The following is a 140269-nucleotide window of genomic DNA, read 5'->3' as shown; positions in this document are numbered from 1 at the left end:
TTCATGTACTTATACTTATATTATAAAATATTTGTTTGAGCTTATTCTCTTATTTGTTAGAACCTTTGTTTTTAGAGTCTAATATGATCTTTAGTAAAAATATCAAATTTTACTTATCCTAAAAAATCACTTACATATCCATATTATGCGAAGGTCTTCAACTAACTCAAAAAACATAACATCATGTAAATGTACTAAGCTCTTTTTTTTTATACTAAAATGTACTAAGCTCTTAATTATGTATAAGTAATAAATAAATTAATAATCGGCTAATCTAATAGGTCTAAAAAGTTTTTTGCTTAATTTAGACATAAACCTAATAAATGCAATTTTACAAAGGTCCAAACATAACGTATTCATTAAAAATTTTTAGCTTAAAGTAAGCTGCAAATAAGTTGTGGGTAAATTTCTGTTATATTGCATGATTTATATTTATTATTAATCACAGACTTAATTATTTTTTCGTAAAAAATACAAATAGCATTTCAATTTTTGTTTCTAATTTTCACTTTGTACTAATAAAATAAATACTAAACAAAATTCAGTGTAGTTAAACTCTTATACTTAAAGAATAACTCTATCAAGTTTAAAAAAAAAAAACTCTATCAAGTTTTAGTAATTATAAAATATGATTATATCATATTTCTTATAATGGATTTATTTTGATATTTCTTTTTGAAAAAGTAGTATCGTACATTTTTAAAAATTACACATTAAATGATAAAAGGCTGTAAGTTTTTTTTGAGTCTATTATTTAATTTACAACTCATATTAGTTTATGATGTTTAATATAGACTTTTTAATTTAAAAAAAGTTCGATATTTTTGTTAAGCAAAAAAAATAAAATAATGAGGCGAATCTTCTCTTTTAATATTATTTTATAAAATTAAAATATTATTTAATAAAATTAAAGAGTTTGGTATTTGTCATATTAAATGACATAAGTTATGTCATTTTAAGAGAGAGATAGACACAAGAAATGAAAATCATGGGAGATAAAGCGGGTGGTTTTTTTTAATTTAAATGTTAAATAAGAAAATGTTTTCTTGTGTCTATCTCTCTTAAGATGACAAAACTTTATATTGTTTAAAATGATAAATATTTTTCTTAAAATTAAAATTAAAATGATAATACTTTTAGAGTAATTTAAATTTTTTTGCAATATGGTAACAGTATTTGTTATTATAAACTGACACGTGTACAGTATAGTGGCAGGTGTTGGCAAATGGCAATAGTGTTAACATGTCTATCAACTAGGACACGTATGAACAATATTATAGCTTTTTCTGTTTTGTTTTTACTAAGACCTTTCCTTTTTTTTTTTTTTTTGGTAATCTACTAAAACCTTACTTTCATTAGTATATTTTCTACAATCATTGTGGGGCTAAATTTAAATTGTAATGTAAATCTTTAAAAAATAATAGTTATTTTATTGGTTAATTTTATTTGTTATTTATAATTAATATATTAAACAAAGAGGAAGATTATACATACAATTTATTCTCATTTATAATCATATCTTAACCGTTGATTTCTTTAATCAACTATTATTATTTTCTTAAATTAAATTTATTAATTAATTATTAATACGTAATAAATGATAATCGTTGATTGACGAAAATCAATGATTAAATTAGGTGATAAGATATTGTAAACGAAAATTAATTATAAGTATAAACTTCCTGTTAAACAAATTATGTTTCATGAACTTCAAAATAAATGCATTAAATTTATGAATTATTTTAATAAAAAATCTGAAATATTAACAAATATTATGTAATATTGATAGCTAGAAATTGGACTATTTTATTATATGTTATCAATTTTTTGCATATTTGAATTTTATTACTACTGAGTACTGACACTCTATCCACTTCATTATGATATTAATTGCTTCTTATAATATATTAAAATGAGAAATAACTTTCTCTTTAATTTTTTTTCATAAATTTTAAATATAGTTGAGTTGTAATAAACTACTTAAGATATTTTATATGAAGTCATAAATTTAAATTTTAATACCATCATTGTTTTTATCTTTTGGAGAACATACCAGCATTGTTTAGAAAATAACTGATGAAATATTTTAGAACAATCACTGAATTTGAAGTCTACAAATGATACGGAATATAAAGAAATATGTAAAATACGAGGATTAAAATATTTATATAAACAACTTCAAATAACAATAATCTAATTAATCAGAATAAGTATTTTAAATATAAACTTAATCAATTAAAATTAATCATAAAAGTTTAAATACCGCTAATATTCTATTTATTTCTTTGTTTTAAAGTCGTGCAAACTATGTTTTGCACTTTGCGCCCTTAATTACCATCGTGTGAACACTAAACAAGATAAAAATATTTGCGCGAATACGAAAACGATAAAATATTTTAAAAGTTTAAATATTTCACTGGTACACTACGAGCATGTTTGGTGTGATGTGTAAGGCTTAATAGTATAAGTTTATACTATATGTTATGACATTTTCAGTTGTTTGGTGTGACCATCTTATAGTATAAGCTTATACAGCAGGATCCCCTAATACATCAAAATAATGTATAACTTAATCTGGCCTAAGAAAGAAGGATAAGGTCTGATAAGAGATTGGTGTATTAACATCGTTGACTAGTGTAATTATCAAAAATTAATATATTATTTTAATATTAATATATTAAAATAAAAATTAATCTTTCAATATATTAATTTTTAAAATATTGAATATTTTTATTTTTATAAAAATTAATTTATATTTTGGACACACTGATCAACAAATTTTTACAAAAATTAATATCATATGACATTTTTTGAAGAATTATATAAATTCTTTATTAAAAATTTATTTTTATCCTATATAGTATTATACAGTGTATTACAAAATACTAGATGATATTATCTTATACAATATATAATTTTATACAATACCGTACCAAACGCTGGATAGTATTAAAATTTAATCAGGTCTTATACAATCAAATCTTATGCTATCGGATCTTATACAATTAAGCCTTATCCTATACTATGCACTAAATATGCTTAAATGACAGCGCTATTAAGTTCGGTTGGACCGGATGAATCAGAACACTAATCAAAAACCGATTTAACCTAAAAAATCAGTACTAGACTACTAGGTTAGCACCAATTGTAAACAAACCGTTCTTGATCGGAATGTATATATGTCAATTAAATTATATTATAGAAAAATATTTCTACTCCAAATAAATTGGTTAAAATTTTAAAAACTTATAATAATAAAAACTATTATAAGCATGAAATAAATTAAATTATAAAATACTTTAATTTTCACTCCAAAATAATGTCATTTTAAACTCAATGTAAATAATTTATTTGTTTTTACTGCAGAAAAAATGAATTCATTATATTAAACAAAAAAATAATAAGGATTAAAAATTTATCATGTTACATAATGAAATTTCAACTTTTCTGCATAAATAAATAAATGTGGGATCTAGGATACCAAAAAATAAAAAATAAAAAAATGTGGGATCCATAAAAAATTTTAAAAAAATAAAAGAAAAATGACGGATGGAACTTTTGCTATCTATGCAGGGAAAATAAAAATTTGTCGTAACATAACAAACTATTAACCCAAATAATAATTGTTTTGGAATTCGAATTTATCTCCTAAACGAAGGAAAGTTAAATACTAACAATTAAATCAAATTATTTTAATTATTATATATTTTTATATAAATTCAATTTAAAGATTGAATCCATTCATATGACACCAAATTTATGATGGATTCAAATTTAATAACATTTAATGGAGGGGACTAAGTTTTCTTGTGCTTGACTTATGAAACAATTACTATTAATATAATTAAATGTATTAGATGTTATGTTGTTGTATTAACATAAATATATTGTATAAAAAAGGGAAAAACTACTTTTATGTTGCATAAGAATAGTTTTATCTCCTACACACTCATCGAAAATCGTGATATTTATTTTTCTTTTTTCTTTTTTTTATTTAAATGACGGATCCCGCCACATATGTGTCACAACATGAGAGAAGATCTCTCCTTCAACATAAGATTAAATGAACCCATAAAAAAAGCATAAATTTAATTTAAAAGACTTAATGAAATTGAAATGGATTAAGAAAAGAAATTGGAGAAAGTGGGACCACGAGGATGGTCACTTTTTGAAAAGGCTTTTAATCAGGTTGTCGTTCTAGGTTTCTTCTTGGTTCCTCGTTCTCTCTCTCTCCCTATCTCTCTCCCCCACAACACGCGCACACACTTCAACGGTACAATTAATCAAAAAACCCCTTACCCTTAACCCTTAACCCTTACCCTTACCCTTACCCTTGTTAGTTTTCACACTTGCACACAACCAAATCTATATTATTCTACAGTTCGCAACTCTTCTCTCACTGAATCATCATCGTCATCATTATCATCATCACTCTATATTATAATATAGTCATCCTCAACTCTCTCTGGTACTATATTACTCTTCTCTCTCTCTCTCTCTCTGTCTCTCTCTCTGTGTTTCTCACTCTAACTCTGAGTACATGTAGCACTGAATCTCTTGTGTTGAATGTGATTACAGAAAGTGCAATATGGCTTACATGTGTGCAGACAGTGGCAACCTTATGGCTATTGCTCAACAAGTTATCAAGCAGAAGCAGCAACAAGAGCAACAGCAGAACCACCATCATCAACAACATCAACAACATCATCAACAACAACAACAACACATGGGTGGTATTATCAACCCTCTATCTCTCCATCCATGGAACAATACTCCACCTTTGGGTTTTCCCCTCCCTCCAAACGAATTTCCGGATCCTTTTCAAGTCGGGTCGGGTCCCGACAACCCGGACCCTGCTTTTCAGTTCCCTCCCCTCGACCCTCATTCCGCCGCCTTTAGATTCTCCGATTTCGACTCCGACGAGTGGATGGACACCTTAATGGTCGCTGCCGACTCGACGGAACCACCCGCGTGGCAGAGCAATGTCGATTTTGGCCTTTACGCTTCCAACCCATTTGCGACCCGACTCTCCCCGCCGTCGGATCTCAACCGGGTCATCTTCTCTTCCGAATCTCAATCCACTATCCCTCTTCAACCCACTCAACTACCCACCCCGCCACCGCTATCTCCTCCACGCAAAGACCCTTTTCCGACGAAGGCCACAGTGCACAGAAACGACACCGTCGTCGTCGTCGGTGGCTCATCTGAAACAGAGTCTGCGCACCCGCTTCTGAAAGCGTTAACGGAGTGTGCTCTTCTCGCCGAGACTGAACCGGATCAGGCCTCAGAATCTCTTACCCATTTGAGGAAATCAGTGTCCCAGCATGGAAACCCTACACAGAGAGTTGCCTTCTACTTCTCCGAAGCTCTAACCCGCAAAATATCCATGGAGAAAGATAAAAAGAAGAACTTGGCAATGGTGGAAGCTACTACTACTACTACTATTACCACTACTTCGGAGGAGTTGACGCTATGTTATAAAGCTTTGAACGATGCTTGCCCTTATTCAAAGTTTGCACATTTAACTGCGAATCAAGCCATCTTGGAAGCCACGGAAGGAGCCACTAAGATTCACATCGTTGATTTTGGGATCGTGCAAGGGATTCAATGGGCAGCACTGTTGCAAGCATTTGCAACTCGTTCATCTGGGAAGCCTGAGAGTGTAAGGATTTCTGGGATACCAGCTATGGCTCTTGGAACTTCTCCTGGAACTTCTCTTTCAGCCACTGGGAATCGTCTCTCTGAGTTTGCAAAGCTTCTTGAGTTGAATTTCGAGTTTAGACCTATTTTGACCCCTATTCATGAGCTCAATGAGGGTAGCTTTTGTATTCAACCAAACGAGGCCTTGGCTGTTAACTTTATGCTTCAGTTGTATAATCTTTTGGATGAGAATTCAACTGCTGTGGAGACTGCACTTCGGTTAGCTAAGTCTTTGAACCCCAAGATTGTAACCCTTGGTGAGCATGAAGCAAGCTTGACCTGTGTTGGGTTTTTCCAACGGTTCAAGACTGCATTGAAGTATTTCTCAGCTTTGTTTGAGTCTCTGGAACCAAACTTGGAATCTGACTCGCCGGAAAGGTTCCAAGTGGAGAGTCTTCTGCTCGGCCGGCGTATCGCCGCCGTGATTGGGTCCGAGTTGCCGGGGAGTGTAAGAGAAAGGATGGAGGACAAAGAGCAGTGGAGGGTTCTGATGGAAAGATCTGGTTTTGAATCAGTGAGTTTCAGCCATTATGCAATTAGTCAAGCTAAGATGCTTTTGTGGAATTACAGCTATAGTTCTCTGTATTCTCTCATTGAATCTGAACCGGGTTTTTTGTCTCTGGCGTGGAAAGATGTCCCTCTCTTGACTGTTTCTTCGTGGCGTTAATGGATTATTGGCCTCAAAACTGGAAATGGGTTTCCACCTGGTCCTTTTTTCTCTGGTGTGGAACAACTAATTGTCTATATGTTCCTTTGATGATCATGCTAGGCACTTCGATTGATCTTTCCTTGGTGAAGTTATGCAGATTTGATGTGTTATTGGTACTGGAATATCAGATTTTTAGAAGAATTACCGTTTTGGCTGTACTTTTAGCAGTTTGGTCCTAGTTCCACACCCTTCTCCCTTCTTTTGTTTTCAATTGATTTTTCTTTATGTAGCGGTTTGATGTGGCAGTGGTATTAGGTTGAAGACTTGACAAACAGTGATTAAGGGAATGGAAATGAAGAAATGGGAAGGAAAAAGCTTTCTTTCCCATTGCTAGTCTTGTGACTTTGTAAATTTGATTTTGTTGTATGGATTTAAATTAGTCTGAATATCAAAGGATTTTCATCTTTACTTTCTGTCTCATAAATAGCAGTTATAATTTTTATCAGTTTCTGCAAGTTGCGAGTCTGCATTCTTGGTTATTTAGCCTGTCTATGCAAAATGGATTCAGTTTCAACCAATGGTGATTTATTCCTAACTGAAACATAGTGATTATCATTGAGAAAATGGCTGTGTATATGGGTTTGTCACCGTCTTCTGTGTGACACTTGATGAAGAATCGAAGATCCTTTTTAACTATTTGCGACTGTGATTGTTATTGAAGGAAAACTTAGTGAGCTATTGCATGATGACACTCTTCATGCTGCCAACGTATTCATGCACAGTCATCTGTGAAAAAATTTATTACTTTTCTTTCTAAATTTTTAACTTACACCATCTGGATAAAGTTTGTTTGTTTCTTTTTGTGTTTATGAAGGTTTTTGGAGCTCTCTTCCCTCTATCTCTATGGGCCATACCAATAGCTTTGTTGTCTGTCTCTTTCGTGCTGCAATCAAGTTCCTTTTCTTCCTGGCACAGCAGAGATAGGGAAGATGAATCAGCCTCTTAAGTCTTGGTAAAACGATTGGCGAGAACGTGGCAGGAAAGACTAGCACTGCTGTTTCTGATCTTGAGTGATTGTGACAATTCATGGTTGTGACTTGTGAATAGTACGTTCTCTTATTGAGCTTGATCTTGGAAAGGGTCCCATTAATGTAGACTACACTTTGTGAGGCTGGCTGGGTTTGCGTCCTATTCACCAATTTATATGGTAGTTCATAACTCATCCAGGACCATTCCTCATCTAGAACGGCATTACCCCACTTGACAGAAATCAAACACAAGTGCTTCTATAATAGAAGACTGAACAATTGTTACCTCTAAGTGCTTCATTCATATTTTTTTTAATTGCTAATTTGGATAACTTTTATACGAAATTTGTGTTAATGAACAGCTGACATTAGTTTGAAATGGGACCATACATTGGGATTAATTGTATTGTGTTACGTAACTTTTGAGGGGAAGATGCAGGAAATGAGTAAATTCAGTAAGTTTCAGGTTTGTGTTGCTATGTCAATGTTACTCCTGGTTTCCATGTCACAGAAATATCATGAGCAATCAAATCAAAACCATGGGTGTGCCTGCCATGTATATGAAGGCAAACCATGAAAATGAAGGATAATAGTCAATGGTTGTTCAGGCAAATAAAGAAGTGCTTCTGCACGGAAAAGATTAATCTGTTCTGAGATGTAGTGAAGTAGTGACCCCATTTTCAAGTTATAGGAATGCACAGAATAGCCCAAAACCTGAAAAGTGGCTTTTAGTTTGCAGTTATACTCTAGCTCTGATATCTATATTAATTGAAGTTGTTGTTTTTGTTGTTGTTGTTATAATCATTGGGTATAAGAAGGAAGATATAAAATCATGGATGTGCCTTCACCCCTAATAACAGTTTTTAAGAGAAATGATTCTAGGAATTTTGGCTGCTGTTGCATTTGGTTTTGTCTAATCAGCATAGTTTGCAACTGTAGCGTACCATTGGTAGAGTTTACACCACTAGTTTACTTCAACAAAGCATCTCTATTTTCTTGGCTAATTTCATTAAGCTCAATGGTCTTGTGTCGGTACATGTGCTAAATATGGTTCTTTGAAATGCTAATGATGTATAGAAGCATGTAAATGTGTCATGTGTAATACCCTTTCAGGAATGTGAAAGGATGCTACAAAGAGGATTGGATTCTGGAGGGAGCTGGTGGAATAACTTAATCAGATGACATTTTTTATTAGTGTTAATTGCATGACAGCACCCGGACCCATAAAGTTGTTAGTCATTGACTTATTCATAGTAGGGAAAATCAAAATTATGTCATTGAGGAAAATGTATTCGAGTAGTCTTTAGATCAATTTCTTTGACATGCCAACCATTCTACTCACTATATTGCGCTTGCATTATAATAAATTCTCTTAACTAATATCTCGGGGTTTAAGCTGTTTAATTAATTTCATGCAATTTGTCAATGCAATTTTCCCTATGTCATAACCCAGATTATGACGTTTTATAAGAACCTTCATGATATCTTGATTTCCATAATTCGATAGCTCCTTGTTCATGAGTACTTAAATTGCTTTGAAGATTGATGATGCCATTTTATGAACATACGAAAATTTTGCTAATTTCTTGGAGAGGTGAAGTTGTAGTGGAAAATATGGTCATTTCATTGGCGAGTTTATTTTCGATACAATTGGAGTACATACTCCTTTACTAAATAGGGGAAAATATGGAATATGGATGAAAATAATCATAAATGTGAAGGTACTTCTTGCCATATTTAATATGAACATTCACCTTCCCTCTAGGTTTGACGAAGCAGAGCTGTATAATTTGGAAATGTAAATAGTTAGAACTGATAAACAAATAATTACTAAGAAAAAATAATAATGTCTGAATCATATAACTTGTATATCTTGAATACGTACCAGTGACCGTGTCTAGTTACTAACTCTGAATTGATGATGTAATTATGTATTGTGTGTGACTGACTCAGAGCTTCGTTATTTATGATTGGGAACTGTTACGGTACTTGATGGACACCGGAATAATGCGCTTGATGAATATATACGAGTTGAAGCTTGAAGCCTGAAATCTATACTGTCTTTTTAAAAAAGAAAAAGAAAAAAAGAAATTAAAGTAAAAAAACTAAAATATACTCTAAATAACCGTACTTTACAATTAATTGTTTTAAAGATATGATCTGTATCATATGAAGGAACATATCTTTGGTGTTACAAGAATAGGTATTCCTTTGTTAAAAATAAAGAAAAAAATGGAATTCATGTGTCATTAACCATAAAGAAATTAAAATAAGCAAAGTTATATGTGGTGCTTTTCTCAATTTTAACAATTGAGAATAGTTATTTCATTATAGCCTTATCATCCTTCTAAACGATTACAGATTAAACTAAATAAGCACAATTTAAGCATGGTGATCGTATAATAAAATATGATTGTTTTGTTAGAAATATTATTACCTTCAACATGCACTTAAAAATTAGGGTTATGTTTATCTCATTTTACATGAGATAAACAACTCTCCTACACACACAAAAAGAAGTTGGGTCCCACCACTTTTTTTTCTCTCTCCTCTTACCTGTGGGTCCCACTTATACTTTTATTTCTATAACATGAGATAATTTTTTTCGTACAACATAAGAAAAATATATCCCTAAAAATTATTATAAACATTCCAATCATTCCTTGTTAATTTTTATAAACTTTAAACAACTCTCTAAAAAATTAAAAAATTATTCCCTTACTTCTCTTTCCTTTTAAAGCCATCCATCTAATCATTCCGTAAGGCTAGAGGTGCAGGGAAAGAGAATTAAAGAGATGAAGATAAGTAAAATGTGGGCTCTGACGATGCTGAAGTACAGAAAGGGTTGAGAGAAAAAAAATAAATAAACAAAAAGCAGCAGAAATTGTCATTGATATGGTAGTAAACAGACAACAACATGTAAGTTAACATAAATTCATTATTACCTATTGTTTATTTATGTAATATGTGTCATTACAGATTCAATGGATTCAGGACAAGTTGCAGCAGAGTACTATAAACAGATATTTATAGATGAAACATAACAAGGTGACTAATTAGAGGCATTTGGCTTCGATCTCCTCTAGTGTGAGCCCCTTGGTTTCTGGTACAATGAAGAATATGAATACAAGAGATGCCACGGCTATTCCACAAAATATGTAAAACAAAACTCCTGCTCCCAGTAATGCCTGTGAAGAAAAAAACAAACAAAAGAGTTAGACAGGCAATTTCAAAAAAGTTTATGGGTTGAATAGCAAAAGTTCAAAATGATGTTTTTGTTACACCTAACCATAGTGAGGGAAAAATAAATAATGGGAAAACAAATTCACTTCATTACAAAGCCTAAATGATGAGAGAAAAAATCTTCAGTACATTCAATTGAACACCAGTATAATCAACAAAAGTGGTCAATGCAGTTTGGGGAAAAAAAACACATGCTTATGTATGATTTTGTAAGATCAGATCTTTCTGAAATATAGCAATCATCTGATTGATTATGACACGTTGAAAAATATGGCAAGTTTACGGTCTCCATTTAAAGATCTTAGTCACCTTCAGTGGGGAAAAAGAAAATGTGACAAGGGCATTTGCACCAAAATTGACGAGTACAGCTATACTAAGTCCTCGACCTCTTAGGCGCAAGGGAAAAATCTCTGATATCATGAGCCAACCAATTGGACCAAAGGAAATCTGAAAAAAACAAAATGGAGAATCACACTACATGTTAAAAGCATGATACCATGTGCAACGCAAGCATTATGAACAAGAAAAGAAAGCATGATGTTCCTTATCTCGGTGAAAGACTCCAGCATACATTATTCTCTAAATCATTATATGAAGTTATGAACAATGAAAACAAAAAGTTTAATTCACCTGATAACAGCCTACGTATAGCAGCAGACCAACTACAGCAACAGCTGCAACATCATCCAAGAAAATGTAGTATGAACCCAGAAGGAATAAAGAGATCACCTGCAATACAAAATAAACATGAGTTCTTAAATTTAGAACATTGTTTCACAACTGAAATTTCCATATGCATACAGGACTAGATAGCAGATTGGCCTCTCAATTTGACATTAAATGAAGAAGTGTTCCTTTCTCAGGAAATTGCTACCAAAACCATCTATCGTCTAAGAGACTAGAAGGAACTTACCATCCCTGAAACTCCTCCAAGTAATAAAGGTCTCCTTCCAAGTCTATCAACAACGCCAACGGCAACTCCAGTCATAATCAACTAGAACAGAAACAGAAAGAAGTTGCTGATGAAATTAGTAAAGTGACCGGATAGGAGAAGATGATCATACATTTGGCAAGAGAAAAAGAAAAAAAGAAAAAAGGAGGGGGGTAGGGGAAGACATGGAAAAAATATATGATCACTATTCTTTATTTTTTTCTCTTTTCCCCTTTTCTCTTGCTGAAGATGTGATGCATAACATTGTATGGATGGGAAAAGGAAATGACGTATCACATCAACGTCACCTTTAACCCAAACTAATAGTTTCAAGTGAATAACGGAAACAACTTACTTAGCTATTAACAAGAATTGATTCAGAACTAACGATATCAGGTGCTTTTGCATAGGCATACTGGAACTCACAGACATGACTCTTCATTTAAAAAAGTAAAATCAATTAAAAATGAAATAGAGAAGGTGGTATAATCAATGTCTTAAATTCCAATCCATTAAAAGTTATACAAAAAAATTTCTGTTTTTAAAAATAAATATTATTAAGACACACCCCACCCTCGCAAGTCGGGATTTAATGGGGATTTTTTTTTTATTATTATTATTAAGACACACATATACACAAACATAATTTGCAAATACAGCATATATATGCAGTTAGCTCATTGCACCTTAAGAAGAAAAAAGGAAAGAGTTAGATATAATGACATTTCAAAGCTTGTCTGATAACTTCACATGTACAATTCATTAATTCAAATTTGTATATTTAGAAAACCTTGACCTACATGTAACTAATGAAACTGAAAAAAGCTATGATACTACTACCACGCTTTAATACAAATTCACATATTAATTATTAAGAATATAAGAAAATAAAAACTACCTTAAAAAGACCAAGGAGAATAGAGACCCGGGTTGCATCAGATGCTGCGGAGAATCCTGCACTCTACCAATTTGGATTGGATTACAATGTTATTACACTTCAATGGTGCCAGGCAATATATTATATGAATTTGCAATACGTTTCCTTCATTACAATTAACATAATACCTGAAGGATTGATGCAGCATAGTAGAGCACACTTGGTTGCCCTGTGATCTGTCATAGTTTTTGGTCTATAGTATTAATATACTGAAATGTTGGCAACTCTGATACTATTTTACTTAAGCAATTTCAATACCTGTTGAAACAAGACCAATCCTGCACCGATCACGAGGGCTTTCAAGCATTTACCTTGGAACATTTCTCCCAAGGTAACTCCTTTTTCTTCGCCTAAATAAGAAAGCTCTGCCAGAATCTCATCCACTTGCTGAGGAGCTGAGTCACCAAGAGCCTGACCTCGAAGCCTGCGCAAACCACGAATAGCTGTCTCTTTCAAATTCTGAATATCCCCCTTTCCCTGTATAGCACGTAAAAGTACCCATCTAGGAGAGGCTGGGAGCCACCATATTCCAAGTCCCATGATTATTGCCAAAGGACTACTAACTCCATACATATACCGCCACCCAGCTACAGTATTTACCAAAAGGCTACCTATTCCATATCCTGCCTGCATAAATGATATGTAGCGATTTTTTGTTATACCAGGACACTCGGAACAGAAAATAATTTGGTAGAAGATTATTTCTGAGGAAGCTATAAAATAGCAGAAGAAAAAACTCGAGAATTTTATTTGCTTCTTTAGATTTATAGCACACAAGAAAATTCAAGGTACTCCCAGAAAGTTGAAGAACTTACGACTATCCCAATTACTATAAAGAATTCTTTCAGAGAGATGAGTTGTCCACGTATTGGTGCTGGAGCTGTCTCTGCAATGTACATTGGAGCAGCATGCATTGCCTAAAAGAGATAAAATGAACATTTTGTATCTGGCTTTAAAGTTAATAAGTTATAGTGGAAGTACACAACACATTCAAATCTCATCTCCACACAAACTGTTTCACTAAAAAATTGTCATAAACTAACCATTCCAAAAGCTTTACCTGTCGGATGAAAGCACTTGAACGATTTCACATATAACACATCCCCTCACGTAAGAGTTCTTTGAGATTTAAGCATGAAAAATGCACATACCCACCCAACTTGTGCTAAAACTTAACTATGGAAAACTTGAGGCTTTGGCACTATGTCATGAACTAACTATTCAAAAACTTAAACTATTGGGTAAAAGCACATAAGTAGTTTTATATGTAACACAATTCCTTTTACATGTAGAGCAACCCTTTTTTCGATTTTTCTCTTTTCCTCGCAAGTTTACTCCATTGCAAACATTTTTGAAGTCTACTAAGTACAAACTGATATGACTGGATATACCTGTCCTAACTGAATTCGAAAACACTGCTAAAGAAATTTAGGCCCTATTTGAATATTGTTTCTAAAAACAGATTTTTGGTTTTTATAACAAAAAAACTCATTTGATAAGGTCTGTTTTGTAAAAAAAAATTAAAAATTGTAACTGTTTTTTTGTTTTTGTTTTTGTTTTTAAAATCAAATTTAGAGAACATGTCTGAGTTGTTTTTGTTTTGTGTTTTAATTTTTAACTTAAAAAAAAAAACACAGAAAACACATGTTTCCATAACTATTTTACAAAACAGTTTTAAGAACAAGAAAACCAGAAAACAATCAAACAGACTCTTAATGATGGAACCCACCCCCCAAAAAAAAAAAAAAAAAAATCACATAAGACGATATATCACATAAAATCTTAGACTTAACATTATATTTCAGTGAATTGATTTATATTGTTTGGATAGTGTTGATAAAAATCACTTTTGGATGTGTTGTTGGAAATAATCAAGTGTGAGTAGTGGTGAAGTAAGTTCCAAATTGGTTAGAATTGAATCATGTAAGGACCATATAAGTGCAAAAAGACCCACGAACCTACAGTCTTAAAGTTTTGGTATGAGATGTGGTGTCGGCCCACTTATTGTGATTTGTCATTTGGCCCATTGGTGGATGTATCCCTTGCAAAGGATTTTGGGCTCCCCCACACCATTCCCAACATGTGGGAGTACCAATAAAATGGGTGTTTGTTGGTGGTGTGTGTTTGGTTTAAATTGCAAAACAATTTAAGGGTCTTTCTGTAAAACATACCCCAAATCTGATTTCTACCAGAGAAGCAACAAATGCTTCTTCTCAATTTCGCACTCAAAATCAAGTTGGGACTTGGGATGACCTAATACGGTTGTGCCACAAATGCCAAACATGCTGGCATCACTTTTTAAGGCTTCAGATGGGCTTCTCCATGATTCAAACGGGGAACCAAACATAGTCACTCACTGTTAGTAGTAGCCCATGAAGGGGGGTTCAAGTTTCTTTCTTTTCCTTTTAGCATTTATTTAAAAAAAAAATCCCTTTATTTTCTACGGGTAAATCTTGTCAGATAGTAACTATTATATCATTTGCACAAAACTTTCCCAGAAACTATTTACTTTATTGGGGCCATCAATTAAATAAATATAAAGTAAGTTAAAAGTTGGAGGTACCATGGCATACCCAAGCCCCCCTCCCTCTGCTTCTGGCCCGTGGGGATTGAAGCATTGATGAAGTGAAGACCCACCATTCCTTGTGTTGAAACTCAATTTAATATTATAAAGAATGAAGGCAAGGATTGAACTCCTAATCACTTGGTCATTAAAGCTCTAATAACAAGTCAAAAACTAAATTTTCTAAAAGCTTGAGTTGTTAAGTGCAAACCCACGGATTATTTATTTCTCTAACACAAAAGACTAAAACCCTACATATCCAATTGTCTACGTGGTTTTCTACCTTGACAAACCAGAATTTAACATATTAGAAGTACATTTTGGGTAACAAAAGAGCATACCAGTCCAATTCCTATGCCATATACAAATCTCCCAATCACCAGTACAGGAAAAATAGGAGCTAATGCTGTTACAAGGGCTCCAACAAGATACAGCAATGCAGCTGTAATCAGCTCCCTTCTTCTACCTTAAAATCAAATTTGTCATGTCAGCTTTACCAGGGAAGTAAATACCTAAACAGATAACTGATAAAAGGGGGAAATTACCTAAGAAATCAGCAATATTGAAGGCCAACACAGAACCGATTAAGGCACCATATAATGATCCACTAGTCTGCAAAAGGCATCAAACACCAATACCTGAGTTCATACTCAAGATCAATATATAATTACGAATATGAACATATTTGTCAAATCAAAAGAATCAAAAAGACAATATACCCATGTCCAAAGAAAGAACAAGCCAAGAATTTAATTTAAACTTACTACAAGACCAATTTGAACAGAAGACAAGTTGTACCAAGATATTCCACTTAGTGTTGATGACTGCACAAAAGGGAAATTATAATTTATAAGTATACAAGCAAACAATTGAATATGTACAATTGAATATCGGCTTCCAAAGAAACTGTCAAGTGTGACAGTAAGTTCAGTCAAAGTAATTAAAAAAAAGGTGTCAGCGTAAAAATCTACAGGAATAAGAATCCATCATACCATTTACTTTAATAAATAAAAAGATAATTTTACCATAAGCCAGTTCTATCATACATTAAAAAGGCTACACTAGTTTATCACCAGCAAGTTGACTTCCCAAAAGCTCCATTATTGGGGGAAAATTAAATCCTTCAAGTTTTTTTTTCTTTTTCTTAATAACAATGAATTGCTTAGAGTCTTACTGTAGTAATCTTCCTCACTGATCTATTACACACTAGGATAAAAAGATTGTACAAGTATCAGTAATAACAGAAAATCTACTAAACGGAGATGGTTGCAATAAAGAAGATGATGTGGTACAAAAAGCAGGATGCATAATGTCCATTCTTAGCCCGTTTCCTAAAAGTATAACCTTTTAGGACTAATGGGAGTAGACTAGGATTAACACCAATGAAGTATGAAACTAATGGAATCAAACAATATTGACCAGTGAAAGTACAAAAATCATTCATGATTTAAATCAGGATTCATATTTCTTTTTTTCCCATATAAATTTTGTCCATCCTACGTCCTGAGCTTCCCTGTTGTATTTTGTACTTGCGTCACTACCTATGACCCTTGTAGGAGGAAAATATATCTAAACAATAAAGACGCTGTAAAAACCCAACTGAAAAGATCATGTAACTGTTAGAACTGAAAATACATTACCGAATGAGCCTGTGATATGGATCTGGGGGATGCAATATATGAATTATGATCTACAAAACTAACCACCATAGCCATATCTATGAAGTACATGAAAAGCAAAACAGATAAGCTATGAAAAAACTACTATACCATGAGATTATATTTCAAACAGACAAAAAGTAACTAGTGATTATAAAGCAGAAAAAATATGGATCTTTTAAGATAAGGAAACCATTACAGGTGCTCCACCACAAAATGAATATTATAAAAGTGCTGAGTCAGTACCTAAATTATAGTAGAAGGGTGTACCTCAATGGAAATTGTTGCACAAGATGTGGCACCAATATCATAGCCATATAGTAGGCCACCAAAAGCAGGGAAGAGAAATCTGAGATTTTTAAAACACTTATAGGTAAGACTACAGGCAGAGCTATTATTTTCTTTTTTTTCTTTTTCGCTTGAAAAAATATCACACAATTAATTAAGGACTCACTACAGAAAATCAGTGGGGCCATAGTGAACATGACATGATACCTTTTTTCTTCTTTGAAGTTCTTAAATTGTTTCATCAATATCAAGCAGAAAGAAGATGAAATAAAAGGAAAAGTTTATACAAAATATAAATTTAATCAACCCTATAGCATGTGATGTAAGCTAATTTTATAATTTTGATAAGATATTAAGCAGCAACAAGGTAACTAAATGCTCAAGGTGGCATATGGTATATGGACATCAAATGATTTCTAGAAAAAACTATCAAAAGGAATCTATCATTTATGTGCTCTGTTTAAGATTCCAATATAGGATTTCCAGGAATCTTGAATTCCATGAGAGTCATTTTTCTTTAAAATGAAGGAAACTAATTCTCATCATCAGTAATAACCTTGGGATCAAATTCATTATTAATGCTGCCTACACCTTCATCCTTCCCACCGCATTACCAGTTTTGTATAAAAACAACAAAACATTAGTATTTCATGGAAATCCATTAACGAACCAAACACGTAATCTTCTTTATCTAAATGTCCAGTTAAGTATTTCCAAAAGGGCGTAGGATTCCTCAAACCAAATAGCTCCTAAGAAATAAGGATGAGATATAAATATATGATGAAAAAAATGAGCAATTGATTCCTTCCCCTTGCCAATGCAATGTGCACCAGCCATACTCTAACCATCACGATTAACACTTTTTTACACCCATAAAATATGATCAACATAACACCGCTTATTGGAAATATGAAAAATGATTACAAAATAAAAACTGATTCTTTATCTGGCCATATATTGTATGTTTTAAAAGAAAATAAAGATTATAATAGATTTCCTAAGCAGCCGAGGGATCAAAAAGGTAATACTCACGGAAGAATGGCAGCAAAGATGGAATAGTCTTCAGAGTGATGAACCCCATTAAGAAGAGGCACCCTTGCACTCCCAATCTCACCGGATGACTTTCCTTCCTAATGAAAATCAATGCATTTCAAGAGTTAAAAAAGTGAAAATAAACACCAAAAGATAAAAACGAATTAGTTTAGTTTCCAGTAAAAAAACATGCAGCTCTGTATGTGTGAGTGTGACTATGTATTTGATGACAAGCATTCAGCTTATTCTTATTATTCTTATTCTTATTATTATTTTTACCACAGACCAAATAAATAAATAATCAAGAGCTAAACACACAGTTCTCTAATTTATACTGACAAATCATCTATTGTATCAAATAACCGAAATTAAAAGGGAAATTTAGTCTATGTCAACTTGAGAGCATGAAAGCCAAAACCCCAAAATGAAGCAGTTCAAGTTGTTTTCTATGAGCTCATTTTGGCAGGAACAAAGTCCATATTTTTATGACACCCATTGAACCCATGATTGTTTGGCAGCCAAATTTCTACCCTTTTTCTTTCTGAATTTCAACAGTTTCCTTCCCTCCCAATACAGTTTTTATCACAAACCAATCAAAGTCTGCACATACTAAAAGATATCTAATTCAAATTCAGGGTAGATGTTGAACTGTTCTAGCCCAGAGACGAAGAAGAATGAAAAAGAGAATAGGATAGAACCTTTGCGAGGGAGGAAAGAGGGGATTGCTCAGGATCAGATGCCATTGCTTTGAAGTTTGAAACTTTGAAGGTTAAGTGTGTGAGAAAGAGAGACAGAGGGAAAAGTAGGCAATATATATATATATATATATATATATATAGTAAGATCCTTTGACACAGTTTCAAATTTAAAGTTTGAGATAGTTCTCTGGGATCCACACTTTAAAACAAAAGAAAAAAAATAAAAAAGTTAACACAAAATTAGATGAGTATATAAAATGAGAGAATTATTTTCAACAAAATGAAAAAAATATTTATATATATATATATATATATAGGAGAAGGATAAAAAAGTTTACCACTTTTATAATCAATTTAATCACAGTTGATTTCTGTTAATATAATGATTATAATTTATTAGAAATTAATAACTATGACCTAATAAATATTATTAAACTTTAATAAATTATAATGTTAGATTAACGAAAATCAATGATAATTAAATTAATTGTAAGAATGATAATTTTTTTTGTGGTAAGTAAATTCATTTCCTATAAATTACATTTAGCAGTGAGAACTGAAAACTGAACCGAGAAAAAGTGATTCCTTAGCAAGTTAGAATGTTGAGTTTGAAAGGTATGTAGCACAAGTGAAGTGGGTAGATAGAAAACACATGGATCAGTATCCAGACACGTTTTAATATTCAACAGTAAAATCTCAATAAGTAATTATACAACAACAAATGATGAATTAATCTTAATTTCTAAAAGTGAGTTTATTTTTGAAAGCGAATAAAAGTTTATTTTTTCATAATTTATTTTAAAACGTATCAGTGTATTCATTTATTAAAGTTCAAATGTAATTATTTTTATTTTGTTTTAAAAATAAATTTACGTTATAAAATGTTTTATATGCATGTGTCTGAAAGTCAAAATATAATCGGGAACACGTTCGTGTAAAAAAAAATGTATTTTTTAAGATTTTAAATCATATCTATTTGAGTTATTTGATTTAGAAATCATTCTTTATTTGTCTGTGCATAAATTCTAGATCAAATCTATTTAATTTTTTTTAATGATTCTAATCATTGTGATAATGTTTATTATATATGTAGTTGAAAGAATTATTTGTTCAGTTTTTGTACAGTCTATTCAATCCTTTAATTTAAAATCGGCAGATAATAAACGAAAGAATGAAAATGTGAGAAGAGTTGTTGAAGTATAGGAAAAGCAATGTAAAAATGGCACTGCTCAAGTGCTCATGTCATTATTTTTTTCCTGTTTTGGTTGTTAGTGTTTGCTTTTCCTTATTTAATTAATTGATGAGATAGAGAAAAGCCCAAATAATATTTAGATAACTTCAATTTGAGGGGAATCTTTAGCATTCATTAAAAAGCATGTGATGCAAATTGGAGGTAGGCAGATATATAATATTGAATGGGATAATGGGAAGGGTGGGCTTGCTTTATTTTCTTTTTTTATTGAGAGATTGAAGTCTATTTCACGAAGGCAAAATACTTCACATAAACAGTCTATATATGACATGTTTGTATCATATGTCAAACATTTAATGTATACTCCTCGGAGAAAAGAAATATCATTTTAAAGGACACAAGCTAGTATCTTTTTAGATAATTTATACAAAGTATGATCATGTGTGACTGGAGTGAGAAAAAAAAGGACACAACTTGTGTAAGTCATACATAGAATAATGTGACCGGTCATATATAAAATATGCAAAATATAATCGATTATACTTTGAGTAAGTCAATAAAAAACACAACTTGTGTCCTTTTAAACGAGACACAGTAGACCCATACTCCTCTGATATGTAAACTCAATTCTGATTTGTTGCAATAAGGTTCTTAACTTATGTTTTTTTTTTTGAAATAATGTTGAATGAGATGATTACCAGTACTCTAACAAAAGGAATCACATGCTATACATTAAACTCCCAATCTGTGAATCTATAATATTATAATTTGTCTAAAATACAATAACACCACTGTTCTTTTTATTTAGTTTAAGTGGAGGAGTTGATTCTATAATCAGTGTATGTCATATATAAGCTTTAACAAAATTTACATGATAATTATAATACAAATTAAAGTTCAGAATTAAACCCAAGGCCATTTCATTAAAAAAATTTATTCCATGTTAGACATTTTTTATTAATGTTAAAACTAAACAGAAACATTCTTAATTAACGGTCTTATCTCCATGGATTTTTATATAATTAAATTGCACTACCCACGTGAGAATAGTAGGGTTTAATGTTTGCCGGTGTCACAATGTTTCTAGTTTTTTCCAATTTAATGTTTTTCAGTAGAATACATTATCGTGTATAGGAACAGACAACTTTCATCCAGATATCTCGAAACCTAACCATTTTTGTTCATTTAATATTTATAGTTAATACTTGATACACATGTGAGAACGTGGAAAGTGGATATCCCTATATTAAGAACTGGTATCATCATACATATAATAATGTTACGACTGTCATAAGAAAAGGAAAAATAATACTATATAGCTTCATTTTAATGAGTAATTTAGTACAAGTCAATTTAGAGATGGGACAGCGATTAACTTCAGAAACTTGAACCACACTTTATATCAATTTTTGTTTATGGATAATAATCTCACACGCGCTAGCTTGGTAGTATACAGAAGTGTCTCGCATGAATACCATAACTTACTACACTTTCAAATACGAAGTAGAGGTAGTTGACTGACGGGTAAAGATGAAATGAGATTCAAATCATAGTTGTTTAGTTGGTGTCGTAGAACTGAATAGGTGGAGGTAAAATATATATTTAATTCTTCTCAATATTGTTATTGGGAGTGGTTTAAAGTCTTAATTTTAGGATCCATCTCGAATCGAACTAGTCACGAAGTAGTGATGAATCAATTAGAATATTTAAAAAAGAGAGGATAAGATTAAGATTAACGAGGTACAGTTTTGTGTACACTTGATTGTTGGTTTTGACTGTATATTGTAGCTTGATCTCTCTCTTCTCTTTTTAAAAGATGTAGCATGGATTCAACTATGTCTCCAAATAGATGTAGCATCGATCCGAAGTCAGGGACAGACCTACATGGGGGGCTAGGGTGGGCCCCGTCTCCTTCTAAAATATGAAAATATGTTCAACTAAATGAATGTAACATGGTCTGCAAAAACAAAATTTTGAAAGTGCTTTTAAAAAGTTAAAGACAAGCGATGCTATTTATAAAAAAAGTATTCTACTCGTTCATTGCACCCAATTAGAGATAAATATTATTTATCAGATTCAACCTGCCAGCAAATATGGTAGGTTTTGTTCTTGGTTTGCTACCCTCCCTAATCAATGTGGAAAGCTGGTTTTTCCGTTGTATACAAAGAAGAGTTCAGTTAGTAATGCATATTCACTCTACCTAATCAAATTTGTCTATAATTTGATTTTATATTGATTGATTATCTAATTTTCTTTTTATAATCATTAAAATTTTGTATAGATTATTCAAGTTTTGACTTTGTTGGCAAAGAAAAAAAGATCAGTGATTAATTATCAATTATTAGTTGGGACCAAATGCTAAAGATAAATAACGCATTAATTAATTTACTGTGTCTTCTGTTAAATAACAGCTAAGTGAGAAAATAAGATTCTGAAGAAATCAAATAGTGCAATTATAACACCAGAAGGCATGAAGGTAAACAATAAAAAATTGATCTTACAAACAAAATATAGGGTCTTAAGGCTAGTTCCTTATTGAAATAGAGGGTGTATTGAACCACTGTCACCAGAAGCAAAAAATTGACATTCCAACCAAAAAATTGGCAAAAAATTATGTAATTTTGTTAGGTTCTTCTTAACAAGTTTTTTTTTATTCTTAGTGTGATCATCCAACCAAAACTAGCATTGCCTTTTCATAATAGTAATATAAATTTTTGCCCCCGGTCATATAATTTCATGGGTCCGCCACTATCCGAAGTGCAGAAGTGGTGGATTTTGTGGTGTATTATGATAGAAAAGGATCAGCCAAGAATTGTTACTTTAGTGGCGTTACATTTAAATTTTAGGGGCATTTGGTGGTGGAGAAAAAAATTTTACCTGGAAATCATGATTTTCGAAAATAGTGGGAAAATAACTTTTTCGAAAATGTTACCAAAAAATTGTTTGATAGGAGAAAATATTGGGTGTATTTTCATATTGCTATGTTTGGTTGACAGTAAATTTTTGCTTGGATTTTGGATGGAATTTACAAATCTACCCTCAATTTTAAATATTAAGCCTCTTTTTTACTATTTTCATATCTCAGTCAAGTTTGTCTCTCTCTATATGTCAAATATTCAACATTGTTTAATGTTTGGAAAAGGAACAATTCCATCTAATCAATGGAATTATTTGGTTGGGATTTCAAAATTATTTACACAGCATTTTCAAATTCCAAGATTTAAATTTTTCCAAGATAATTTCACTTTTATGCCTGCTAAACATTACATTCCTATTCACCCAATCAAAAAATCCTAGGAAAACAAAAACAATAGAGCTTCACCGGCTCAAAAGGTAATAATAGATTCGATTTGCTAGCTCCTAAGAAAGGTGGAGGAATTTAAACTCAAAACCAAATTAATTTGGCTTATTAAGACTTCTAGCACCGATTGACATCTCTTAAAAAAACAAAGAAAATGGATTATGGATTCACATCCAGAGTACACAAACCTGTATGCAAGAGGTAGGTAGGAGAGAGTACACAGGGCATAAGTTAGCAATAAGTACTAAGTACATAACTTAATAAAAATGAAAATGAAAATAAAGTAATTCACCTGTGTTATAAAATTGATAGAAAGAAAGAGAAAGTAGAGAATTGCAGAAAGAACTATGAAAGGAAGTTCCTATTTATAGAAAACTATGAAGGGAAGTTACTATTTATAGAAATAAAAATTTCACTATTTGCACAATAGTTTATTATTTGCACAATAACTGTGAATAATAAATCCGCATATAGAACACACAGTACCACGTATAAAACGTGAGCAGTAATCCCGTATATGAACAGTGCCAACGGTAATCTCGTGAGTGCACAATAACTATAAATAGTAATCTTGTGCATGAACAATACCGGTGTATAAAACGTGCATGAATAGTAATCGTATGAACAATACAAAATGAATAGTAATCGTGTATACAAATAGTTACACTACTTGTAATAGATAGGAGGTGAAACATCCACAAACTTATTTCATAACAACTTGAGGCCATTTATCTTATCATTTTATTTATTTATGGTTAATATCACGCGAGTCTCACTATTTACTACCTTAAATAAATGAGTAGCTACTAGGGTTGGCTCGCAACCTGTCCTAAATGAGTCGGGTTGGGTTGACTTAAATGAGCTGCCAACTCGATTCAACCCGACCCGATACAACCCTAACTCAAACGAGCCAGCTCGCGGGTTGGCTTTTTTTTTAATTTAATTAATAATAATATAATATCGTCACTTTCTTTCTCATTCTTTTTTTTTCCAACCCTAACAAGCTAAATTAGCTAATCTGCCCCCTTTGCCCAACCGAACGGCCGAACCCTACAAGCCTGCGAGGCTGCGACCATCACCATCGTCGGACAACCATTTGCAATCAAAGAACCTGCGACCATCACCATCACAGTAAGGTCTTCTCACTTTGTTTTCTAAACCAAGAGGGGACGGTGATATAGAGCTCGATGTTTGCTGGCTATTTGATAGTCTGATGCAAATCTCAAAACATTTTACAACACTCTGCAAGATATAGATGTATAGATGTTAATACCAGTTGTCTTATAGTGGTGTTCTCTCAGTTCAGAGCACAATTGCTAAAAATATTTGAAATTTTGTTATGCTTCTGGTGCACAGAACTACTCCTATTTCCATTTGGAGCCAAGATAGTATTTCCATTTCATTTTTACTGAATTCTATTTTAAAGCGAACTGCTACGTTCATGATTTTCCTTCTAAGCAATGGTTCCACACTTCCACTGGTGTGTACCCGCATTCAATAGATGTCTATTCTTCTTTATCCTAGTTGTTGGATAGTTAAGAAGCTCTGTAAAAATATAGGTTTTTCAACCAAGAAAGTATGCATATATCATGTGTTCAGCCCTTTTATCTTCTATGGAAGTTTATCTGGTCGTGTAGAGATTTTTTATGTAACTTGTATTTTACCGTTTTATGCCGTGCAAATTGCTCATGAAATACATTTTTCATCGCAAAATACTCGAACTCAGTATCATTGTAAATGCACGCTTCTGATAATGAATAACAGTAGTTAACTTTACATTTTTCGTAGCACAATACTTGTCCTTTGTGTCTGATTGAGGATTGGTCTTGTATGATGTGTGTCGCTTTGCACTGTTATACGCATGTATGGTATATGTCAAATTTTTTGAGCCAACCCGCGAGCCAACTCACTGGCATCATTTCGAGCTAACCCGCGAGCTTTTTTCCGAGCCAACCCGCGAGTTGATTATCGAGCTAACTCGCGAGCCAACCCTAACCCGGCTCGGGTTGGGCTGGGTTTTCTAGCTCGTTACTTTTTTCGAGCCAACCCTAACCCGACCCAATTTTTACGGGTTGAATGCGAGTTGGGCCGGGTCGAGCCGGGTTAGCCCATTTTGCCAACCCTAGTAGTTACCACAGAAACACTGAAAATATATTCTAAATATGAACAATTTATCCTAAGAAAATAGTCCATGTAAAGGATCCATAAACACCCGAACACATGTAATGGAAATTTTAACACGATCATCAAAAGGCTAATTGTTGTGCTCGTGGTTAAGCCAAATGTGGGGTAAAAATTGCCAAAAGCTATTATGCAATCCGATAGAATTCTGATTTATGTGGGGTTTGAGCATCAACAATATTTATGGAGGAGATAACTGTAAAGGATGACAAATCAATGTGTACAAAAAAAGAAATTAGAAGCCAATAAAGTTGATGCATATGCACACTAAGAATTTTTGGATAAATCACATGTATTCATATTATGGTGGGGCTAGCTCTTAACATTTTACATTAATAAAGATTTGAATATAAAATCTTGCTTAAGCGGAATTAAGCATATATCACTTGAACCAACTCATTTTTGTAAAAGTGTCTACTAATGAAATGTTATGGAGAAAATTTACCTTTACCGAATAAAGTCCATAAGTGAAAGAATATTTAAGACCCATTGTGTGGGTCAGAACATGTATAATTGATTTTTGAGTCCGTTCGAGCCCTTTAGAAATGGTTATTTTGATGATTTGATTCTGTGTGTTATATATCGCTGACAACTTTGTGAACAGTTGTAGTCACCGATCAAATATGCTTCATTTTGTCCAACAAAAAATATATGTTGAACCTAAATATTCCCATATTTGAACAATTGTAATAAACTCCTTTGTAGTAGGCAATTGATGCCTTTGTTCAGAAAGAGAAGGTGATTGTAATGTACATCCTGGGATATTACATACACTGGTTGTGTCTTATTTACCTACTAATAGACGGGTTGCACAAGAACTATTTTGATTATGCAGCATTTTAAAACCCAAAACATTTCATATTGTACTTAGAGGCGTTTGGTAGAAGAGATATTTTTATTTATCCTGGAAATAATTATTACCGAAATATGATAGGAAATATATTTTTACTTGAATGTTATTATAAGGTGTTTGGTATGACGACATTTTTCCGGGAATTTATGGTTAAAATTATTGAATGTGTGTTTGGTTGATTGTTAAATATTAGTAGGAATATGAGGGTTATTTTACCAAAATAACCCCTACTTTACCTTTTGACAAAAATATGATATTCAACTTTACTGAAGACAAACTACCAAACGCATCGGGGTCATCTTCGTCGGTTGTGAGGGCGCGTTTGTGAAGACTTTGTTGGATCGTTGTCGACAAAGAAGCCAAACTTGTACAAGCAATCTCTAAGGTTTGGTCCTCTGTCCCAATTGTGTTGAATGTTTGCTTCTGTCATGTGGGTTTTCGATTTAGTGTTTATCTATTGTGGAATCGATAAGGGTGACATGTGGAAACCCAAAGAAGTAGTTAAGTAGGTTTTATGTTAATTATGTATGTGACTTGTAATGGCCTGGTATGCTGTATTTTGTAAAGATACAAAGATGTAAAGGTTCAAAGAGTTGTAATTTTGTTTATCCTTAATTATGATGTAGGCAGTTTTTGTTTATATATATATATATATATATATATATATATATATGTCTTCGTCGGGTGTGAAGGAAAGTATGTTGATTTGAGCTTACACCTGCATTCTGGTTAATTTTTATTACATTATATCCAACTGAATCATATTGTTTTTGTTTTTTTTTCAATGATGGGTATTTTTTTTTTCAATGATGGGTATATCTTTGTTGTTCCACCATCAAGTCTTGAACCCATAACAAAGAAACAAAGATATCTTTGCTGCTTTTGTATTTAGGCTTGGATATTTTGTTTCTCGTGTCATTTTTGCTATTTTTTGTTCTCATCTTTGTTTATCTTTCTTTGAGTGTCTTTATGTTTTTGTTAACTTTCCCTTCTAGTCATGGATAGACCAGGAACCTAACCAAATTGAACCTGGTTTAAAGCTTATTTTGGGTCTCCTATGGCAACTTGGGTTGTATCAGAATGTGGCTTAGCGCCTATTCCTCCATAACGTGGCTTAACGCCTATTTTGGGACTATTTTGTGGGTTGTGTTTGTTCATGGCCATGATTGGTAATAACCAGTTTTCTTTTCTTTATTTGTTTTAATTCCCATTTACTAGCTACAGTTGGCTTTTTTGGGATGCAGATTTGGGTTAAAAAAATCTGTGTCTTGATGAGTTTAATTTTAGTTTTGGAACCTTCACTGTTTAGTTTTGGAACCTTCAGTGGTCATGGAAGCTGTTAAAATGACAACAATGTGAACAGTGTTGTTGGGCATCTGCTAAATTCTTCAACCTTATTACCATATCAAGGATGGTGTGCTGATGCTCCTGAAGGAATAGGTTTTTTTGGACTGGCCCTGTTTTAAAATATACTTGTCCCTTTAGTGCTTCGTTATGAATATTTGTCAACATCACCATTCAAATTGGTTGTGGGCAGGCCCAGTATCGAAAGAAAATGAATTCTCAATCATCACAGTTTTGCAGTAGAGGATAAAATTGTGGCTGGAAGCAAATTAAGTACTCCTATGGAGCCACCTGCAATGTGTATAACAAACTTAGCTCCTTCAAGATCAGTATGAGAGACCATTCAAGAAGTGAAAATGGTGCAATATTTTGCAGGCAATTGGTAATTGTCCTATCGACAACTTATATGTCATAACGAGAAATCAACATGTTGGCAAAGAAAATAACAAGACTTTTGCAGGCAATTTCAGTTGAAGGACAAAGTGAAAATCTTCAAACAAAATATGTTTTAAAGGTACATTTGCTTCAAGCATGGCTGAGTTAGAGTACATGGTTATTAAATGGCCCACTCAAGATGTTTCTATTCTTTATTGACATGTTAATACAAACTTGCGATATATTAGATTCTCAGACTGGATATCTGTGCTGACACACTGGTTAGTGATGCACTAGATAGAGGCATTTCAGGTGGACAGAAGAAAAGGCTAACTACAGGTATCTAGAAAGATTGCAATGTTTTATTTGTCATTTCGTATTAATTAATAAATTGAGAAGACACAAACCCTATTAGTTAACTTTTTGTTTTTAGTTTTCATCAATTAATCCTTGATATTCTCAATTATGCCAATCTTGATAGTGAGGATGCTCCGTGAAGAACTGCGTCTTCTTCAGGAGCCTGGCTCTTATGTCAGTGAAGTTGTCAAAGTTATGGGCAAAAACAAAGTCTTCGTCAAGTTCAGCTCATGTAGATAGTTATGTTCTTCATTTAGTTCTGCCTAGCAAAGTTGATCCATTAGTCAACCTGATGAAAGTTGAAAAGGTTCCCAATTCTACATGTGACATGGTTGGTGGTTTAGACCAGCAAATCAAAGAAATAAAAAGGTACATTGATGGACATTCTATATATGTTTTGTACTATTATATATTCGAAAAATCATTATTGTTTTTGTGCCTCTTGTATGTGATCAAATTTCCAGGTCATTTAGCTACCAATTAAACATCCCGAGCTATTTGAGAGTCTAGGAATACCACAACCAAAGGTAGTAGCTTATTCTGAGATTATTGCCAAATTTTCTGTCATTCCATAAGCCTATTAGCTTATTCTGAGATTATTCTGAGGTACAACACACTATGCTTTAACTTTTGAACTAGTTGGATGGATTTGAAGCTTCAAATAAGATCAAGGTGACATATGTTACTTCATTATTGTGCTATAGTCTTATACTGTATTATGGTGCTGAGAAGATGAATGGAGCATCTGGTGTTGAGCTTTAGGTATTTTCCACTTCATTTGCATTGCATGATTGGTAAATTAGTTTGAGCTTACTATAAGCTCTAAATGCCCTTGATATCTTGGTTTATTATTAGGTCTGTTTGTAGTTGGTAGCAAGGTAAGATTACAGAACTTAAACCAAATTCCACCACAGTTTTTGTACATATGGATTTACTTTCACATTTATATTATATTTCCAGGAGATTTATATATGCCACAAATGAAGCTTGAAGAAAATCTCTTCATGCTCTATGATGATGTAGAAAGTTTGAGGAAGGAACAAAATGCAATTCAGGGGACCAAATGCTCACCATTTCCCTCGGATACACATAATGAGTTGGAGAAGTGAGTAATAGTTTGTTCCTCAAAGGAAAGTAGCAATGTTACAGAAAATCTATATGTATTTTATCTATGAAGTGAAAAATTATTCTAAATAAGGATAACCTTGAGATCCTAAATGTATTTCTACTTCATCCAATAGCTCGTATTGATTCCCCTGAAATATAGAGTTTAAATGTTGTGTTTGCTTCACTTGCAGACTGCTGCACCTAAGCCATTGTTTGGAAATTATTACAGACAGACAAAGAAATATGCTCCTCTTCCCTTTGACCTTATTGCGGACTTGGTAATAAGCTTGAGGAAAGAAACATTTTGTAAGTGACAGTGGAGATATAGTGTACTATTAAGCAGGACTTGAGCTTAGAGATTCATCCAAATCAAACTGAAGCTTAAAATTTGATTTATTTTCAAGACAAGGGGACTTCAGCACAATTGTTATTACTGTATAGATTGTATTAACTTCTCCTTAGGTTAATGCATGTATTTACAGTTGAAGTCGTAGACAGAGTCAAGGGAATGTGTGCCTCTTAGCTGTATAGATTGTATTGAATTAGTTGTCACACATTCCAGATAACATATTTTGTATCTTACTTTTTTATCAATAAAGAAAGACATTATTGTTCCCATGTACTTTTACACATTGTGGATTGTACATAATCTTGTTACCAATTAATTGGAAATACTCATTGTTACCAATTCATTATCTCAATTCCACTGGGTCTACAAACAGTATGCTGCTAATGCAACTTTCAACAAACTTCAACAGTATGTGGCTATGCTAGCTATAGACCAGTACACTGTTTTTTTCCCATTTTCCCTTAACATACAACAAACTAACAACTAAGGACCTGTGAATCAACATACTAATGAAAAATATGGCACATAATCTTGTTGCATTCCAAGGACTTAAACATAATTTGTACAAGTAATTCATGAAAAGGCTATCCATCACAGATACAACATAATGTTGATTTACAATCCATGCATAAAGTACTTGGACAGGACACAATATATCTCTGATATTGTTCGAATCCTTCATGACAAAGGTTATACAGATATACAAATTATGACAAGTGCAAGGCTGCTGCTATGAGTGGTATAAATATAGATCTGTCATGTATGTTCCCTCGTTGTTCCCATAGCATCTCTTGTACTTCTTTGACGTAGATGGATCATAAAACATGTATGATTCACACGAGTAAGCTTTACTTAACCTTCTCAAGATTTGTAGCATAATCACCTACACCACATATAAAAACAATCTTGTATTAGAAAGAAATGCAGATATTGAAGTTGAATTGAATGTACTTGACAACCTAGAAACGAATATAGTATGTGGTCTTACCTATGATTTAATCTACATATTTTTATAGCTGAACCATCGACAAACTGACAACAAAGCAATCGAATATAGTTAAAAAATACCACGTTCCCATGTATTCCAAAAACAAACGTGAATGTACAAAAAACAAACAAACATGAATGAATATACACATACCTAGTGCACTATTTACATTGGTTGCAGTTATCATAGATATCACCTGTTAAGCATGTTTCGCATCGAAACAAGCTTCAAAACATCAGGTATGCCTATCATCATAATTTGATTACCAAAAAATATCCATTATGTATGAAATCATGAATTGGTTCCCAAAAAATATCCATTGTGGCAGCTTGCAAAAGATATACATCATCATAACTATAAAAAAATCATGTGCTGTCATAATTTTTTTTTTTAAAAAGCAGCAAAAAATGGAAATTGTATTTCATGTAGGTAGTAAAACGGACAACAAATACATACCCGGTTCTCCTTTTAGCTCAAGATTTAGTAGATGCTCAACAAATGGTGTTGAGAAATAGTGTTGTAGACTTTGCTAATGCTCCTTCTTGTGTATATTAATCAAATGACCTGCCACAACAACAATCCACAAAACATACTAACCACTCAGCCCAACACAATAGGATGGCGGAACCAAATGTCAAGTTGTGGAAGGAAAACGACAGTGAAAACATTATTTCAATAGAAATAGACAACGCAAAAAGGACACTGTTTTTATGGATGGTAAACTGAAAAATGAAAATGGAGTTGGTAGAAACAAGGTGGAGGAAAATGAAAACCATGGTAAATCGGATACTAACGTCTGAAACCACTATTAGATCTTTTTCTTCAACCTTCTGCACATTACTTCGACTTGGACCAACTACAGAGGATATTGTACAAAAAAAATCGAAAAATTAGAACAACTCCCATCCTCCAAAACCTTCAAACAAGCTTCATGCATGTAGCCAATATTGCAACACCAGTAAAACTTGTCATGTGGTAAACAAGGTAAAGCTCCAAGCTTGGACGCCAAGAGTAGATCTTCTTCCAAACACAAGCGACCAACAAAAGGACCAACAAGAGTATAAAAGCTATGGTTAGTGTTGTACTATTAACAAGGATATTTTGGTAAACATTTCCGCGCCTCTTCTTCCACATGCTCGAGACGCAAATTTTTCCACATAAACTATGGAAATTATCAGATGAGGGTTGTACTGTTTTTTTCTACCAAAACCAATTTCCTGGAAAGTTTGTGAGTCTGGAATGTTAATAATTGTGAGCTACCAAATGTAGGATTCATTTTAGGACTACCATCGTTTCTCTGGGAACAGAAATATATTTCAGCTACCAAACATGCTTGTTCATCATGCATGTCATTTTCTAATCATCGTAAGGCTTGATGGTTGCTTCCCTAGCTAGTGCATGGGTAACTCCATCCCTCTCCCATAAATACATGACAAAGGAATGTGTGTTGGTTGAACTTCTACATAGCTAATTATTTTAGTGAATTACTTTCTTTTATCTAGAAAAATTTACATGATTGGCCGCTTATACAAATATTTGCATATTCAGTAAATTTCCAGTTGTTTATATTTCTTTTTCCAATATTCCTTGTTTATTGCATCAATTTTTTTTCAAAAAAGAAAATAAAAATATAGCACTAGCTACGAGACTACAACCAATCTTTTTCACAATCAAATATTTAACAAATAGTTGCAGCTCTCATTTGGCACCGCCACACACATTTATTTAGAAATTCGATGAGTAGGTTTCGACTTACACTACTAGAAAAGTCTTTCTTATCGATGAAATTTTTCGACGAAAAAAATTTCCGTTGAAATTATCGACGAAATTTTCCACAGAATCTGTTTTCCGTCCATATTTTCGACGGAAAAAAAATTCCGTCGAAGATTTTCGACGGAAAAAGAAATTCCGTCGAAAAACTCTTGAAAAAATAAAAGAAAAAGAAATTAAATATGGTGAACTTTTCGACGAAATTTCTATTCCGTCGAAGATTATCGACGAAAAATGAATTTCGTCGAAAACTTTTGAAAAAATTAAAAGAAAAATAAATTAAATATTGTGAACTTTTCGACGGAATTTTGATTCCGTCGAAGAATTTCGACGGAAAATCAATTCCGTCGAAAATATTTAAAAAAATAATTGAAAAAGAAAATAAATATTGTGAATTTTTCGACGGAATTTCGATCCCTTCGAAGATTTTCGACGAAAAAGCAATTCTGTCGAAAACTTTTCAAAAAAAGAAATTAAATATGGTGAATTTTTCGACAAAATTTCTATTCCGTCGAAAATTTTTGACGGAAAAATAATTCTGTCGAAAATCTTTAAAAAAATAATTGAAAAAGAAAATAAATATTGTGAATTTTTCGACAGAAAAGCAATTCCGTCAAAAACTTTTGAAAAAAAAGAAATTAAATATGGCGAACTTTTCGACAGAAATTCGATTCCGTCGAAGATTTTTGACGGAAAAGGAATTCCGTCGAAAAACTTTTGAAAAAATAAAAGAAAAAGAAATTAAATATTGTGAATTTTTTGACGGAATTTCGATTCCGTCGAAGATTTTCGACGGAAAAAGAATTCCGTCGAAAATCTTTAAAAAAATATTTGAGAAAGAAAATAAATATTGTGAATTTTTTGACGGAATTTTGATTCCGTCGAAGATGTTCGACGGAAAAGAAATTTCGTCGAAAACTCTTCAAAAAAAGAAAGAAAGAAAAAAGAAATTAAATATGGTGAATTTTACGACGAAATTTCAATTCCGTCGAAGATTTTCGACGGAAAAATAATTCCGTCGAAAATCTTTAAAAAAATAAATGAAAAAGAAAATAAATATTTTGAATTTTTCAACGGAATTTCGATTCCGTCGAAGATTTTCGACGAAAAAAGAATTCCGTCGAAAATATTTAAAAAATAAATGAAAAAGAAAATATGTTTGTGTCTTTTCGACGGTTAGCAAAATCAAATCTATCGAACTAATGACCTGCATTAATGGTTTTTAAATGCAATTTCGTATGTTTGTGTAATTTTTTTTAGAGAGTCAAAAATTCAAATTGTTAGTACATAGGTGTCTTAGAGACAATGTGAGAGTCAGATGGACCTATGTAGGTATATCAGGTTGATCATTCGATTAACTCAGCTAGCTCTAGGACAACGTAACATTGCTAGTGCTCTATGTTGTCATTAGATGGATTGGGCCTAATGGGCTCAAGCCCATTTATGTTAGTGGCTATGTTGGGCCTGATAGATCGCAAAGAAACACCTTAAGTTGTCTTGTATTCTAGCATATATGATTTGGGCCCAATAATGTATCCTAATTAATTTAAATGTTAAATTAACAAAATTAATTTGAATTCTAATTTGAAATTTGTAATTTGAAATTTGAATTTAAAGAATTTGAATTTAATAAAATTATTTTAAATTCTAATTTTGAATCAGATTTATTGAGGATGGAGAAAATAAAAGAAACCAATCAATTAGATGGATTGGAAACAAATCAATTGGATTGATTGACCAAAATTAAGGAAATCATTAAAATAAACACATCATAAAAGAAATTATTTTTGATGGGTACATTAATTGTGATTAGTGATTGATACATTAAATGTGATCAAAATTAATTGTGATAGGTACATAATAAGTACTAGCCATTCAACAATCATCCCGTAACTGTCTCACATCTTAATATGAACTATGTTCTACTGTTCTTAACATGACTATATCACGAGAAGAAATTGTAACCATACAAATTAAGGTAAATTAATGGTGATGAGCGAAAATAGAAAAAAAATATAATGATAGATAATTATAAAATTATTACTATTGATTCACTCTCGTATGATCAGATCCTCGTACATAACATAATCATGTTAATTAATACGTGAAAAGATTCATTCTCTAATATCAACACGAAAGATCTCAATCACATATATTAAAATGATTTTTTCATCTTCTCTAAATTTTCCGCGTATAAATTAATAATTTTTTTAATATGCTATGGTGAAATATAACATGATGTTGTTAAAATTAAATGAGTGAGTATCTTTTCTCACAAAATATAGTTAAGTCTCTTCTGTGATATTTCTTCCTTCTCACCCAATAATTTCCAAAAACTTTTAAATTTTATTCTTATTTTTTATTTAAAATAATTTAATAAACCCTTATTTTCATCCTTCAAAAATAAAATAATTATTTCAATGTTGAAATAATTTTTGTCAAATCAATTTAATTAAAAAATATGTGTTTATTACAGTCGATGTATTTTCATTTTTAATCATTCTTTCTTTGTATCCGAGTGGACAACTTTCCAATAGGATACATTCTTGTCACAAAGCTAACGTGGCAAAATCTCATTGGATAATCATACATCATATTTTTAAATTTTATAAATTGACACTCATTTTAATATTAACGTAAAAAAACATGGAAATTCACGAAGACAAAACCTCGAAACCTCGAACCGGAGCTACCCAAGTTGCTACCATCGGACGTTAGTTTCTTCATTACATTCCAACTAGGAAACTGAGACCATCAGACTCCAAAATCGGTACCCAATTATAATCCTAATATAAAGTTTTCGTTTTTGTTTTCAATTTTGCATTTTCTCTAACACCATGGATCGTGTGCATCTTCATCTCTTTCTTAGTTAGGTTTGAGTTATTGGGCCTTAACACAATCATATAATATCTTTTTTGCTAACTCGAATTTCAATGTCTACATTAAATAATCGTTTATTTTCTTGCTTCACCTTTGATTTCTAAGCCCAATTAGTGAATGCGTAGTTTGGAATCTTTTCTGCTCGATTTACAATTTATATTTTGTTATTTAAGGGTTGTTTATACTTCTTTTTTGGGGGGTTGGGGTGTTCATGTTATATTCAAAATCCAAATGCATCTGTAAGGCTGATAATAGGTGTATATTATGGGTTTGGAGTTGTTTTGTATGTGGCTCTTCACATGTTGATTCAATGATTGTTTTGCTGTTTTTGTAGAGCAAAATGATGAGGCTGCAGACATATGCTGGTCTTAGTTTGATTGCAACTCTGGCTGTTACATATCATGCATTTAGCAGTAGAGGCCAGTTTTATCCAGCAATGGTTTATTTGGCAACTTCCAAGATCAGTTTGGTGCTTCTTCTCAACATGGGTCTAGTCATCATGTGTGTTCTCTGGCAGTTAACCAAAAAGGTTTTCCTTGGTTCCCTTCGTGAGGCTGAGGTCGAGAGGCTTAATGAGCAGTCATGGAGAGAGGTTATGGAAATCCTCTTTGCCATTACTATCTTTAGGCAGGACTTCTCTGTTACATTCCTTGTCATGGTCACGGCACTCTTGTTAATTAAGGCTTTGCATTGGTTGGCTCAGAAGAGAGTCGAGTACATAGAGACTACTCCTTCTGTGCCCATGTTGTCTCACATTCGAATTGTATCTTTTATGGGTTTCCTTCTTCTTCTAGATGGCCTCTTTTTGTATAGTTCTGCAAAGCATTTGATACTATCACGGCAGGCTTCGGTTTCACTCTTCTTTTCCTTTGAGTAAGCCCTCTTCTTTAATGATTTGCGACATGGTTAATTCATGTAAATTTACTATGTAACTATGAAAAGTTCTGTTGCAGAATTTTTGGTTAGATGAGAATACTTCACTTTTTACTCTTTTATGCAAAAAACTGAACTTATAAATTGTTTCATATATATATCTGCTGGTTGATGCTTTCTGTGGAATCCGAAAGTTAACATTTCTGTTAATTCAGAATATTACATTTTATAATTTTTTAGGGGTGTGGTTTTGAGATTATTTAGCCTCAGGTGTTGTTTTGACATAATATCTGTTTCGATCTCAGGTACATGATACTGGCAACAACAACTGTGTCAATTTTTGTAAAATATATTTTCTATGTCAGTGACATGCTTATGGAGGGACAATGGGAAAGGAAACCAGTCTTCACGTTTTACCTGGAACTTGTTAGGGACTTGCTTCACTTGTCTATGTATCTGTGCTTCTTTCTTGTAATTTTCATGTAAGTGATCAGTTATTTATGTTCGCTATCTTGCATGGTGGTTTATACTGCGTGGCAGCATATGCACTAAAGAAGTCATAGTATATGTTTGTATGGGTGTCATTAATACTTATGCGTTTAGCCATTGACTGCACTCTGAATCAGATTGTTGTCATCATTGACAATGATACTTATAGTATTAGTTATATTAACACACACATTTGAATGTACAATCGTCAGTATGTTTGTGTCCAAATTTACATGTTTCTAGTTGCACTACTACCTTGAAAGGCTCATCCTGAATTATTTCCTAGTATGCTTGCTTTGTATTGAGCATTGACAACATGTAACCACATATGACAGGATTGGAATCTCCTTAGTCCTTACAGTGGTTTTTTGGAGGACCTGGACAAATTAAATTATTAAATGTCAGAATTGAAAATGAACATATTGTATTTTAAAGATTGACTTTTGGTTCAAATTTGAAAGGGTTTCACTTTGAAGGTAAATCGATGGTTGTGTTTTGAGAAACTACTGGCATGATTTTCTGGGTGGCAAGAATCATTTGAGATTTTAAATCATTCCTAATTGTTATTTTAAAGTATTTGGATATGAAAAACATGTAAGATTTAGTGTTATTCATGGCTAATAGGAATGAAATCCTTGAAGATAGCAACAAAGAAAATTAGTTAAGGCTTGTTCAGTCTGTAGGTGCTTTGAACATAGTTGGTTGATTATGATATTTTAAACACTTGTTTAATTTATTGGAAATGGTACTTGGCTTTTGTACTGTACTTTAAGCTCAGAGATTGTCAACATCATAAAGTTGTTGCTTCTTTCAGTAATTTTTCTTATTTTGAGATGTAAGTGATTTTTTTTTTTTTAAATTGATTTGATTATATGGTTAACCTTCAAGGGTTGTCTTCTTTACCTACTAACTTTAAGTTGATTTATCAGAAACTATGGCGTTCCTTTACACTTAATAAGGGAGCTGTACGAGACATTTAGGAACTTCAAAGTTCGTGTTGCGGATTACATACGTTATCGTAAGATTACTTCAAATATGAATGATCGGTTTCCAGATGCAACCCCTGAAGAGCTTAATGCGTGAGTTCTAAACTTGGTATAGCATCTATGCTTATTATTTTCACATGTATGCATATGCAATAATATTTTTAGAAATGGCTTTGCAGAAGTGATGCAACCTGCATTATCTGTCGTGAAGAGATGACCACTGCCAAGAAACTTATATGCGGGCATCTCTTTCATGTTCATTGCCTCCGATCATGGTTGGAGCGGCAGCATACTTGCCCTACCTGCAGAGCACTGGTTGCACCGCCAGAAAATGGAACAACTGTTACTGGAGGGCAGCAAGGATCACAGTCAGATGCTCATCGACATGGTAATCATATGATAAACAAATACTATTGGGGAACAATATTCATAAACATCAAAAACATGCTAGTAATGAACAGAATGTCAGAATATTTCCTGGGGTACAGTGCTTTGGAATCAAAAATTTGAAAATATTTGATAAAAAAAAAGTGAAAATATGATCCTGACAAATAATTGCCCTTGGGATATGCACCTTCCAAACAATTACCTAATATTCACTTTTTAAATCGTCTTAATTTTACCCCAAAAAAAATCAAAAGCTCTTTGTGATACAGTTACAGGAAATTCTCTTTCATTTTCTTTTGTTTTTAATGTGAAGCTCATAAGAATACTATTATTATATGTAACTAGATATATTACTTAACTTTTCAAACCTTGATTTCTTTTAATTTTGGGCCATTATGGTGAGTGTTGAGTCCAACACAGTTATAACTTATACTGTTTAAAATATTTTAATCCATAAGGATTATATAAGTATTGCTTACCTTGTCATTTCAAACAGTGTGGCTTTGCGCATATTTTGTATTCAATGTGATATTTGAAATTGATTGTTTTAACCTGGAATTCCACCTAATGGGATAGGGCTTGGTTATTCTTCTTGTTGTATTTTAACCTAGAGAATGGAACAGGGACAGGCAGTGGAAGCACTGCTCAAGCTGAGGTTGGGACTGGGGTGGCGGCTGATAATTTGAGTCGGCATCAAGCAAGACTCCAAGCTGCTGCTGCAGCAGCTTCAATATATGAGAAGTCTTATGTTTACCCCTCCACAACTTCTTTAGTATGGTATGGCATTTCTCCTAGGACAATATCCCTCTTTTTCCTCAGTTTCTTAAGAAATCGGTTGCATGCATCTTTCTCATCTTCTGAAAAGGAAATAAGTACATAAAAAATGGATTATACTGAACTTAAAATGAGATAGTAAAGGTAGAATATAATTATACAATAAAAGTATGATTATTTCAAAATTCGTAAATTGATATTGTAGAGGCATTCTCTCTTCCCTTGAAAACAAATAAGAAAATTTAGAAGTTCTTTGTCCTTAATCTTTATACCTGCTTGGGGAAGTACCTTTTCCTTGCCCAACAATGGAAAACCGGGAGCTTTTTATAGAGCTTTTAGTGAGAGAAAACAGAAAGTAAAAGAAAAGAGAAAACGCGGCCCGGGGGGGATAGAAAGATAGCGCAGTTCCTCTTAGAACAATTGATGGATTTTACGACCTGAATTTTTTAAGTTAGAGGATATGTTTCTCAGCTGGGAAGTGTTTAGTTTCATTCAATTATTGTTCTTAGAATTATGATGTTTCCTTCCCTCTTTAAATCTGAAATTTTGAGAAGAAACTAGCTCTACTTTTCTTCTATTTGTATAAAGAATTTATGAACTGAACCAAAAGTCTGTATATTTGTAAAGATGGTACAAGAGCTATTCCTTGAATCTAAGACAAAGGTCTAATTTCTCAAACATACAGCTCCCCTGGATACACTCCTCATCCCCCGGTTGAAAGATCTTTGGCTGGATCGTCAAGTACTGAGCTTAATGGAGACCAAACTTCCAATGAGCAAGCACAAAAGCAATTTGTTATCCCTGGTGGACCAATGAATGTATCCTTTCCTCCAATGGGAAACTTCTATTTTCTGCCTTCTCAAACAAATGCACCCCATATGAATTATGGAGAGGGGTCTGGAAATGATCCAAATATGCCAAACTCTCAGCTGGAAACTCAAAGAAAACTCCAGATTGAGGTACAACTGCACCCCCTTTTTCTTCATCAATTGCAACTTGCTTATCATGAGTTACTTCACAATTAGGTTTTTATAAGCATGTGTCATATGGGATGAACTCGTATACAAATTGGTATTTAACTTACTTTTTGGATCTCTGAGTCTTGTATTTTAAATTTTATGTACACTGTACGTTACTATTGTTGAAGTACAGGGGTTTGATCAAATCACTTACTCTTAAATTGGAGAAGCCAAGATCAACTTTATGTTACTAACATTGTTTGTCCTTAATGTAAATTTTTTTTAACTAGTTTACATATAATCAATGTGTGCCTAGAATGTTCTCTTTCTCAGCGTAATTAAATTTTTCGTCTTACATTGAATCAGTTTCTGCAAAATCAACTCCAACTGCTGCAAAATCAGCTTCAGCTTCTTCAGAAGACAAATGTTGACAAAAGTGTAGATGAGGGCACATCATCATCGTCATCAGACAGCAGAGGCAAGCACATCGCTGCCTCTTCATCTGTATCCAATCATGGCAGTCATGAGGAGATTCAAGACAGCAAACCATGATTTCTTTGCTTATATCTGTGGCTATACCATGAGGATACAGCAGAATGTAGATATAGGAAAAGTGAAAATGCAGAAATCACAGCATTGCTTTTTTTGCTTCCATGTGACATCAATTTGAATGCTGTATTCTGCTCGTTGATGTTATTTATCTTGGGAATGCATAGTGCCTTTGATAATTTATTTTTGCTTTATCGAATATCTCTTGATCCTTTGCATGTCTTAACCCTTGAGATTGTATATAATAAAAATCATTAGGCATCAATTTTTTTTTTAATCATAAAAACGATTAGCAAGTTGTGCTATGATGTGTTGTGCAGTGTAAATCTCGTTTATCACAAACGTCGGATAACTATTTTTTTTTTTGAGATATTCTAATCGGTTTATTGTTTTGTGATTATTCCGATTCGGGCGGGTCCCAGCTTCATCTGTTCAATTTTCTGACGCCAATTGAGCTATTATTATTTGGTAACCTCGTATAGCGCGTTAGTTTGCTTATATATGACATTTTTTTGTTCTTTCCTCTATTTGCTCATGAATGTAACAAAAGACCAAAGAAATTTGTCATATTACTAGAAATTTGCTCATTAAAGTTATTCACTCCACTAATTGAGATTAAAAAGAAAAATATCAATTATGAAACGTTATTCACGTATTGCTCATTAAAGTTATTCACTCCACTAATTGAAATTAAAAAGAAAAATATCAATTATGAAACGTTATTCACGTATGTGAGCCTGCACGCACCAATTGAATTGAAAACCAAAAAATCTCACCAGTCATCTCTCTTTTCTGTAATGAATTATAAATATAAACACAGCAGCCATAACGGACCACTCGTCTCGACTTGTGTTTAGTATTTATATAAAGGGTTCGTTTTTTCGGTAATTACTGCAGATAACTTATCTGCAGTAAGTCAATACGACATCGTTTTGGGCAGAAATCATGGTGTTTTTGTAATTTTAATTTATTTCAGAGTTATAATAGTCTTTATATTTATAATTTTTTAAAATTTCAATACCAAAACGATGTCATTTTGAAAATAAATACAGATAACTTATCTGCGTTAACTCCAGAAACATTTTTCCCTTATATAAAATAATACAATATATTCAGTAGTGAGTAGTTACATTCCCAATTACAGAAGTGGACATATGACAAATAGATGTGTGCTTTTAGGGACGTCACCACAACTTGGGTAAAATGCAGTCACCTTTGTGCTCCAACAATCAACATTAATCCCTGTTTAATTAACCGCAGCCGTTCCAATTATTTAACGAAAAAAACGTTTTTTTAAAATGAATTTATCCTTACAGAAAATATCAAATATATATACATACATATATTATATATACTTATTTATTTAATAAATTAAGAATTTAAGATGTCAATATATTTTAGATAAAATTAATAGTAAATATATTTTTTATATTTTAATTATTTTACGTAGTGAATGATTGTATGGTAAGTAAAACAGTAAAGAAAAAGTAAAGTGGTCTACTTAGTCGTGCCACCAAACTCTTGTGGAGATGAGTCACAGAGACTATCTATGAGACAATATTGGTCAAAGCACGTTGTGATGTTGAGCTACCACCCTAAATAATAATATCCTATATTAATGCATTTCCCCTACCCCTTTTGCATGCATATAAAATCCCCTCATACATAACAAGTTTGCAGCATCACCCCCTCTTCTATCTTCTCCTACTACTTTACAATCTCAATATATTTTTGCTGAGAGAAGAAAGAAAGAAAGATGGTGAATGTTGATGAGATTCGCAAGGCTCAAAGGGCAGAAGGACCTGCCACCATCATGGCCATTGGCACTGCAACTCCATCAAACTGTGTTGATCAGAGCACTTACCCTGATTACTACTTCAGAATCACTAACAGCGAGCATAAGACTGAGCTCAAAGAGAAATTCAAACGCATGTGTATGTACTCTTTTCTAAACATTAATTGTCCTTTTCTTTTTTATTATTTTTTGAGAAATGAACTGGCAAATATTTCCAATTTTTTAGGTTTATATTAAGATTCATGTGTACGAGATAACTTACAGAAATATATATAAGTAAAACTACCATTTGTGGAATCGATTACTGTTCTTATATTTTTGGATCATAAAGTTATACCAAAATCCATAGGCAATGTATAGAAGTTATAGCAACTCAATATTTTTATTATTTTATTTTAATCTTGTAAAAATGTTCAAGTTATATGTTTTCCGCATTTTGGAATAATAAAATATACAATACTACAACTAGGTTGTCTAATTAAATGGAAATGTCACAAACAGTTATTTCATAGATTTCGAAAAATGTGTTGATGTTTGAGAAAAGAAAAATTAAGATAACAGAGAAAGATAAAATTAAACAAATATTGAAGATCAAGTCTGTGTAAGATTTTTAACAAAAAAAAAAACTGTGTATTTAGCTTCAATTGAATAAAATCACCCCCTAAATTATTCAGAAATACATGTCAAAAAGTGTCTTCTATGAATTGCTAAAAATAAGTTCTGCTTATGAATTATAAAGATAAAATACGTACAAAGTTAACTTACAAAACTAACAGTTATATATTGGACTAATCCTGGTGTTAACTTCTGTTTTTTCAGGTGAAAAGTCTACGATTAAGAAGCGATACATGCATTTAACAGAGGAGATCTTAAAAGAGAACCCTAATCTTTGTGCTTATATGGCACCTTCCCTAGATGCTAGGCAAGACATGGTGGTGGTGGAGGTACCAAAATTAGGAAAAGAGGCTGCAACCAAGGCCATAAAAGAATGGGGCCAGCCAAAATCCAAGATTACACACTTAATCTTTTGCACCACAAGTGGTGTGGACATGCCTGGTGCTGATTACCAACTAACAAAACTCTTAGGACTTCGTCCATATGTGAAGAGGTACATGATGTACCAACAAGGTTGTTTTGCTGGTAGCACGGTTCTTCGTTTGGCCAAAGACTTAGCTGAAAACAACAAAGGTGCACGTGTGTTAGTTGTTTGCTCAGAAATCACTGCAGTCACATTCCGTGGCCCAAGTGATACACACTTAGATAGCCTTGTGGGACAAGCATTGTTTGGAGATGGAGCAGCTGCACTTATTGTTGGTTCAGACCCAATTCAAGAGATTGAGAAGCCTTTGTTTGAATTAGTATGGACTGCACAAACAATCCTTCCAGATAGTGAAGGTGCTATTGATGGACACCTTCGTGAAGTTGGGTTAACATTTCATCTCCTTAAGGATGTTCCAGGCCTCATTTCAAAGAACATTGAGAAAGCTTTGGTTGAAGCCTTTGAACCATTGGGAATCTCTGATTACAACTCAATCTTTTGGGTTGCACACCCTGGTGGACCAGCAATTCTAGACCAAGTTGAACTTAAGCTGGGGTTGAAACCTGAGAAGATGAGGGCCACTAGACATGTGCTTAGTGAATATGGTAACATGTCAAGTGCTTGTGTGTTGTTTATATTGGATGAGATGAGGAAGAAATCATCTCAAGATGGGCTTAAAACCACTGGTGAAGGGCTTGAATGGGGTGTGCTTTTTGGCTTTGGACCTGGTCTCACTGTTGAAACTGTTGTTCTTCGTAGTGTGGCTGCATAAAGATGCACTATTATTACTTTTTTTTTGATATTATGTATTAGTGTTCTTATTTCATTTTTTTTATTTGTTTATGTTTTAGAATGAGTATGTGGCTAATAGCCTTTTAAACTATTTAATCGTTTGATATAATTTTTCTTTTGTAATAAAGATTTATTTTTCACCATATAAATGATTTTTGTAACTTGTTTATTTTTTTTATTATAATTAGGCAGTGAATATTTTTAAACAATGCGCAATTAACAAACCGATATTTTTAAGAGTTAGTGATTCTTATGTTGTAAGAGATAAATTTATTTTCTACATATATAAAAGTATATGGAGTTCATATTTTTTTTTCTCTCTTTTCTCCTCACATGGACCTATGTAACTTTTATATATATACATATAAGATAAATTTATCTCCTACAACATAAGAAATATTAAATTATATTTTTAATTGGAAAAAACAAATTTAGTATTTACCGATAACTTTAGAATTTGATTCTTATCGAGGAGTAGGACAGATTCCAAATCATAAAATTCCTGATATTGGTTTCACATATAAAAATATGTAAAATGACTCGATCGTGGGATGAAGAAAAAAAAAAAAAACATCTTTTAAGAGGAATTTTATTACAACAATGTCAGATTACGATTCACTGTCTGTCTGCCACTTGAATTAGAATTTGCTTTTTAGAAGTGAAATTTTCTTTTAAACTAAAGCATATTATCCCATTTAATTAAAAATAAATCATTGAAATTTAAGAATAAATACTCTTTTACTTAATTACGTTAAAAATAATTTTGCTCTAACTTTTTTTTCTATGAATTAGTTCAGTTCCACTCAAAAAACAAAGGAGAGATTCAAAATCAAGTGCAAAACAGTCTCATATATATTTGTTAAAGTAAAGATTAAAGGCTCAATGCTGACATATAGAAGATGTTGATTAAAAAATAAAACTACTCCTTTCCAAAACCAAATTGATAAAAGATAGAGAGAGAAAAATAATAAACAAATCCAAAAATATTAAAACTCATTGTTATTCTTTCATTTTTTTTCATTAAAAATAAAGTACACTAACTCAAAGAAATTTTTTAAATAAGACATTTGACCCTTTCCTTTGCAAACCACAAACGGTTTTTATATCATCTTGTATAGGCTCTTGAGTTTTGGATGTCATTGACAATAATTTACCATCAACGAAGGACCTTTTTTTGCTCGCATATGAATATGTAATCTTAGTTTTAGTGTATATTCTTTTATTTTGTGAACAAGGATCATAAACGTTTTAATAAGTGTGACGTATTCATAAGATAACGATCAAAGTTTAAATAACAAAGGGCCACCACCTCATCAAACTCATAATGTCAGCGCCATGAAAAAACCACTAGCAGTATGTCTGGAATTACATGTTTTAGCAATTGATTTTTTATTTTTTTTTGGTAAGCAGCAATTGATTTAATTAAAATATATTTTATTTTAATCAAATAAAGGTTATAATATACTCAATTTGATTAGAATTGAGTAGATTTAATTTTATTTCAGTGTCAATTGTTCAAATTGACATTTTTATTCTTATTAATTAAGTCATTTAACTTATTTAACTTAAATAAGTTAAATTGCCATTTAACTTATTTAAGTAATGACAGTGGAGTAAATTATTAATATAATTTTTTTTATAAAATTCATCTGTAGTCTGTTCCAAACATAAAATTCAATTCAGAAGTATTTAAACAAAAGAAAAAAAATTCAATTCAGAAGTGATCTTAAATCTCATTTTTAATATTGAAAATATAAATAAGGTAACTCGAATCTCTTATTCAACTTCCACATCAATCCAGGAATCATTATAACATATATATGATATTCGAGGATTCATCTTGTTGGTGCATAGACTTGTCTGGAAGTTGAGTGCATTGTAAAGTGGTGATGCTAAATTAAATGCCAACTTACACATTGTTATTTCAGTATGTATCAACTTACACATTTTAATTAATAATATTAAGTATAATATTAAGGGAAATGATATTGTGACAACTAAGTTGTGTTATATTTGTTACTAACAAGTGACTACCAATCAATCTCACCGTTAGATCGATTATGTGGATCCAACGATTATATTTATTTCTATCTTTGTATGGTCATGATTCCCTATATTTAAAGTGAAAGCATTAAATATGAAAAATTATAACCATACAAAAGTGAAAATAAATATAAAGTATTAAATCTGGGAAATTATGACCATAAAATAAATATAACCATTGGATCAATATAATCGATCTAACGATAAAATTGATTGATAGTCACTTGGTAGTAACATAACTTGATGGTCACACTATCCTTCCCTTAATATTAATATCGCAAAAAAAAATTGGTAAACTAAGGGCAAAATAGTGGAATAATATTCTGCCCTAACCTAAGTGCCTTATATTATGCTCCGCGTCACACCTAAGTCACGCACGCTACTCGCCTCACATTCTCATTTCTCACTTCCACTACTCTCACGGTGGTTTTGGCGGCGGAGCTCCGGCGAACGGAATTATAATTGGTGATAGGTTAAAATGACGGAGGATCGGAAAGGTCCGAAGCTTCCCGTGGATGGGAAGCGCAACATCCTCATCACGAGTGCCTTACCTTACGTCAACAACGTCCCTCATCTTGGCAACATCATTGGAAGTCAGTTCCCTGTGCATTCTTTCATCACTTGAAATTGAATTTGATTCATTTCTTTGATTGAAATCTATGATTCATTTCTGTATCAGCATCATGAATCTAGCTTGTGTACGTGGCTCTGTTAGTTTAATTTTGATTTTGATTTTGATTAGGTGTGTTGAGTGCTGATGTTTTTGCTCGGTACTGTCGTCTTCGCGGTTATAATGCTATTTACATGTGCGGTACTGATGAGTATGGGACAGCAACAGAGACCAAAGCCATGGAAGAGAATTGCTCTCCCAAAGAGATTTGTGACAAGTATTTCTTTGCTCTTTAAGATTTTGACTTAATCCAAGTTACATATGTTTGCTCGCTTACTTACTATAAGTTATCATGTTCACTATTTATGTGGTGAGGTTTAATGGCTTAGCTTATTGGCAATTTTGTTTCACTAGCCCAAACTTATACTAGTCAAAGGCTACAAGGATTTTTGCATGTCTGTATTTCATGATGTGTAGGTTATTATGTATACATAACATTGATGTGGACTAGAGTTGTTAATCTGTGGTATTTATGTTCTTATAATTTTTTTTTTTAATCAAAGCATTTGACACTTGTATAACACTCGCTCATTCCTTAAGCGAATTTTTAATAATATTTTCTTCTCTCTGTGTATTTGTAGATATCATGCTATTCATAAGGAGGTCTACGATTGGTTCAATATAAGTTTTGATGAATTTGGGCGGACCTCATCCCCTCAGCAAACTGAAGTTTGCCAAGCAATTTTTAAAAAAATATTTGATAACAACTGGATCTCCGAGAACACATTGCAGCAGGTGTTGAGTTGTCTTTTGTTGCTTTGGCTAAAGTGTATTTATTTAATTGTTTTATTGGTTTTTTTGGCATTATTCCTCCCTCCTATTTGGTTGAAAATTGAAGGGTTGTTTCCTGATGTCAAGAATTTTCAAGGATGTGTTTACTACCCTTTGCTTTACTTAAATGCCTATCATATTTCAGCTTTACTGCGATACATGTCAAAGGTTCTTAGCTGATCGGCTAGTGGAGGGTACTTGCCCAACTCCGGGGTGTGAGTATGATTCTGCTCGGGGAGATCAGTGCGAGAAATGTGGAAAGCTTCTGAATCCAACTGAATTGAAAAATCCCCGGTGCAAGGTATTAAACCCCCCTCCTTTTTTTCTCTCTCTCTTCTTAACTGTCATTTTAGAGGAGGCAACCTGGAACAGTAGTAAAACTTTTCTTTCATGACTGAAAGGTCATTGGTTCGAATCTAGGAAACAGCCTCTTCGCAATTATGCAAGGGTAAGGTTGCATACAAGAATTGCCTCCACCCCACACTCGCTGTTCGGGTTTAACGGGGAGTGGTTTTTTTTATTGGTTTATTTAACTGTCATTTTAGGTTTTGCTAATTGATCAACTTGGTTTCATTCCAATTAGTGGAAGCATTTGTGTGCCATATGTTTGATTATCCTGGATGATCATCTTACTTAATTGAAGATGATCATCTTACTTAATTGAAGATGATCATTTAGGTTTCATTGCCCCTATTCCATAAATTTTTTTTTTCCATTTGCATTCAGTGTCCATCTTTGGTTCTTCTTTCAGATACTTTTTGTTTTAATCACGGTTTCTGAAGCTTGTTGATTTACTTGTCATTTTCTAGTACAATTTTATATTTGTTGGGGTAGATGAAAGTCAAGAGAGTTTTTAAGGTGTGATTTTTTGACATCTGTAACAGGTTTGTCAAAAATCTCCTCGTATTCGAGATACGGACCACTTGTTTCTTGAACTCCCCCTATTGAAAGATAGATTGGAAAAATACATCAATGAGATGTCTGTGGTGGGATCATGGAGTCAGAATGCTATTCAAACAACAAATGCATGGCTTAAAGAAGGATTAAAGCCACGTTGTATTACCAGGGATCTGAAGTGGGGGGTTCCTGTTCCACATGAAAAATACAGTGACAAGGTTAGTTTTTCTATTTGTTCTTTTCAAAAAAAGTTTTTTTCATTCATCAATTTTATAAATTTTATTCTTAAAATTGGAAGGTTTTCTATGTTTGGTTTGATGCGCCTATTGGATATGTCTCAATCACTTCATGCTACACACCTGATTGGGAGAAATGGTGGAAAAACCCAGAGAATGTGGAGTTGTATCAGTTTATGGGCAAGGACAATGTGCCGTTCCATACTGTAAGTTATTGTTTTTGTAGAATTTGAGGATTTTATATGCCATTATATGCTCTTATATTTACTTGGGATTATGCATGTCAATATCTTATTTTCTATCATTTCCCCTCACTGATCAATGATTCCCCAGCTGAGTTAATGGTTTCATCTATTAATTTCACTTTGTTTTTTTGAAACAAATTTATGTGCTAGTTCTGCAATAATGTATGCTTATAGATATTTCATGCATTATCATTTTTCATTTATATATTTTTTGTAGTAGCATTCTTTTCATGAGCTTTCGATATGTTTGTTCCTTTTTCCCCTCCTTGTTTTTGTATGAAAATTGCTACAAAGTCCGTTATGAATAAGGTTTGTATATGTTCTATATTATTTTCTAATATTTTGGCTTCTGCCACTCTACCAGCCAGTTTGTTCCCATGCTACCTTCCCCAGCCACTGTCATTGATTACCATCAATCACTGTACTGTGTTTAAACTGCTCTTGTCACTTACAGAATTATGATGATTGATGCTGTTGTTTCTGCTGCCGCCTTTATTAGTCTGTACCAATGTGGCAACAAATTTGGCATTATGTTCACTCAAAACAGAGGAATATTTTGATTACTGTAAAATTTCAATTCTCTTGTGTAAATGTTTAGTACCCTACTATTATATTCCATGTTTCATTTGTGTCAAGTTGGAATCGTTATGATGTAAGTCATGAAATTCATTTACTTGGGAAGCTCTTTCTGCTTTCCACATTGTTAAGTATACCATAAATCTTGATAAACCTGTGGTACATCCGATGTTCTTGTTACTAAATTCGATCCAATTGCTTCGTCCTTATATAGTTATATTATGCCAGTGGATATCTACTGTTACGACTGGTGTGGCCAATGGAGGACAGCCTGACAGCTGGAGAGTCTATTCCCGGAGAAAGTTGAAACAGTTAGAAGGAAGTTAGGTCATTTGCTAGTTAGGTAGTGTAAAAATTAGAAAAGGGGGGCTCTGAACCTCTATAAAAGGGAGCAGGTATTCTTTTGTAGGGGATTTTGGCTATTATTGAGTTAGGGCTGAGTTTCATCTCAGTTGAAGGGGCATTCCCTTGGAGATCATAGGCTCTTGTATTCTTGCTACTATCAATTCTCTCGTTTTATTTCTCTTTTAATCATTTCTGAATTAAGGAACGTATCATCTACAATGTTTGGAATCTTGGTGTTGCAGCTATTTGCTGAATGAAGTTTAAAACAAAAACGAGAACTAGCCGTTTATTGCATGATAGAATGGGTTGTATTTTAAAATATTGGGGAAAGTGTTCTTTGGATTCTGATGGGATTTGTTCTTCAGGTGATGTTTCCATCTACTCTACTTGGAACTGGTGAAAATTGGACTTTAATGAAGACTATTAGTGTCACTGAATATTTGAATTATGAAGCAGGTTGGTAATCTGTCTTGCAATGGTTTGTTGGTAAAATGATGCATATTGACAGATAGCTGCCCTTCAATATAAGTGATAATGATTGCCATTTGAACATTTTGAAGTAACAAATTTTACGTATGGTTTTCAGGGAAATTTTCTAAGAGCAAAGGCATTGGGGTATTTGGTAATGATGCAAAAGATACTAATATTCCAGTTGAAGTATGGAGATATTACTTGCTCACTAATAGGCCTGAGGTAATTCTATTCTAAACATACTTTATTATGACTGATGTATCTATTTGTTAAACATTAATGGATATTCTATCTCTCTTCCTTGATCAAGTACTTTGAATGTGAATATGTGCTGTAGGTATCAGATACATTATTTACGTGGCCTGACTTGCAAGCAAAATTAAATAGTGAATTGCTGAATAATTTGGGCAACTTCATCAACCGAGTTTTGAGTTTTATTGCCAAACCTGCAGGTTGGTTGAATCTTTGGTCTATTGCCTCTCAATTATCTACTGATTAGCTACTACAAATCCTTGGATATTTCATGCATGATGACTGCGAGTATATATATTGGAACTATTGACAAATAATTGTCCTTTATCACAGTACTTGGGAAGTTGAAGGATCTATACCTGTTACTTTCTTCCTTATTCCTGCTTTGTATCAAAGTTGCTTCTTTTGCCGCTTCTTCCTGTCATTTAATGCATATATTACTTTGTCTTGTAAAGGTCAAGGATATGATTCCATTATTCCCGCTGTTCCTGATGATGTAAGTGGTGAGTCCCATGATCTGTCCAAAAAATTGGCTGATAAAGTTACTGCATATCTGGAGCAATACATAGAAGCAATGGAGAAGGTTGGTAACCTCCTTTTGAAATAATATGATATTTTAATCACTAGTGCACTGTCTTTTTTATTTTAATCTAATTATTATCACAGTCTGATGGCATTTCTTTTTGCAATCTGTAAAGGTTAAACTAAAGCAAGGTTTGAAAATTGCAATGAGCATATCCGGTGAGGGAAATGCATATCTGCAGGTAGCTTTGGAATTGCTATATTCTCTGTCCCCCTCCCCAAACAAAATATCACACACAAACATCCCCTTACATTCATTTTTTATACTAAATTGATGTTAAGCTGTGTAAATTGCGTCGGAAATTTTTTAGGAAGCTGAATTCTGGCGTCTTTACAAGGAAAACCAATCTCTCTGCGCCCTTGTTATGAAAACTGCAGTTGGGCTTGTATATCTTCTTGCATGTTTATTGGAACCTTTTATGCCATCTTTCACTGTTGAGGTAAACTAACTTCCCTGTATATTTGTATTGCACTCGTGTTGGCACTTTGTTTTAATTTTGGTTACTTATTCTAAGACATTCTCTGTAATTTAATGTTTTCTGACATCGTAGGTATTTAAGCAGCTAAATTTGTCTGCGGAGATACATGTTTTACTTTGTGAAGATAAAGGAGATGTTGATAGGGTAAAAAAACCTTGGGATATCATTAGTGCTGGTCATAAAATTGGAACACCCAAGCCATTGTTCAGGGAACTGGTATGTGGTCTGCTTTCTGAAAATTAGTAAAGGGATTGGAGTGGTGCTTTTGCTTTAGAGTTATTAATGTACTCAAAATTGTTGACCAGAAAGATGAAGAAGTGGAATTCTACAGAGCGAAGTTCGCAGGAAGTCAAGCTGATAGGATTGTCCGTGCAGAGGCTGAAGCTCAAAATGTTGCTGAACAACTGAAGAAAACAAAAATTTCAGGTTTTTTTTTTCTCCTGCGATGTCTAATGAGAGTTTGGAGAGTTGAAAAGAAGGAAAACAAAGACAGGGATGAGGTATTATCATATTATTTTCAGAAAACATTAACCTGGAGAAGAAAAAGCAGTAAAAGTATATCAAAACTGTAATGCCATAAAGTATATATAAACATCCCAAATAGGTTCTTGCTTCACCACAAAGATGTGACAGCCAATCCTATCCCACAGTAAATTAAATAGCTTGAACATTTTATAATTCCATTACTTCATTTTAACCTAATGTATCATACGATTATATATTATATTTTTTATTCGTTGTTGCAATGATTAAAGAATTTTCTCATTTGTTGTGGGTGGGCAAAAGCTGATAGAAATCATGAGAGATATTTAAGAATTAGCTGATGAACTATTAACTGAGCTTGGTTGAACCCATGCTTAGGCTTAAGTAAGTTCAATCGATAAATGTCTTCAATTTTTGCAGCACATTATTTTTTTCTCTAATCGATTACAGAACTGTTAAAGATTGCTTACCAAGATTAGGGCTGTTATTTGCAACAGATGGCAATGGAAAGAAAAAAACATCAGCAAAATCATCAAGTGAAACCAAAAACAAGGCTGCCGCAGAACCAGATATTTCCATCACGAGGCTTGATATTCGGGTTGGCCTCATAAAAAAGGCTGAAAAACATCCTGATGCAGATTCACTATATGTTGAAGAGATAGATGTTGGTGAAGAACATAGCAGAACTGTTGTCAGCGGGCTCGTCAAGTATATACCACTTAATGAAATGCAGGTTTTTGTCTAATCAGAACGTTCATATTCTGTTTATATAACAAGTTGCGATGGTACTATTTTATGTACTCGTTAATTAATGGTAATAACTTTCTTCAGAACCGGAAGGTGTGTGTTCTTTGCAACCTAAAGCCAGCAACCATGAGGGGCATTAAATCCCAAGCAATGGTTCTTGCTGCTTCCAATGATGATCACACCAAGGTAAGGAAAGACACAATGCCTTTACATGTGCCTCAGGGGACTGGATTCTTGTCAGCGCTTCAAATTACACTGTGGTACAATGGTTGTAGTATAGCTAATTTTATGATTATAAATGTAGTATGATTGCATGTGTTAGTGTTGATTGAAAGACAATAGAGTATTCCAAGAGTGATATGTTGTCTTCATAATTGGTACTGTGCCTTTTTCATCTCACAAACATTAATAATCAAGCATTGAATTTCCCCTTCCTGATCTGAGTGGGGATAATGAGATGCTTAATATGAGCGCATGCTTATTGCAACATGGGTAGAATATATATATGTATCGCCCGCTGCTATATTTGATTTTGTTTTTCTTTTTGGTATTTTTATGTGATCCTTTGAAGTGCTTCTTCCACTGAGGTGTGAGAGTAGAATAATAAATTTCTTATTACTGTGCACCCTCCAGGTTGAGTTAGTTGAGCCACCCAGTTCTGCTCATATCGGAGAAAGAGTTACATTCCCAGGGTATGAAGGTAATCCTGATGAACTCTTAAACCCAAAGAAGAAAGTTTGGGAAACATTGCAAGTTGATCTGCACACCAATGAGGAACTAGTGGCATGCTACAAAGATGTTCCACTGACCACATCAGCTGGCATTTGCAAGGTTTCATCCATACGCAGTGGATCAATAAGGTAGACAAACATCAAGGCTTTTGAAGTTCAGAAAGAGATAGAGAGAGAAGGGAAATTAAAAAGGAAAAGAAAAAATATCTTAGCCCTTACCATCTTGGCTCCCAGTTTTGTTATTGCTTTCCAGTTTTCACGTCTGCCGTTAGGGTAGAATTTACATTATGTGTAATTTGACTTACTTTCTGCACCTTCATTCTAACCGCGTATTTTAAATGAGCTGGAGCCAAATTGTTATCATGATTGATTAGTTTTCAATTTGATCTCCAGGCTTAGCATATTTCTTGAAGGAACTATCTAAATTGTTCCTATTTATTCACCAATGGCACTTGTCATACTCGGGCTACTTTTTACTATTTGCCTTCCATTTAAGTTTGGTAGTATATATTAAAGAAAAGTCATTATCTTAAAATCTACTTAACCATCATGATATACGCATACTAGTCCCTCTAATTCTCATTTAGAGTGTCTTAGTCGTTAAAACATAAGTACTCAACAAGTCTTCTCGTAACTATCAAGTCATGATCCTAAGAAAATACTTGTCAAAAATAAAATAGCTATGATTGTGATTTGTAACTGTTAATTGTATCTCCAGATTCGAAAAGCCTGATAATTGTATCTAGGAATAATGACATTTTACTTTTCAAAATACGTGATAACTCGACCTTCCTCGCCGCAAATATCAGGAATGTGTTGTGTTACTCCGTATTTGTATTGGTTTTCGTTTAGACTTTGCCCTACTTGTTGTTTGACAATACTGTAGCCTATTTTACATTTTACAAAATCGAAATATCAAATATTAAGGAAAAATATATTCGAGAGAAAAACTGAGTAGTACTACTACCTATGGATTAGAGGGCCATGTAAAAAACTATCAATTGTAGTTTTAGATCGATTTTTTTTATTTAATTAGAATATTTATTCATATGTAATGTAGCGAAAATAACCTTCTAGTATGTCGCAACACTATGAAATAAAAGATACATTTGAAAACGCTTACAAAAAAAAAAGAAAAAGAAAGATACATTTGAAAACTAATTTGTGTATTATTAACTTTGTAACTCCCGTGGAGGATAACTATCGCGCTTTGACCAAAACATTGTTGTTCTCATTATTAATTAGAAAGGTAAAGGACGAAATAAGGAAGAAAAATATTTTTAATTATCTTGACAAAATATATAATCAAATTTTCCTATTTTACCCACCACCACTTTATAATTATTGACATTTATGTCACATATTTTTCTATTTTTAGTAAAGAAATATATGTTCCTATAACACAAAAGATATGCTCTCATGACCCTCGATCTCATTGAGCTTATATTCGTTGTCTAGCTATATTCTACAAATCAACTATGCATTTTCTCTCCCCATACCATTGATTTGCCTACAAATAACTGAGATCGGTAATATCAAATGAGGCAGATGATTTAAGATTTTAACATCTCATGAAAAATATCATAATCACAATGCCTTATATCATTTGAACAGTATTTTTTATTTAAAAAGAATATATAATTAAGCAAAAGATAATAACTTCCCTTTGATAATATTTTTACAAATTAATTGAATCAACTATTAATTATATTTAACTAATTTTATAGACTAACATACATATCTTCATATTAAAAGCTTAAAATAAACTCATTTACCGAAATTGACCAACAAATTTGTATGTGTTTTCCTCAAAATATATATATTCTAGCATTTGAAAACTAGGGCCCCAAAATGTCCCTCCACAATTTGTATTCAACTCATTCTTAGTCTTAGGTCAATCACTCTCACTCACTCAACTCAACAGTCATAGACTAGTATACTATAGTATTAGTCCGTACTTAGCGTAAGATTTAATCAGTACACACACAGTGACGTAGTTACGTACACCCAACGCCTTTCTGGCTCTCTTCTCTTATTTCAAACTCTCTACCTCTGCTTCAAATTCAAGCCTTCTTTTCCTCTCTCTCTATGTCTATATATATATTCACATTTATTTTTCAATTTATTGATTAATTTTGATAATAGAAAGTCTAAAATTGTTCTCTGTCCCTGAAATCCCTCTCCCTCCAGAATCTATCTCCCTTCGTTTCTAGGGTTTTGGTTACTGAGTCCGAGTCTGAGTCTGAGTCTAGGGTTTTATCACTCTCATTTCTCACCATGGCTGCTGAGAAACTCAGAGATTTGAGCCAACCGATTGATGTACCGTTGCTCGATGCAACCGTCGCTGCCTTCTATGGCACTGGATCTAAGGAAGAGGTCACCCCCTCCACCTTCATCTTTTTTCTCTCTCTCATTCATCAATGTCCCATATACTTAGACGATACGCAGTTTAGGGTTGAAGTCTGTGCAGTTTCATTGTAAAAATTTTGTCATACTCAATTAAATTGAACGGGTTTCCTCGGTTATGCTGTATATTCACATTAATACTCGTTTGGGTTGAAAAAACTTGAAACCATGTCAAATGTATATTAATTAGTTTTGATTTTTTTTTTTATATTGATGCGAGTACATTGGACTTGTTTCATTTTAGAGAATGTGCTACTGCTTACACGGCCATTTTGCTCTTTTTTGTATTTTGAAGCCTAACAATTTTTATCATAATTGTCGGACATTTTCATCGTGCAGAGAAGTGCTGCTGATCAGATTTTGCGCGACCTACAAAATAATCCTGATATGTGGCTTCAAGTCATGCATATTCTTCAGAACACTCAAAATCTGAATACTAAGTTCTTTGCCTTGCAGGTTCGTTTGTTTAATGATCTATACTAGTATTTCTGTTGTGTAGTGTGAATAGTTCTTTTTGAAAATAAAATAAAATAAACTTATGGATTATGGATTTTGGGTCTGTATGTATTGCTGCATAAGATAAGGGTTTCAGTTGTAGTGTGATACGACACCAGTCCTTAAAGAGTATTGTAGGAAGGATAGCATATTCTCATATCTCAATGCTGACTCAGCAAGCTAGTTAGTTAGTAGAGAATATTCTAGAAGTGGGTATGGATTATAAATTGAGAGGTATGTGAAGGGTGAGGGGGATCTGGAATCTTTGGGAATTGCTTGGGCCCTTTTTGGGATTGGGAGAGAGTGGAACCTCTCATATGTGTTCCACACTATCTTACTTTTCTTGCATGGTGATTTCTTTCTGGTCATTGTAATTTCTTTCTGTCACTGTAATTTCCTGTTTTCTACAAGATAGTTGTAAACGAGTCTTTGTGTAATCGTTGTTATTTCCATATAAAAAAGTATAATATTCAGATCCATATTGCTGTGTTATTTCCTTTAATTCAGTACATCAGTGGCTGGTTTGTATCAATTGGTATCAGAGCTCCGATCTAGGAGCTCTGTGGGCATGGTGGCAACAAGAAGCATGGAAACCAGAATGAAGGTTGTGGAAGACGGGCTGCGCAGGAAAGATGATTGTCAGGACGAGGTGATTCGAAGGCTGAACGCTAACGCTGCTCGACACGAAGAAGTCTTATTACGGATGGACGCTAACGAAAGGGGAATCACAGAAATCATCCGGAGGTTGGACGAGATGGAGGGGAGAAGGAAGAGACGTTCTCGTAGAGAAGAAGAAGATCTGGATGACAACATCTCAGATTCGTACAGAGCTCTGTGCTCGCTCAAACAATGGGGGAGTCTTTCTGAATTTCGAGCAGAATTCAAACAAATGGTGGAAGCTCTTCGTGTCGAGGATGAAGACCAACTCAAGCAAGCATGGCTGAACGGAGTGCGCAACAATATCCGGGAAGAACTTCTGATGTACCCAAATCTCAGTCTGAGGGAGATGATGAAATTGTCGCTCAAAATTGAACGGAGAAACGTTGCGTGGAAGGAGGAGGGATGGGGACCAATGACTAAAGGTTGGGCCCAGGGTTCCCAACTATCTTTGGGCTCACAAACTTTTTCAGGCCCAAATGAGACAAAGGGATGGAGTAATACCACAGTGGGCCAAACAAGTGTACATGGCCCAATTCGCAACTCAGCCTTGAACATGGGTAGCCCTAATAATGGTCAGGGCACAACGAAGGGTGGAACGTACGAAAATATCAGGGATGGGGCTGCGACGAAACTTTCTTGGTCAACGACCGGCAAACGCTCGTCGGAAAGCCACGTGACCCAGGGACAACAGCTGTCTCAAGCTGAGCTCCGTCATCGACAGCCATGTGGGCTGTGCTTCAAGTCCGATGAGTGCTGGAAGCCCGACCACAGATACCAGGTCCGTCAACTGCATCCTTTGGTGGTGGACATGGACGACGAGGAAGAAAGAGAGGGGAAGATCGAAGAAGAAGGGGTGGTTTCGGTGTCACGACTGACGGAGAATCAGGCCAGCGACGGCCATCAACGGCGGGAAGTTGACTCCTTGCTATTTACTCGGGATAGAAGTGTTTGCATTAATCTTGCTACTGCTGATATTGTCATTCCTTATGATAGTGGCTGGAACCCAAAAGCTGACTTGCAAGTGCAGGACCGTGCTTATAGGATTTGTCAAAAGAAAAAAGCTCAAGTTGTCCGAGTTGGCAATAAGTATACGTTTGAGGAAAAATTCATAAAGCAAGAGACGTCATTGATAAATGACAAAGGCGTGGGAGTGGCTACGACTCCACAACCACCAGCGTTAGTGGTAGACCCACCCTTGCCTAAGCCGCCGGACTTGGTCCTTGATAACGAGGCAAAGGAGTTTTTGGAGAGCAGAGAAAAACAAAGTCAGTGGCCACAACGATGGCGTAATCAACAGGAAGTGGCTAGGTTAGGGAGTGGATTGGTGGTATTGGGCCATTTAATTTACCTAAAGGGTCAGGCCCAAGTTATTAATTATTTCCAAATCCAGCCTAGCAGTGTCACTATTTCATACAAAAATTGGGCTTGTGAGCCCAAAATCATGCTTGGACCCAATTGTCCCCAAACATTTGGGTGCTGTCCAGCAAGCCAAGAAAGGCGAGAATTCACGATGGAGGAGAGCAGAATTTACGTTTCACGGTTGAAGCTCCAATTTGATGATTTTCAAGCAAGACCAAATTCATTTGAAGTGTACCCAGGTCCTGTTTGTTATTTGGAAGTGAGTATTAGTTCTAGCAAAGAAGCATTTATTTTTTATGTTGGCAAGGACTTCAATATTGCAGAAGGATTTATATATTCAAGGAGGGTTGAGACAGATGTCCTAATAGCTGTAGTTGGATGTGGGGAAGATATTTGGGCAAATGATGAAAAGAAACTTGCACAAATTCAAACAGATTTAAAAAAAGATGGAACTACTGCAGAGGAGCAATGGGATCCTGGTAGAGGTTATATTGCCTCATGCATTAGTTGGCCATTATATTTCAAGCAATGGGACCCCGGAAAACGATCATCACCTTGAGGACAAGGTGATTGTTAGGGGGGGAGTATTGATACGACACCAGTCCTTAAAGAGTATTGTAGGAAGGATAGCATATTCTCATATCTCAATGCTGACTCAGCAAGCTAGTTAGTTAGTAGAGAATATTCTAGAAGTGGGTATGGATTATAAATTGAGAGGTATGTGAAGGGTGAGGGGGATCTGGAATCTTTGGGAATTGCTTGGGCCCTTTTTGGGATTGGGAGAGAGTGGAACCTCTCATATGTGTTCCACACTATCTTACTTTTCTTGCATGGTGATTTCTTTCTGGTCATTGTAATTTCTTTCTGTCACTGTAATTTCCTGTTTTCTACAAGATAGTTGTAAACGAGTCTTTGTGTAATCGTTGTTATTTCCATATAAAAAAGTATAATATTCAGATCCATATTGCTGTGTTATTTCCTTTAATTCAGTACATCAGTGGCTGGTCTGTATCACAGTGCTATAACTATGTCTAGATAAGTATAAATTATATGTATAGCCAATGCAAATGACATATTCAGTGTTGTCCAAAAAACTTCAGAAACTTTTAATTGGGATTGATTATAGCATACGAACGATTTTATTGATATGTGGTATTGATCAAGATATATGTGATAGGTTGATCATGTTAGTAACGCGTCATGTTTGAAAGCATGCTTACTTTAAAGCACTTAATTTGAGGTACTTCAGTTGTAATTATGTCAAATTTTAGTTGATGTACTTGTAGGCAAAATTGCTTTGTTGGAGGTCTTGAATATGTTACCCGTAAATTCTCTGAAATCTTAACATGGATCCTATGGTTGCCAAGAGGCTTATGGCAACAATAATTCTTTGCATGTCACTTTATTGGATAGGGCTACTGACTCATTTGCTTGTTGTGTTTTATGTTTTCATATGTGTTACATGAATTGTTTAGTTTTGACCTCTGCATCCTACTAGCTATCAGTCCAGTGTCTTTGGAAACAACGGTTTTTAGGCTTCAAAGAAGTTTTCCATTTCTTATGAGAATGCTATTTTAGCTGCCTTTCTTAGTATATATCTTTTTATGCTTGTATGTACAGGTTCTAGAAGGCGTAATTAAATATAGATGGAATGCCTTACCTGTTGAGCAGCGAGATGGAATGAAAAATTTCATCTCTGATGTTATTGTACAGGTATCAGCCGCATTTGGATTCAGCAGAAATTTGAGCTAGTCAGACTTACTTAGATCTTCCTTTGTCAATACTCAAGTTTTTCTGCATTATTGATCTCATTGTAAGCTTTTCTTGCATAGCTTTCTAACAATGAGGCCTCATTTCGAATGGAAAGGTTGTATGTCAGCAAACTCAATATTATATTAGTTCAGGTAAAAACTGCAGTTCCGTAACATTACTTTGATTTATTACTCCTGATAGCCTTGCAACCCTATGTTCAGTGCCTATGTTTTATCATTTCCTTTTCCGTGTAACAATTCAAGCTGCTTAGGGATGCTTTACTTTTTTCTTCTCCCAATTTTTTTTTTCAGTGTACCTAATACTTTCAAATTTATTTGGATTGTTCCTTTTAGTCTCAAAATCCATTATTTTGTGCATATATGGCTTATACTTTCCTTTTCCATTTATAAATTCAATCTGCCAAGTTTTTTTTTTCCTCACAATGTTTTGGTGGGTTTCTTGATGCTTACAAAATTATTTATCAAGATTCAAGATGAAGAAAGATCTTTTCTGCAGTTTTAGAATTTTCTTATAAAGGTCGTAGATTTCTTTTCAGTTCTCTATAAATGTGGATTCTAAAACTTCTTTTGCATTATATTCTTTTTTTCTTGCATTCTTTTGGAGTTTTTGGTATCTATGCATGAATTTGTGCACAACTAGAAGCTCTATATAATGATGGGTATGTCTCATGCAGATTTTGAAGCATGAGTGGCCAGCGAGATGGCGAAGCTTTATTCCTGACCTTGTCTCAGCTGCTAAAGCTAGTGAAACGATTTGTGAGAATTGTATGGCTATATTAAAAGTAAGTTTATCCTACTCTCTCTTGGATTTTGTTCCTTATATCAACAACTAAATTAAAAATGTCTGTTCAGCTTTTGAGTGAAGAGGTTTTTGATTTTTCAAGAGGAGAGATGACTCAGCAGAAGATAAAAGAGCTTAAGCAATCCTTGAACAGGTAGCTATTGATGGTTCAACTTTCATGGTTGCTATTTCATTTCTCCTTCTTCTAAGTTGGGCGTCTGAAAGAATTTGAGTTTTAGTTATTGGCTTTTCATATTAATAGATTTTTGAGATTGCCTTCTTTAAAACCTTAGCTGTGCTGCTATATAATTTTTGGTTCATTTTTTAAAGTGCTTAATTGATTGAAAGACTGGAAAGTGATGATAACTGCTTATATCAGTGGCTAGCTAACTGTTTGTTTGGGGGGGGGGGGGGGGGATAGGTTGTGGTGGATATTGCTTTACTTGTTAATTGGTAATCATGTGTGTAAGCTGGAAGGTTAGATTGGGTTGATGGACATAAAATGTTTTAGTTGTTGATTGGTAATGCCTTGTTCATTTTAGAACAGAAATAATATCTGGAAAACTACAAAATAGAAATTCTTGGTAGAAAGAAATATTGCCAGTCTAGGAATAATTAATCGCTCCAATGGTTAGTAACTACTTATTGGCTTAAATACTTATTTGTTTCTAGACAGGAAATATTTTTACCAGATTTTTCGTTGATGTTAATTTGCCATAAAGTTTTCCTGTTGGATCTGGCATGGTTGTTCCTTTCCTCAACAAAGGCGTCCTTGACAAGATGCATTATGGTGCCTGTGTTTAAAACAATTTTGATGTAATCTCAATTGTTGTGCAAGAGTTACTATATAAACTGGCTTGATGTACATACTGTTTAGATATCCGTTATTGCTTCTCTTCCTCATACTTGCTTTGGCTAGTTATGTGTTCACTGATTGGATATGATTTTTCTTCATTTACCTTTTTAAGTGTCTCTATATTGCTAAAAATTATGCTTGGTTATTTGCAGTGAATTTCAACTCATACACGAGTTATGCTTATATGTTTTATCAGCATCCCAAAGGGCTGAGCTCATACGCGCAACTCTATCTACATTGCATGCCTTCTTATCATGGATTCCCTTGGGTTATATATTTGAATCACCATTGGTAGGTGCAGTTTTCTGCTAAATGCTTACTGTTATGAAGGAATTCACAAACTGAAATATTTTGATATATTTTTACATAACAGCTTGAGACCCTCCTGAAGTTTTTCCCAGTTCCAGCATATCGGAACCTGACATTGCAATGTTTAACAGAGGTATGTTCCATTCTTTGAGTGCTTTTTCCTTCATTTGAAATTTTCAACATCGATATTCAATTTTTATGTTTGCAGGTGGCAGCCCTTCAATTTGGGAATTATTACGATGTGCAGTACACTAAGATGTACAATATATTCATGGTCCAATTACAGGTGTGTCTGGATTAGTCTCCTTTTTGTAACATATACTGCATTATTATTCATTTGATTCTGTGGTTGACTTTTGGATAATGTTATGTTTAATGTAGAGCGTCCTCCCACCTACCACAAATATACCTGAGGCATATGCACATGGTTCAAGTGAGGAACAAGTGGGTCTTTGCTGAAACAATATGCCTAACTTGCTTACTTAATTTTAAGTATTTGTCTGACCCTGGCTATATTTTTTTTCCCGATGCTTAGGCATTTATACAGAATCTGGCTCTGTTCTTTACCTCATTTTACAAGGCAAGGTCTATTTTCTCAGTTTTATGTTTACTTGTAGTTTTATTTTGTGAACATATAATCATCAAACAGCATGATTAAACTTTGTGAAAGAATGTGACCTTGCCAAGGCTGGTATCTAGAATGTGACCTTGCCAAGGCTGATATCTCTAAGCTGCATTGTGGCATATTTAAGAATAGATCAATTATGGTGTTTAAAAAACAGATCCTCTTCCTCCCCTTCCTCTATTTTTCTTCCATATATTGTTTTTGGGTTGCTTGTTGGGTGTTCTGCTCTTTATTGACATGTTCTGGTACCCTTTTATTTTTGCAGGTTCACATTCGCATTCTTGAATCCACTCAAGAGAACATATCTGCTTTGCTATTGGGCCTTGAATATCTTATCAACATTTCATATGTGGATGATACTGAGGTTTTTAAGGTATGTTTATATTGGAATATGTTTCTTCCTTGTGTGCATATTTCTTCCGTTATGAATTCTCAAGTTCATGTTCTAATGTTTTTGCCTGATAGATGTCTTCTGCACCCTCTCCCACCAATGTTTCTGTTAGTCCGCATGTGCATACTGCATAAGTATGTGTGCCAATGTCTTCTGTTCTGAATACCCAAGTTCATGTGCTACATCGTTTGTTAAAAACAACAGGTCTGTCTGGACTACTGGAATTCCTTGGTGTCAGAGTTGTTTGAACCACAACGAAGTTTAGATAATCCTGCTGCTGCTGTAGCCATGATGGGACTTCAGGTGCTGTCTCTCTAATGATGTCACTCTTTGATAGTTTAAAATCAAGAATTAGCAATTCTTATTTCCCTCACAAGACACTTGTCTAACAAAATATGACTTGGTATCTTCACATTCATATGGAAGACTACAGGTGTTATTATTATGTTGATGTTTACTAAATTAGTTACTAGAAATTTTGTGCATATTTCTACAGTTCTACTATCAATTAATATAATATTTCAGTTTTTCCATACTGCTCTTTTTGTCCTCAATGTTCTCTAGAAAGTTGTAATTTATTAGCATATTTGTTATTAGATTAAGGAAAGATACATGGTTGTAAAAGAAATTAATCAAATGAGTAAAATAATTGAGGTGTTTAGCTATGATCACAACCATCCTAGCTAATCTCTACATTTCTAATTTATTTTTGAACAATTTTTAAACTTTCACATGATTATTGTCGTTCCTTCCATTAATCTTCATACTATGAGAAGTATCCATTGTCAAATTTAAGACGTGTACAATAGGATAGAGTTTGGACCTGTAGTCTCAAACTGAAAATCATATATTTGGAATAAGCAATTTTTGAATGGGCCATGTTTCATTTATATTATTTTCATCTTGGTGTCTCTTTTGTGTTTCTGATATATTTTCTTCTTTCTAAGAATGGTGGCTGTGTACTGTGCCTAAAAGTGTTACTGATATATATTTCTCTCAATGGAATAAGCAGGTACTCCCTGGTATGGTTGATGGGCATGGTTCGCAGCTTCTTCAGCGCCGGCAGCTTTATGCCGGTCCCATGTCAAAGTTGAGGATGCTTATGATCTGTCGTATGGCTAAGCCAGAAGAGGTTCTCATAGTTGAAGATGAAAATGGGAATATTGTCCGTGAAACCTTGAAGGACAATGATGTTCTTGTTCAATATAAGGTTATAAACTGACATGAGTTTTGCCAGAGTTTAGTGTCCAATATTTGTATCTATATAGAAAAAATATCTCAAAGCTACTTTCTTCTGAATATTATGTTTGGATAGATTGCTTGTACAAAATATTGATAATTTAAGAGACTTACACTTTCATTGTTTAATTATACAGATTATGAGGGAGACTCTTATTTACTTGTCAAATCTTGACCATGATGATACTGAAAAGCAGGTATGTGAATCAGAAAGCACTGGTCCTTTTGTTGTTTTACTGGGTAAGACAATCATATTGTTGCGTGGTTTCTTTTTTGTGCTTAAGTTGTTATTGTTGGGGGGTTTACACTGTTTCAAACATGAGCTGATATTTTATTTATCAAATGGTAAAACCTGGATATCTTTCTTGAATATTATTAACGTCCTAAAGTCAAATTGAATAACCTAAAGGCTATCTATTATAAAATTATTACATGCTTGCCATGTATATGACATCTTGATTCAATTGTTCTTTATCGTGTAATATGCAGATGCTGAGGAAATTAAGTAAACAACTTAGTGGTGAGGATTGGACATGGAACAATTTGAATACACTCTGCTGGGCTATAGGATCTATATCTGGTTCCATGATGGAAGAACAGGTACTGTGAACTTCATCGTCTAGCTTAATTGACATTGTATTCAAATATGTATGTTCAATTTCAAAATTAAGAATATGAGGAGTTATCATAATTTGTTTAGACATTACAGGTATTGTGGCATCCTGTTGGTTTTAGGATTTTTTTAACATAAATTTTGTGGACAACCATGTTGACTTTGTTGTTGATATCTTGAAGAGATTGAGGCGTACCTTGAATCGCATTGGGTTTCTTAGTTGTTATCATGTAGCAATTTTTACTTTTATCCGAGTTAATTGTTGGTGATATCTCGAACAGATTGAGGTATACCTTGAATGGCATTGAGTATCTTAATTGTTATCATGTCTCAATTTTGACTTTTTACTGTGTCATAAGTACTCTATCATGAATTGTTAATCTCGCCCGCTGTGTGCGTCCGCGCTTTCGTGTCTGTCTGTCTCGTTTTCGCATGACTGCATATTGGTTTATTTTGTCTTTTCTAGGAGTGACGCATGTATAACACTCATTTCTGAACTCAATAAATTTGTTAAATATCTCTTTCTTTTATGGATTTATCAGTTTTGGTAGTTTTTTCTCTACTAAATAGTTAAACATCTTCGTTTGTGGCAGGAGAACAGATTTTTGGTTATGGTCATTCGTGACTTATTGAATCTATGTGAAATTACAAAGGGAAAAGACAACAAAGCTGTTATTGCGAGTAATATCATGTATGAATAATTTATATATGCCCTTTTTCTTTGTTTTGGTTGTTTAAGATTGCATATATTTTTTATATGTAATATACTATTGCTTCCTTTGGCAGGTATGTTGTTGGGCAGTATCCGCGGTTTTTAAGAGCTCATTGGAAGTTTCTTAAAACTGTTGTGAATAAGTTGTTTGAGTTTATGCATGAGACACATCCTGGAGTCCAGGTTATTTTTTCTCCTCTGAAGCTTACTGTCAGTTTCTGCATGCCTATTATTTCTAATGATATTATAACTTGTTAAAACAAACGCAGACTCTGATTTATTTTTCTTTATAATAGGTGCTTTACTTATCTCGAATGATCCAAATGAGTAATTTAAAACTCCCCCTTTTTGTTTTAAATATTTGTGGCTTAAGCCTTAATGAATTATGTTTTTTTAATTTTCTTCTATGTATTATAACAATATCGAAGTGTTTCTAATATTCTGAAGCCTCTTGAACTTTGGCGTATCATTCCTTAAGACTTCTAACTAATTTTCTTAAAACATCTAGTAATTTTGACAATATACCTCACTTTATACACTATCACTGTAACCTATGCAAATATTTTAATTGGCTAACTATGAATATGCTGAAAATTGAGCATCCAATTGTATTAATATTTCCTTTTAGTATTCAATTCTCTTTTTTCCTTTTCAAATAGGTAATATGGGGAGTGTGTAAACTGTCTGCCTTATGGTTTGGTGGAGTATTATCATAATCTATAGCTACATTGTAGTATTTCGATGGGTTTTTTGGTCTAGTATTGCTAATATTTTCTGTAAAAAAACTTCAAATAATGTGATGTTGTCTGATGATAAAAATATTTGCTATTGGAAATGCCTTAACATGTAATTATTATTCATGTTTTATGTGTTTCAGGATATGGCCTGTGACACATTTCTGAAAATTGTCCAGAAGTGCAAGCGTAAATTTGTGATCACTCAGGTAACAAGGGCTACAAATTTCTTCCTTTCCCATCTTTATTCCAAAAGAAAGTGGCTAGTGTATCTCACAAAATATTCCATATCTGTTCAGTATGTGATATAGTCCGTAACAGTCAAAATGATTGCTTTCAGGTTGGGGAAAATGAGCCATTTGTATCTGAACTTCTATCAAGCCTTCCAACCACCATTGCGCATCTTGAACCCCATCAGATACACTCCTTCTATGAATCTGTATGCCTTTCAGATTTCTTTGATCCTAATCTCATTGATTAGTACTTTTTTTCTTATGCTCTATGCTTTTATTCGTGTTTGCACATATTTAAGTGATATTCTCGTATTGTAGGTTGGTCATATGATTCAAGCAGAATCTGATGCACAGAAGAGAGATGAATATCTTCAGCGGTTGATGGAGCTCCCAAATCAGGTCCTTTGCTTGCTTGAGAATCCATGTTATTTGCTAATCTCTTTCATGCTATGCACATGTATTTCTGTAATTTTTTTCTGTAAGCTAAGTTTTATGCCTGTGATCCCCCCTTTTCCTGCAGAAATGGATGGAAATTATAGGGCAGGCACATCAAAATGCTGATTTTTTGAAGGATCAAGATGTAATCCGGACTGTGCTTAATATATTGCAGGTGGTGTATTTGTAATCATTTATTTAATTTTAATGTTGTGTTACTCTCTACACCCCAGGAGGCTATTTGAATTTAGAAATTTCATACATTATTTTATGGCATTTTGATTCAGTGGTGAAAACTATCTGACTAATTAGTCACTGATTTTCACTCAGCAAAAGGCCTACTTTTCTCCTTCTCGTTTGTCTTGTCCTGGGGTAATGTGTGTGTGTGTGTGTGTGTACATGCATGTGTATATATGTATGTATTTATGTGCATTCATACATAAACACATACTTATGTGTGTGTGTATAATCATGTACAGGCTCACACACTTGCACACACATGTTATGTGGTATTATTCCTTAAAGTATCAGTAAAGATCGAAATAGAAATGGTTTTATGAGCTTTTTTCCCCTATGTTTTCCTTTGGACTTTTAACAATTATCATGTGGCTTTGGTTCCACACTTTTTGTTTGACAACATTTGTTGAAGGTTGCCATTGTTCATTCACGAATTTGGCTTTCATGTAGGTGTCTTCTAGGTTTTGATGTGTAATTCCTGTGATCATAATCAATTCCCAGCTCCTTTGTTTTTTTTTCTTGGTTATTTTGTTACTTCATGATGTCAAGGTTGTGATTTGAGCCCCTCCTAATTGCAGACGAATACAAGTGTTGCAACTTCTTTAGGGACATATTTCCTGCCCCAAATCTCATTGATCTTTTTGGACATGTTGAATGTGTACAGGTATGTTTTGTTAACTGATTAGTTTTTATATTCTGAAGCCCTCATAACAAAATTGATACTTAGCAATAAGTAGTTTGATTAGATTCTTTATTACTTGAAACGCTAAATCCTTTTTTTTTTTTCTTTCTGAAACAGAATGTACAGTGAGCTTATTTCAAAAAGTATTGCAGAAGGGGGACCTTTCGCATCTAGAACATCCTATGTGAAACTTCTACGGTAAGATTATTCAGAGGATACTATTGGTCTTGTACATTAGATTATTATTTAGTCCCTTTTTTTATGCATGTTCTTCTTGATGCAGTTCGGTCAAGAGGGAGACACTTAAGCTGATTGAGACATTCTTGGATAAGGCTGAAGATCAACGACAAATTGGAAAACAATTTGTGCCACCAATGATGGATCCTGTTCTGGGAGATTATGCTAGGAATGTTCCTGATGCGAGGGAATCCGAGGTTTTGTCACTTTTTGCCACAATTATAAACAAGTATGCTTCTGTCTTTTAATTGTTGTTTCCTTTATTTTATTGATTGGTGTATGGTGCTTTGACTTTTAAATTCTACATGTATATGTTCTGTTACTTCCTGAGGGTAGTGTGTGATGATTACTTGCTAATTTAATTATGAATAGCACGTGTGATTCGATTATCTCTCCCTTTCTTCCAGATATAAAGCTACAATGATTGAAGATGTACCTCGCATATTTGAAGCTGTTTTTCAGTGCACACTAGAGGTAATTGTGTAGGATATTCAGCTATGACGTAAATGCGCTAGTTTACCATTACTCTCTGATTGTGAACCCTCATGTTTGATATCCAGTCTGCCACCCATTATACTCTTTATTTTTAGGGTCCCCTTTTTCTCATGTAGTAGGAGAATTCTTTCTCCTATTATAGACACAAGATGTGGTGGGCCCCACCACCCATTAAAAAAAAATTGTTGCACATAATTCGAGGTCTCACTAGCAGAAAAAAGAATTCTCCTGCAACATGAGAATTCTTTTCCCCTAATTTTTTAATATTTTAACTTCTGCAATAAAAATTTATGGTCTTGTTATTTTTTGGTCAACAGTGTGATTTATTGTTACTTGAGATGTAAATTTGTAACAATTGTTCTGAGATGCATAATTTAGAAGTTCTGCTAATGGTGCATCATACAAGTTGTAATTTTTAATAACTGTGATGACAAATGATTATTGGGGTATCTCTGTAGGTAAAAATATCAACTTTACTTTTTATTGTTTCTCAGATGATTACAAAAAATTTTGAAGACTACCCTGAGCATCGGCTCAAGTTCTTCTCTCTACTCCGTGCCATAGCTACTCATTGTTTTCCTGCTTTAATCTGCTTATCAAGTCAGGTTGTGCTTCTTGCTCCTGTTGCCACAATAAATCAATGTCATGTTACTTTATTTGGCTTAATCTGATATTGTGTATGATTGCATTGTCAAAATTTGCAATCTCTGTAGTCTGTGCCTGAGGTTATTTATGATCTGTTTCAGCAACTGAAGCTTGTTATGGATTCAATCACATGGGCATTTCGGCATACGGAAAGGAATATTGCTGAAACTGGGCTGAACCTGTTGTTGGAGATGCTGAAGAAGTTTCAGGTGTGGTGTTTATATAATGTTCTGTTTATAACTCACTCCTAACCTTCGAAGGTTATTTCAGCATACTTAGTTTTCCTTGATTATTGCATATAGGTTTTCCTTTTTTGGAGGATTTCTTAGCCTCCCTCTAGTTGCACTTTCCTTCTTATCTCTATAGTAAAATTTACTTTTCTATCCACAACAAACTTCATGTTGCCCGTCGGGTTCTTACTGTTCTGGTGTATATCTTTGTTCTTTTAATTTTGGCTGATTATCTGTATTTATAACAGGGCTCAGAGTTCTGTAATCAGTTTTATCGGACATATTTTTTGACAATTGAACAAGAGATATTTGCAGTCTTGACGGACACTTTTCATAAGCCAGGGTTCAAATTACATGTCTTGGTGCTGCAGCATTTGTTCTGTCTGGTATAATGTCATAGTCATATGAGCTTTATTTTTGTTTTTTGTTTTACTAGCTAGTGAGAAATAGCAAAAATAATGTGTTAATATTTTTCAGCTGGAAACTGGTGCCCTAACTGAGCCTCTCTGGGATGTTGCTACAAATCCGTATTCATACTCTAGTAATGCAGTGTTTGTACGTGAATTTACCATAAAACTTTTAAGCACTTCTTTTCCCAATATGACAGCAGCAGAGGTAATTGAAGAAAAATGAATAATATTTGACGCCCCTCCCTTGCCAGAACAAATGACTAATTTCAAGAATTTTGCAGGTTACCCAATTTGTTAATGGACTCTTTGAGTCCACAAATGATCTCTCCACATTTAAAACTCGTATACGGGATTTTCTTATACAGTCAAAAGAATTTTCAGCTCAGGTAATGCTTTATGTAGTATTGCTACTTGCATTTTCTTGTACTATAGTCTGGGGCTTTCTTTGAACCGGTACAACAATTGGGGAAGTTTGTACTTGTGCGCCTAGAATGTTAACCAGTGCATTTTGCTATCTCGGTTCGTGTAAAGAACTGTCTGGGCAACATTTTGCAAGCTCATTGGCAAAATTGTTGACATTTTTTATTTGCTTCATGTTCACTCCTTGAATTGTTTATTTGACTTGCTCCTCTGCCCACGTCAATGAAATTCAGTACAAATCTGCGGTTTGTCAATTGCTCTCTTTACTGCAGGATAACAAAGATCTCTATGCTGAAGAGGCTGCAGCTCAGAGAGAGAGAGAACGACAAAGGATGCTTTCTATTCCAGGCCTTATTGCCCCGAGTGAGTTGCAAGACGAAATGGTGGACTCATAGATAGGCTAGGCTAGGACAGCATTTGAAGTTGTTTCACAGGCTCCTTGATTAAATCAATTACCAGATACTTTGAGAACAGATGCAGCTTTTTCCTCGGAGGTTTAATTTTTCCTCTCTTCCCAATATTTTTATGTTGGGACTGGTTTGGCAAGGGTTCCTAATTTCAGAGTTTTGACTGACGGGGGGGATAGTTGAGTGTAGATTATTCAGTTACTAATTGAGGATGATAAATATCGAAGAGTCATTTGTAAGGGATTCATGAAGGCATCTTTATATAGAATCACAGGCTGCAAGGCTCATTCCGAATATCGATGACTCCTTAGGTGTGACCTCCTAATCTCTGGCGGTTTGTGCAGAAAACCCTTGTGGTTTGATATTTTGTATTTTTTTTTTCCTTCATTTAACTTTAGGGATATTGATGTACCATGATTGCACTTAATATATGGTTTCATTTATTTATTGTGTTATAGCCCGCGCCACAATCTCCTAATATGGAGAAAAGGTATTATTTTATATTCCCAGTTTCTTGCTTTCTAGTTTCAAATCTCTAGCAATTTTTTCAGAACATGTTGAAAGCAACGGGAAAATCAAGTATGAGAAAGAGAATCAACAAATCAGATTAGTATATAACAAATGTGAATTCAGAAAGACATCGCGTGATTGATAAAGGCTCGTCTAAATGAATTATAAAATTGTATTTTTTTTTTTTAATTTTATTAGTTAAGGTTATTATATATGTTAAATTAAATTAAAGTTATTTTTTTTTTCACTTGTTTATTTTAAAAGTCTTGTTCCGAGTGTGTAAGTGGAGCTTTCAAGGATATTTTCTATCTTCGGTTTACGTTGTTAATATATTGTCGAGTTAGTAAAAATAGGATTGTTAAATCAGGCATAAAGAAAAATATGTATAGTCTCTGCCTAGGAAAATTACTGAAATGGGTGGGTTCAGGAGTGGATTTTGTAATCATGTTTTTGGATAGAAAGATAATTTGCTTCAAAATAGCTCTCAGTCAATTTTAAGAATTCATGAACATCTGTGGAGGCATCAGTGTAGCAGTGGTTGGTAACGCTGAGTTTGTTTATTTTTAATTTATTAATTATACGGTGATTTCAATCTATTAAATTAAAGTTTTGTTTTTTTCTGTAAATAAATTATTTATATTAAGCACAAAATGACGTTATTTTGAGATGAAAATTAAAGTATTTTTATAATTATAATTTATTTCAGGGTTATAACAATCTTTCTCGCTGTAATATTTTAATCCAAAACATCATTTTGGAAGCGAATGTAAATGTGTCATTTTGAAAGATGTAAAGTTGTGTCATTTTAAATGAGAGAAAGAGATAGATTATGAGAGAGAGCGGACAAAAAAAATGTGAGTCTCATTTCTTTGTGAGAATAAAATGACATAAATTGTATCATTTAAAACGAGAAACACTTTTCCTGTTAAATAATCTATTAACTCCTTGAATTATTTAAAAAGTGAACATAAATGCCTTGTTGCTAACATATATTAATGATTTTTTATTTTTAAAGTAATTAAAAGAAAGAAAGGTGAATATTGAATTCTATTTTTACTTGTATTTAATAGTTGAGAAATTGTTTTCCCAAATCCAACGCAAGGGGGAAGGTAGGTAGGAAGGAAAAGAAAGCCATTGAAATCCTTTCCCTTTGAATTCCAAGGTTCATAATCTGTGTTGTGATTACAAATCGCAAAATCGAAAATCGTTTTGATTTGATTTGATCGCATAGTCATCATGGGTCAAGCTTTTCGGAAGCTTTTCGATTCCTTCTTCGGCAATACTGAGATGCGGGTACCCCCTTTCTTCTTTCTCCATTTCTATTCTTCATTTCTTTTTGTTGCTTTTAATACACTTTTCCCTAATAATAATGATGATGATAATATAATAAATCTCATTTTCCCTTAATAATGCTGATTTTCTTGTATTTGTGTGATTATTTATTAACTTGTACTTACGATGATAGAGTTTAATAATCCATATCATTTTTCTGTTTTAATTCTCTCATTTTAATTTATTATAACTTGCCATCTCAAATTGTTAACATAGTTTGCTTTGCAATCAGCAATTATCATTATTATTTTTTATTTTTTATTTTTTATTTTTCTATTGATCTGGTTCAGGTTGTCATGCTTGGTCTTGATGCTGCTGGCAAAACAACTATACTCTACAAGCTTCACATTGGAGAAGTTTTATCTACTGTTCCTACAATTGGTGAGTTTTATTCTATAAGCTCATCATTAAATTAATTGATTTCTTTGTTAAATTTTAAACAGAATTCATGTTCTGGTGGATGCAAACATGTAACACGTTTCAGTGTAGCAAAAGAAAAAATAGAATTGGAAATAATCTATATGATGTTTGAGGGCTTATAAATTTGTATTTCTTTGCAGGTTTCAATGTGGAGAAGGTTCAGTATAAGAATGTTATTTTCACGGTTTGGGATGTTGGAGGGCAAGAGAAATTAAGGGCACTTTGGAGGCACTATTTTAGCAACACGGATGGTTTGGTAAGAATTAATTTCCCTGATTTTTTGCTTCTATGAAAACCCAACTTGTGCTGTTTGGTTACAAGAAGTCATCTATCCAAATCCAATAGGGCTTAGAAGACATGATACGGGTCTAAAGTAGCCGAGTAAATACTTATTTGCTCATTTATGCAGATATATGTTGTGGATAGTCTGGACCGCGAGAGAATCGGGAAAGCAAAGCAGGAATTTCAGGTGATTATATAAAAACTTACATACACTCACACCTCATGTTATTTCAAACAAACTTTGAATAGATCTATGGATTACTTGCAGACAATCATAAATGACCCATTTATGCTCAACAGTATCATCTTGGTGTTAGCCAACAAACAGGACCTGGTATGTCTTTGTTATTTCTTGATCCGTGTTCTTTTGGCTGAATGACCTGATATTTAAGGCTATATTTATGAATAAAGATGAAATTAGAACCAAAGCATGTGAATTGGTTGACATTGTTTACTGAATATGCTAAAAGAGTTAGGAGAATGTGCTATAATTAGTGCATATACCAATACCAACATTGCAAGTAAGGTAGATTTTATATTACCAAAACCATTGAAATATTTAAAATAATTGGAAAATAGTAAAGAAGATTTAGGATTTTTTCCCCTGCCATTAGGCCACAGTCCAAGGAATCAATTGTGGTAGAAAAAAATATTCATTGTTTACATGCAAATCTTAGTCAACAACCTTCACTATTTTTGTATTAACCATCATTGTTATGATGCATGACACATCCAACAGATTGTGTGTGTGTGTGCAGACATGCTTAATTATCTCTCTGATTAGCTGTTATGTTGGTTGGATCATATGAGAAATATGAACCAACTTGTGGGGAAAGCTAGACCAATTTATGCCTACAGAATAGATAAAATAAAGCATTTGCTGAGTGAAACTTGTTCCCTTCATAGGTCCAACCGAGCTACATAGGCATATGATGATATGATATGATAGTAAAGCATTATTGTTAATTTAGAAAAAACCTTGCGTGGAGGGTTGGCTCTTACAAACAATTTTCTATAATACATTCCAAAAGTTATTAGAATTTATATGTGGTGCCAAACTAATTAACCAAGATATTTGGTACAGAGGGTTAACCCTTTGTAGATTTTTGTTTTTCATCTCTGTTTTCATAATTCCTATTTTGTATATGGCTCACCAGCTAATACCCCTACTCCATGTCCCATTCCATTGTTGTAACATTCTGAGTCACTTTTGATCTTGCAAGTTGCAACTATATATATATATAGGGATTTACATTTCTGCAACGACTGTACGTGCAGCAGTCAAATACTTCCCATATATATACATGAAAGCATTAAATGTGAGGAATCATAATCATACAAAAGATGAAAACATTAAATGTGGGGAATCATAACTATACACCTGTCATTGCTGTACATAAAGCGGCTGTAGAAATGATTTTACCATATATATATATATATTGACTTTGTTTCTGCTGTCTAATTTGGAAAGAACAAAACTTACTTTAGAATATTCCAATCTCAAGTGTAATTTTATCAATACTCAAGGGAAGTTAGTGTAGTTTCTAAAAAATTTTAAAATTCAAAGCACACGTGAAAAAAAAATTTCAACAAAAATATGTGTGCTTGAACAAAAATCTATTTCTATATTCTCCTTAACATTTTATATTCATAAATTTTTTCTTGTTTGTCCATCACCCTTCTTGACCATAATTAAAAAGTTCAGATACCGGGGCAACTTTTTGATTTTTGGTTTTTCACTTTTTGGCGGGATTTGTATTTCTTTTATTACACATTCTAATTAAATTCTGGTACGTATACCATTTGAATTCTGCATGTTATCCTCCATAAAAGCATGGTTGCATAGTTTCGTTTCTTCACATGCGCAGTTTCAACTGTGGAACTTCTCAATCATTCAAAAGTAACCTGCACTTCGATTAGATTATCAATATCCTGTAATACTAGCAGACTGTTCCTCTTCAACAGACTCCAACCAATTTAAAGAGTTTTGCCTTATTCTCAAGTCTCGTTATAATTGTGAATTTTCTCCCTTTCTGTTCCAGAAAGGAGCAATGACGCCAAGGGAAGTATGTGAAGGATTAGGTCTCTTTGATCTCAAGAATAGAGCATGGCAGATACAAGGCACTTGTGCGCTTAGAGGAGATGGCCTTTACGAGGGCTTGGACTGGCTGTCCTCAACTCTGAAGGAGAGAAAAGCTGCTGGATACTCTTCAATAGGACTAGGAACTTCATCCTTCTAATTTTCCAGGTTTGAACTATCATTTCCTTTTAATCATATGATTACCTTCCTGTTTATCATTACATTACATTATATGTGTATTCTCCACTTCAGGTCTTTTGGCCTTGGGATTTGGCGATTGATGAATGTATAGTGTGTGGCCAGTTCTAAACTGCTGTGATTGGTAATCAAATTTTTGGTTTACATCTGAAGCTGATGAAGTATATAGTTGCTTCGTGTTTCAGGGTACTAAAGATATGTTACTTGCTCCACTTAAAGATGTTTGTGCATGACGAATGATTAACTAAATTCTGTTGCCATATTGGTATCCCTCATTAAGGTCATGGATGCTGGATCATTTGTTCATTCTCTCTCGGTTTCCCCCTTCCTACTCTGGTATATCTGGTTGGCTGTGCATTTGGTGCCGAGATTAATGAAAATAATGATTCTGACAAATACATTGGGTGCTTGTCATGATTTTCTTTTCGGTAACTTCTTATTTTGATTCAATTTAGTTGGGTGGTTGCAATTATTTCCCTTTCCATTTGCTTAGAATAATATGCCTGTCTCTTCTATTGGAATTTTTTTTTTTTTTTTTTTTTTTTTTTGCATATTAGGATATCGTTGTACGAGTACGTTTAGCTAAATCTCTACTTTCTTGAGCCACACGTGTTGTAGATTTTGAAATTATCAAATGGATTGACACATAGGAGGAGGGAGTTCAACTTTCAAATACAGAATAAACAAACATATTGTTCCCAATATTTGACCCTAAGATAAGAATACAATACGGGATTAATATAAGCTAGATTATTGCCATCATGTATTAAGGAATAGACGTCTTAGTAGTTGCATGCTTCCTAGACCGTAGACATATAATGTTAAAAGATGCATTTAACTCCGAGGTAACACACTTTAATCTAAATGATGGACCATTTGATTTCGATATTTTCCCCCGGATATCACGTAAGCTTGAATGTTAGAAATCACGTAAGCTTGATTGTCGGTGATGATTTGTCAGAGCAAGCGAAAATAATTACACGACCAATTCTTGTCTAAATACAGAACCATAAGCTCATGCTGAAAGTTTTATACCTAATGACGCTTAGAGAAGTTTACAAATTCTAAATAAACTTGTTAGTAGAATAAAAGGCTTCTGGTACCGAGCAACGATCAAAATCACGAGTTATATATAGTATAGGAAAGAAAATGAAAATGAAGAAATACAAGAAAATATAGAAAAATGAATAGAAGAAATTAATAATCACTATATTTAAGAGACAATAAAATTGAGCGAGGAGCAAATATGAAATTTAAAGGCAATAGTACTGAAACTAAAAAAAGACGAGAAATTTTAGCAAAGATCTCTTAAATCTTGGTGGAAAAGGTGAAAGTAATGATAATAATTGGATTTTTAGATCCTAAAAATGTTCGAGAAATTTTGGTTTATTGTACAAATAACATACAGTAACTAGGGAAAAGGAAAAAAATGTTGGAAAAAGAAAAGATTGAGTGGAAAAGATGGGAAAAAAATATAATTCATGTGGACATGGAAGTAAAAGACGAATAGCATAGATTTAAAATAAAAACTTAAACCTGAGTTTATGTTCTACCCAAATTAAAACTATACACAAAGGGTATTTTCCCTAGTAGGAGACGTTACATTGCTTTTGTAGAATGTACCGAAGAAACTGCGCAGAGCCTTATTACATTTCCAGCAAGTGTTTACAAGAATATGAATCTTTGACTCGATTCCATGCTCCATGGTAGCTGTACAGTCTCATGCTAAATAAATACAGGAATAAGAATGTTCACTCAATCCAATCATGAGTTATTTGCTAGTATTTTATCAATAATGAAAAAATCACTATCCAAACACCCAAGAAGATACTACATAACTCTCTCTGTTGTGAATACATAAAATTACAACATTACAGTCTAGAATTTGCAGGGTGGGTTCACCAACAACCAGTGTGATATGAACAAAAGCATAAAATCACCATCTTTCATCCCCTCTCCAATTATTTTTCTCTTTTGGTCCTGTAGGACCTTCCTCACCATACAACTCCACTGGAAACTTGTTAAATAAGTTCTTCATTGAATATTGAAGCATGCGAGGAAGAGCATTGATTATCCTATCCAGCTCAGTTTTTGAATCATAAACAATTTTGGGGCCCCACTCTCTCATATACTGCAACCATTGAGGTTCAGTGACAGCATTTTCAAGATACTCAGCTGCAACAAGCTCGTAGTGAATACTTGAATCCACATACAAATTACTACAAGCAGCATCATTCCTAATGCCAAGCCCAAGTTTTGAAGACCCTTGGATATAGGTCCCAGGATGAGGGTAACTTGCATGTCCACTTTTTGATGAGTAAACAATACATTTATTGCCATCAATATAATCCAAGTCATAGGCATCCAACCATTCACCACCACTGTGCTGAGAGAAGTATATACTATAGAGCTCTCCAGTGAAGTTACATATACGAAGTGTAAAATGCTCCCAGTCACCAACATGCTCTCCAATCTTGCTCAATGGTATATTCTTAATTCCAACTTTCAGAGTAGCTGGCCCATTGAAGGGGCAAAAAACCCACATTGCAATGTCTGTAAAAGTTCCACCAAGAGCTGGCTTCACATGAACATAAAGCCTTGCACTTTTCAAGTCCCCATGTTTGAGAAAATCCCTTTGATCATCACTTGGCAAGTCTATCCAAAACTTTCCATCATTTGTTCCCCCACCTGGTAGGTTTGAGCCAGTCTCATCAATTCCCTCTCCTTTAGACATGTCCTTTCTGTACAACAGGGCTCCATTGTTGAAAAACCAAGGCACAGAAGATGGCAAGTAAACTTCCTCAGGATGAAAGAAAACAGTAGGGCCATAATGATTAATAAGTGCATGTATTTGTTGCAGGTTTGGCATTGCTGGCAGCACAGCATTTAGATTCTTCAAGCATGCAATGGGAACCTCTTTTCCCATGTTCCAGCTACTAGTGAAGAAAAATGTCCCAACAGAAACTCCTTTCCCCAGCATGCCACGGTCACAAGGTCTCAAGCTCCACACCTGAAATGAAAACTCTGGAATTCTAGAATCAGCAGCAAGTATTAGGCGGTAAGGTTCACATTTATCAGTGAGGTCAGCACGAACACAGCACATTCCATCTAACTCAGGCTTGTCAGGTTTGTTAGTAACCAAGTAGCCACATGCTTTGTAACCTTCAGGAGGCTGGGGTAGCCAAAAGTAACTACATCCACTTGACATTTCCTGACTTTCTGCATTTGGACTCCAAACTAACTTAAAATCAAGGGGATTCCTTAGAGGAGGTAACTTATCATGCTTGTAAATATCAGTAGTTTCGGGCAAGCAAGTTTTTACTTCCCTAGTGACAAGTACAAAACCCCGTAAAGGCTTGTCACTGGGTTGACAATAGTGACCAAGGATATGGAAACTATCAGGTATTCCCACGGGCTTATAGAATGTAACAGCTTTTTTCGTGTCCAGTATAGCATTGTTGCTCCAAATGAATTCAAACCTAGTAACCTTGAAAACTTCTATTTCACCAAGATTTACAAGTCCGGAAGCAAAACCTTGTCCTGTAATGAAATATACAGAGTAGATTAGTTTAAAGAGGTAAGTCAATGTTCTTTTGCCAGAATTAAAAAAAAGAAAAGCTAACTTTAAATGTCAGCTACAAAAAGTTCCTCCTATGTGCCATTGATATACTGCAATTTATGCAAATACAACACTTCTTCTCAAATTTGTTCTTGGGTAATATACCTACCAATCTATCATGCTAAAGTTGTAGTTTCACCCGTAAACTCAGTACATACCAAAGAAGAATTCCTAAAAGAATTCAGATTTGACGAATCTTGATTTGTAAATCATACTATTACAAACGGCATTACTGAATGCACTGCATATAATAATGACAACAGATAAAGTTATATTTTTTACTGAAAATCAAGTTTCATCAAACATTTTAACAGCCTATGAAACAGAAACTTGGCATGGGGAAGGGTGCATAAATGATAATCAGGAAAGGAACGAGAATGAGAGAAAATGATTTCATCACCTCTGCACAGAAAGACAATCCATTGGCAAGTCAGCATAAAAGAGACGAGGAATATTTGCATAAAGCATGGAAACAAATAAAAAGCTTAGATGCACACTAGCCCTCAAATGACAATATAACTAGAGAGTAGTAGCAAGTTGCAGGTTAAGAAAGTAATGAAGAAAATTCACAATGCAAAAAAAAAGAAAAAAAGAAAAAGAAAACCCTCTAATTACCAAAAATAGAAAGATGCCCTTGATATGAACCATTGTTACAATGCAGGAACCCGGAAGACCCACTAACAAAAGAAACAAAATTCACAGGGACAATGATCATAATGCACATTCCTATCATCAAAATTTTGTTGATATCAACGAAAGCACATATATAAAATCACAAAAAACATTACCTGGAGGCCATTGAGGGATTGGAGCCGGAAGAGTAAAGGTTTGAGAGTGAGGGGGAAAAGATTGAGCGATTGTATTTGTATTTGTTTTTGTATTCCAAGGAAAGCACATGGAGCCAAGCATCTCCACCAACCGTCGATGCAGAGTTCAGACACTCATTTTGCGATTCTTGTTCATCAGCTTTTCCGAACAAACGTTGTTTTCTCATACGGAATTTACGTTGCATGGTTTTTTTTTCACCCACAAAAAAAAAATAAAAAAATTGCATGGCTCTTACAAACAAAAGGATAGCACGTATATAAATATTAATATTACAATATTTTTTATTTTTTATTTTTTGGTAGGTATATTACAATATTTTAGTTTTGGCTTAAAGCAGGCTTCTCCCTCAGCGCAACAAGTGAGCAAGTTCAATTTTGATCAATTACAATTATGTCTTGGTACTTTAAATCATCATTAAAATAGTTTGATTCTTAAGGTCATTGTAACGTAGTCAAATTCTTTTAATAATAAATCAGTGTGTATGACTTTTTCATCCATATACACTCTTTTTAAATTTGAAACTTGCTTATTTTAATGCTTTGTTTCCTTTATCTCGATTAATATTACGGATCGAAGATGAAAAAAAATACATGATAAGAGAAGACCATCGTTTGTTTTGAAGATTGATCAAATTGGGAAACTTTTTCAATTAATAGAGCCATGGATCGGAGGAAGTAGAGGGAGCAAACAAAAAATAATTGGACGAAACTTCTGCGGGAAGAGTCGTAGAGATGTAAGACGATTAGGTTACGGGATTATATTAAGTTATAGTATCTACATTTGTTAGCAAGAGGTTTTTTTAAGAAGTTATATTAATAGTGATTATTGAGTCCGAGGTGAAGAAAAGAATAAACTGTTTATCTTAACTGCTCTAGCAAAGTTCTGCTCTGCAATTTTCCATTCCGGACCTATCATGTATAAATAACATAATAGATTTAAAATATCGAGTTTCATATTTCTTTACGAATGCTTAATTTGACTAATTTCTGTGTACTTTATTGCCAAAGTGTGTCTTCCCTATAAACTTTATAACATGATTTCGTCCAAAGACTCAAAATGTTGTAGCACACCAGGCTCTAGGTCAGTCTCAAATTCTACCACCCACACAGGGCTCCAATATCTAGCCAGCAAGTTAGTACTAATGCAAGTCAAGCAACTGTTTGACAGAGAATGTGGGTTATGGTCCTTCAAAAAGAAGTCAAGTTGCGCATTTAATCTCTTGCACACCTGCCACCCCCATCTTCAGTAGTCTTTCAACCAAGATGAGACTTCTTTGTACATAATTTCTTCAAATTAAAGAAAGTTTGAGAAGTTGTTCAGTTACCTTGATTTCTTGGGTGAGCGAGAGACCCTTAAGGAAGAACATTTGATAGTGCGAGATGTTGTTACCTGCAGATGCGTAATGATCCCACTCATTGCTGAGAACCAATCAATATAAGAGGTTGCTACTACCATAGTCACTGCAGAGGGAGTGAAGGCAGGATGGCAGAGTTCATGAACAAGTTTGTTAATTTAACTTCAGAGCACAAATTAAAAGCAGATCTACAGTGAGATCTTCAACCTCATGCCACCAATACAAGTATAGCATCCAAGAGATACAAAAACAGAAACCTTGTTCTCATTTTAAGTGCTAAGAAATCCTAGCTCCAAGGATTACTAAACCAGTGATTACAGCACTATGCAACAACCAAGGTCCATGTTGTCTTCGTAGCATTAGGAGCTCGCCAGGAGAAAACACCCGAGCCTATGAGCTAATCAGAGTTTTATGGATTTTAAGATAGACAGTAACCACGACGCTTATACATTATTAGCATTTGGCTCAGAATTTGTTTCTGATGATTTAACGTCCTCAAAAGGTTCCATGTCAATGGTCATATCATCGCCAATATCAGCCTCAGCCATTACTTCATCCTTGTCGGCTACCAGAGGCTCAATGCCATTTTCTGTACTGTGGGATTTCTGCAGCTGCTTTTCACTTGCCTTCTCTTGGTCATCTGGCTCTTGTACTGTAGCTTGGGGGTATGGATCAGTACATATTGTCAACGTAGATGTAACTAACAAGTTCTACAGAGGAAAACACCAGACAGAAGTCAAGCAGAATGTTCAAACAAACTGCCCATAATTCAAGCACCAATCATAAAAATGAAGATTAACCATTTAGAAATACAGGATTTTTACTGTTGTTGAGTCTTAAAATAACAAAATTGAACAGCAGAGCAAATGCCAAATTATCAAGCATACCTTTTCAAGAGCTAAAGCAAGCTTTGAAAGATTTGGATAAATACTTTTTGCGTCCAATAGGATCTGTTCAATGCAATATCAGAATATGTAGCATTATTATATATTATGATGTTAAACTTGATGGATATTGATGCCAGAATACAATAATGCACAACAGACATACCTCACAAAGCCTTTGCAAAGTAAATGGAGGGCCTTCAATGAAACAAGTAATTTCTGCAATCCAGAAAAGCATATAAAAATAATTTAGTGGAGCTTGTACCCCAAAAAAAAAAAATTATTTAGCGGAGCAAGTAAATAATAACAGCTTCAAATAGAGATTATCTTTGCTATTCAGGAGATTGTTACAGGACTAAGAATGAACAGGGCCTGGGTCCCATCTAGGAAATTTGGTGTCCAAAAGCAATGCTCTTACAGCTAAAGGGCTATCACAATTCACAATTCCTAGTGGAGACTACAGGTTGGATATCAGCACAATGATTAATGCAACTCATGCTAATCCTTGGAGTTTTATCTCTCAGGGAGGCAGGGATACTGTTCAAAACTATTGGTTCCTTCAGGTGAGATAATATCCACACAGACATGTAGACCTACTCAAAACTATTGAAAGAATTTAACATCAAGATTTTAAAATAAATGTCATTAAATGTTAACATATAGCTTTCTCTAAGTATATTTTGTCAAAATAAAAGATTCTTTGGAGCAAAGAAAAGCCTTAGTTATTAACTGTTGGTATATATACATCAACTTATTTATATAATATGCATAATTATATATGCAAAAATATATGTATGCTACACACATGCAGCTATGGTCAGTGTTTTGAGAACTGGAACGGACCAGCCAGTCAGTCCAGTTCAACCATGAACTATTCTGGTCAAGTGAGTAGCAAACATGGATCCTAAATTCCTAATATCCTATAGTTTTGAAAGAGAAACTTCAACCACTATACCACATGTGTTCTTGTGTGATAGTATTAGATTATATATTCTTATATTATGGGTGTTGGAATATCTCAAGATTGATATTCCCAAAAGAACTAACATTTTTACAATACTTTCACAAACTTCATATTGATAAAATAATGTTATATTTTTCAATATAGAAATTAAAAAATATTAAATTCTCACAATTTATGTCTATAAAAATTAATAATACTCGTACATTAAATGGTGGTTCTAATATATATGTTCATAGTTAGACCATTGAACCATAAATTAGTCCTTTTCCTGGTTCAGTGACCAGTCTGATTTTTAGAACCTTGGGCTATAGAACTAAAAGGAGGAGGGACAAGAGGGGGGGTTACCTTCATCCAATTTGTTGACCAACTCAGAGTAGGATTCTCCTAATGAAGCATATTGCTGCTCACTTTCCATTTTTGCCTCAGGGTACTCTGACAATAACTACAACAAATATGGAGATAGTGGCAAAAGATTAAAGTTTAGGAACACTATGACATATGAATAACAATTACAATAAACTATTATTTGAACCAAAACCAAGTATAAAAACCTACATGCTAACATACATCTAAGAACCAACACAATATACATAAGAATGCATGCTAGCATACCTCCCCATACCTGCTTCAGCTGAAACGATAACATACTCTTTAACTTATCCCAGTCATGCCTGTTATTCAAAAAATTCACCACATTAGCATTTAAAATGTGATCCATCTCCAAGTCAACTATCATTAGATTTAGCCATAGTAGTCAAACCTAGATAGTACATGGAGCGGCCAACCCCAAAAACAGTTATAGTGGTGTAGTGGATCGTGGAGCAGCCCATATACCAAAGATATCGGGTAAAATGCAAATAATTTATTGATGAAACTAATTGCATTTGAAATTGGAAGTGAATTAGAGATGAAACTTTAGTGTATCAATTGAAAAAGGTTAGTATTGCTGCAGTTGGAACTGAACGGACTAAACATAAACTTACATAAAATTAAAGGATCCATAAGTGTATTTAAACCTAGTATCACAAAATAACTCATTCTCAGAGTGACAGGCTAGATTGTTTTTGGTGCAAAAACATGGTTTGGTCAAAAGCACCAAAAAGGAATACCTAGGGTTTTCAGGTGAGATGCCAAAATGGGTCAGCCACTTAGGAGTGCCTTTCTGGTTCAAGCAAGACACAGCTTTAGCACCTTATCCATAGACAATAATAGTAGAGAGAGAGGGGGGGTTAAAAAAGATATATCTGAAATCTCAGCCATCTATCTTGCTCACTATGATGCTGAAGGAACTAAAATAGTCAAAATGTTAAAAGAATAACTGATTGTCAATCTACGGGACTCTTAGATTAGCAGCAAGTGATTTAGGGTTATGTAAATTTAAAATCTTAAACTTTTGTTTTTAGTATGAATCTTATGCTCCAGTGATTGATTAATTTATATGGAAAATGAATGAAAAAAAGTAAAATAATTTACCGTTTTCGTTTTCTAATGTTAACAACTCCTTACTTTAAAACCACCAGTACCTCAAGGGTGCCACTTTTCTCCTTTGATTAAAATCAAAACCAGAAATAGACATCCCTTATTATATTATCTACAAAACATAATAATAAATCCAATCCAACCTATCTGACAACAAACACACTTACTTCCAAGCAACTATAGTTTATTCTGTCGAGTGCATCATTAGTTAAAAGGGAGAAAAATACACACAAACATCATCGCTATTATCACAACGTCCCGTACCAGAACCTCCCAGTGGATGCAATAACTTGAAGAATCTGTGTAACTCCTTCACTCGAAAAATCATGCTTTTGCTCAGTGTCTCTACAATACCGCAAGACAAAAAAAAGTCGTTAAGAGATTTCAACGGTTTTTACAAACAGCAAAAGAATCAATTCGCAATCACCTGTGGTTTGAGGCATCAGCCACCACATCATTATGCAGACCATCAACATCATTGGAAGAAACAGGTGTGTGCTGTGAATTTTCATCTGATTGCAACTCCATGAGGCGCCCCCTAACTACACTAAATCACATAAATTACCAATTTCCACTTTCGCATGCGAAAAATTAAAACAACATGTGATGAAAAGGGTTCAAGACTAGGCCGGTATCGAATACGTATTGAATACGGTGGGAGACATACCTATACCTTGTTGCTTTGGAAATTGGAAAGTGTGTTACTTCTTCAGATTCGAGAAGGGTTTTTTTGGTTTGCAGCCTCCGTCGCCGTTAGCGGAGGATCTGCGTCATGGGTGTGGTTCTGATCTGATGTGATTGGGGAATGACCTTGTGAGTGTTGGACTTACTCCTGGGCCTGGGCCTGGGCCTTCTTTAATATAAGAAGCAATAGTAGACTAATACCAATATAACATGGCTAAAATTCATGAAGTAAGTTAAAAGATTATTCATCGTACTTTTACAAGTTCATAAAACATAAATAAATAAAAATTCACACTATTATTATGTTAATTTAAATTGTAACTCAGAAATAAGCATACCTCTCAATGACATTCAAAAGATTAGACGTTTTGAACTCATATTTTTTTAAATTCATCTACATTAAAATGATATTATATCACATTCTCTTAATTTATTGTTCCACAAATTGCTTTAGTATTGAAAGCTGAAATTTGAAGTCATTATAGAAGAGTATACTACTAGCAAATAAAATTACAAAAAATTTTAAAATTAGTTCTCCATTTTTTTATGGCAAAATTTATTTTTTTATATATATAAATGCATGACTCAGTCGGGTCACGATTTTGGCCGGATTTGATCGGATTCGATGTATGGCCGGTTCGCCGGGTCGGGTCGGGTTTCATAACACTAATTAAAAATATTATTTTTATATTTAAATAAAAAAACTCTCACTTTCCCCCAATAATTTTTATTTTTTTTATCTTTTTATCTTTTTTTCTCACTTAAATAAACAATTCTATATCATTTAAAATGACAAATATTGGATACCAAAAAAAAAATTGACAAATATTAAATCTATATTTTTAAGTTCTTTATCTATATAATATTTATTCTTAATTTAATTTTTATTATGAAAAGTTTAACTTAATCTTTATACATATAATTATTTTAAGGTCGTTTCGATCATGTTGTTGTTATAACTCTATAAAATGAGCATGAACAAAAGAATAGAGTCTAAATTAAAAATAATTGTTTATTGTTCTTATGTAACCATTATTTTAAATTTAGTTCCTATGTATTAGGGGTGTTCATCAACCGATCCAAACCAATTCAAACCGCGATGACTGAACCGAAAAACCGGTAATCGAATAAATTGAAAACCGAAAAATCAAAAATCGAAAAAAATCGCAAATTTTAATTGGATTGGATCGATTTTTGGATGGGTTGATGAAAACCGATCCAATTCAAACCGATCCAATATATTAATTTCTCTCTATTTACTTGGGTCTTTTTCTCCAATCATAGCCCAAAAATTTCTAAACCCAAGACCCATTAACCCATCAACTAAACCAAAGAAAAAATCTAGTCACATCTCATCAACAAAATTTTATCTTTGTAGAGCTTCATATCTCATTGCCAAAAAAAGCTATATTATAGTTTACTAATGCTTTTGTATTTCAAAAAAAAAAAATTACAAAGCCAATATATACAAAAGATGTTATTGGCAATATAATCATGAAATAAATTTTAGAATTTTTAAAAACCTGAGAACCGATTCAATCCAAACCGAAAAAAATTGGATTGGATCGGATCGGATTTGAAAAAAAATCCAAACCGAATGGATGATTATATGATTAAACCAAAGGGATTGGATCAGATGATTTTTGCTTCCAAAACCGATCCAATCCAAATCGCGAACACCCCTACTACTATGTATACATGAATTAACTCAATATTAAAGCTATATTTTTAAGTTCTTTATCTATATAATATTTATTCTTAATTTAATTTTTATTATGAAAAGTTCAACTTAATCTTTATACATATAATTATTTTAAGGTCGTTTCTATCATGTTGTTGTTATAACTCTATAAAATGAGCATGAACAAAAGAATAGAGTCTAGATTAAAAATAATTGTTTATTGTTCTTATGTAACCATTATTTTAAATTTAGTTCCTATGGATACATGAATTAACTCAAATTAATAAAAATAATGAAAATAAATATACATACAAAAATTAAATGATTATTATTTTCACGTATGATGCTTACAAAATTTATTTTAAATTATTTTGGTGATGCTTACCACAAACACTCACGGTGCTATGTGCATCTAACATCTTCCTTACTTCCCCACAAAGAAAGAAAGTAAAATTATGGCTTATTAGGGCCTGTTTAGTGTGATATATAAAGCCTGATAGTATAAATTTATATTATACGTTATGACATTTTCAGTTGTTTGGTGTGACCATCGTATAGTATAAGCTTACAAAATGATGTATAACTTAATCCGACCTAGGAGTGGTGGATTAGGCCTGATAAGGGGTTAATGTATTAATATTGCTTACAAGTACAATTCGCAAGAACTAATATATCATTTTAATATATATTAAAATAATTATTTTAATATATTAATTTTTAATATATTGAAGGAGATTATCTTTATACAATATCATACCAAACGCTGGATAGTATTAAAATTAGGTCTTACAATCAAGTCTTATACTATCAGACCTTATACTATCCGGCCTTATACTATGAATGCACCAAACATGCCCTTAGAGTTTACATATCAGCCTAAAATTTTATATTTTATCAACTTAAACGAATAAATTTTATTATTTATTTCTTGATATATATATCATCACCAATTTTAGTTTAAACATAGGGTTCTTTTTTTTTTTTTGCCTAATATGACTTAATATGACGTCGGTTTGAGCAAAAATTATGGTGTTTTTGTAATTTTAATTTATTTCAGATTATTATAGTTTTTATAATATAATTTTTTAATTTTTTAATCCCAAAACAACATCTCATTTTGGGAGTAAATATAGATAAATTATGTACAGTAACAGCAAAAATATTATTCTGTTAAACATATCAATTAAAGTTTACATATTAATATTGTTGTTTTTTGTAGTATTAAAGGTATAATAAGAGTTAAATTTCAAAATTTTAAAAAATCATCATCGAATAGCTCTGTAGAAAAACAAAAACAAAAAACAAAGAACCTCAAATGGTCAATTATAAGCAATGAAATTATGATATAGCTGGGAGAGCCAGTAAAGAGAAGTATTTGTAATTTTGTAGCATGGTTGGAATCTACCAGATGTATTTTCATGACCAAAACAATGAGCTTAAGCAAAACTGAAATTGATCTATTGAAAAAATACCACCATCACAAAATGAAGAATTTCTTGTAACCAGTGAAATTACAATCAAAACGAAGAGTTTCTTGTAACAAGTGAAATTACAATCAAAATCTGCAAATTGAACTCTGAAAAGCAAATGAAAGGGTGTGCCAATATGCCAAACCAAAGATTTGGGACTTTGGACCTTCATCAACAGTAACAACTAAATTTCATCAAAACAGTTGTCTACAATTATTCAGCATCATTCTTCTGAGCTTCATCCATTGTCATCCGATTCTCTGGCAGTGCCTGCAGTGCAGTTCTTTTCCTCTCCACTTCCTGCACATGTCAGACAGTGAATAATGTCATTTCATTAAGAACTCAAATAGTACATTGCTATAGTAAAACAACCAAAATAAACAAAATCCAGCCTAACCTTTACAACATCATCAGTATTGCAGTTTGATTTACCATCTAGCCTTAGCTTCAACATCTTCTTGAGCTGCCGCACACTATTCTTCTGTAATTCATTACCGGTCAGGTTTTCCTTCATGATCATCTTTGGAACTGTTTGAATTTCATTTGCATCATCCTTTGTTTCTAGCTGAGCCGGGACAAGGGACTCTCCATTTAACTGGTCAGAAACAAGTGATTGAATTGTTTGATTACAAGTCTCTGCAGAAGATGCAGTGTCTTCAGCAAGTTCCTCAGCTTGGACTTCAGCTTCCAATTTCTCAGAATTATCCTTCTGGTCCTCTTCTTTATTCACGTCTACATCCATCAATGAAGATTCAAAAGTGAAATTTTCAGCTTCCATGCAAACCATCTCAGAACCGTCATCCTTTTCTACAGTTATAATAGCAGAAGATGCACCAGTAACATCAGAAGCATTATCAATTTTCTCCATCTCTTCCTCATCTTCCAACTGCTCTGATTTGGCTTCCAATTCTAATTCTTCTTCATGGTGCTCACCCAGCTCAAGAACCCCTTCAGAGCTTGCCAAGTCCTTATCAGCAGCCGCTTTTTCATCACCACCATTTATTGGTTCAAAATTCTGAAGCGAGCAAGCAACACCTTGGTCAGTGACATCCATTGAAGCATCATCAGGCACCACAACAGTTACAGGGGCAGTATCTTGGACAGTAACCTCAACAACGACATCTTCAGACATCTCAACAGTCAAACCAGCAATATCTTGGTCAGTAAACGCTTTAACAGCATCTTCAGATTCCTCAACAGACAACGCATCTTGCTTGGTTCCAAGGCATTCCTTATATTCTTGTTCAGAAGAATCAAACGTATCCACAAGTTCAGATAACAACTTAGATCCTGCAAAGTGATCAACAACAACATACTCAGATAACAACTTAGATCTTGCAAACAATTTATCAGTGAGGGAGATCATCTTACAAGAATTAACAACAATATTTAACAACTGCTGTTCTAAGAAGGCAAAACAAACCTGCTTCATTTGAATCATCATATGCATCAGAACTTTCTTCCATTTTTAAATTTGAACCATGTGATTCAGCCTCCAAGTAATTGACTTTCCCTAAACCCTCCTCTTGTGGCTCAATCTCCAACCCAGCCTCCGCATCATTTTCTGTCCCAGAAACTAATTGAACTTCTGAACCTGAGTCATGAGGCTGGCATTGATAACCAGTGTTGTTTTCTTGAGAAGAAACTTCCATTTCATCGGTATTCTCAGAAACCACAGTTGATACAGTCTGCAAACTATCCCCTGCATCATACACTACTCCAATTTAGTGTATTAAAAACATATATGACTCAAACACCATGATGCAAATAACTTCCTTAAAAAGAAGAAGAAGAAGAAGATCCAACATACCCTTTTCAGTCTCTGCTGAGTCTTCCTCTTGCTGAGAGACATTACTCAATTCTTCAGAAACATTATCAATCTTGTCCATCAAACCCATCTTGGACAAGTTCTTCCCCAACAATCTAACCGACCTCCTGGTGCTATATCCTTGCTGTACTGAAGTAGTACCACCAGGGGTTTCAGTTTTGGTGCAAACCGAACGGCCAGTAACTCTTCTCCTACTGCTTGGGGCTGCAGCAGGAGTTTTAGGCTTTCCTTCATCTTCCAGCATCTCAGTTTCTTTCTTTCTGCGAGTAGAAACTGCAGGGACCCTCCTCCTGCTACGTTGCACCATAGCAGGAGTAACTGGTACATTGGCATCTTTGTTCTCTTCTTCAACTACTCCTTCAGCTTCCGTTGGATTCAAAATTTCATCCAATCCTTCAACCTGAAACAGTTTAAAGCAAGAACCTTTTTAAAATTAAACTTCTTAATCATCACAATTTCAGAAAAGGGTTTCTGAATCAAAAGAATAGAACAGTTTAATAAAATTTACAGATATAAAGAAAATCGATATCATCAAAGAAATGCAAGAATGAAACATTTTGAAAGACAGAATAATCATGGGCAGAATCAAAAGATGTTTTTTTTTTTACTTGGGGAAGAGCGGCGAGAGCTTCAGCCATGGCCAAGTTGGTGATGTTAGCTGGAATCTTGTTCTTCTTGCAGAGGGTCTGAAGCTCCTTCCTTGAGAGGGTGTGGAAGTCCATGATTGTAAAAGTAGAGAAAAGATAGATCAAAACAAAAAAACAAGGTGTTTTGGGTTTTGATGAAATGAAAAAATCGAAGAATGCGGCGATAAGACACAAAGAGAGAAGATAGGGTAATGGTGAAGACAGAAGGAATAGGTGGTCGGTATTTATACAGTGTGGTTGATGGAGGCAGAGAGACACGTTAGAGGATGTGACCGTTAGAGCCCTAAATTTGAAATTTGAATTTTGGGACTATAGGGTTAATTTGATTGATTAAATATTAATGACGCTGAGATTTAATTAGACTATGTTACTGTTATGTGTATTAGTATTCCTATTCCCAATGGTAAATCAAACAATTTAAGACTGATGCATTTGATGTAGCTATATTTCACAGATTGCAATCATTAATCTGGGAAAGATATTTTTATCATTCAATATTTTTATCATTCAAGGTAACAACTTTATCATCATTCATTTCATTGCTTAGGATAAATATGCGTAAACAATCGATTCAATGTATGCAATCAATTCTGGGGTAACAATTTTATCATTCATCGCTTAGGATAATTGATGTTTTTTTATATTAAAAAAGTAAGTTACTTATTCAAGATTAAAATGATTGCCACAAATTTTAATTTATTTAAAATTATTATTGCTTTAAAAAATTTAAAAAGTATTGCGTACAACTTTCAAAAAAATATTATGTATTCTTTTAATTTTACCTTTATTTCTTGATGTATCTATTAAATAAAATAAATATAATGTAATAGTTTAATAATTCTCTTGTTTTTGATAAAAAAAAAAAAAAAAAAAACTTATGTCAGTCCTGCATGGTAGGTATGTGAGATTAGTTCTGTAGAAATAAGGTGTGAAAGTCACTGAATCCTCTTGTATATAAATTTCACGTGAATTAGTTATGTGAAAATTTTATATTTATTTTTTTCGTAAATATTCCTAAATGTCGATAGAACCCAACTGATCCCACCCATTTGGTACACAAACATTTGAGATGTCTAGACATGATATGCCATCCAATACTTAGGCGTATAATTCTTGTTCAATCATTTCCCTTTTTATCTTATTAAATCCATTCACTGTTGTCCACCTCATATATCTAAATGACTAAATTAATACGTTATTTCTTTTTTTATTACGATTAGTAATATTAGAACATTACATTTAGTCCAAAATCCAACTGAACAAGACATATTTTGTTTGCTCATGGTGCATATAAAGAAATCTAATGGCTCTCGTGTGGAATTTATAAAGTGGAAGGATCAATTACTTAAAAAGACGTCTATGCAAAAGAACTTATGTATTCTGTATTTGGAGCATATTTTCAGTGCAATTGGAATAGACACTCTTTTGTCAAAACAAGAAATAAAGAAGATATGGAAAAAAAAATCATAAAGATAAAGACAGTATAAATGTTACTTGTTTTCATTTTTGATAAAATAATGTACAGAATATTTTATACATCTGTAGCATTGAAAAATATTTTGCTGTTTTTGATACGTCATTTCAGATAACTAGACACACGTATTCTGTTCTTGTTGGGTTACGCTTGAATAATATTAAAAAAAAAATAAAAAAATCATATATCGATTTTCTAAAAATATCTTCTCTAAATTTTGTAAATATTACTTCACAAACAATTCTATGGTGCAAAAATATCTAATAGATTACTTCTCTAAAACTCACATTCTCATTTAGAGGGGTAACTATGTTGAATTCTTGGATAATAACATTACTCATCTTCAATTAGAGTTAAACCTAATGCACCCATCACCACCAAACATGTGCAGAATAACAACTTAACCAAACAAGGTCATATGAAATACGAACACAATTCTACAAGGGTACCAGCAAGAACTGCAACCAATGCCTTGGCTTAACCAAGTACATGGAACAAAGCTCAAGGGCATATTCTAATAGAGTCACCACATCAGTAACCAAAACCATAAATCCATACTGCTTGATTAATTTTCTGTATAACATGTCAGGAATGGAGAGATTAGGCCATAAGCTTTCAAGCAAAAATCTAAAACGACTATTTCCAGAGCTAGTTCGGAACAGTCTTTATCAGGCATCCATATTTTTCATAGCATCGGGTTCTTCTGCAGCTCAGCCTTCAGAATAATGAATTCTAAAGCTTCACCGTCTTTTAAGCTATCAGAAAATACATTAGTACCAAAAAGGTAACAGTATATTAGATAGCTAAATAATAATCAGAAATTTTCTCTTATTTAAGTTGACATGGAATTAGGACTTGGAAATTGGAATGTCAAATATAGGCATCTACGTAGGTTAATATATGGTTGGAAAGCTATATAGCCGAACAAAAAGAAAAGGAACAGTATAGTTTCTCAATAAGTTTAGTTTAAGAGATTAAACAGGGAGTTATAATTATACATCGCAATATTGTTTCTCAATTTTATGTGAGTAATGGTGAAATAATCTTTTTATACAAAAAAAAAAATCACTCCCCAATTAAACCTGACTAGCGAAAATCTTTTTATACAATAAATATAATTAATCATTTGAACATAATTTATTTTGGAAATAGACACGTGCATCTATTAGAGATCCCGAAAACAAGAGAAATGTGGGAAAGAGAGTAGTAGAGAGATTCAGAGAAAATTATTGATGTTAATTATGGTAATTGACAAAGTAAAGCCAACCCTAAAACAAACTGAATTTGAAGGAAAAATAAACAGAGCTCGAGGACAGTTACTTAAATTGATCACAGAAGAAAAAAAATTAGGAAAACAGAAATGAAGGGTATTGCATTGAAAACATTGAACAGAGCTTGAGTTTTAGAAAACATGCAGAGGAACTAAATCATATAAGTTCTTAAGGAAAAGAAGAAAAGAAGATGGAAACAATGCTTAAATGTTTGGCACTGTTTATCAGGGGATCAGCATATATATATATATATATATATATATATATATATATATATATATATATATTCAGTAGATAGAGATTATCATACCCGTCCAGGAACATGGCATGCCGAAGCTGTACCATTCATGCATATGAGATATGACACCACTTGCCTGCCCTTTGCACAGTTCAACACAGAACCCCCTCACAGCTTAATTTTAAGCAAAATATCTAACCATTTCTGTTTTTATAGATTCTCCTTATAACCATTCCTGTTGCAGTCAATAACTCACAACAACAATTAATAAACAAGCACAAGCGCGCATTCTCTGTATATAAATTGGAACTGGTCAACATAAGCATAAACAGAATACTTAGTAGCAATCGGTACATTTAAGCAGAGGAACACCACAAATCAATCCTAAAGGGATGAGACATATTCAAACGAAAGTGAATTGCAGCATCAAAAATAGAATTATTCATAAGTTCGCATACAACAGGCCACGTACAAGGACAAACATCATTAAAAAGACTATAGAGCCTAAAATGACAATTTAGATATCCTGTTAAAATACCCATTAAATGAAAAACTTGTAAGAAAGATATCCTGTTTTGGTATAATTGCTGAAATCCAGACTATAACAATCATAGCAAATGCATCAATAACTGAATCATGTGATCTCCCCATCACATGTTTTTTTCTCTTTGATAAAATATCTCCAAACCAAAACCTGAAAGATACATAAGTATAATCAGACATACAAACACGTTTAATAGCATCATAGATCCTATAACTCATGCACATGGGATAACACGAAGCAAAACAAGAGTCTTGAGATGCTTGCTTCAAATTAAACAGGACCTACATTTAAAAACAAAAAAAAAAAGCCGCACCATGATTGCCACCTTTGACAGCCACAGATCAAGCATAATGGAAGGGGCAAAATTGAACACGCAAGCATAGGCTCAAAAGATCCAACTGCAAAACAGTGAATGACAAACAAGAAAGAATATACTCAAAAGGGTAGAAACTTGTGCAAATAAATTTTGATATAAATCAAGAGATCTTAGAGGATAGAGTTCGATACATGCAAAAACAAAGATACACAAGAAAAGTGGGGCTGGAATTTCCGCAATAATTTACTCGTACCTGTATGTCAACAAATGGGTACAATATGCAGACAATATGCAACTTGGCCAAAGTGTTGTGGGAAAGAAGAGGGTTAGCGAAAACCCATTTTTCCTTCTAATTGACTACCACAGGTACACTTAATCTTTGGTTGAAGACAGTTTTTTTAAAAAGAAAATAAAAAATTGCAAAACAAATATCACCTGTGTACTTTCTAAAAGACCTGATTATATACCAACAACTTAAACCAAAGAAAAGAACATCAATATTGTTCTGAACTAAAGCAAATCTACCCACAGAAGATGAAAAACAAGAAAATCACTTAATCAAATCACATCATCCAGCCAAGGATAATTACATTTACATGTCAATCAGGAACAAAAAAAGATCAAAAACAACAATCACCGCAACGCTGGACTTACATCTTTACCATTAGTAAGTATGTAACACAATGTTCAGAGATGACTGTGTACATTGGAGTGGATATTACACGGTAATAGCAGGTAAGACATGATGAAACAGTTATTAATATAATGATTTAACAAGATGCTCAGGAAGACCAGGGAGATAAATCCCGCCAAGCTATAATCATTAAAAAAAAAAAACAAGTGGCACTATGGTCAATTAGACCAGGATCTTACTCTCTAAACAACAGAGTATTTGCCTGGCTGAGATCCACCAGGAAGTTGCAAAGCCTGATTTGTGATGTCTTCCAAAACACGCTTCAACTCTGCTTTAGCTCTCTTAACAGACTGCTCAGTAGGACCCTCAATAAACAAGTAGAGTTTGCGTTCTCCAGGTCCTGCGACTTTGCCAGATGGAAAAAACTGCCCCCTGGTGGTAATAGCAGCTCCAGTCCAGTCAGAAATTGGACCCAGTGTTTCCTTGTGCGTGACTTTCCACCGAGCATTCTGGGGGAAATCATTTATCTCCAATTCAGCTTCATAATGCTCAGGCATTACTTCAGATTGTATCTTTGCTAAGTTGTGCTGTAGGTTTATGGCAGCTAATGCTGCTCGAGTTGCCCCATCATTTGCGGCAAGTGGCAGACTTGTCCCAGGCATCACTGCTGTATTCTGCAGACCAAGAACAGCTGGCAAAGAAACAGGTAGTCCACCATTAGAAATCAGCTGGGCAGCAGAGATAGGACTAGGGATTGACGGTGAATTCACTTTCGAGGCAGCAAGAAACTGTGCAAGAGCTGGATGCTGTGAGATGTCACCTCCTGCCTTCCTAATACCTTCATCTTCATCTTCAGAATCTGACTTGTCTTCTTCAAACCCATATCCCTTGGCTTGTGCTTTCTTTGCTGCTTTTCTCACCTCATCTTCCTCTTCATTAAATTTAAAGCCACTGCCTCCATAACCAGTTCCATGGGCTTGCTCAAGTCCTTGATTCACTTTCGCCATAAAGCTATCAGCAAGAGTTTTCAAATCATTAGGAACAATTTGCTCAGATAGCTCCAAGGCTTTTGCCAGATCTGGTGCATATCTTGCTTCTTCCTCAGAAATAAAAGTAATAGCACAACCCTTTCGACCAGCTCGGCCAGTGCGGCCAACACGATGTACATAATCTTCATAGTGGTTAGGAACATCAAAATTGATCACCAATTCAAGCTCCTTGACATCTAATCCCCTGGCAGCGATACTTGTTGCAACCAATAAATTGCAGACATTGCTTTTGAAATCAGTAATTGTGGATTCACGATCTGTCTGATCCTTAGCTCCATGAAGAGAGAGGCAAGGATAACCATGCCTGAGCAAATCTTTGAACAAAACATCGCATTTCTCCTGTGAGTGGACAAATATCAAAATCTTTCCTTTCTCATACCATTCTCCCAATATCTCTAAGAGCCTCCAGAACCTCTCATTATCAGGCCTCACCTCAACTAGCTGTGTTATGTCCTTGTTCACAACACTCCTCCCACCAACTTGTAATTCAACAGGTTTATTCAAAACCTTACGAGCCAGGATTTCAACCTGACGAGGGAAAGTGGCAGAAAAGAGAACAGTTTGCCGATCTGGTCGAATATTCTGAACAATTCGTGTGATCTGAGGTTCAAAGCCCATGTCAAACATTCGATCCGCCTCATCCATGACCAGATAAGTGACTCTGCGCAGGTTAGTTATTTTTCCACTACTTGTGCATAGTATGTCAATCATCCTCCCTGGAGTACAAACCACTATCTCAGCACCGCGTTTCAACTCACTAATTTGTTGAGCAACACCCGAACCTCCGTAGACAGGTACGCACCTGAGACCCAGTACCTTTCCAAACTTCTTTATATCACTGTAAATCTGTTGAACAAGTTCCCTTGTAGGCGCCATAATAAGCCCAATAGGTCCATCTCCAGTAACAACAGGTGGTTGATCCTTGATGTGCCTTAACATAGGCAGAACAAAAGCAAGTGTTTTGCCTGATCCAGTTTTAGCAACTCCTATGCAGTCTCGACCACTCATAATTACAGGCAGTGCCTGAGCTTGAATAGGCATTGGCTTTTCATAGTTAAGCTTCTTTATCATCTCCAATATTTTGCTAGGAAGACCAGTCTGACGCCATGACTTTATAGGCTTTGGGACATCCTTTCCATGTATCTTCAACTCCAGCTCCTTCCTGTATGTGGCAACTTCTTCAGGAGTCATCTTTGAGATCTCTTTCACTTCAATGTAAAAAATTTTCTTGAAAGGATTATAATCAATTTTTGAATGGTCAACTATAGAAAGCTTTTCAGCTTTTGTCTTCTTCACTCTTTTCATGAACTCGTCGTCATCTTCATCTATTTGGTCACCCTCAGTTTCAAGATCTGCATATTCCGAGTCAGACTCTTCACCTGGTATTATTCTTCCAATAGATTTATTTGAACCTTTCCTCAGCTGACTACCATGACTTTGCTCATCCCCTCTATCCTTCGGCTTCTTGTCATCAGTTCTGTCCGCAATTAAAGGGGGCACAACATTGTTCAACTTCTCAACTTCAGGTAGCACCATAGAATTCATGAAAGCATCCAACGGATCAATTTCCTCATCGGCGGGAGCACCAGCAGTTCCATCTTGTAAATCAGATGCAAATGTTCCATTATCACCATCTACCACCATTGAATCCCCAGGTTCCTTATCAACGGGTTTCTCATCTTCATCTACATCCATAGCTATATCTGGCTTCCCCGTACCAGGTCCTTCTTCATCATCAGATTCCCCTTCAAGGGTCCAGGCCTTTCCCAACTTTGGTTCATTAGCACTAGCTTCACCATGCTTTTCTCTCTCTGCTTCTTCCCTCTTCCTCTTCAGCTCTTGCCACTCCTGAACTCTCCTCCTCCGCTTTTCCATTTCTTCATCCAACCTCTTATGTTCAGCCTCTATCTCCTCTTCATGGGTAGGATTTCCCTCCTTATCTTTGGTATCAGAGTCATCTTCACTGGTCTTTCTTCTCGGGCTTGCATCAATATCTTCAATTTTCCTATTTGACTTGCCAACACTCCTTTCCTTGTCTCTCCCCTTGTAATCATCATCCTCTTTCCTATGGCGCTTCCTGTTTCTCTCCTTGGAATCATCATCACTGTATTCACTATCAACCTCCCTATGCTTCTCTCTATCACGGACTCGCCTCGCCCTTTTTCTTTCGATCTCCTTGTCTCCATCACGGTCCCTCCTATCCTTATCTCTATCTCGTTCCCTCTCTCTCCCCCTTTCCTTTTCTCTTTCTCTTTCTTTCTCCTTGACCTTGTCTCTCGTCTCCCTTTCTCCTCTTTCTCTTTCCCTTTCCCTATCTTTATCTTCCCTGTCTCTTTCTCTTTTCTTGTCTCGAGTTCTAACTCTTTCAATCTTATCTTTGTCTTTGCGTTTATCCCTCTCTCTATCATATTCATGATGATCAGAATCATTGCTCTTGTCTCTATCACGTCGATCCCTCTTATCCTTATCCCTATCCCTGAGCTTCCCATTGTTTCTATCTTTATCACGATGATTGTGATTGTGATTGTGATTGTGACTGTGACTCCTCTTTGAAGAATCATCTTCCTTCAACTCAGAAGAATCCTCTTTCATTGATTTTGATTTATGTTTAAAATCTTCCATTGCTTGCTTTCTCTTTTATCTATATCCTAAGAGATGAACAATAGATTTAGTAACAGGAACATTCACACAAAGTAAAAGCAACTATGAAACCCTAGAAGACAAGTTGATTCAAGAGAGGAATGAAAACAGCAGACAAAGAAACAAAGAAGCAAAGCATACCGGAAGAGTAGAGAAAAGCTAGGGCACTCGCCTGGCAGTTATATTATGATATGTGACGGGGGCATCATTGCATTAGGATTTTTAAAAAAATTTATCAGACTGCCACGTCTAAATTTTATCAAAATGTCACGTGACATATTTCGTTACACTGTGTAGCAAAATATATTTGCAAGTAATTCGCTACACAGTGTAGCGAAATATGTCATGTCAGAATGCAGAGTCAGCAAAAATGACACATGTCAAGCAGGTAGAAATTCGCTACACTGTGTAGCAAATTATGCTTGGATTCTTCCTGCTTGACACGTGTTATTTTTTGCTGACTGTACATTCTGACATGGCATATTTCGTTACACTGTGTAGCGAATTACTTGCAAACATATTTTGCTACACAGTGTAACGAAATATGCCGCGTGGTATTTTAGCAAAATTGACTGTTGGCGTAGCAGTCTGGTAAATTTTTTTGCCAAACGTAACAAAATGGTCACTCTTCCAAACAATCTTAAAGATTTTAAAAGATTGCACTGACTTTACATATTTTTTTTTAAAGATTTTTTTTATTATCAAGATTTTATAAAATTTTAAAAGATTTGAAAAAACAATATAAATTTATAAGATTTTAATAAATCATATAAATTTTTAATAAATTTTTAAAATTATAAGAGTTAATAAAAAAATAAAGAAATGCAATAATATTATTAATAGAAAAAGGTAAAATCAAATAAAATTTTCTCAATTAATAATTTAATGTAACTTGATGTCATAATTGTGTACTTAATATGGTGCATTAAAAGTCTTGAGAATATTTTATCGGCAATATATTATCCATTAAATATTTTATCATTTATGTATTATCAATGCTACGATAAATGTATCAAAAAAAATGGAACACATTATTAGAGACGACAAACATAACTATAAATCATCAATTAATCGCCAAAACAAGAGAAAATATATGAGTAAAAAAAAAAACATATCTTTTTTTTTCTCCTGATGGGTCCCACCTCAAGTTAAGTGCAGAATATAAAAATATGTTCATATGACATAAGAGTATAATTATCCATTTTGTAAAGGTTAGCTTATGTTACATATTTTTCTTAAAATATTTTTCCCTCACATTTTTTATTTCATGAGCTGTATCAATGTTTAAAAAGAAATTACAAAATTTATTATTCGATCTAAAAATATATGTGGACTAAGTGAATTCTATGATTATTTTTTCTCTGACGAAGAAATATAGAATTTGATGCATTTATAGTCACAACATTTGAACGTATATTAGTTTGAAAAAATACATTTTATAATTATAAATAATTCAAACCAAACTCAAGCCAAATCTAAAATTTAGTTCGTACCAAATTAATGAGTCAACTCAAACTCAAAATATTTTTCATAAACTTGCCTCCACTTATCTCATTTACATTGCTATCTACACCGCACCAACATGCCAGATCCTAATGTTATGTTATGTTTGTCAGATCAAACCATTTCGATCTTGTTTTACTAAGAAGGTTTGTTTTGTTTAAGGAATTTGCATTTATCATTTCACATGACACAAGAAAGTTTCCTACTCAAACAACATTTTGTGAGATCTACACTTTTTGAAGCAAAAAAAAATAAAAAATTACGGCACGCAAAACGAATCTCTATAACATTACACAATCATTTTTCCTACAACATAACACTTATAAAACCCTTTCTTTAATACTTTGATCGAGAAGTTGAAGAATGTATCAATAAAAAGATAAAAAATAAAATAAAAATTACGGTTATTTTAATTTTCTATGTTCTTAATATTCATTTTTATCTCTTAATCAATTAGTTATCTCTTCTGCCTTTATTTAGCGAGAATTTTAATTTCATATTATTTTGATTATTTAGAACATAGTATGTTGAATTTGACTACTACTTCATTTGTTGTTTGACACACTTTCATTTAACAAAAATCATTTAGATGAAAAATTATCCTAAGAACAACATTTAATATAATTTATAAATTGATAAACTAAAACAAATAAATCAAAAAAATTAAAAACTAAAATAAATACATAATGAAAATATCACCCTTAAAAGTGATTCAGCAATTGTTATTATTTTGCTCACAAAAAAAAAAAAATTACATATCTCGTGAGTCTCACTATTGACTCAAGTACAAGCGTGGATCGCTCAAGACATGATGAACATAGCGTCAAAATTAAACTCAATAACCAATGTAATTTTAGTGTTACCAATTCAGACAAGCAAAACTTTTATATTAAATAAGCCAATTAAAAAAAGAAAGGAAGAAAAGACATGATTTTCGAAGATTAAATTGAAAATTAAACTGCACAAAATACAACAATAACCTAAAACCACTCTCTTCTTCTATTAGTGTTCAAGTTATGTTTAAGCTTATTTTGGGAGGAATATAAATCATGGTAACTAAATTAAGATTTACTAAAATGCTTTTATAAAAAGTTGATTGACTTTATCTAATGTTTATGCAAATAGAATACATTCGAAATAGTTTAATTATGCTAACACCTAACCATCATTAACACAAAAAATCGTTTCTTATTACCAAAATAAAATAAAAAAATTGCACATTCAGGAATATTTAACTATCTAAGCCTGCAAATCTAACTCAGTATTATCATTATACCATATAATGCTAAGGTAAAAACAAGACGAATTTGAAATGCAAATTTAACCAAATCTGTCAAAACCTCAAACACTTACCCAGTGGCCGGCTGCCAAGTCAAACATTTATGTAAACAAAGCCACAGCTACCAACTTCCAAATGAGATAGTGAAATGGGTTTGTTCCATTAGTTAGACATAACCAGTTAATGGTAACAAATTTGACTTTCTGCATAAATAATTTTTTATTAAAAAAAAAAAAATCAGTTCAGCGTATTGTTAAACTGCGGAAAGCTTGTATCTTCGTTTCTAAAGTCTAAAAACGAATTTCAGCATAATTTTCTGCTAATAAGCATCAACATAGAACTAGTAATACACTTCAATTTTATTAAGTATAGATGAATGAATCAGTAACTAGATACTCACATTCAAGGCAGCTAAACAATTTCATGTTTCTTTTATTTATCTAGAGATACACAGGATGAATAGGGAACTATATGAAAATCCTTAAAATGCTGACAATAAATTGAATAGGATTCCCTATATTGGAAAGAAGACATCCCCAATAAACTGTGCTACCACTGTAAGATTATTGTTCCCTTATAACAATGTACATGTAACCTATGAATTTCTCTCCACACCAGTATTCAGCAAAGCCGCATTACTAGATGCTTTCAATGGAGGCCTATTAATCTTCTCAAGTAATCTACTAAATACTAACTGAACTGGTATGCAAGCTACTGTAGTGGGCCCAGAGATTTCTGGTTTAATCAATCTATCTGTTTGATAACTACACACATCATGTAATGTAAGATTATGTTCAATAGATAATGAGGACAGAGTTCTAGTTTTCTGACTAGAAGACAAATTCAATTTCTTTGGCACCTTTTTTAAGGACTTTTTGTCAGCTGAAGACCGATGACTTTTAAGGCCACTCTTCTTCTGGAGGCTCGCCTTATGACTGGAACTTCCAGCGTTTAATTTTTTATATTCAAAGTTTCGTTCTTGATCTAAGGAGGGAAACTCAGCAGCAACTTCAGCACCATTTGATGATGACACATGGCGTGGAATGCGAACATTTGCTGTTCTCCTTGCAGTCCTCCATGCTGGTGGAAGCACACTACTTCCCTCAATACCAATCCCATCATTACTGAAGTCATCAATTGAAGAAAATAGAAAATCAGATGAACCATCCTTGAGGGTTTCAACCTGGACTGGGTGCCCTATTATTGCCCTCCCATCTAACTTACTCATGAGAGAAACAATGGGTACAGGCTCTTTCCGATAGCTTGCTTGAACCTTCAAATCTACATTAACCAGCATTGACCTCATCATCCCACCCAAACGGTAACGATCACCATATATTGGAGTAAATCCTTTAATATCCCAATATCCTTTCGAAGCAAGATGATCATCCCAGGCCCAATCAGTCCAATCAACACCTCGATGAATTTTATTTTGACTTTTTGATACTGCTCTAGAAGTTAGAGAGTATTCCTCTTCCAACCCAAACATTTGATCATCGTCATCAAGAGCATCACTAAAATCATTTCTGTAGCAATGCAAACTCGGACCCATTCTCTTGTGGCTCAAATGACTTCTTCTTCCTTCAGCATCTGCTTCTGCTCCATATATAATACCTTTTCCATCAGGAGCACCAACAGACCTCTTTACCAAATTCCGATTATTCCTTTTCCCTTTTAGTTTCCATTTAGACACAGCTTCATTATATGTTATCAGATCACGAGGATAGAGGTGAGGCATGTTGCTGGAAATTGCTAATTCATCAGGCTCCTCACTGCTAGTGCTTTCATGTTCTTCTGCGTCCCGACCAGGTTCTGCAGTTACAATAAAATCTAAAAATCCAAGAAGGACGATTTTTAATGAAAGCTAAAACAAATAGTCCGACACAAAAATTGAATCCTCACTGCTTATCAGGAGTGACGCTATGAATCCCTTAGATGCCCCATAAAAATTGGAAGTGACTCCCAAATTACACTTCATGAAAACCAGTCAAAACTAAAATATGCAAGATTATGACAATTCCTTCTCCATCCCTCCTCCTGAATTTAAGACTCTAGGCCTTAGCAAATCAGATTGCTCATATAGTACATTTTATCTATGAAGACCTTTTTTCTTATGTGTCGAGTGCTTAACATGTTGTAAAACGTACAGTAGTTTCCCAAGGAGATAATAAAATCCTTTATTAAATTCTCATAGCACATTGGCCACTGGCAATAATAGAGGCCAGCTAAATTATTTGTTGATTTCATTAGAACAGATGAAAAGAGAAAGTAGAGAGGGAGACTTTGGGGGGAGGAGGTTTGTCATCTTGTACTAAGCCAATTCTAAGCCATTTGGCAGTATACAGTCACTAGTTGAAGTTACAAAATTAGAAAACCAGGTAAGGAATAATGCAGAAAAGCAGACGGAAGACTGCCTACATCAGAAGCTGAGACAATGACTTGCACATAATACAAACAATCATGCAACCAGAACAACTAATAACTATTTTCAGTGTAAGAAGCCAAGAAACATAATTAAGTGTAAGATAAGTAAATTCAGTAAATACAGATACTGGCAGCAGAATATATGGAGCTCTAGAATCAACATGTTTATTTATCTTTTCAAGTAATGAAGGTTAGATCAAACTGTTAACATAAGGACAGCATGAGTATGACAGAAACTTAACCTGAAAGTATATTCACTTCATCATCCATGTCTTCTTCTGTCTCAGAAGAATCTGAATCGGAACCAGGAGAATCTGATTCTTCAGAATCAGATTCAACTTCATCCATAAAGACAGATTCAGTCTCTCCAACCAAAGAACCACGATAAGGAAACTCCCCTCCAAGTTGGGAAGATGACATCTCAACATTGGCTAGAGTCTCTTTGTAATCAAGAGAATCACTAGACTCAGCTGGAAAATACATAAATCTGCTCCTCTTTGCTCGGCAAGCTACTCCTATTTGCCCAGCTCCTGTAAACAGAACCATAGATAGGTTATACCCTAAATAAATCCCTAATTCTCACCAATTATGCCTATTAAATATTCCTCGCTCAATCTCTCATCTGGACATTTTCTTTTGTCTAGAGAATTTTACCATTCGTGTGAAGTGCACTACCACGACTTGCAAGAGCCCGAGCACCATCATCAAGTGGAGGTTTCTGAGAAATGTTTGGATCAACAGAAGATAAAATCCTCCCTTTCAATGGAGCGGTTTTGAGCCCAAAATCCTGCAAGCCTCTCATCCGAGGCATTGCTTCGGAATGATCGACTTCCCCTCTCAGTTGATTGCCATCCTTTGCTACGTCCGAAGGAAACTGGCCTCCAATAATCTCGTTTTCACGAGAAACGTATGGTTTTGAATTTGCATGTTTTTCATTATCATTTCCCAGTGTTTCAATTGGCAACGTAACAATGCCCTTTTTAAGGGAATTGGAAGATCTACAACTGATTCGATCAGAAGCAACACCTAAATTCCCTTGCTTCTTCAATATTTGCTTCTCAAGTTCAAGAGCATGAAGAATGGCATCTTCCCTGCGGGCGTATTTCTCTCTTTTCTTTAATGGCATCCCCTGGGAGGATTCAGCCCTTTCAATACAATCATCAAACTCGCCGCATCGAAATGACTTCACACGCTTGGATTTCTCCAAATTGTACCAATCCCTGCAAAGACATACCACCAAATAAGAGAAAAATTAATTTTAAAAAAAAAACTAAAAACAATGTTAATACATTGATGCATCTTATATGCAAAGGAACTTAATAGATTTCCAAACGTTCCACAAATATAAGCAGAATTTAATTCTACACAAGCTATGGCACTATGGTAACTAACTTAGTTGCAAAAACGTAATTAAATGAATCACTATAACACAAGAAAACAGGTAAATTTGAATGAAAACTTACACGCTGGCGTCTTCTCTGCCGAGAAGTTTAACCGGAGTTCCTGATCGAGGAGAGGTGAGATGAGAAGCGGAGAGGTCATCGGGTCCAAGTATTTGACCCGGCCACCATGACCCGTTCCTCCGTCGCACCCATACGATGGATCCGACGCCGCAATCCATCTCCGGCTTCACTCTCCCTTTCTTTCGCTTCCCCAGTGTCTCTATCTCTATCTCTCTCTGATGAAGAAAATTAAGGGGTGACGGTGGCAGTGACGGTGACGGTGACAGTGACGGTGTGTGCCTCAGATCAGCCAACGGCGAAGAAAAACGATGAAGGAAGGATCCGGGAACCGTCGTTAGTGGAGGATCCGATTAGTGGTAAATGGGTTAGGGCAAATGTTCCCATTCAGATTTGGGGAAATTTCATAGTTTGGGGATTCAATTTTGATATTCCCTAAACAATAAATTTGTTCCAATCTATTTTTATTTTATTTTTCTCTTTCCTCTGACGCCTGACTGACGGGGTTGGGGTTGGGTTGTTATGTAATTTTAGGATTTGATTTGGTAGCTTGAAATGTGGTGAAAGAAGGTGGATTCATATCCAAATACAAATACAAAAAGGAGTTATTAAAAATAAAATAATTTGTTTAACACGTGATATTATATTTTTTTATTGGGAATAACATCTGTCATTTTAAATGATATAAGTTTATATTATTTTATATTTTAATCGTTGATTTTCATTCATCAACGATTACAATTTATTAGATCAAAATTATTAATTAATTAATAATATATTTAGCCCATTAAGTTTGGCATAATAGATGATAACCGTTGATGGACGAAAATCAACAGTTAGGATCTAAAATGATATAAGCTTCTATCCTTTAAAAGTATAGATGTTTTTTTCTTTTTTATATTTTAAATTTGAAATGAGCTTTTATTTAGTGTGAAAATGTTAAAAAACCAGTGTTATTAAACCAGTTGGTCTTTAGTTGAACCGCATGACCCGGAGATTATATGTAAATCTATAATTTATATTTAAAAAGTTATAAACATACTCAAATAGCTGAAAAATAATATAAATTCTAAATATTTAATATAAAAAATAATAAATGATGAAATAAACCTATAATGCTTGCGATACTTGTATTTCATGTTCAATAAATTACATCTCTAACTATAAATCAAATCAAAATTCTCTATATAGTGTATAACTGAGATAATATTAATATTGTATGTGCATAATTTATGTAAGTCAATAAGTAACAGATAACTCAGATATGTCAATTATGAAATTTTTTTGGAAAACTTTTTTTTTGGAATTTTTTTTACATAAACTGAGTCGGGTCATCGGTTAACCAATCGATCGATTTTCACCAAAATCGACTGGATCGCACCAGGTCTGGTACTTGACCGATCCAATGTGATAACCGGACCGGTTCCGAGTCAACCCGATTAGTCCGATTTGATTTTTACAATATTGTAAAAAACCTTAGATTTTAGAAAAACAAGTTAAAACATCCTATATCGTTTATTTTCTTATCACTTATCCCTTATGTTTTTTTTTTCTTATAACTTGCCTTTCTTGCAATTTTTTTGGGTACTTTTTTGCGATTTTCTTAATCTAAATTTACCTTTAACATTGTTAATAGTTAAGTCAATTTTAGGGATGTAAATGAGCTGAGATTTTAGGCTTTGATTGTTTATGAAGAATTAAAGGCTTAGCTTTAGCTTGACCCAACTCATTTAGAATTATAAAATATTTTTTTTCAAACTCATATACGTCTAAATGTTGAGATTATAAATGCATCAAATTATGTATTTTTTGTCAGAGAAAAAACAGTTATAGAACCCACTCAGTCCACATATAATTACATATTTCATACTAGTACACAAATAGTCAAAGAGTTTGTTTGTGAAACTGTGACCGTGAGATAATGACAGTAGACAACCCTAAAAAAATAGGTTAAAAAAGTAGAATTAATGATTCGATTACATAAAAATATATTATTTATTATAATAATAACAAGCTCACGGGCTTTCAAACCAAGCCTTATTAATTAGGTTTGAGCTTGTTTGCTAAATAAGCTTTTTTTAAAGCTTAAGTCAGTTCTATTTATTAAACAAGTCAGGTAAAATCAAGTTTAAAACAAACCAAGTCTTGGGCCTGACAAGTCGCTCTACCCATTTACACCGCTATTCAATTTGCTCATTTAATTCTTATTTCACATGCATAAAAAGATTTTAATCTAACATAAAGACTTCGGTTACCGACAACAAACTGTCTTTGATGATTTAGTATTTTTGGTCAAAATTTAAATAATAGATTAGTGCTTTTAATGTGGACAAAATAAGAATAAAATGGGCAAATTAGTCCAATTACTAATTGTGTTTAATACATAGTTGGATGAACAAAAAAAAACCATAAGGAAGATAAGTGATAAAAAAAGGAAAAAAATATTTATGTTTTTATTGCAAAAAAAAAATTCTGCCACATTCAAATAAAAGTGAATGGATTTCACTAATCTTTTCTCTCTTCTATTTATAAAGGGACCCCCTCACTTTTATACGATTGTAGCAGAAAAAAAATTCTTAGCGAAATTTTTTCAACTTTTCCCTATTTTTTATATACTTTAGCCAATAGGCCATATAAGCAAACAAAGGTATATTTATGGATATTATTATTAATTCATATTTTTTTTTTAAATTTTGTATATATACAAAAAGAAAAAACATTTGTCATTTAAAAAAAATGAAATCAAATTAGGATAAGATAGAAAGTAAGAGTATTGTGAGGGGGAAAATGTAAAAAACGAATAAATATATACCAAAACATAATTGTTTTACTAAAAATAACATAAAATTATATTATTTAAAATAATAAATATTTTTTCCGGCATAAAATCAATGTTTTCCTTTTGTTTTTGTTTTTTTACACACAAAAATTTAAAAAGGTGAAAGAATGTCCTATCACAAAATAGTATCCATGTTATAAGCCTTAACAAGGTCTTATAATAATGCTTATATATGTTTACCAAAAAAAAAATAAAAAAAAATAATGCTTATATATAACTCAATAATAAAACATCTACCTAATATCCTTTATCATTCATATATGTCTGCAATGTAACAATCAGCTTATGTTTTTAAATCTAATCTTTTTTAAAGTACCAACACGAGTCTGTAACATCCTGTAAGTTATTGATCATTTGTTATTCAGGTTCTTTTTTACTTCATATCTATAACTTAAATTTTTTCATTTAATGAATATAATTTTTTCAAAGACATGATCAAAATTCAAAATATTTCAAAGTTATTTTTTTGTCTTAAATTAATTTATCTAAGTATAAAATGTCTAATTTAAAAATAGTTACAATCTTAATAGGGTTTTATTTTTTTTTATGTCACATTTATCTCTTACTCTCCTTTTGATTTTCGTGTCTAATTTTTTTTTTCTTTTTTCTTTTTTTTAAATAAAGTTGATCCCATGGTTTGTGGTGAGAGTAGGAGAGAAGATTTACAGGTGACATATAACGTAAGAAAAATAAAAATCATCAAGCTGAAATTTTTAGTGGCAGAGTCTATTCGATTCTGTGCTCGCTGATTCATCAAGCTGAAATTTTTAGTTGTTGGGGTTGTACAGTTTGTGTGGTTGAATCCTGAAACATGAATCGGTCAAAGGATGTTTGGCGCTGCCTATGTAAGATCACCACCACCAAGCCCCATGTTTATGGGGTTCTTGATTCTCAGGGAAATGTTGTTGCCAACCACAACCCCATCATTGTATCTCGGCGATTCCGAAGCAGCATTAACGATGGGAATGAAGTGGATCATCAATTGACGAGGGATTTCCTTGTTAAGCTTTGGGTTGCTGATAGGAAAATGAGAAACCCCAGAGGAAAGCAGCAAGGGAGGAAATTGGTCAAATACCGAGGTGATGGTGACCCTAGATGGTTTTCGGGTTCATCTGCTGCAGAACATGGTGGTGTTATGAGAAAAGGTGAAAGGGTATTGAAGCAACCACCTATTAGTCAATCTGTCTCTGAGTTTTTAGACCCAGAGTCTCCACAAGAGGTGAATTCCTGTGCTTAGTTCTTTGGCATTGTTAATTCGTTTTATTTTGCTGGTATATCGTTGATATGATGATGTGGAAATTTAGCTTAGAGTTTACTATGAGGGCTTTGAGAAATAAAAAGCAAAGGTGGTAGCTCTAGGTTCCTGTTAATCATTGTGAATTATTATGCTAGATGTAACTGTGCAGTCATTTATCATCATATGAAACAAGCATTCTGGTACTTCAGGCTATAACTAGAGCTGAACTATATCATGATGTTGCCTCCAGTCATGTAGATTACGAATAAAGGTCCATTTGGATAAACTTTGAAAAGAAGAGCTTTTATGATTTATTTATTTTTAGAGGCTATAGTTTCTAGCTTAAGAGTAAAAACAAAAAAAATCACTCCTCGTTAAATCCCGAGTAGCGAGGTTAAGGATGAGGACAATCCTTGTAGCAGCCCTACCCCTGCATATTTGTAAAGAGATTATATTGTATATAGTCTTACCCTTGCATATTTGCAAACTATTTCCCATATTCGAACCGTGATCTTTCAATCACAAATAAGCAGTTTTACCATTGCTCTAGGTTCGCCCTCACTTTCTGCTTAAGAGTAAAATACTGAAATTGCTTCTTCTTTCAGTTTTTTTTTCTCCCCAATTTTTTACTCCAAAAAGCTTAACCAATTACCTCAAAAAAGTTTAGACTTGTTTTTAACTAAAAGCTTTGTTTTCTTTTTACAAAAAAAAAAAAGCGCAAACAAATAGATCCTTTTTTTTAGTAGAATGCAAACAAATAGATCCTAATTCTAAGTAAATTTAATACGGAGATGTTATACTTGCCCTTTCTTGATCTTATTTATTAGGCCAAGGTAGCAACTCTGCTTGCCAGGTCCAACTTGCTAATTACCAGAGATATCGAGTGGGCAAATCTTGCATTTGGCTTTGAACAGGTGATCCTCTTAATTCTTTGATGATTGGTTTTGTTTCCAAAGCAACTTCTTTAATAGTCTATTTCATTTTATACTTCTCGTTACATATGATGAGGCTGTGGGGCATTACTCTATCATCTTCTGAGAAATTTATTATTTCATATTTTTCCCTTTTATTTTATCTATCTTGACTATCATTCATGGCTTCATGTCTAATTTTGTGATTTTGTTTGGTTGGATTGAAGGAAAATCGTTATGCCATTGTAGATGTGTGCTACCCCCAGTCGGTCAGTGATAATTTTAATCTCCTTTTCATTACGTAGTTATATCACCTGCATGTATTTTCCTTGCATTGCTCATAATAATGATGGTTGATCTTGTTTGCTACTTGTTGTCATGATATGATCCAGCCTGTAGGTTTTATCCGTGAACAGAGCAATGTCATTACCAGACAGGTATTCAATTCAATCATTTAATTTTCACTTCTTTTGATTGTTTTTATTCCACTATGTGTTTCACGTATAATCCACATGATAGGAAATTAATAATTATTTTGCCCGTTTTTACCATAACTTAGATGCCTGCATAATTTATACATAAAAATGTGATACGGTCCAACCCAATAAAATTTACAAACGAGATAGAAATAAAAGAGTTTGGGTCAGGGTAAATTCCCGTATTGCCCCCCAACAGAATGCTGAGCTGGAAGCAGTTAGTTACATACGAAGCTTGGTGCTGAAGGGAGGGTATCGGATAGCACATTCTGGAATTGGGATTTGGGAGAGTGTGGAGTCTCTCAAACTACTCCTCATTATCTGTTTTTACCTTTCTGCAATTTCCTGTTAATTTTCCTTGTAATCACTATATCTGAAATACAAATTTTCTGATTCTGCCCACATTCTTGTGTTCTGTTGTGGTTTCTATTCCAATTAATTAAGGGATCCTACCAAAATGCTTTGGTTGTATCATTCATTTCTGTATTATTCTGTACTTGTAGACTGTTCTTTTTTCAAGAAGAGAAAGGAGAAACTTAGGGCTTGTTTGATTGTGTTCTGGTTTTTTTGTTCTTAAAACTATTTTGTAAACTAGTTACGGAAACAATTGTTTTCTATTTTTTGTTTTGTTTTGAAAGTTAAAAACCAAAACAAAAAACAAAAACAACTCAGACATGTTCTCTAAATTTGATTCTAAAAACAAAAAAACAGTAATAGTTTTAATTTTTTTTTTTACAAAACAAGCCTTACCAAATGGGTTTTTTTGTTTTTCTTTTTCCTGAAAATCAAAAAACTGTTTTTGAAAACTGATTTCAAACAAGCCCTTATACTTCCAAAGTAGAGGGTGACAAATCTAGTTTAACTTCATGATAAAGGAAAAGAAACAATCACATAAATAAGGATATAAATTTTTTTTTAACTAATATCTTGGGCATCAATCAATCAATTACCTCGAAAACCTCATTAGTAGTGTGTCATAAGGATTCAGAAAAGACAATATATAAACTTGTCCCAAAAAATTCACAAGCGAATGCGCATTCCTTCAATTGTAGGAATAGGTATTTCATCGTAATTCTGCTTAATTGACATTTGTCACATTCACCTCGCTGTCTAGATCTCATATTCAACACTTCATTCCCCAATCAGATTGAACAAGCAAAGTGCCTCAGTATTAATCACCAGAGACTTTATGAGGATAGACACACCTTATTTGAACATCAGTTCACCAAAGATTTTGTCATATAATCATGCATGAATTTTAAATATCTTTTTATAATTGATGAATGATTAGAACACTGTTATCAACACCTGCTCTAAATTTCAACATGAATGATTAGAATCGTGTCATATAATCATGCAGAATGAAAACATCTTTTTGACTTCTCTAGGTTTTGGATTCCGAAGGGGTCATTTTATTTGCTAAATTTTACACGCGTGTCATCTACTTTGTGTCTATTAGTAAGTTCTTTGTAGCACTTTGTGCAATGGCCAAGGCTTGAAGTGTGTAATTCAGTGGTGAATTCTACAATGGGTGCATGACTTATGCTATACATCTTGGTTTGCAAATCTTGATTTGATTTGTACGCTTTCTCTGTGCAATTCATGTTTGTATTATAAATTTGTTTAAATATTTATTTTATTTCATTCCATTTCATCCTTTCTTGCTGCAGTTGCTTCGTTCAAGGCGGCCTTTTGTTGCATCCATAACTGATGGTGTGGGGAACGAGCTCTTTAGGGTGAGGAAATTTTATTTTTCGGATTGGTTCTTTTTATGCACATGAAAACTTTATTTGGCTTCACACTAGTGAAATATGTAGAACATCTGTCTTCAATTAATTTCTCCTTTAGCTTGAGCTGAGACTGTGCTTTTCCATGGCTAGGTTCGCAGACCCTTTTGGTGGATAACAAGCTCAATTTATGCTGAAATTGATGGTAAGGTATGCCGTTTTTGTTATTGCTGTACATTGTTGTACACTATCAAGTTGTATATCAGCAATTTGGCTGTTAATCATGTCAAATCCTCTCTTCAGGAAGTTGGAGTAGTTCACAGGCGGTGGCATCTCTGGAGGAGAATCTATGATTTGTACCTGGGGTAATATCAGGATACTATGTTTTGAGTTGTAATTATTGTGATAAATTGCCAAAATCTTAACATCCTCTTGCCAAAATTAAGATACTATGTTTTGTTAGATTTGAATATTTTGTTTGGAAAAATTTAAGTTGTTTTGAAGCCAAGATATGTGTGTTATTCAATTTTCTAGAAGTTGAAGACTTGAAGTCTTATATTATTTCCTAAATGGTGAAATCATAGACATATAATAGAAGGGGCCAGGGATGGGAGAGTTAATGTTTACAATTTGTGTGAATAAGGAGTTTAATCTATCAAACTCCTTTCTATCTCTAAACCCTTTTACCATCAAAGGTTGACTTTGATGCTCATTGTGTGCCATTTATATGCCCGCTAGATTCAATTTGAAATTGCTGACCTAAAGTATAAAACAATCAAAAGTTATTTAATTGTGTATATGGGAAATTATACAGGCTGTATTATTATTTATTTTATGTAGTTCTTTAGCAACTGGCATTATATTGATATCATTGCTGTTTACTTTTATGTCTTTATTCAACTTGACATTTATATAGCAATTTCTTTTAAGAGAACTTGATTTCTTGGTGCCCAAACTTATGCATTATCTCTGTGTCTGTCTATAATCTTTTTCTACATGAAAATCAATAAACCTGTCAACTTTCTGCTAATATCTCTGCAAATAAATGCTCATGTGTTTTGTCTTTTTTATTTTTGGGGGAAACAAAATATTGCATTGCAACAGAACAGTGCATAATAAGACATTGGTTTAGAACAGTGAATATACAAGAACAAAAATTAAAGTCGACTCGTTAGAGGTCTTCCTGTTGCATGATAAGGAATACACCACTACCCCACCGACACACACACACAAGAAAAATAAAATAAAATAAAAATAGGAATCCATCTATAACCCACAAGGAGGCTTAGAAGATTGTCCAAAAAGAGATGCAATGGGAAAAATCTGGTTGAAACCTGCCATAATGCTCTAACCATAATGCCTAGTAGTGTAGGAAGAAGCAAATTATGGGAGGCCATGTATCCATCTCTTATAATTAAAATTCAGTTCTCTGACACATTTAGCCTTATAGCATGTCCAGCGGTCAGGAAACTTTTAGCTGTGTGGGATGCATGCTTATGCATGGTAAAGACTAAAGAGTTTTCACAGGTTGGCGGGTCCTTTTTCCAGGCATTATATCTTCAATCTAGTTAACCAGAAGCATTCATGAGAGTTTTATTCTAGACCTTGTTGGTTTTTTGGTCCTTTTTCCGCATCTAATCTTTTTGCCCTTTTGGCTTTCTTTTACCTTTTGTTGCATGGTCTAAGTCTCTGCTTGATACAGGTTTGACTCATTCTGCAGTTTTATTAATGTGTGTGCTATGCTTATATATAAATGATACTGTATATAAACATTTATTTGAACATATATTCATATGAGCCCTTGATTTATTTTATTGGTTTTCTTTGAATTCACTTTTGGTCAGGATATTAAGTTTGACAAATGCAAGCATCTGACTTGGTAGAATACATGAAAAATATCTAATAATATCTTGATTGTATCTTAATCTTAGGATAGGTTAGAATATTTTAGATGATCTCTTTGGAATAGTTTCCTTATTTCCTTACATTTCATGATTGATTTCCTCATTTAATTAGTATAAGTTGGAATTAGTGCTTTGTAGTTTTTATTGGATCATATCGCATCCTTCACAACAATATCAATATAATTTATTATTATGAGTATTCATTTTCCTCCCTCTATACCTAAGTCCCTATAATTTCAACATGACTTCTATACAAAATGCCAGTCTAAAAGAATAAGATTTGCAGGAATAAGCAATTTGCAGTGGTTGAGAATCCTGGCTTATGGAATTGGACATTCTCCTTGAAAGATATTAATGGTGAGGTGGTTGCTCAAATAGATCGTGATTGGAGGGGTTTTGGCTTTGAGGTCTGTTTTTGGCATTTACTTTTGTTTCTTAAAAAAATGTCATGAACCATCTCTTCCAAAAGTTTAAACTGTTAGAAGAACACGGATGAGTGGTTTTATATTACATTTGGGCTGCCTGTGTGTACAACGCATAGGCACATTTATGTTGTGCTGAAATTTCTTTTCTTTTCTTTTTTACTAGAAGAATGGAGTGACAAGAATCAAACTCTAAATCACTTAGTCATAGAGTTTCCGATATCATGTCATGAACTATCTTACCCAAAAACTTAGGTTGTTTGGTGAAAACACACAAATGATTTTATATTGCATCTCTAACAGAAGCTTTTGTTTTTGTTAAACATGCTTGCTAATTGTCGAGTGCTATTATTCTCTTTTGTCATGGTCTGTCATTTTTAAACTTCCTAACTAAATTTTTTTTTTTAAATATGTATTGCATGATTGTGATTTCGATGCTTTGTTCTACAAAATAAATCCAAGTTGTTAAGTTGATATTTATCATAATCAACCACATTGCCAGGTTATCTATATTTCTCTTCGCACCAGGTAAGTGATGACTGATGTTATTAAGCACTGATTTTTGAAGTTTCAGTTGAAGCGATAAAATTGAAATAAATAATCTTAGGTCTAGCAATGAGGGTTAACAAGGTCTTGGCTTTGATTCTTGACTTTGGAATGGAGCAACCTCCCCTATCCCTAAACTTTTTCTCACCCAAAAATAAAAAAAAATGGTTTCTATATATGATGTAGGAGCAGGACTGTGAGTGACTAGTGGGAAGAGAGAAAGAGCAGGGAAACAAAAGATCAAAGTAGACAGAAAAAACAATTAACTGATCAAAATAATTAATACACAATAGTACGAAGATTAAAGATCTTTATTATGTAAATGTCTTCTCAGAGAATAATCTAATAAATTGTTTTCCTTAGAATTCAAGGTTCAGTTTACATTGTTTAAGATAGGTCTATAATATTGCACCTGTAAAGCAGGAGCATTTAAAGATATATATATATATATATATATATATATATATATATATGAGGTAGGATCCTTTGACACCGGTGTCAAATTTTAAATTTGACACCTCATCTTATAGCCGTTAGATCAAAAAAGATCAATGGAGTCACATGCTTACAAATCAGAGTCGTTGATCTTTTTTGATCTAACGGCTATAAGATGAGGTGTCAAATTTGAAATTTGACACTGGTGTCAAAGTATCCTACCTCTCTCTCTCTCTCTCTATATATATATATATATATATATATATATATATAAAAGATGAGAGAGAGGGGATAACCGTTCATGTCACAGCTCTGATTAGATATTCTATCCTGGGGTTAGGATTAGTTTTGAGATAGGTTTTATCATATATAAAGGGATTTTCAGAACTGGTTTAGTTCAGATTTTTTTAATAATATACCCATGGTTTTTAACTAAAACACCAGCCCTCTATTGGCTGTGTACCAGATCTCCTTGGCTCTTGCTTTTTCTTCCTATTTCTCGAGTGCTACAGATTTAACCTTAGGCCTCCTATCCTACATCAACTTGTCTAACTGTTATAGCTGAGTCATTTAACTGAAGAATTTCATGTTCAATTCTTCAGACTTTTTAGCTTGTGTGAGTTCAAACCTGAGTGATGATATAAAAATTAATACTTTTACTGAAATGTGCAGATTTTGACCGATGCGGGTCAGTATGTGATTCGATTTGGGAGTTCTGATCCTGGCTCCAAGATTGGCCTCGCTACTGCGGTAGAGTCCCCTATCTTCAGAAAGCTCACTCCCCTCCTATTCTTTACTGATTGATATGCGTGTTCTTTCTGCAGATTCAGGAGCTGGAAGTCGCTCGCTCATTGACCCTCACAGAAAGAGCTGTAGCTGTAGCTCTTGCTATATCTCTAGATAATGACTATTTCTCAAGACATGGAGGCTGGTAAGAAAGTCTTGAGAAAAGGTTCCACCTTTTCACCTTGGAATTTATGTACTTTCTTTCTTGCCTTTTATTTTTAGTCCGTTTCTCTTGTTCTAACTTGTCAACAGTTAGAAAGTTGGAATTGGTATTAATTTTTTCTTTTTTTTAATTTGTTTGGGATGTTAGGGGGTTACCCTTGATTGCCATGGGCGAATAAATTTGATTTGACAGACAGTGTCATCTGGTTACCATCTACTGGAAGCATAATCCCTGAAGCCATTCTCTCTCAAGTAGTTTTTAAATTGGAAGGTGTTCTAAGCTAACGCCAAGGTTGACTCCGCATTGGGTGTTGGAATATTCTGACCCTTGTGATGGGATGATGAGATAAAAACTTATTAATTATGAGCTGTTACCATTTTCTAACAAATCAAGTATTCAAGCAAGTAATTGAGTTCTGGAGTTGTAAATGAATAAATTGTAATTGGTGCTTTCAACTATTCAATGTCCTACTATGAAGTATTATCATTTCTTTTTCTTTCTTTAATTATATTTTTAATAGTACAAAATAATATAGTTCTCTTATTTGGGAAATTGGGAACATATAAGAATTTATCCTTAGATTTTACCCTCCTGCGAAGAGAGAGCATGGAATCCATTGAATAACATCTTCCGCTGGTAGTTTTGTGGTGCATTTTACTTGTTAAGTCGTTGGATATATTAGACATTAAATAAATAAATGTGACTGAGGACGTGATACTTGTCAAACAAGTCATTTCACAAAGTTTATTCAATATTGCAAATGGGTCCCTGAGAAAAGGCTATTATTCAAAGAGTATTTGCAAAGAGTGCTGTCAGGTATTTTTATAAGTCATGCTTCCCAAGTGAATAGAGTCTTGCACTTGCAGGACATTGAAGGATACTAATTCTTGGAAATTTATGTACAGTATCCACTTAGATTCCCAGTAATTGTGGTTGATTTCTACCTCAATTTACTACTGGATTGGGGAAGCTGACAATGTTCTTGCAATAGCACTTGGAAACAGAGTATGTACTTGATTCTACTTCAGAACATGTCACAGTTGATGATGGAAACGGCCACATCAAAAGCATAATAAACTATTATTTAGCATTTAGATTACTTTTGAATACTTTAAAGATAATATCCAGATCTACTTCCGCATTTATCTTCTGCCAAGAGTATAAAGAGACATCATCTTGAATTGTATGTTGTCTGGACCATTCAATTATAAACATGCAAAAAATCATAACTCCATCACAAAGCATTTCCCAGCTATACATATACACATAACATAACCCTAAGAAACCATTACCTACGAATACACAATAGAAACCAGGTTTTGTTTAAAGCAGTCTCAAACACTTCACTGTGCCAAGTTTAACTTGGGAAACTGAGTGATGCAATAACCGCAAACACCAACCAAGTCATGTGAACTGTCGTCTCATGTACGTGTCTTCATGCACAAATACCGGGTTTTGACTAGTCTGAGGTGGGATCTGTGGTTGTCCCATGGCTATGGCCCCTTGATTAGGATATGAGGAATCACCAAAAGGATTGCTACCATTCTTTCCCTCAGTTAAGGTAATGTAATAGACAATTCCAAATGCAACACTTGCAAGAGATAAAATTGCACCTCCTGCAAACACTCCAGGTTTCACAACATAGCAGTAGTAGTTGCCAAAGTATACACTCTCTTCACCACGTGAATCATTCAGCGCCGCACCAGTTAGCAGCAGCAGAAATGCAATTACAAATGTGAACCTGTTTGAACAAAGATTTCAACCACATAAATAATACTAGGAGCATAATTTACAACCCTAGTCTGTTGTTATATACACAAGACCAGTGATCCATGTTTCCAATTCCAGACAGCACAAAAGCACATAAATGACTAGCCATGAAGAATAGCAAGCAATGTGAATCCAAAAATTTAAATTATGAAAGCATGCAATTTTTCTCATAATGGTGCATGAAATCATGTAGCCCACTGCTCTGAAATAAACCTAGTCAACCAAAAGCCTTGGCATCAGAAAGAAATTAATGTTTCAGAGACTCAATGCAATTCCACACAGACACAGTCACACACACAAAACCAATGTATATCGTACAACATAATATAATTCATTTATGTTTCTTCAATAAAGAACAAGATTTGTTTTACTAGAATTAAGTTTTAAATAACATTTTTTCTGTTGTGTAGCCATCGTGCTAAATATGGACAATCTTGAAAAATGTATTAGAAAAGAAGCAATAAAATGTATGATTTGTACATGCACTTTGCAAAAAAAAATTATGAACTATCATTTCTATCAACTTATACGATTTGTACCTCATAATCTCATAATAAAGACAAAAACTGTATAAATTAAATATTTTTACTTGTATGGGCATGGAAAGTATGTGATGATTCAACCTTTCTATTATCAACACTCATTCTACCAACTTGCTACAGTTGATTCTTACTAACAAATAAAATATATTTATTCAGACCTCTCAAAGCTCAAATTGCTTCTCATTCAATCCATCTTCGATATCAAAACATATGTTATACTTCTGTACATGCGCCGTTTATATCACATTGCAAATAAAATCACAAATGTAAGCATGAAGAAATATAAGCTATAATGCACAGGAAATGGGCATATACCTTAAAAAATATCAATGACATATAGCCCGCAATCTACTTTCAAAATACTACCCTACAAAATGAATTATCCAAATCCATGTTTGCTTCCTATAGATTCAGATCTGCTTTGTTCAAAGCCAATTCCTTTTTAGAAGAATGACAGTAAATCCACAAGCTGATACCATCCTAAGTTATGCCTCATTAGGATAACTATCTGCTTGAATATACCATCATAGTCAAACAGGAATATGACAAACAAAAAGTATAAAGAGAAAATTACCAGGATAAAACAAAGCAGACAAGTGCCACCCTCCAATTAGAATCTGGGATTCGATGGCTTTTTCTGCAACAAATACACCCAGTTGAAACATTTATGACTACTTGAGATAACATAAGAGCCAGTGCTGCAGTTAAACCAAGAGGTAGAGCTGGACTTCGGGGATACATGCACTGAATTGGTGTAATAAACTGAACTTGAGAAGTCTGCAGAAGTTACAGAGTAATAGTTATTATAGCAGCTTTCGTTCATGGTAAATGTAAACACAACAGAACTTACAAACAATGTTAAAATCAACTAAAAAACGAATGTAAGGAACTAAGCTTACCAGAGATTCTTTAACAGACACTGGAATAATATATTAATTAAAACATATCAGCATAAGATAAAAATCCTAGCATCTAACTTTATTTTTTCTTAATTTTTTTTTCCTTCCAAATCCTATCTATTCCAAATTGGTTAAGGAAAAAAAAGGATACCCAGTGGGTGCAGCTCAGTTGGTAATTTGGCGTTGAGTTAGTGGGGTTGGACATGTGTTCGATTCCTGCTGAATGCATTCTTGGAGAGGGGGCTGAACCTTTAGCCATCACTGCTCCCCCGCACTCCGGATTAGTCCCATAGCCGGCTCAAAGAGTCGAAGCTCGTGGGGATACCGGAGGGAGCCAAGTCGCCTCAAAGAGGTAATTAGGGTTGGGTAACTCCAAAAAAAAAAAAAGGAAAAAAAAGGATATCCGACTAATTACTATATAAAACAAGTAAAAGGGAAAGCTTAACGAAGGCATATAGACATGAGATAGACACAAGGCCCCTATCAGAATTTGTAAAATCCTATTAATTAAGAGAGAGACAGAAAATTTTCACAAGACAAAAAGTTCCATTCCCTATAAATATAATGTACTGTACACCATAGGTAAAGCAAAATCTTCGAGATGAACAGTGAAATCAACAAGGAAGAAGCGAGGGCTCAATGTAATTTCTCAATTAGATGACTAAGGAAGGAAAGTATAGAATAAATGCTTAAAGATAAGAAAATTGAAAATTTTGCATGTACTGCTAACTTATTAAAGCGTACCCTTAATTATACCAACCGCAACTATTAGACCCAACAATCAATTATAAAAAACAAACCAGGAAAACCAAGCAAAAAATAATCTTTTTTTAATATATTTTCTTGGGTTTTCCGAGAAACCAAGGAATGGAAGCTAGCCAACCAAAGAAAAACACAAACCTTAATCCTTGTTGCTTCAGCACCAAAGCTAGTTGCAGCTGATAACAGACCCAAGAATCCCACAACGCAGCACACTACCATAACCTTTCTCTCCATTCTCTCTCTCTCTCTCTCTCTGTTTCAGTGTTTTACGGTCACTGTTTTGGGAAGTATAAGGTTGGTGTAGTGAGTTGTTATATAGGCCAGGAACAGAACCGATAAGAATAAAGTAAACACTATCGTGTTTTACTTTTTTTATTTTTTATATTTTCTTAAAAAATATTCTTCTTCTAACTTTACTAAGAAATATAAGCTTACGTTACTTAGCGAGATTAATATAAAATTTATTTAATATTAAAAATATTACATTTGGTCTTACCCTCGATTCCACAAAGATTTTGAGTGAACTACTAAACCAGAGACTTGATGACAGCGACACCAAATATAAAATAAAATCCACAACTACTTAAATAATACATTCTTACCAAAATAAAAAAGTACTAAAAGAGTAGTTCATATATAATTACTTATTTCTAACAAAAAAATCAATTACTTATTAATTTAATAAGGCAATTGACTAATTATTTATTCTTATATTTAAAATATATTTTTTTTGAGTGGTAAACCCCAAAAAATATTTTTTTAAAAACCTCTCGTAGTTTTTCAAATATCAATAAAAAAGAGAGGCTATCATCATCAAGGACATTGAAGGTGTATAAAAAAAAAAGTTGCGGTCATCTTTTTTTTTGTAGTTAGACTTTTTTAATGTTTTTTAATTATATATATTTTGAACTACCATACTTTATATTTAAAAAAAAATAATGAATAAGATGTAAAATAAAAAGTATATTTGATAATATTTAAAAAATTCAAAATTAGATGTAAATCAGCAAAAAATTGTAACAAAACTCGTTTTAAATTTATCATTTTTTAAAGTGACAGCAGACTAGATGTTTAATCGAAATATTTACAGATTATAAGGAATATTCATAGCACTTTATTTTTTATTTTTATTTTATATAACATTATAGATTTAATTTTACCTCACATACTCATTTGAATCATATATTTCTAGATTGATGCACTATGATTAGAATAAAGAGTAATTGATCGTGCCTCCCCCATGGCTCTTACAAACTTAACATAAGATTGTAGTGTTCTTGGGAAATCGAGGCCTGCTGGAATTGGTGAACTTCATTGGGGACGTGGATGCTACTACTTCCAACCGTCAGCAAGAAATATAGATAGTTAATGGGAAAAATGTTTCTGCAGTTAAGTTATCTGTATTTATAACCCTGAAATAAATTAAAATTACAAAAACACCATGATTTCTATCCCAAAACGACGTCGTATTGACTTACTGCAGATAAATTATCTGCAGTAACTGCAGAAAAAGCGAACTCTTAATGGAAAAAATGTTTATGCAGTTAATGCAGATAAGTTATCTGCATTTATTCTCAAAACGACGTCGTTTTGGTATTAAAATCTTAAAAAATTATAAATATAAAGACTATTATAACCCTGAAATAAATTAAAATTACAAAAACACCATGATTTCTGTCCCAAAACGACGTCTGCAGTAACTGCAGAAAAAGCGAACTCATAGTTAATATGTGAAACACATGCAACTCTTGCCACATCTATGGTAACTTCAGAGACTCTCCTATAATGCAGATTTTGCAAGAAGCCAACTAACCGCAGATATATTAACCAGAATGTGTAGTAGAAAGAATGCTCCAAGAGATATATTGTTCAACTTTCTGAAAAGGTAACTTCGATAAAGACACAGAATATGATGAAAATATGGTTGGTTCTAGATAGTGTAATAGTAGACAAATATCGATGTTAATTAGTTCATTAAGAGGAATGCGTGGCAGATTGCTAGCTCATCCTTGAGGCTATCATGTATGTAGCCCTGCCATTAGCTCAGGTGATGAATGGGTACTGAGCACATAGCTGCTTGCATTGCCTATATTGGCTACCTAGTACCTACATTTTTAAAAGTTGAACCAACAAACAAAAGGAAAATAACCAAAAAGTCGATTTGATTTAGATTGTTGATATTCCCCTCTGAATATGGGTCGGAAATTGGGAAAAGTGGGAAACATGCTAGATGAACAAAAAATGCTCAACTCAAATGCCTCATACATAAAATTCTGCTTCACTTGGAAAGACATGCTGTGTTTATATGGATCATTAACATTTATAGCATCCGAAACATAACATAAGAAAACACAAGTTCACGAATAAGGTTCCTTGGACCCTTTCCCTCTAAAGAATAAGGAGAAGCCTTGTTTTTAAAATATTTCTACTGTTTGGTACTAGCATAACAGTCAAATTTAATTATATAATACTTGGGTAGATTGGTCCCTTGGATAGACCAACACGAACTTCCATCCCATGATGCATGTCCAATGTCCGCAAAGTCTCTGATTCACGGGGATCTGCAGGCAACATTACGACAGTAAGAGAAAAACAGAGAGAAGTACCAACATCAACAATGTGCACATGCCAATGAACCAAAGCAAAATGAACAACAGCTAACATTGCATTCCTTAATTATCATGGATCCAAAATTCACTATCATTGAAACAATTTAATAGAAGAAAACTTTAACCAAAATATTTGATTTTGAGTAGGCTATATCGAACTTCTTCTGTGGTTACAAATAATATTGCAAGCTTAAAATATTATCACTGGTTGATACAAACTATAATGCAAACCAAATCTTAACAAGCAGTGCAAAATTTCAATAGCAACACAAATTCTCAATAAGTCTGAATCAGCTTTGAGAATTTCAGTATAGATTACTCTTTAGATCCCTGAACCATGATTCAAAGTTTCCTGCAAGTCCCTACAACCTTTACAATCATCTAAAAAACGAATGGAACATAATTGCATGTATCCATTATCACAACAAAGCTTAATCAACTTTTATCAACAAGACTACAATAATTTCAAAACAAAAAGGAACTAACTTGCACATACCCAAAAATAGCCTTATTCTTACAAGCATAATATACTACCAAAACAGCTTAATATAATATCTTATGGTTTAAAGCATAAGTTCTGTTTTCCAAAAAAAAAAAAAAAGAGAGCATAATTTCTTTGTAAATCTTAGTTAGGCAGAAGCAAAGGTCCAAGATGACCTAAGATGTTAATTCAATCAGAAAAACAATTGAAAACATAGACGACATCCAGTTATATCATGCAAGGACCACTACTTATGGAGTTCATGTTCAATGTTAATGAAGCATAATTTAATATTTCATGTTAATGAAGTATAATTTAAACATATCACGCAGGAACCGCTATTTAAGCAGAAATCAAATGTATCAAAGTGCATTGGTGACTGCTCTAACTATATGTAGCTCCACATACAATTCAGCTAATCCACTGAGAAAAAAAGAAACTAAAATAGGTAATAAGCACTGCCCACAATACAACAAAGAAAGGAAAATCATATCACCATTAAGACAATCCTCAAAACCAAAGTGATCAAGACTTCCTGCAACAGTCTCCAAACCCAGCATTGAAGATGGAATTGCTCCAGGAGGCCGCTGGAATCTACAAGGAACAGTGGCATTACATTAAATTCAAACCCCTTTCTCCCTTCTTAATAAAATTAAAAACAAATATTCAAGCAATTTCATTTTACATTATAAAAGTTCTGCCCACCTAACCACACGAGCTAACCAACATGACAATGATAGTCACTCTCATTCAGATATTAATAGTTGTTAACATATTCATATAACAAGCACATTTTTTAGTATACATTCCAATGTCATCGTCCTATATCCCCTCCTATATGGTGATGTATATCATCTGTGCAGGAGATTCCTACTATACAAAGTTTACCACCACTCACACTAACACAAACAAGACCCTATGTCATATTGTCACTGAAATAGTCAAACTAGACTGGAATAGATCATTCCAAATACTCGTACCGGGACAGTATTTGCCTATCAAAGTCCTCCTTCAGTGGAAAAGCAGTGCCATACAAGTTCACTTTGCATTGCCTCTTCATCACTTCTTCCATCCTCCTTGTCTGAAAATAAGGAGCAATGAAAAACATATATAGAGTAGACTTCAAAAACCAAAGTTGCAAATAAAGAAAGAAAATAATATGTCTGATTCAATGGGAATTTAGATTATTATCAATCCAAAGATTTATTTATTTTTTATTTATTTTTTATTTTTTTTAAAAAAAAAAACCCTAATTAAAAATTGTTCCAAAAGCAATGGTTAGATCAGAAAAACGCAGAAAGACAAAAACTTGAGATTGAAAATAAGAGGGAAAGTTGAGAGAGATTACAGATTCGAGGGAAGATTGGAGAGGGTGAGCACCAACGATGTCGCTCTTGACTCCATGGAGTCCAAAGCGAAGTGCATCGTTTTGGACCCCTCCGATTTGGTGTGCTATGCTCTTTGATGATGACGCTTCCTCCATCTTCTTCTTCTTCTTCGATCTTCTCTTCTCTGCCAACAACCAACGAAGAAACAAACGTAGGAATAAGAGGGATTTCTTTGTAAGCAAGTGAAGAATCCCTTTGTATATAAAAGGGATTTCTTTAATTTTTATTTTTTTTGGTAGTTTTTCTTTAATTTTTTGTATTTGTCTTTCATTGTTATCTTTAGACTAATGATTTCTTAAAACAAAATAAAATAAATAATTGAAATTATTGCATTATCTTGTTCCCAGAATTATTTTTTTTTTTTAAATAAAGCTAAATAACTAAAAAAAGTAAAATTTAGAAAAATACAAGAAGAATTATAGGAACCAATGTTGTCAAACTCAAGTTTCTAAGTAGAAACGAAAAGGGGTGGTAGAAACGTAAAAACATAGAAACAACACGAAACGTAAAGTTTTTAAATTCTACCACTTAAGGTCAAGATACAAAATTATATATAAGCATGTAAAAAAAATATCACCTAATGAACATGTGTGTTGAGCCACTTATCTATATAAAAAGGAAAATTATTTTTCATAACCAAGCATCAAAATTATAAACAGTGATAATTAACAAGTAATGAATAACCAATCTGCTCTAACTGCTTTATACACTCTACAGATTTTGGATCATCGCTCATCAGTCATCCGGATATAATTTCACTTCTTTCTATGCACACAATGATCAAAAAACAAAAAAACGATTCTCGTAGCATAGCTTATAATAGAATTGCAGCTTTATAAGACATAATTATAAAAAAAACCTATATCCAAATAAAAAGACATTAAGATATTGTGAATATGATTCGGGGAAAACGAAAAAATTAGGTTTTTTTTTTATTAAATTTTTAGTTTTAAGTTTTTACCGTTTTTATGCGAGTTTCTACCAATTTTTACCAATGACAGTTTTTATTTGAGTTTTAACACGCACTACTCTAATAAAAATGTAAAAAAAATTTACGTTTTTACATTAATTTTTGACAACAATGATAGAAACCACGTACATAATTAAAGTTAACAATATAATATATTACTTTGACAAAAAAAATTGATTTCCTTACTTTTTTTAAAAAAAATACTATAATTATTACTTACACTACCTATTAAAACACATGGATTCAGCCCAAAGTAGCATTTGGATTCAACTAAAACCGACAATGGTTTGATTTGATTTGATTTAAAAATAATTTTATGCTTAAAATTTAATATAAGAATATAAATTAATTTTATTTAAAAATTAATCTTTATATTTGAAACTTATTAAAAATACAATTAATTTGTTTAATTATTTTTTGTTTTTACATTTACTGAAGTGGCATAAAATGAATTAAATAATATTAGAAAATAATATAAACTATTAAAAAAATCACTCTTTAAACTTTTGGGTTGAATTAGTTTTTATATGATATCAGAACATCGGTGTTACGGATTCGATCCACACCACCTCTTATTTAATTAATAAATAATTAGGTCTTATAGAGTTTCTTAACACATGGTATTAGAGCTCATTTTCATATGGAATTAAAAAAACACAAGATAAACCAAAAAATTGGTCTGTGCAACATATGATAGACCAAAAAATTGGCCTGTGTCATATCCATGCTTCAAGCCCAAAGGGCTCTTGCGCGAGGGGAAGTGTTAGAGAGATACAAAATAATTAATTAAGTTTCACTTAATGCCTTAAGTTTTTGGATTAAAGTAACACTTAAACTTTTGGATTGAAGTGGTTCTTTACATGGTATCAGAGCATTAGTAACCACGAGGTTACGAGTTCAATCCTCAACTGCGACCCCACTTTCTTTTTTTTGAAAATATTCCAATCGGTTCATTGCTTCGCAACTAATTCGATTCGGGACGGGTCCAGGATTAAGGTTTTAAACCCCTCCCAAAGGCGGTATTGGGAAGATTCGAACATATGCTCTAGTAAGGGTGTTTGCTGTCTAGATTTGATCGATTTTGAAGCAAAAATCATCTGATCCAATCCCTTTGGTTTGATTATTTAATCACATGACTAGTATGGTTCCACCATTGAACAGCCATTGAAACCACGGCCCAGCCATGTCATCCATCTTCATGCCTGCTAGACGAACCTTCAAGGACTCAGGAATTTGGTGCAAGCCAAAATATAACTCTGTGTGAAAAATCCAACCCACTGGGTCTATACCCATAAATGAAGGAAGTTCCATTTTAACGGACCTCATGATGTTCCTTGGGTCATTCGGATCATACCGTGCATGTGATCCTCCAACAGTATCATTGTTTGAAGAACATGGATGAACGCGAGATTGCGCTTGATCCTCTGTGCGATTCTCTCCACCAACAATCACTGCGTGTATCTGCTGTAACTGAGTGTTGAGTGATAAGAACTGAGATTGATGATCGGTGAACCTTTGTTGAATCTCCTCCAAGGTTTTATCGACACTCTGTTGGAAGGAACCTAATTCCTCAGCCACCTCTTGAAGCCGCATGTTGCAAAGTAGAGATGAAAGCACGAATGTTAAGAGTGCAACACTCTTAAGAACCAGGCACGAAGAACCGAATACAATTTGGTTTATTATTCGGATAATGACACATGTAAGACATGTGTCCTGTTTATATACAAACACATGTTAGCAACATGGACAGACACCTAATGTAACTAACTTGCCACCTATTCTCACTTGACTAACTAACTCCCTATACAACAGTAACTCAATGTAGTAAACTGACTCAACTACGGTGAACTAATGTCCCACAATTACATCACACAATTACATTGTCACAAAGTCTTTACTCCATAAAGGAGCACTCCTCAACCTAACTCCCTTAACCGTATCAGATTTCAGCGTTGTCGTTGCTATTTCTATTGTTTACGGATATTTATTAAATTTAACTCCTATAAGTGAAGGACACATGAATACAAAGTTATAATTAGTGATTAGAAAATTAAAGAAGTAAATTTATAATAATGTCATAGTTTTTCAATGGCATTAAATGCAAGGAGAAATCATGTATTAAAATGATCATGATGTCATTTATTCAATATCATCCAGCAACATTGTTTCACTGACAAAAATTGCATGGTGAAGCTTCATATCTTGGACAGAACATTGATCATTTTCTGGCGTGGCCTGCATTATAAGGCCATCAAAGGCTCAATTTCCCACTCAAAACACTGAATCAAAGCACCTAATGCATGCATGTCGCATAACACGTTTTGCCAAAACAGCTCCAGGGCAAGCTCTTCTTCCAATACCAAATGGGAATCATATATATTGTAAATTAAATCTCTCCAGGGCTAGTCTTATTCATTGCTTCTGGATGGTTGAGGGGAAGCGACAGTGCCCATTCCCTTGTGCTAGCTGAAGTTTCAGACCCAGCTACAAGCATTGCCTGCATAATTTTTTTTACAGCTGGTAGTGTTAGATTATGTACTAATTAACAAAGTATTTAATGGATCAGAGTCTTTTGATTAATAATTACGATGAGAGATATTATTAATTATATGAATCTATCAAGCATACGTGGATTAAATGACTATTAGTTAAAGGATCATTCTTTACTTTTAGTAAAATTTGAGGTGGTGGAGTAAGAATTTATCACTATATAAGATGTATTTTTTGCACTAGTATACGTTTTCTTATGATTTATAGCTTTTTTTTTGGTAATCAGATTTATAGCTTTAATTAGCCTTATTTACATGTCATGCTTTGAACAAAAATCCTTATTGTGCCAAAAGAAATAATTTTGATTTTGATTTTAATTAATAAATATTATTACGAACTAATAAGAAAATTTAAATGTGTGATTTATTCAGTAAACTAAACTACAGAGCACTTCTTGGTCCCGGAGCTAGCTAGAGAAGAAATTTAATAACTCTAGTTATACATCAACTAAATGTTTTGTCTACTAAAAAATATGTTCGTATATATATATATATATGGGGAGAGATCTTTTGACTCTAGAGTAAGACTTACAACTCTTACTCTCCATCTCAACCGTTGATTTTCGTCCATCTAACGGTTATCTATACCAATTAATTAATTATTAATTTCAAATAAATGATAACCGTTAGATGGACGGAAATCAACGGTTTAGATGAAGAGTAAGAGTTGTAAATTGTACTCTGGAGTCAAAAGATCCCTTCCCTATATATATATATATATGGGCAAAAAAATTAATTTATTATTTTTTTAATAAAAAATTACGAATAAGTAATCGTTTTGTTAAAAAATACAAATCTATAGCACCCAAACACCCCACATGGGGCGTGTTCTCATAGAGAGAGACACGCCCCATGTGGGGCGTGATCAGCTGAAGGAGACACGCCCAAGGTAGGGCGTGTTCTCCGCGGTGTATATATATGTGATTTTCACTTTTTAACCTCATTTCCACCCTCCCATCCTCTCTCTAAACCTCCTCCTCCTCCTTCTCTCTCTATACATTTCTTTTGGAGGATTTTGCGCAGCGAAGCTCTGTCTCTCTCTCATGTAAGTCCCTATTTATTGTTTATTTTTGTTATTAACAGCAATTAATATATGATAGTTATTAGCGACTTAGATAATTGTTAGGGGGTTAGAAAAATATTTGTGACTTTATTTAATTATAATGTGGTTAGAAAAATATTAATGACTTATGTAAGAGAATTGTGATGTGACTTATGTATTAGATATGGACTTAAAAATTAATTAGTTACTTCTAAATTGGTATATGTTGGTTTTATGACTTATTGACACACTTAGAAATTAGTTTGTGACTATAAATATTTTTTTATGAATGACACTTGCAAACATATTGACCTTTCAATTAACCACATTATATGCAGGGCTTGTAAAAAAAGAATACCGTATTTAATAATAATTTAAATTGAATTTGATTTATTTAATGTATTGAAATATATTTTTAGAATAATGTAATGTTAAATGAATTAATTGTCAATGATGTTAATTTAATTGAAATTAATATAACAATTGAAGTTAGTTAAATGCTATTTAATTAAGTGCAATTAAGTTTTATTTAGTGTAAATTAATATAATATCAATAGTAATTTGGGTACATCTTTTTCATTTGTAGTAGTATTCTATTATGGCTCATTCGTCTTCATCAGAGTCCTCGCGCTCTGGATCCGATGGTGATCTTGAGCCATCCGATCCTTGTACGCATGTACTTCCTGGACCATATAGGTGGGAGGTACTCCGTAAGAGGACACGGTGCAGTCACGTTTCACAAGTTGTGTGGAACGAGGATACGGTCAGGGGGTTAAAGACGAGGCGAGGGAAACTTCAGGGGGGACCCCATCATGATGATATATCAGACGTTGTCGCTGACTATTTGACACAGGCTGGGTTCATACACGTGGCACATATGAGTCATATTCAGGTATGTAATTTTTAAATTACTTAATTAAATTACCGTATGTGGACTTTGTATAATTGTTGTTTTTCTTTCAGATCGATACCCCCTTGATCTCTGCTTTGGTTGAGCGTTGGAGACCGAAAACACATACGTTTCACATGACGCAGGGAGAGATGACCGTTACATTACAGGACGTGGCTGGTATACTTGGTTTGCCTACTGACGGGCAGGCAGTTACCAGATCTACAGCGTTGGATTGGATTGCTATGTGTCAGCAGGTTTTTGGGACTTCCCCTGTTGCTGGCACAGACATTCACGGAGGCGATCTACGTATTTCTTACTTAGACAATATATATGTTGATTGGTTTACAGTAGCACACAATCCTGAGGAGGTGAGGCGTTACACCAAGGCACACATTTTGCGGCTATTAGGCTCATGGTTAGTGTGTGACAGATCAGGTGGCAGCAAAATTGCTTGTCGTTATGTTCCACTGCTTGCAGGGGACTTTACGGACATTGGCGGATACAGTTGGGGGTCTGCGGTTCTCGCCCATCTCTTTAGACATTTATGTGTGGCAACAAACCCGCGGACTGTTAATCTGGGTGGTTGTCACGTATTACTGCAGATATGGGCTTGGATTAGATTCCCCCCATTGCACCACCTATCCCGCAGCTACCCACCCGGAGTGGCATTTTGGTCATAGGTATATTTTATTAACTCATATTGACTAATTTATTACATGTTCATTTGCCGAATGAGTATGATACTTTGTTACACATTCTATTACAGGTTTAATTCCCTATCTCCTTTTAAGCCACATGAGCAGTCTTGGTATCGGGCAAACCTTGACACGCTTTATAGAGACGAGGTTTGTGATATCTATTTAGTAATTGTTTTTAATTTATTTACATATTATAGTTGGTGGTAATTGTGTACTTGTTACTAATTTTTTTATATGTAGGTTGTGTGGCAGCCATACGGAGAGTACCTTACAGCATTGTTTGTATCTGATCATGAGCGGTACTTATGGTTGGCCATTACTCCTATCATTTTCTTCCACACAGTTGAGTATGCTCAACCAGATAGATGTATGCGATAATTTGGTTTTGATCAGCCCATACCGCGGAGACCAAGAAAGCTTAAGGGTGTTCATGATCTAAATCTGCGAGGGAAGAAGGATGATAATTGGGAGCGTAAGATTAGGCCCTTTATACATCGATGGACGATCAAGGATACGTCCATATGTGTTCCCCCTGTACTGGTCGGGTTGATGTCCCCGAACCATGAGTACCTACACTGGTACAGACAGCGAGGGAAACGGTTTGTCGCCAGGAAAACTGCCAGGGTTGGACGAGCAGTAAGTTTTGACACTTCAATTATGAATATGATTATGTCAAAACCATTTTTAATTAACACATGTTGTTTGCCATATTTATAGATTGATGGGTTGGAGATGCTATATTTTGCGACTACTGCGGATCAGTTCCTCGCCTTTGGCTTAGAGTGGGTACATGACGAGATTGGTCACATTATTGCCATATTCAGAGAGTCGGCACGAGTAGAGGAGCCAGGGCCAGAGCCTCCATCTACGCAGACTGTTGAGGAGCCGATGTTGACCATTGAGGTGCCTAGTGGCAGGCAGGAGGGACGTGGACTAGGACAACAGCGGCAATCGGTTTGAGCGATACCCGATCCTATTATTGCTCCTAGACCGCGCACTGATATGCAGGGTTGGTTTAGACCGCCAGGGCTGAGCCAAGCAGGCGGGCCACAGCCTATGTACCATGGTCCCCCTCCGCCGCAGTATTATGATAGCCAGGCAGGTACATCGTATGGCCAGGGGTTTACACAGAGTGAGCAGGTTTATCCGGCTAGCCCCATGGCATGCGCATCTGGTGGGGTACCGTTTCTCAGGATCCTTCATGTGGTACAGAGTACCATGAGTGGAATATGGAAGACGTAACGGAGTGGTGCCAGACCTTGAACTTGACCACAGACGGAGTAGGCGATTGACCTACACATGTACCCGTTGCTCTTCCATCTTCACATCATGTGCCCGATGACCCTTTCTCATCGACTTCGCCGCACATGCAGCCAGTTACTGCACAACATGATTTTATACCATCTGCGAGCAGTGGATATGTTGCATCAGGACCATCTGCGAGCACTACTCCACTAGCTCATGTTCCAGAGACGGTTGACGACGAGGAGCCGTGTCTTGACGCATTTGCACAGGCTATACAGGCTCAGTCTAGGCGTCGATTACCCCCACGTCAGGCACGTGATAGGCCATGGCCTCGTTGGTCGTAGTTTTATTTCATGTTTTTGTTTAGTTATATGGAATGATGTATTGACTATTTTTTTGGGACTGTTGTAATTGTGTACTGTGCTCTCGCTGACTATTGTGGACTGTTTACTGTGTTATCGCTGACTATTGTGTACTGTGCTATCGCTGACTATTGTGGACTTTTTTGAGTATTTCTATTAGCATGGAAGGAGTAAACAAAAAAAATTTATGTATGCGATGTTATATGTTATATGCAAGTAAACCACACAATCACCATAAAAGCTAAATTTAAAAAAACAGAGCGATACATTTTAATTGCCAAAATAATTGTTCATAAGGGACAAACACCCACAAGTCATATCATGCATTATTTTCACGGTTAGGACACGACCTACGATTGTGCCCGTGTTGCTTACAAAGACCACATAACATGCGTGATGTAATAGTTTCAACCTCATCTATCTTGTTCCGTATTCTTGTAGACTTTGGACGACCTTTTGCCCGCAACATATTTTTATCTGGTATTACCACAGGACCTGCATTGGGTGGAATTGCTTGCTCATTGCCGATTGGTTGCCATGGAAATGAGTACGCCTTTACCAAGTTTGACGTCTTGAAAACATCATCTATATATTGTCGATAATTTCGACGAATGGATAACGCTGCAGCAACGGCGTGACTACAAGGATATTTAAATGCTTTAAATTGTCCACATTGGCATGTACGAGCAGTAAGGTTGACAGCATATGTCCTTTCAAACCCTGCATCCACCTCAAAAACAGTTTCATCAACATTATATGTACGCACAGTATGCATTATTGCCACGGATTCATTATGTGTCAATGATTCAATCACATTTTTGCAATAAGTATGACCAGATTCAAGTTGTCTACAAGCCGATTGACCTCTTTCCACGCAATATTGAACCAATCTACTGTATGTAAATTTTACCAGACCAGTAATGGGCATGTTTCTTGCTCCCTTTAACACCCTGTTTATGGATTCTACCAAGTTTGTTGTCATATGCCCAAATCTTCGTTCATCAAGGTCATGTGCACGCGACCACTTTTCCTTAGGGATGGCATCAATCCATTCCGCTACCTGCCTGCTTGTGTCACGAAATCGTGCTAGCGACCTCTCAAAATCCACCATGCAAGGAGTATATCCTGCGAACAATTTAAAAAACACACAGTTCACGCTTAACGAAAAACTACAACATTTTAATTCACCAATCATAATGTGCAACATACCTATATTCATCAGGCTAGCCTTCAGTTTGTCATTTCTAAATCGTTGATTAAAATTGCTTGCAACATGTCGCAGGCAAAACACATGAAATGCATGGGGTGGCTGCCATAGGGGATTATTTTCAACAGCCGATTGACACGAGCTGTCGAACTCGCGCAAATTAAAAATTAATTCTTTAGGGTTTAGAAAATTTGTAGTAAAGTGGAAATCCTAAGTCGTCTCTCAAGGAAATTGTTTTGGTAAAAATCGCTTAGGACGACAGAAAATTAAAAGGGGGTTTTGGAATTTTGGTTGAATAATTAAAAAGGCAGAATATTAAATTGGATTTAAAATTCGTAATTAAAAATAACCAACCTAAGGTTTGGGTTCCATGGACGTCTTTCCTCGGATAAGAAGATATCAGAATCGTGATTGATTTGTCAATCGAATCAGAATCCTTATTTCCAATTGACAACCCTCTCTAAGCGATCGCTTAGCATTTGATCAAAGACGATGCTTCTACTCATACAATCGCAGAGTATCAGCCCGCTTGATTTAAGGTCACAGGGTCAATCAACCTAATCATCAAATCTGATGATTAATCCCTTTCCATAATCGCAATCGCGAACCTCAGATTGAATATCCACGATCGCACGATATCAATCTGAGTTGGGAGGGGAAACAAAACTGATTTGAAATAAACGCAGATCCTCAAGACTAATCCATGGAATCCATTACCCTTAGGTTGATTAAAAGGTTCTTAGCCTCGCATGGCTAAGGTAAACATAATTGAAATAAAAAGATGAAGAATAAGAAAAAGATGAAGAACACAATTGAATAAAAACTCAGAGAGAACTTCTCTGTTGTAAAAACTGCCTCTCAAGGGTTTCCTAGAGTCCCCTTTAAATAGCCGTCACGCAGGACGGCTAGGGTTTCATCGCTTCGGCCCAAAGATAAATAAAAGCTAAATAAAAAATAAAACAATAAAATAAAACATGGCCTTGGGCCCTAAACACATTGGGTCCTAATGTGAATTACAAGTCCAAACGTCAAAATAAAATTCCAGCAAAACACGTCATCTTGAGATCAAGTTTCGACCATCTTACCGTTCGAATTGGGCTTCAGTAGCTGAAATAGCGATTGTAGCCCTATCTGTTAGCTGCAAAAAGCAATAAGAACAGAGTCAATCGAACATCTGTAGAGTGAGATATGGTCAAAATACGGAAGTAGTGTAAATCTGGAAAATTATGACGAAAATCAATTAAACCCAACTAAAATCTAGAATAGTGAATTGACCCAAAAGACCTTTATTTAATTCAAATAAATCATAAAAATACCAACCAAGAGTGATAAATAAGTGTAACAAAATATGAGTTATCACCGATAATATGCTAACTTGCCGGTATGAAATTAGACATATATTCTGCGCTTGTGTGACATGCTGACGAAGATTGGCAAGAAAGTACGACCAAGCCTCCAATGTCTCACCCTCAACAACGGCAGATGCAAGTGGCACACATTCATTATTACCATCTTGAGCTGTGGCAATCAACAACTTTCCCTTATATTTTCTGTATAGATGAGTGCCATCAATTTGTATCATTGGTTTGCAAAATTTAAATGCCTCACAACATTGTCTGAAAGTCCAGAAACAACGAACAAATACACGTTTTCCGGGAACCAACTGCCCCGCAACAAAACAATCCTGTGTTTGAATATTGTAAAAGGAACCTGGTGAAAAACGAAGCATATATTCACACCAGCTGGGTAAAAATGCATAGGATTCCTTCCAATCACCATATAACATTGCCATTGCTTTCTGCTTCGCATACCATGCCTTTCCATATGAAACTTTGAATCCATATGAATGAGTTATCCTCTCCTGAACGAGCGAAATGGCCACTGAAGGTTCCTTTTGTATCATCTCTGAATTACAAAAGGTGGATATAAACATTAACAGAACAACAGGTATATCAACTACAATTTTAATCAGCTTTTTGATTTGAAATTACGTACCTACTACAAGTGCTGCAATAACGTCAGAATCAAGTTGTCGATGATCTTGAGAAAGATGGTCATTCAAGCAATTGTGCTTCCCACCCCATTTCGTTACCTTCCAATTTTCACCATACGTTGGTTTAATTACCCTGATCCTCCACGGGCAACCTTGGATGTGTGCACAACATTTCATGCTTAATTTTGTGGGAGTGCTCTCAAACATAATTGCTTCTTGATGCTCCTTCATGAGGTAGCGCTTGATTGCCATCTGAGCCTCTTTTTTGGATGTAAATTGTTGGTTAACAAACAACTTTTCTCCCAATTGTCAAGGACCCTAGATTGAACCCGAACTCTGAGTCCATGATTGTGCCTCACTCGGATAATCCCAATCAATATATGTGTAATGTGGAATTTTTGACCAAAAAGGATCAACAGGTGCATCGCCTACATGTACTACGTAATAATAATAATAGAATTGAATTATTTTCTTAATCAAAAATTGCAACAACCAAACTGTCCGTATATTAATTGATAGCATACCTTCAGGATGTTCTGGTACTTGACTCGATGTTGTGTCATGATGTACAACGATACGAGACTCCCCCAAATCATGCCATGGTTGAAGTTCAGTACTAGACCTGCCACATTCTTCGTCATTGTCCGATGCACTCGCATCCTCTGCAAGAAGGCGATCCTCCATTGCAATATTTTCCTCATCATCTTCGTCATACTCCTCATCCATAACCCAAGTAGGGTCATGTTCATCTTCCTCAGACATGTTAACAGCAGCAGCAGCAGATGAGGATGCATTAAGAGGAGAAGTAGACCTAACTGACCTCATTGGTATAACAACTTCCTCCGCGGTGGTAGTATCCACATACAACTCTAAGAAATCATTTCTAGACTGGTTCAAGAACTCTTCCATTACCATATCGATGTCTTCGTCATCGACCACTTGCAAGCTAATGTATTGTTCACATTGCCATAATCTTGCCGTGACTAGAGTGATCAATTGGTTGTCTTGAAGACATAATTTTTGACGTATTTTCTGATGCAGCTCAGCAACCGTTGAGTTTCGTTTAATGCGTGATGGCATTTTCTCCCCTACAAAAATAACACCACGACGACCTTCTTCTTTCCTACCGTTAAAATATAGAACAACGCGAATAGTATCAGAATTCGCACTCATTTTTAAAATCAAAATTTATAAAGATAAAACAAAATATGAGTAAACAAGTGCAACAAACTATCAGAGAGTTTAAGCATAACAATGAGAGAGTTGTGAAGAGTGTGTAGGGGGTGGGTGTTTAAATAGACAACAGTTTAGTCACTCACGCCCAGATTGGGCGTGACCTTCCAGTGGAACACGCCTATGTTGGGCGTGTGTACCACACTGAACACGCCTTACCTTGGGCGTGTCTCTCTTCTGACATACACGCCCTACCTTGGGCGTGTCTCATTCAGCTGATCACGCCCCACATGGGGCGTGTCTCTCTCTATGAGAACACGCCCCATGTGGACGTGTTTGGGTGCTATAAATTTGTAATTTTTTACAAAACGACTATTTATTCGTAATTTTTTATTAAAAAAATAATAAATTAATTTTTTTGGCTATATATATGGATACTTAAAAGATGCAAATTAAATAAGAAATATTTTGCGACTTCTTCTATGTACAATTATACACTATAGTAAGTGACTTGTAAGTTTGGATGGATTCCTTAAAAAAATATTTTTTATGTTTTACTTATTTTAAAAGTTTTTTTTATAAAATTTAAATTTATTTAGATTTTTTTAAAATTATTTGGTTTTTGATTTTTATTTTTTTTAAAAGTTAAATTTCAAAGACAGATTTTTAATTTTTTTGTACTTTTGCTCTTATACAAACAAACTTTAAAAGAAGATTTTTTTCTAAACGAAAAACCAACTTTTGGAAAAAAAAAAAAAAAAAAAAAAAAACCTATACAAACACGCCTACGTGGTCTAGACAAAATTAACCCGGGTCTATGATCAACAAGTCAAGCATATACGGTGCTTTCTGACAGCAGATTCCACTTAAATGAAGACAAATCGATTTGATGTTTTGTTTGCTTTCGTTGCTTCCTACGTTGATAATGTAGTGAGAGCCATGCAAATATAATTGAATAACATAGAAGTTTGGCACTGATTGCAACCACATGACTAAAAAAGAAGCAACAGTAGCACGTCAAAGTCAATATTAATTAATGTGAGAATTTTTTATTTTTTGTCTTACTTTTGTCAATATTATGATGGAATTGTTGATTATCTAGTGAGGGAATAAAACTTCAGTGTATAATTGATGTACCGTAGTTCAGTGTATTTATAATTTATTTTTATTAAGATATATAGGCAAATTTTATGCAAAATTTTAGGATCCCAGAATTTGCCTACCTATGTATCCTCATAAAAATAAATTAGGAATATACTAAATTAAGTGCATTTTTTCTTACTGACAAGTCGCTACCTATGGAACATTCCTATCTAACTATATAACATTAATCACTAACACACAATAGAATGAGAGAGGAACCTTTGGGCCTTCCTCTTCTTGCAGTGAATTGCATGTTCTGCATTCTCTTCTACTCCAATCACCGGAACCATGCCCCCAAACACACACCTCGTTCCCCCCGTTTGCTTCTCCATTCTACAGGGTGAGCTACTTTAGTTATACACCAAGACCGACAATTGATAGAGGTCATTTTCTTCATATCACAGATTTTATCCCAATTCATACAGTAATTAACCTTCATTCTCTCATCTTGATTTGAACATCCACCTCATCTACTACTCTGGTACAATATCTTATAAGTACTAAGACAGTTACAGTTTGAAAGCCTCCCTAAGCCAACAAGCACAGCTAGTACAATATACGTGAGGAAATATGTGCATTAATTCTATATAGCCATGACCTGATATATAAATGGATTTTATAATTCTCATATAATATGATAATTGAAATTTTTCTACATAACCTTCGAGATTTTCATGCTGACGTGAGTCTTGCATATGATTTTTTTTCTAATATATAAGTCTCACATGTTTTTTGTCTCTATGACATAAAATTTCAATTATCATGTAATTAATAATAGAATTATAAAACCTTATATAATTAGCCATTTTCTTTCAAAATGCTTTATTTGCATAAAATATATTGTAATAATTAGGCCCTAAGCCAACAGTAAACACTGTCCCCACACATGATAAAATATACCGACCGTTTCTAAGTACATTTAACGACTTATTTTATAAGTGACAATAATATTGTTGCTAAATCCTCTTCTTCTTTTTTGAAATATTTCAATTAGTTTATTGTTTTGTAACTAGTTCGATTCGATGTGGG

General features: G+C 34.0%; 16 protein-coding genes across 32 annotated transcripts; 7 read left to right on the top strand and 9 right to left on the bottom strand.

Annotated features, from left to right (window-relative positions):
* Window positions 1–4267: 4267 nt before the first annotated feature.
* Window positions 4268–7955, top strand: LOC133301682 (SCARECROW-LIKE protein 7-like). Of its 2 annotated transcripts, XR_009750231.1 has the most exons (3): window positions 4268–4468; window positions 4579–6522; window positions 7224–7955. XR_009750231.1 is itself a non-coding variant. In XM_061501350.1 (2 exons), the coding sequence occupies exon 2, from the start codon at window positions 4589–4591 to the stop codon at window positions 6365–6367; it is 1779 nt and encodes a 592-aa protein (XP_061357334.1). In that variant the 5' UTR covers window positions 4268–4468; window positions 4579–4588; the 3' UTR covers window positions 6368–6910. The 2 variants fall into 2 exon arrangements, 1 of the variants encoding a protein (XP_061357334.1); XM_061501350.1 differs by lacking the exon at window positions 7224–7955 and having other exon boundaries at window positions 4579–6910.
* Window positions 7956–10291: 2336 nt separating this feature from the next.
* LOC133301685 (D-xylose-proton symporter-like 2) lies at window positions 10292–18809 on the bottom strand. Its single transcript, XM_061501356.1, has 14 exons — window positions 18728–18809; window positions 18030–18127; window positions 16980–17058; window positions 15816–15875; window positions 15597–15663; window positions 15393–15517; window positions 13304–13405; window positions 12747–13115; window positions 12617–12664; window positions 12450–12512; window positions 11534–11614; window positions 11251–11349; window positions 10930–11067; window positions 10292–10565 (listed from the first exon to the last, which is right to left on the bottom strand). The coding sequence occupies exons 1-14, from the start codon at window positions 18770–18772 to the stop codon at window positions 10434–10436; spliced, it is 1506 nt and encodes a 501-aa protein (XP_061357340.1). The 5' UTR covers window positions 18773–18809; the 3' UTR covers window positions 10292–10433.
* A 16385-nt stretch (window positions 18810–35194) lies between these two features.
* LOC133301686 (ERAD-associated E3 ubiquitin-protein ligase HRD1B-like) lies at window positions 35195–40668 on the top strand. 2 transcript variants are annotated; one of them, XM_061501358.1, is made up of 9 exons: window positions 35195–35314; window positions 35759–36187; window positions 36248–36297; window positions 36603–36779; window positions 37716–37865; window positions 37952–38160; window positions 38783–38936; window positions 39619–39892; window positions 40259–40668. In XM_061501358.1, the coding sequence occupies exons 2-9, from the start codon at window positions 35765–35767 to the stop codon at window positions 40442–40444; spliced, it is 1623 nt and encodes a 540-aa protein (XP_061357342.1). In that variant the 5' UTR covers window positions 35195–35314; window positions 35759–35764; the 3' UTR covers window positions 40445–40668. The 2 variants fall into 2 exon arrangements, with proteins under 2 accessions (XP_061357342.1, XP_061357341.1); XM_061501357.1 differs by having other exon boundaries at window positions 35759–36297.
* A 1529-nt stretch (window positions 40669–42197) lies between these two features.
* On the top strand, window positions 42198–44047 carry LOC133301694 (chalcone synthase 4-like). The gene is made up of 2 exons (XM_061501369.1): window positions 42198–42375; window positions 43056–44047. The coding sequence occupies exons 1-2, from the start codon at window positions 42198–42200 to the stop codon at window positions 44045–44047; spliced, it is 1170 nt and encodes a 389-aa protein (XP_061357353.1).
* Window positions 44048–46505: 2458 nt separating this feature from the next.
* On the top strand, window positions 46506–54056 carry LOC133301693 (probable methionine--tRNA ligase). The gene is made up of 17 exons (XM_061501367.1): window positions 46506–46703; window positions 46853–46997; window positions 47362–47515; window positions 47697–47852; window positions 48436–48666; window positions 48747–48890; window positions 50216–50306; window positions 50437–50543; window positions 50659–50773; window positions 51029–51156; window positions 51272–51337; window positions 51467–51595; window positions 51707–51850; window positions 51940–52060; window positions 52615–52850; window positions 52949–53050; window positions 53498–54056. Exons 1-17 carry the CDS (start codon window positions 46589–46591, stop codon window positions 53726–53728), a joined length of 2415 nt encoding a protein of 804 aa, XP_061357351.1. The 5' UTR covers window positions 46506–46588; the 3' UTR covers window positions 53729–54056.
* A 1579-nt stretch (window positions 54057–55635) lies between these two features.
* LOC133301688 (protein EXPORTIN 1A-like) lies at window positions 55636–71438 on the top strand. Of its 3 annotated transcripts, none has more exons than XM_061501360.1 (32): window positions 55636–55971; window positions 56341–56457; window positions 60136–60228; window positions 60348–60419; window positions 60962–61069; window positions 61140–61222; window positions 62077–62215; window positions 62298–62366; window positions 62442–62519; window positions 62615–62677; window positions 62769–62813; window positions 63124–63231; window positions 63454–63552; window positions 64262–64459; window positions 64626–64685; window positions 64978–65088; window positions 65695–65792; window positions 65888–65996; window positions 66691–66756; window positions 66888–66986; window positions 67099–67179; window positions 67301–67390; window positions 68031–68116; window positions 68252–68332; window positions 68418–68600; window positions 68779–68845; window positions 69361–69471; window positions 69613–69720; window positions 69990–70127; window positions 70219–70356; window positions 70433–70537; window positions 70844–71438. In XM_061501360.1, the coding sequence occupies exons 1-32, from the start codon at window positions 55873–55875 to the stop codon at window positions 70964–70966; spliced, it is 3225 nt and encodes a 1074-aa protein (XP_061357344.1). In that variant the 5' UTR covers window positions 55636–55872; the 3' UTR covers window positions 70967–71438. The 3 variants fall into 3 exon arrangements, with proteins under 3 accessions (XP_061357344.1, XP_061357345.1, XP_061357346.1); XM_061501361.1 differs by having other exon boundaries at window positions 64259–64459; XM_061501362.1 differs by lacking the exon at window positions 62769–62813 and having other exon boundaries at window positions 62442–62521; window positions 62617–62677; window positions 64259–64459.
* A 1129-nt stretch (window positions 71439–72567) lies between these two features.
* LOC133301707 (uncharacterized) lies at window positions 72568–76323 on the top strand. 2 transcript variants are annotated; one of them, XM_061501383.1, is made up of 7 exons: window positions 72568–72781; window positions 73111–73201; window positions 73381–73496; window positions 73650–73709; window positions 73791–73856; window positions 75565–75770; window positions 75986–76323. In XM_061501383.1, the coding sequence occupies exons 1-6, from the start codon at window positions 72725–72727 to the stop codon at window positions 75760–75762; spliced, it is 588 nt and encodes a 195-aa protein (XP_061357367.1). In that variant the 5' UTR covers window positions 72568–72724; the 3' UTR covers window positions 75763–75770; window positions 75986–76323. The 2 variants fall into 2 exon arrangements, with proteins under 2 accessions (XP_061357367.1, XP_061357366.1); XM_061501382.1 differs by having other exon boundaries at window positions 72569–72781; window positions 75855–76321.
* Window positions 76324–77349: 1026 nt separating this feature from the next.
* LOC133301703 (hypothetical protein At1g04090-like) lies at window positions 77350–81702 on the bottom strand. Its single transcript, XM_061501378.1, has 4 exons — window positions 81637–81702; window positions 81221–81264; window positions 80208–80254; window positions 77350–79340 (listed from the first exon to the last, which is right to left on the bottom strand). Exons 1-4 carry the CDS (start codon window positions 81700–81702, stop codon window positions 77737–77739), a joined length of 1761 nt encoding a protein of 586 aa, XP_061357362.1. The 3' UTR covers window positions 77350–77736.
* LOC133301680 (uncharacterized) lies at window positions 81240–85739 on the bottom strand. 5 transcript variants are annotated; one of them, XM_061501343.1, is made up of 8 exons: window positions 85602–85739; window positions 85356–85470; window positions 85193–85273; window positions 84072–84120; window positions 83795–83891; window positions 82652–82704; window positions 82489–82551; window positions 81240–82311 (listed from the first exon to the last, which is right to left on the bottom strand). In XM_061501343.1, the coding sequence occupies exons 2-8, from the start codon at window positions 85454–85456 to the stop codon at window positions 82045–82047; spliced, it is 711 nt and encodes a 236-aa protein (XP_061357327.1). In that variant the 5' UTR covers window positions 85457–85470; window positions 85602–85739; the 3' UTR covers window positions 81240–82044. The 5 variants fall into 5 exon arrangements, with proteins under 5 accessions (XP_061357327.1, XP_061357330.1, XP_061357326.1 ...); XM_061501346.1 differs by having other exon boundaries at window positions 85356–85466; window positions 85596–85705; XM_061501342.1 differs by having other exon boundaries at window positions 85356–85475; window positions 85596–85698.
* Window positions 85740–88975: 3236 nt separating this feature from the next.
* On the bottom strand, window positions 88976–91312 carry LOC133301702 (uncharacterized). Its single transcript, XM_061501377.1, has 5 exons — window positions 91199–91312; window positions 90573–90990; window positions 90186–90464; window positions 89160–90052; window positions 88976–89062 (listed from the first exon to the last, which is right to left on the bottom strand). The coding sequence occupies exons 1-5, from the start codon at window positions 91310–91312 to the stop codon at window positions 88976–88978; spliced, it is 1791 nt and encodes a 596-aa protein (XP_061357361.1).
* A 2984-nt stretch (window positions 91313–94296) lies between these two features.
* On the bottom strand, window positions 94297–99577 carry LOC133301687 (DEAD-box ATP-dependent RNA helicase 42-like). 5 transcript variants are annotated; one of them, XR_009750234.1, is made up of 4 exons: window positions 99545–99577; window positions 95954–99411; window positions 95050–95162; window positions 94297–94914 (listed from the first exon to the last, which is right to left on the bottom strand). XR_009750234.1 is itself a non-coding variant. In XM_061501359.1 (3 exons), the coding sequence occupies exon 2, from the start codon at window positions 99383–99385 to the stop codon at window positions 95957–95959; it is 3429 nt and encodes a 1142-aa protein (XP_061357343.1). In that variant the 5' UTR covers window positions 99386–99411; window positions 99545–99577; the 3' UTR covers window positions 94932–95162; window positions 95954–95956. The 5 variants fall into 5 exon arrangements, 1 of the variants encoding a protein (XP_061357343.1); XR_009750232.1 differs by having other exon boundaries at window positions 95078–95162; XR_009750235.1 differs by having other exon boundaries at window positions 95090–95162.
* A 2688-nt stretch (window positions 99578–102265) lies between these two features.
* LOC133301681 (uncharacterized) lies at window positions 102266–106613 on the bottom strand. Of its 3 annotated transcripts, XM_061501349.1 has the most exons (5): window positions 106073–106613; window positions 105264–105829; window positions 104852–105139; window positions 103045–104015; window positions 102266–102388 (listed from the first exon to the last, which is right to left on the bottom strand). In XM_061501349.1, the coding sequence occupies exons 1-5, from the start codon at window positions 106228–106230 to the stop codon at window positions 102287–102289; spliced, it is 2085 nt and encodes a 694-aa protein (XP_061357333.1). In that variant the 5' UTR covers window positions 106231–106613; the 3' UTR covers window positions 102266–102286. The 3 variants fall into 3 exon arrangements, with proteins under 3 accessions (XP_061357333.1, XP_061357331.1, XP_061357332.1); XM_061501347.1 differs by lacking the exon at window positions 102266–102388 and having other exon boundaries at window positions 102572–104015; XM_061501348.1 differs by lacking the exon at window positions 102266–102388 and having other exon boundaries at window positions 102572–103997.
* A 2996-nt stretch (window positions 106614–109609) lies between these two features.
* On the top strand, window positions 109610–117980 carry LOC133301689 (altered inheritance rate of mitochondria protein 25). The gene is made up of 11 exons (XM_061501363.1): window positions 109610–110127; window positions 110973–111059; window positions 111284–111325; window positions 111449–111493; window positions 113203–113268; window positions 113413–113469; window positions 113563–113624; window positions 115450–115570; window positions 117239–117316; window positions 117391–117497; window positions 117663–117980. Exons 1-11 carry the CDS (start codon window positions 109720–109722, stop codon window positions 117691–117693), a joined length of 1104 nt encoding a protein of 367 aa, XP_061357347.1. The 5' UTR covers window positions 109610–109719; the 3' UTR covers window positions 117694–117980.
* Window positions 117981–118644: 664 nt separating this feature from the next.
* On the bottom strand, window positions 118645–121826 carry LOC133301692 (protein VASCULATURE COMPLEXITY AND CONNECTIVITY). Of its 2 annotated transcripts, XM_061501366.1 has the most exons (4): window positions 121627–121826; window positions 120567–120604; window positions 120402–120464; window positions 118645–119256 (listed from the first exon to the last, which is right to left on the bottom strand). In XM_061501366.1, exons 1-4 carry the CDS (start codon window positions 121720–121722, stop codon window positions 118920–118922), a joined length of 534 nt encoding a protein of 177 aa, XP_061357350.1. In that variant the 5' UTR covers window positions 121723–121826; the 3' UTR covers window positions 118645–118919. The 2 variants fall into 2 exon arrangements, with proteins under 2 accessions (XP_061357350.1, XP_061357349.1); XM_061501365.1 differs by having other exon boundaries at window positions 120402–120604; window positions 121627–121819.
* A 2093-nt stretch (window positions 121827–123919) lies between these two features.
* On the bottom strand, window positions 123920–126146 carry LOC133301695 (cyclin-B1-2-like). The gene is made up of 4 exons (XM_061501370.1): window positions 125927–126146; window positions 125559–125659; window positions 125075–125172; window positions 123920–124049 (listed from the first exon to the last, which is right to left on the bottom strand). Exons 1-4 carry the CDS (start codon window positions 126059–126061, stop codon window positions 123949–123951), a joined length of 435 nt encoding a protein of 144 aa, XP_061357354.1. The 5' UTR covers window positions 126062–126146; the 3' UTR covers window positions 123920–123948.
* A 7897-nt stretch (window positions 126147–134043) lies between these two features.
* On the bottom strand, window positions 134044–137176 carry LOC133301701 (uncharacterized). Its single transcript, XM_061501376.1, has 4 exons — window positions 136927–137176; window positions 136307–136836; window positions 134934–135033; window positions 134044–134849 (listed from the first exon to the last, which is right to left on the bottom strand). Exons 1-4 carry the CDS (start codon window positions 137174–137176, stop codon window positions 134044–134046), a joined length of 1686 nt encoding a protein of 561 aa, XP_061357360.1.
* Between the last annotated feature and the right edge of the window lie 3093 nt (window positions 137177–140269).

This window comes from Gastrolobium bilobum, unplaced genomic scaffold (genome assembly GCF_033153095.1).
Source record: "Gastrolobium bilobum isolate Gb01-03AN ecotype WA unplaced genomic scaffold, APGP_CSIRO_Gbil_v1 utg912, whole genome shotgun sequence".
NCBI lineage: Eukaryota > Viridiplantae > Streptophyta > Magnoliopsida > Fabales > Fabaceae > Gastrolobium > Gastrolobium bilobum.
The sequence above is the reverse complement of the archived record's forward strand: the minus strand, read 5'-3'. Positions and strand labels throughout refer to the sequence as shown.

What these genes read in the sequence shown, in the direction of transcription:
- LOC133301682 (XM_061501350.1), top strand. Translation starts at nt 4,589, where the DNA reads ATGGCTTACATGTGTGCAGACAGTGGCAACCTTATGGCTATTGCTCAA.
- LOC133301685 (XM_061501356.1), bottom strand. Translation starts at nt 18,772, where the DNA reads ATGGCATCTGATCCTGAGCAATCCCCTCTTTCCTCCCTCGCAAAG. An exon ending in CAATATTGCTGATTTCTTAG is followed by an intron (nt 15,518 to 15,596) that starts GTAATTTCCCCC and finishes TTTGATTTTAAG; the next exon opens with GTAGAAGAAGGGAGCTGATT. An exon ending in TTGGAGGAGTTTCAGGGATG is followed by an intron (nt 11,350 to 11,533) that starts GTAAGTTCCTTC and finishes TTTGTATTGCAG; the next exon opens with GTGATCTCTTTATTCCTTCT.
- LOC133301686 (XM_061501357.1), top strand. Translation starts at nt 35,765, where the DNA reads ATGATGAGGCTGCAGACATATGCTGGTCTTAGTTTGATTGCAACTCTG. An exon ending in TTCTTTCTTGTAATTTTCAT is followed by an intron (nt 36,780 to 37,715) that starts GTAAGTGATCAG and finishes TTGATTTATCAG; the next exon opens with AAACTATGGCGTTCCTTTAC. An exon ending in AAAGAAAACTCCAGATTGAG is followed by an intron (nt 39,893 to 40,258) that starts GTACAACTGCAC and finishes ACATTGAATCAG; the next exon opens with TTTCTGCAAAATCAACTCCA.
- LOC133301694 (XM_061501369.1), top strand. Translation starts at nt 42,198, where the DNA reads ATGGTGAATGTTGATGAGATTCGCAAGGCTCAAAGGGCAGAAGGACCT. An exon ending in AGAGAAATTCAAACGCATGT is followed by an intron (nt 42,376 to 43,055) that starts GTATGTACTCTT and finishes CTGTTTTTTCAG; the next exon opens with GTGAAAAGTCTACGATTAAG.
- LOC133301693 (XM_061501367.1), top strand. Translation starts at nt 46,589, where the DNA reads ATGACGGAGGATCGGAAAGGTCCGAAGCTTCCCGTGGATGGGAAGCGC. An exon ending in TGAAAAATCCCCGGTGCAAG is followed by an intron (nt 47,853 to 48,435) that starts GTATTAAACCCC and finishes CATCTGTAACAG; the next exon opens with GTTTGTCAAAAATCTCCTCG. An exon ending in ACAATGTGCCGTTCCATACT is followed by an intron (nt 48,891 to 50,215) that starts GTAAGTTATTGT and finishes TTTGTTCTTCAG; the next exon opens with GTGATGTTTCCATCTACTCT.
- LOC133301688 (XM_061501361.1), top strand. Translation starts at nt 55,873, where the DNA reads ATGGCTGCTGAGAAACTCAGAGATTTGAGCCAACCGATTGATGTACCG. An exon ending in TCTCTGATGTTATTGTACAG is followed by an intron (nt 60,229 to 60,347) that starts GTATCAGCCGCA and finishes TTTCTTGCATAG; the next exon opens with CTTTCTAACAATGAGGCCTC. An exon ending in ATGTTCTTGTTCAATATAAG is followed by an intron (nt 64,460 to 64,625) that starts GTTATAAACTGA and finishes TTAATTATACAG; the next exon opens with ATTATGAGGGAGACTCTTAT.
- LOC133301707 (XM_061501383.1), top strand. Translation starts at nt 72,725, where the DNA reads ATGGGTCAAGCTTTTCGGAAGCTTTTCGATTCCTTCTTCGGCAATACT. An exon ending in TCGGCAATACTGAGATGCGG is followed by an intron (nt 72,782 to 73,110) that starts GTACCCCCTTTC and finishes GATCTGGTTCAG; the next exon opens with GTTGTCATGCTTGGTCTTGA. An exon ending in ATCTACTGTTCCTACAATTG is followed by an intron (nt 73,202 to 73,380) that starts GTGAGTTTTATT and finishes ATTTCTTTGCAG; the next exon opens with GTTTCAATGTGGAGAAGGTT.
- LOC133301703 (XM_061501378.1), bottom strand. Translation starts at nt 81,702, where the DNA reads ATGGTAGTAGCAACCTCTTATATTGATTGGTTCTCAGCAATGAGTGGG. An exon ending in GGATCATTACGCATCTGCAG is followed by an intron (nt 81,265 to 81,636) that starts GTAACAACATCT and finishes TAAAGTTTATAG; the next exon opens with GGAAGACACACTTTGGCAAT. An exon ending in TACACAGAAATTAGTCAAAT is followed by an intron (nt 80,255 to 81,220) that starts TAAGCATTCGTA and finishes TTTTCCCCCTCA; the next exon opens with CTCTCAAACCTTTACTCTTC.
- LOC133301680 (XM_061501343.1), bottom strand. Translation starts at nt 85,456, where the DNA reads ATGGAGTTGCAATCAGATGAAAATTCACAGCACACACCTGTTTCTTCC. An exon ending in TATCGTTTCAGCTGAAGCAG is followed by an intron (nt 83,892 to 84,071) that starts GTATGGGGAGGT and finishes TATTTGTTGTAG; the next exon opens with TTATTGTCAGAGTACCCTGA. An exon ending in CTTTGCAAAGGCTTTGTGAG is followed by an intron (nt 82,552 to 82,651) that starts GTATGTCTGTTG and finishes TGCATTGAACAG; the next exon opens with ATCCTATTGGACGCAAAAAG.
- LOC133301702 (XM_061501377.1), bottom strand. Translation starts at nt 91,312, where the DNA reads ATGGACTTCCACACCCTCTCAAGGAAGGAGCTTCAGACCCTCTGCAAG. An exon ending in TGATGATTCAAATGAAGCAG is followed by an intron (nt 90,053 to 90,185) that starts GTTTGTTTTGCC and finishes ATCACTTTGCAG; the next exon opens with GATCTAAGTTGTTATCTGAA. An exon ending in ATACTGATGATGTTGTAAAG is followed by an intron (nt 89,063 to 89,159) that starts GTTAGGCTGGAT and finishes TGACATGTGCAG; the next exon opens with GAAGTGGAGAGGAAAAGAAC.
- LOC133301687 (XM_061501359.1), bottom strand. Translation starts at nt 99,385, where the DNA reads ATGGAAGATTTTAAACATAAATCAAAATCAATGAAAGAGGATTCTTCT.
- LOC133301681 (XM_061501347.1), bottom strand. Translation starts at nt 106,230, where the DNA reads ATGGATTGCGGCGTCGGATCCATCGTATGGGTGCGACGGAGGAACGGG. An exon ending in GGCAGAGAAGACGCCAGCGT is followed by an intron (nt 105,830 to 106,072) that starts GTAAGTTTTCAT and finishes ATGTCTTTGCAG; the next exon opens with GGATTGGTACAATTTGGAGA. An exon ending in TAGTGCACTTCACACGAATG is followed by an intron (nt 105,140 to 105,263) that starts GTAAAATTCTCT and finishes TTCTGTTTACAG; the next exon opens with GAGCTGGGCAAATAGGAGTA.
- LOC133301689 (XM_061501363.1), top strand. Translation starts at nt 109,720, where the DNA reads ATGAATCGGTCAAAGGATGTTTGGCGCTGCCTATGTAAGATCACCACC. An exon ending in TTGCATTTGGCTTTGAACAG is followed by an intron (nt 111,060 to 111,283) that starts GTGATCCTCTTA and finishes GTTGGATTGAAG; the next exon opens with GAAAATCGTTATGCCATTGT. An exon ending in TTCTCAAGACATGGAGGCTG is followed by an intron (nt 117,498 to 117,662) that starts GTAAGAAAGTCT and finishes TTGGGATGTTAG; the next exon opens with GGGGTTACCCTTGATTGCCA.
- LOC133301692 (XM_061501365.1), bottom strand. Translation starts at nt 121,722, where the DNA reads ATGGAGAGAAAGGTTATGGTAGTGTGCTGCGTTGTGGGATTCTTGGGT. An exon ending in CTGAAGCAACAAGGATTAAG is followed by an intron (nt 120,605 to 121,626) that starts GTTTGTGTTTTT and finishes TAACTTCTGCAG; the next exon opens with ACTTCTCAAGTTCAGTTTAT. An exon ending in GTCTGCTTTGTTTTATCCTG is followed by an intron (nt 119,257 to 120,401) that starts GTAATTTTCTCT and finishes TTGTTCAAACAG; the next exon opens with GTTCACATTTGTAATTGCAT.
- LOC133301695 (XM_061501370.1), bottom strand. Translation starts at nt 126,061, where the DNA reads ATGGAGGAAGCGTCATCATCAAAGAGCATAGCACACCAAATCGGAGGG. An exon ending in GATAGGCAAATACTGTCCCG is followed by an intron (nt 125,173 to 125,558) that starts GTACGAGTATTT and finishes TGTTCCTTGTAG; the next exon opens with ATTCCAGCGGCCTCCTGGAG. An exon ending in TTTTGAGGATTGTCTTAATG is followed by an intron (nt 124,050 to 125,074) that starts GTGATATGATTT and finishes TGTTGCCTGCAG; the next exon opens with ATCCCCGTGAATCAGAGACT.
- LOC133301701 (XM_061501376.1), bottom strand. Translation starts at nt 137,176, where the DNA reads ATGGCAATCAAGCGCTACCTCATGAAGGAGCATCAAGAAGCAATTATG. An exon ending in TATTGCAGCACTTGTAGTAG is followed by an intron (nt 136,837 to 136,926) that starts GTACGTAATTTC and finishes TTTGTAATTCAG; the next exon opens with AGATGATACAAAAGGAACCT. An exon ending in GTCTAATTTCATACCGGCAA is followed by an intron (nt 135,034 to 136,306) that starts GTTAGCATATTA and finishes CCCCTATGGCAG; the next exon opens with CCACCCCATGCATTTCATGT.